This window comes from Zonotrichia leucophrys, chromosome 23 (genome assembly GCF_028769735.1).
Source record: "Zonotrichia leucophrys gambelii isolate GWCS_2022_RI chromosome 23, RI_Zleu_2.0, whole genome shotgun sequence".
NCBI lineage: Eukaryota > Metazoa > Chordata > Aves > Passeriformes > Passerellidae > Zonotrichia > Zonotrichia leucophrys.
The window spans coordinates 293,873-411,209 of NC_088192.1; the positions used below are offsets into that span (position 1 = coordinate 293,873).

General features: G+C 60.2%; 8 protein-coding genes across 11 annotated transcripts in view; 4 read left to right on the forward strand and 4 right to left on the reverse strand.

Annotated features, from left to right (window-relative positions):
• The first annotated feature begins 1,017 nt into the window (after nt 1–1,017).
• On the forward strand, nt 1,018–5,978 carry CD164L2 (CD164 molecule like 2). Of its 2 annotated transcripts, none has more exons than XM_064731347.1 (6): nt 1,018–1,201; nt 2,660–2,761; nt 3,147–3,224; nt 3,391–3,456; nt 4,041–4,206; nt 5,564–5,978. In XM_064731347.1, exons 1-6 carry the CDS (start codon nt 1,117–1,119, stop codon nt 5,568–5,570), a joined length of 504 nt encoding a protein of 167 aa, XP_064587417.1. In that variant the 5' UTR covers nt 1,018–1,116; the 3' UTR covers nt 5,571–5,978. The 2 variants fall into 2 exon arrangements, with proteins under 2 accessions (XP_064587417.1, XP_064587415.1); XM_064731345.1 differs by lacking the exon at nt 5,564–5,978 and adding an exon at nt 4,694–5,373.
• Nucleotides 5,979–6,559: 581 nt separating this feature from the next.
• SYTL1 (synaptotagmin like 1) lies at nt 6,560–10,384 on the reverse strand. The gene is made up of 14 exons (XM_064731342.1): nt 10,161–10,384; nt 9,704–9,849; nt 9,526–9,625; nt 9,134–9,173; nt 8,829–8,919; nt 8,591–8,682; nt 8,237–8,356; nt 7,985–8,151; nt 7,807–7,909; nt 7,550–7,711; nt 7,405–7,483; nt 7,194–7,293; nt 6,917–7,122; nt 6,560–6,811 (listed from the first exon to the last, which is right to left on the reverse strand). The coding sequence occupies exons 1-14, from the start codon at nt 10,337–10,339 to the stop codon at nt 6,672–6,674; spliced, it is 1,725 nt and encodes a 574-aa protein (XP_064587412.1). The 5' UTR covers nt 10,340–10,384; the 3' UTR covers nt 6,560–6,671.
• Nucleotides 10,385–14,977: 4,593 nt separating this feature from the next.
• On the reverse strand, nt 14,978–21,758 carry TMEM222 (transmembrane protein 222). Its single transcript, XM_064731344.1, has 6 exons — nt 21,629–21,758; nt 20,083–20,167; nt 19,429–19,460; nt 18,382–18,478; nt 17,980–18,110; nt 14,978–17,101 (listed from the first exon to the last, which is right to left on the reverse strand). Exons 1-6 carry the CDS (start codon nt 21,742–21,744, stop codon nt 17,014–17,016), a joined length of 549 nt encoding a protein of 182 aa, XP_064587414.1. The 5' UTR covers nt 21,745–21,758; the 3' UTR covers nt 14,978–17,013.
• A 7,466-nt stretch (nt 21,759–29,224) lies between these two features.
• Nucleotides 29,225–51,462, reverse strand: WDTC1 (WD and tetratricopeptide repeats 1). Of its 3 annotated transcripts, none has more exons than XM_064731487.1 (16): nt 51,311–51,462; nt 45,138–45,276; nt 42,760–42,843; nt 41,747–41,793; nt 40,506–40,617; nt 39,905–40,092; nt 39,333–39,515; nt 38,956–39,050; nt 37,764–37,879; nt 36,642–36,717; nt 35,951–36,047; nt 34,479–34,652; nt 31,004–31,239; nt 30,464–30,632; nt 29,909–30,101; nt 29,225–29,799 (listed from the first exon to the last, which is right to left on the reverse strand). In XM_064731487.1, exons 2-16 carry the CDS (start codon nt 45,243–45,245, stop codon nt 29,602–29,604), a joined length of 2,076 nt encoding a protein of 691 aa, XP_064587557.1. In that variant the 5' UTR covers nt 45,246–45,276; nt 51,311–51,462; the 3' UTR covers nt 29,225–29,601. The 3 variants fall into 3 exon arrangements, with proteins under 3 accessions (XP_064587557.1, XP_064587556.1, XP_064587558.1); XM_064731486.1 differs by having other exon boundaries at nt 51,319–51,455; XM_064731488.1 differs by lacking the exon at nt 51,311–51,462 and adding an exon at nt 50,061–50,229.
• Nucleotides 51,463–54,290: 2,828 nt separating this feature from the next.
• On the forward strand, nt 54,291–80,752 carry SLC9A1 (solute carrier family 9 member A1). Its single transcript, XM_064731585.1, has 12 exons — nt 54,291–54,660; nt 71,669–72,129; nt 73,908–74,158; nt 75,086–75,303; nt 75,735–75,937; nt 76,168–76,257; nt 76,573–76,643; nt 76,792–76,965; nt 77,073–77,187; nt 77,528–77,629; nt 77,984–78,056; nt 78,767–80,752. The coding sequence occupies exons 1-12, from the start codon at nt 54,333–54,335 to the stop codon at nt 79,087–79,089; spliced, it is 2,409 nt and encodes an 802-aa protein (XP_064587655.1). The 5' UTR covers nt 54,291–54,332; the 3' UTR covers nt 79,090–80,752.
• Nucleotides 80,753–85,756: 5,004 nt separating this feature from the next.
• On the forward strand, nt 85,757–93,248 carry TENT5B (terminal nucleotidyltransferase 5B). The gene is made up of 2 exons (XM_064731698.1): nt 85,757–86,170; nt 89,923–93,248. Exons 1-2 carry the CDS (start codon nt 85,994–85,996, stop codon nt 90,940–90,942), a joined length of 1,197 nt encoding a protein of 398 aa, XP_064587768.1. The 5' UTR covers nt 85,757–85,993; the 3' UTR covers nt 90,943–93,248.
• Nucleotides 93,249–108,939: 15,691 nt separating this feature from the next.
• Nucleotides 108,940–109,431, reverse strand: TRNP1 (TMF1 regulated nuclear protein 1). Its single transcript, XM_064731856.1, has one exon. It carries the CDS (start codon nt 109,429–109,431, stop codon nt 108,940–108,942), a length of 492 nt encoding a protein of 163 aa, XP_064587926.1.
• Nucleotides 109,432–112,541: 3,110 nt separating this feature from the next.
• Nucleotides 112,542–117,337, forward strand: part of KDF1 (keratinocyte differentiation factor 1) — a 7,550-nt gene continuing 2,754 nt past the window's right edge. Inside the window, exons 1-3 of the mRNA XM_064731518.1 lie at nt 112,542–112,588; nt 113,677–113,848; nt 115,602–116,724. Coding sequence (XP_064587588.1) covers nt 115,620–116,724 — 1,105 coding nt within the window. The 5' untranslated portion in view covers nt 112,542–112,588; nt 113,677–113,848; nt 115,602–115,619. The remainder of the gene's footprint in view (nt 112,589–113,676; nt 113,849–115,601; nt 116,725–117,337) is intronic.

A 117,337-nucleotide genomic window follows, 5' to 3' on the forward strand; every position in this document is an offset into this window, starting at 1 on the left:
AGAGGGACCCCGAGCCCAGAGGGACCCCCCACCCAGAGGGACCCCCGAGCCCAGAGGGACCCCCCACCCAGAGGGACCCCCGAGCCCAGAGGGACCCCCGGCCCCGGTCACCGCCGAGCTGCCGGGAGGGAGCGGGGCACGGGGCTGCCCCGGCCCTCTCTCCCCCCGCAATGCGGAGGTTTGGGGGCTCCGCTCGAGGGGGCGGCCCCGAGCTGGGGGTGCGGGGTGGTCGAGGACGGGGCCCGTTCCGCCCCCGCACGGCCGGGGCTGCGCTGCGCCCTCCCCTCCCGGTGCGTCCCCGTGGGACGTTCCCACAGCCGGGCTGAATAATTCAGGAACCGGAGGAGCGGGAATGCCCGGCCGGAGGGGCTGCGGGAGCTCTGCCCCCGGGGAGGAGGAGGAGGAGAGGAGGAAGGACAGGGCTGCGCTCCCCCGGACTCTTCCCCCGCGCCGGTTCCTCGAAGCCGGAGATCTGACCCCGCCGAGGAGAGAGGGGGTCCCGGAGAGCCCGGACCGGGCTGAGGCTCAGCTGGGACCCCTCGGAGCCCGGGCAGGGACCGGAGTGTCCCGGGCACGGGCCCGGAGCGGGCAGGGAGTGCGGGGTGTGCGGGGCGCTGGGCACAGGCCGGCTGCAGGCGCACGGAGCGGGCAGGTGTGTACAGGGCGTGCAGGATGGGCAGGTGTGCGGTGTGTGTGCAGTGTACACAGTGTGTACAGGTGTGCACGGGGGTATAGGTGTGTACAGGTGTGTACAGGTGTGCACAGTGTGTACAGGTGTGCACAGGGGGTACAGGTGTGTACAGGTTGTGTCACAGGTGTGCACAGAGTGTAGAGGTGCGCAGTCCGCGCAGCCCCGGCTCTCCCGCGCCCATGGGCGGGTGCTCGGTGGCTCGGTGGGGGCTCGGTGGGTGCCACGGGCGGTTCGCACCCCGTGAGAGCCCCCCCAGCCCGGGCCGGGCCCGCCGGGGCGGAGCGGGGCGGGCCGAGGCGGGGCCGCCCCCCCTCCCCCGCCGCCGCCGGGGCCGCCTCCCGCGGGCGCGCATCTGCTGCGCTCCGCTCTCCCGGGAGATCCGCCGGGACCGTGCCGCGCCGGGCCGAGCCGAGCCGGGCCGGGCCATGGCCCCGCCGGGCCCCGCGGCGCTGCGCTGCGCGCTCCTGTGCGCGCTGCTGTGCGCGCACGGACCCGCTCCCACCCGCGCAGGTACGGCCGGGGCCGGGGAGGGGAGCGCGGGCCTCGGCAGCTCCGGGGCAGCCCAACTTTTCTGTGGGGGTTGGTTTGTCCCAGGGGTTCTCTCGCCCCCACGGGACTCGGTCGCCCGAGCTCGGTTTGGGGGAGCGCGACCCCAGCCCCGCTCCCATCGGTGCTCCGGGCTGGGACCCCCGAGGGCCAGGGGGGCGCGCGGGGTGGGCGGCGAGCAGGGCCCCAGTCCTCCCCAAAAAGTGTGCGGACCTCGTGGCGGGGAGGGGGGAGCGGAGCCGTCCCCTCCTTCCCGAGGCGCTGCAACTCCGGGCATTAATTATGCAAACCCCGGGCTTCCTCCTGCTCCCCGCTCCCATCCCCGGCTGTGCAGGGAGACGTTTCCACCCTGGCCTGTCCCACGCGTGTTCCCGGAGCGCCCCTGGGAGCGGGGGGTGCCCTGGGCCGCCCCCTCCCTCCCTCTCTCCCCACACCTGGCGGCGGGAGCGGGAGCTGACAGCGCTGCGCTCACACGTCTGTTCCTGCGCCTGCCGCGATAAAAATAAATTATAAACCTGCCCAAAGCCTTGCGAACAAAGTCCTACTTTCCCATTGGCTCCCGGCAGCTCTCCGAATGCCGGAGGGGGGGCCAGCGGCGTGCCCACCCCCCTCCCGTAGCCATGGCAATGGGGCCGCAGCATCTCCGCTTCCTGCCCTGCGCCCCCTCGGCTTTCCCTGGCAAGGAAGGGAAGGGGCTTTCCTGCCAGCCGCGCAGGGCTTTGGGGAGCCCTAAAAGCTGGGGGGCTGCAGCGGTGGCCCCAAAGGGAAGCGCTGTAGGTGGGGTGTCCTGTGCCCCTCCATTCCCCGTGCCCGCTCCGGAGAGCCCTGCCCGGAGGGTTTGCCCTGCGAGCCCTGCCCGGAGGGTTTGCCCTGCGAGCCTGGGGCACCCCGGCGTGGGGAGCGGCCCCGGTCCCGTTGCCGGGATGGGAGCGCGGGCCGCGGTGCGGGCAGGGCTCCCGCAGCCTCCCTGCGCAGCCAGCGCTGTAAATTAATGATGAGCGGGTGGGGGAAGAGCGGCTCCGCACACACCGGTGACTCACCGGGCCGGGAACGGGGTCCCGCGGGATGGCCGGGGCGGGCAGAGCGGGGACGCTGCCCGGGTAACCCCGGCCGGGCTGGAGCTGCTGCTGCTCTCGCTCCAACCTCCACCAAGGACCCCAGATCCCCATGCCGGGGGAGTTTCCTGCGCTGTGGGTGACGGGGGGCCCTGTGGGAGCTGGGTGGGAGCTGCAGCTGTGCCTGTCCCCTCGCTGGAGGGCTGGTGATCCCACCAACACCCCATGGGGACGGGTTCGGCGCTATGGGATGTGCCCTCCTCGCTCCTGCTGCCCCATCAGATTGGGGCTGGGGGTGCAGCCCCCTCCCCAGGGCCGCAGGGTGGGTGCTGGCGCTGCCCTCACGGCCTCTCCCCGGCTTTGGCAGGAGAGTGTGGCCAGCTGAGCTCCTGCGAGCTGTGCACGGCTGTGCACCCCCACAACGGCACCGGCTGCGTCTGGGCGGGCTGCGGGACCCCCGAGGAGCCAGGTGAGGGGCTGGGGACCCCCGGGGAGCCACTGAGGGGCTGGGGATCCCCAGGGAGCCAATGAGGGGCTGGGGACCCCCAAGGAGCCAGGTGAGGGGCCCGGCTGGGTGGGCACAGAGAGGGGCTCCCACCAGCCCTCCCCAGCCCCAGTGCCCAGGGTGGCGGCTCCCAGCACCCTTGGGTGCCCATCCCAGCTCTTTCCCCATCTCAGCTGCTCCCAAGGCCCTGCCTGGGGCTCTGAGCCCCCAGTCCCAGACCCCCAGGGGGATGCCCACCCCAGGAATGAAACCCCCTCCTCCCAACCCCTCAGGTGCCTGGGCAGCCCTGGCCTGGGCAGGGCTGGCTGCCCCGGTGTGGGATCCCTGAAAACTCTGCTCCTTTCCCCAGGAGCAGGGAGCTGCGTGCAGAGAGGCTCAGCAGTGCAGGGGACCTGTGCTCTCTACAACAGCAGCGCCCTGTGCCGAGGTAACCCCCAGCCCAAAGCCCCCAGACCCTCTGAACCTGGGGACAGAGCTGCTGCTGCTGCTGCTGCGGGGGCCATGGGGGTGAAATCCCACCGTGGGAAGGAGGGGATGGCTGCAGGGCTGTGTGGCAATGTCCCCTGACACCGCTTGACCCCTGCCTTCTCCAGCACTGAAGTCCCACACGGAGGAGCCTCCGCGGTCCCATAGCAAGGAGCCGGTGACACACCCCACAAGTGAGTGGCTCTGGGGAGGGGTGGGAGGCCGTGGGATGGGGTCCTGGGTGCCCCAGGCACCAGGCACTTGTCCCAGCAAGGCTCTTCCCTCTCTAGCTCCCATCCCTTTGGGAGGGATGAGCGGAGCTGACTCGGTGTTGGGCCAAGGGATGTCCCCATGTCCCTGTCACAGCCCTGTCCCTGTCCCCTCTCTCTGCACTCACGGCACCCATCAGCCCTCCAGGAACAAGCCCTGACCCCAACCTTGCTGGGAATTGCAGCTCCAGCCTGGCTGGGAGTGGAGCAGGAGCCTCTTCCAGTAAGGGGGAACTGGAGAGCACAGCAGGAAACCAGAGCCTGGAGCCTGATGAATTATAGATCCGCTGGGATCTTCTTGCTGCTGGCTCCTTTCCTGCAGCTCCAGCTGCTCTGGCACGGGGCTGAGCCCATCCCAGAAGCCTCGGATTGGTGGGGACACCCCAGCCCCAAGGTGCCATCCCTCCCTGGGCAGCCACAGTGTCCCCAGGACCCCAAATCCCCTCTCTGGTGTCAGGGGCGCCAGCAGCCCCCACGGCTGCCCAAACCCCCGTTTCCCCTGGCACCAGGGACCACCACCACGAGTGCCCCGCTGACAGGCAGCCCCGAGTTCCACGCGCCCGGCTTCGACACGGCCAGCTTCATCGGGGGCATGGTGCTGGTGCTGTGCCTGCAGGCCGTGGCCTTCTTCCTCTTCAAGTTCATCAAGTCCAAGGACAGCACCTACCAAACGCTGTAAGGGCTCCCCGAGCATCCCTGGGATCCGGGAGGGAGGGAGGGGACCCGGGCCAAGCCCCCCCTACAGCCAGGACTGGGTCACCTGGGGAGTGTCCCGTGTCCTCAGCTGTGTGTCCCATTGTCCTGTGTCCCCATGGGCTGTGTCCCCAGTCCTGTGTCCTCACCGTGCTATGTCCCCACTGTCCCGTGGCTCTTTGTGCCAGTCTGGCCCCATGCTGCAGGGGATGATTTGGGAGATGGAGGGGTTCACAGCCCCCTGTCTGTCCCCTTGTCCGGCTGTCCTGCCCCCTCTGCCTGTCGGTCTGTCTGGGTCCTGGCTCTGAGCCCCCAGGGGTGGGAGGGTCCCAGAGGTGTCCCTGGAGCTGCCAGGGGGTCCCAGATGTGTCCCTGGGCATTGCCATGGGGTCTCGGTGCTGTCCCCTCGTCCCAGGGTCGCTGTGTCTGATGTGGGGCCGTGCCCCCTCTCTTTCCTTCCACGCTGCAGAGAGGACAACCAGTAGGTGCTGGGCAGAGGGGAGGGGGTGCCCCCACCCCATCATCCCCAGAGCTTCACCCCTGCCTCGCCCTCCCCGGGCACGGGGGACGGGGCCCTCCCTGCTGGTTTGCATGACGGCGTTTCCCAACTGGTTTTGCTGTTTCCTGTCGGTTGTTAGGGAGGGAAGGGAAGGGGGTCCCCCCTGGCCCCCTTTGTGGCATGGAGCCCCTCGGGGGGCAGCCCCATAGAGCCCCTTCTGCCCGGGGTGAGGAGTCCCCAGTGCCCCCAGACCCACCCTGAGCCTCCCTGACAGCACGGGAACTGCAGGGCTCCCAGTCTGGCCCCAGCAGCCTCTCCCACCCTCAGCGCCCCCTGCCCCACTGCCTCCCCTCAGCCTCGAGGCTCATGGGGCTGGGGGGTCCCCTCGTCCCCTCGGGGCTCCCGGGTGCTTCTCCCTGCAGGATTCTGGCCGGAGCTCCCACCCCTGCCCTGATCCCCCGTGCCCGCCAGGGGAGCCGAGCCAGGGCCTTGCTGTGTGCTTTGCTGTGCCTCTGTGTGCTCGGGGGGGCTCGGGGGTCCCTCTCCCCCACCGTCTCTCTGTGTGCTGTTTTGGGGAGGGGGTGCGTGCCGTGTGCTGTGGGGTGACACTGTAGCTCGGGCTGCCCCATTAAACTCTGCCAGGTGGTGTCTGTGCTGTGTCCGGGGTTCCTGTGGTGGGGAGGGGTACAGGGGACCCCCCCTCCCTCCAGTGCAGTCCAACCCTCTCCTATGGTGTGGGTGGGCCCTGGGAGACCCCAAACCCCCCCTGGGGCTGTGAGGGGCTGGGACCCCCGGGTGGAGCCCCTTTCCTGCTACCTCTCCTCTCTGTCCAACCCCCAGGATCTGAGCCCCTCCGGGCTGGGGGTCGCTGTCCTGGCCCCCCCAGTGAAGAGGCCACCGCTGGTGTCCCCCTGCCCGCGGCCAGGGGGCTGCAACCCCGCACAGCCCCCCACCACGACTATGCAAGGCCAGGAGCCCGGGGTGGGACAGGCGCCCCCCGACCCCCCTGCACGGTGCCTGGGGGTGCTCCGGGGGTCTGGGCCCCCCCGGCTGCTCCCAGGGGTGCTGCTGGGCCGGGGGCCCCTCCAGCCCTGAATCCCTCCTTGGGCCCCCACCCTGTGCTTGCCAGGGCACGCAGGGACCAGGGGACACGGCCATGGGGGGCACTGGGGGACCCTTTGGGACCCCAGCCCCACACTGGGCACAGCCCGAGCTGGAAGAGGGGCACAGAAACCAATAAAGGATTTTCCTGTAATTTCTGGTGTCCATGTCATTGTCACCCCGCAGCCCCAGCAGTCCTGGGGCAGCAAAAACCCCTTTGGGGATTTGGCTGCTCTGCCACAGGGTGGGATTTGGGGGTGGGCCCAAGTGACTCCAGTCCCCCCAGTGACTGGGAACCAGTGTGGGGTCCCAGGGGACAGGGCAGCCCGGTGTGGGGCACCCCAGTAAGAAATGGGGCACCCTGGCAGAGCAGGGCCCCCCTGGCAGAGCAGGGCCCCCCATACCCAGGGGCTGGAAGGACGGGCATGGAAGGAAAGGTCAATGAGGTGAGAGGCAAAGTTTTCTCCTCCGTTGAGGAAATTAGTTATGCTTCGGCAGTGGACTAAAGGGTTAAAGTACCCTAGGGATGGGGAGAAGTTTGGGAGAGGGGTTTTGTTCTGTGAGGATGAGTGTGTGACTCCAGTCCCCCCAGGTGCCCAAAACCCCATACAGACCCCTGCAGCCCCACACCGGGAGCAGTGGGGCACAGCAGCTCCAGCCCCACGGCAGAGGGAGAAGGCAGGGGATGGTGGCCAGGGCAATGAACGGCCGCCAGATGTGCCCACAGCAATACAAAGCCGCCAGCTGTGCCCTCTGGTGCCCCTTCGTTGCTGCTGAGGGAGGGCACAGACCCCAGCCCGCCCAGACCCCACAGTCCCATGGCCCGGCCGCTCCGTGGGTCTGGGGGCTACCCCCGGGGCACCAGGTCGGTGCGCAGGGGCAGCAGCGCCTCCACCCAGCGCCCCGGCTGCTGCAGCAGCTGCTGCCACACGCTCTGCTCCTCGGCCGTGGAGTCCATCCAGCCCACGGGCAGCCCGTAGCTGCTGCCTGCGGGGAGAGGAGCCCGTCAGCGCCGGGGCTGGGGACAAACTGGGGACACCCCAGGGGCTGGGGACAGCCTGGGGACAGCCTGGGGACAGCCCCTGCTCTCACCGGTGCCCAGGCTGAGGCGGATGCCGCCCAGCTGCCGTTTGGAGAAGGCCTCGTGGTGCCAGAGGGTGAACTCGGCGCAGGCCTCGGCCAGGTCCCTGGCCTGGAAGCCGTCGTACACCATGGTGTGGTTGAAGAGGGGGTTCAGGCTGCGCTTCACCACCCGCGTCTTCTGCCGGCTGGCCTTGCTGTCGTCGGGCAGCACGTAGCTGGGGGGACACGGGGGTCAGGGGGCGCCCCAGCCGCCCCTCGGGTGTCCCCGGTGTCACCCCCACCCTACCACTGCACGAAGGCGTCCACGGTGCCGCTCTGCAGTGGGATGAGGCCCTGAGCATCCTTCACCCAGATGTGCAGCTCGCCTGTGGGCGGCATCCCTGCTCCTGGGGGCAGAGGGGTCAGGGGCACCGTGCTGTGCCATGCCATGGCGTGCCGTGCCATGGCGTGCCATGCCATGCCATGCCACCCCCCGGCTGCCCACAGGCCCCTCTCACCTTCGGAGCCAGCGGGGATGAACTTGAGTGCCAGGTTGAGGCTGCCACGGCTGGGCAGCCCGTCCGAGGGGATGGGCATCTGGGGAGCACAGGGGGGGTTATGGGGGCACTGCACCCACGGGGGCTCGGGAGGGGGGCAGCTCACCCGTGGCTGCAGGCTGAACCACTCGGGCCGCGTGTTGGCCCAGTCCCAGGTGCCCAGCGCCACCTCCACCTCGCCCAGGAAGAGGTTCCTGCCCAGGCTGTCGTGGTGCCACACGGACAGGTTCAGGGTCCGGCCCTGCAGGTCCCTCTTCTCCAGCTTGTACTGGCGGGGAGGGCACACAGGGTGAGATTGCCCATCCCCACCCACCCAGTCTGAGCCTGGGGACCCCCCAGCCCACCCCAAGGAGGGTCAGGAACCTTGAGGGTCTCGTTGAAGACGGGGTCCAAGCTCCTCTTCCTCACGGCGGTTTTGCGCTTGCTGCGGTTGGACTTGTCGGGCAGCAGGTAGGTCTTGATGTACCTGGGGCCGAGAAAGGGGCTGGGGGCGCTGGGGCCGGGGGCTCCCTGGGCAGCGCCGCGGGGCGGGGGCACTCACGGGTCCGAGCGCTGCTTCTTGGCCTCGGCCAGCTGGCGGCAGCGCAGGACGTGCACCTGCAGCTCCTTCTCGGCCGCCTGGTAGCGCAGGGAGAACTGCACGCAGCCCCGCACGGGCACCCGGCCCAGCTCCCCCTCGCTGTACAGGCTCATCAGGCTCCCGCTCAGCTGGGGAAAGAGTGAGGGGCGATGGGGAGGTGACCCCTGCCCGCCCTGCCCAGCCCAAACCCCAGCCCCAGCCCCATCCCAGTACCGTGGAGGAGCTGAGGCTGGACACGGACGAGCTGGTGCTCAGCAGCCTCGGGGGCGTGAGGCCGTTCTGTGGGTGCAGTGGGTCTGGGGGTGTCTGATCCCTCTGGGGGGTCTCTGGTCTCTGGAAGTGCAAAGAGGGGTCGGCACCCCCCCTTGGGCCCCCAGACCCACTGAGGACAGCCAGCTCCCAGCAGGGCCTGGTGCCTGGGTGCAGCCCATGCTGTGCTGGCTTTGTCCAGTGCTCCCAGACCCCCAAAACCCCACACAACCCCTTCAAAACTCCTTACGACCCTCTCCAGCCGCCCAGTCCCATACAGCCCCCCCAGTTCCATGCAGCCCCCCCAGCCCATCCCACCTGCCCAGCGCTGTGGCTGCTCTGTGCCGAGTCCGGCTCCTCCTCCTCCTCCTCGGTGCTGCTCGAGCCCAGGGAGGGACCCCCCGTGTCACCTGCAAGGACAAGGGGTGGGCGGGGGTCCAAGGGGCAGGGTGACAGGAGGGAGATCCCTGCAGGGCCGCAGTTTGGGGGGGCCGGGGGGGGTCCCTGCGGGGCTGGGGCCCTCCAGCCCCCCCAGCACCGACCCCGCCCCACTCACCTGGGCTGTCCGGCTCCCTCGCGGGGATGTCACCCTGCAGCACGGGCTGTGACCCCGGGGTCCCCTCCACAGCCGGGCCGGGGGGGCTGGGCTGAGAGGGAAAGGGTCAGAGGGGGCCCCGGGCACCCCCTCATCCCCCAGCCCAGGCCTCCCCTCTGTGTTCCTGGACGAGGGATGACCCAAGGGACACCCGCAGGACGTTTTGTGGGACATTTCCCATCACTCCAAGTGCAGCACTACCCTGGGATGGCACTGGGGGTGCTGCAGGGTGAACCCCACTGCTCAGCCCCCCAGCAGGGACCCACCTGGGGCTCCGTGGCCTCCTGCACCTCCTCGGGGGGGGAACTGCGGGAAGAGACCACCGTTAGTTTGGCCTGGATGGTGGACAGACAGTGGGAGGACACTGGGACAGATGGACAGAGGGACACCGGGATGGTGGACAGACAGACACCAGGACAGTGGGAGACACTGGGACAAGGGACAGATGGACAGAGGGACAGAAAGACAGTGGGATGGTGGACACAGATGCTGGGACGGTGGGGGACAGTGGTGGACACAGGGGCAGACACCAGCCCTGACTGCACCGTCCCCTCCACCGGGGGTTCTGCCCCCTCGTGCCAGCCCCAGTGGGCACCAGTGAGGTGCCACCAGCCCTGGGGCACCCGCGGGGTGATGATGCCCTTCCTTCCTTCCTCACCTCTCGTCTGTCTCCAAGGCACCATCCTCATCCTCCCTCTCCTCTGCCAGCGGCTCATCGATGGCCTCCAGGCTGGGGCCGCGCTCCAGCTCCTCCGTTCCTGGGGACACCGGGAGCTCAGCGGGCCGAGCCCTGTCCCCCCTCCCCTGTGCCGGTGCCCCCCGCGCCCCTCGCGTACCCCGGGGCCGCCTCCTGCGGCGGATGGAGGCCCGGACCAGGTCGGAGCCCAGCGGGTGCTGGTGGCGCTGGGCGCGGGCATCGCTGAACCAGTCCCCGGTGAGGCTCCGCAGCCGCGCCGGGTCCGACACCGACTTGCGGAGTTTGCTGGTGGGCGGGAGGGGACACTGGGACCGTCAGGCTGGCACTGCCATCGGCCCCTGTGCCACCGCCCCAGAGCCTCCCCTGTGGATGAAGCCGCCCCAGCAGGGCCTGGGGGACAGCAGGACCCCTCCCCAGGGCCTGTGGGACCCCCGGTGCTGGTGTGACAAACCCTGAGCTCAGGGGTGACCCCATCCCCGGGTGGGCAGGGGACCCTCGGCCTGGCTGCTCTGGGAACGGGGAACCCTCTCAGACCCCAGGGAGCTGCTGCTGGGGGCTGCCCGCTGTCCCCAGGGGTGACCCCGACCCCCGCCCACCTGACGCGGCCCTCCTCCCGCCGGCGGAGCTGCCAGTCCCGCTGCAGGACGCGGGCGATGCAGCTGCGCTCCTCCTCCGTCAGGAAGCTCAGGTCCAGCTCCTCGGGCTGCAGCGCCATGCGGGGCGGCGGGGACAGGGGCGGCTCAGCGCAACGGGCGTGCACCAGCGACGCCAGCATCGGGAGAGGGAGATGGGGGCCGCTGGGGGGGATCCCCCCCGCTCATCCCGCTGCAAGGACAAGGGACAGGAGGGCGAGCTCAGCCCGCACCCCCTGAACACCCCCGGCCACGAACGGGGACACCGGGCCGGTGCCGGGAGTGTCCGGTAAAGAGCACGGGCAGCCCGGGCACACCGGGCCGCTCCTCCCGCTGCCGGCTCCGTGCCAGCCCGGCCCTGCCCGCGGCCGCTGTTTGCCCAGCGTGTTTGCTCAGGGCTGGCTCTGCCCCTGCCGCTTTCCCAGGGATTCGCCGGCTGCCAGGGCACACGGACAGATGGCAGAAGGGGCTCGGCTGTCCCTGCCACGGGCCGAGCCGCGCCAGGCTGAGGCCGCGCTCAGCCCATCGCATCTCCAGAGGGTCTTGCCCCATGCCCGGCGCTGCCTCACCGCGGCCCTTCCTGTCCCCGGCGTTGGGAAAGCGCTGCCTGGAGTTACCGAGGGCAGGAAATTGCGGCAGCCGTGGGGCAGGAGCAGCCTGAACCCCCCGGGCACACCCCGGGCACGCCCCGGGTTCCTGGGCACCCACAGAGCCGAGCGCTGCCGTGTCCCCCCTCCAGCAGCGGCCCTGGCCCAGCCCCAAAGGTGACCCCGCCCCACGGGTGGCCCTGTCCCAGCCTGTCCCCTGCCCCTCGAGGGTCCCTTCCCTGCCCCACAGGTGCCCCTGGGATCTCAGACACCGGCCCCGACATGGCTCTGGGAGGGGTCCCGGGGCCACTAACCGGCTCTCCGCGGGATCGGGAGTGGTTTCAGGACACGAACCGGCCCTGCCCGGGTCAGGAAGGGTTTCAGGGGGCACGAACCGTCTCTCCCGGGGCGGGGGCGATGCTGTCGCTGTCTCCCCGCCGCAGCCGCTCGTATCCTGTTTACCGCCGGCGCACGGGGGGGTTCCCCCACCCCGGAACAGAGCCGCCACCTAAAAATGTCACCTAACCCTGAGCCGGGGCCGCTGCGTGCCCCGCTCCCTCGGGGTCCCAGACCGAGCCGTGCAGGAGCAGCGGAGCCCCCGGGGGGTGCTGGCAGCGGCCCCCGCCCCGCACCAGTCAAACCAGTTCAGCCTCCCCAGCGAGCCCCAGCCGGGGCCTGCCCGCCCCCCTTTTCTCACTGCAGGCAGCCCCACAAGATGGAGGGGGGCTGCAGACGGCGTGGAACGCCCCCCAGGCCCCCTCCCCAGAGCGCTCCCACGGCCAGCCCCTCCCGGGTGAGCCCCCAGCCCCCAGGCGGGTCCCAGGGCTGCCCGGAGCCCCCCTCGGCTCCTCCCGGCACCAGGGCCCCATTTCGGAGGGCTCGGGTCAGCCCCAGCTCCGTGTCACAGCGCGGGGACAAGGAATGCCACCCCTCAAAGCGGCGCCCCCTGCCCAAGCTGCTCACCGGGCACAGGGAGGAGGGGGCGCAGCCCCGAGCGGGGCCAGAGCAGCGGGACCGGCCCCCAGAGCCCCCCCAGAGCCCCCCGGGCCCCGCTCAGCCCCGCGCCCCCCTCACCTGCCCAGGTGCGCTCTCCGTGCCCCCGGCGCTGCCCCGGCCCGGCCGTGCCCGGTGACTCCAGCGCAGCCCTGGAGCGCCTCCGCACCCGACGGCACCGAGGCAGCGACTGCAGCCGGCAGCGCGGCGGGACGGGGCTCAGCTGGGCTGAACTGGGCTGAACTGGGCGGCGGCAGCGCCCGCCAAGGGGCGGCGCGGCGGGGATGAGCCCGGGACGGGGGACCCGAGCCGGGGGGAGACTCCAGGGTGTGGAAAAGGGGAGGGGGTGGGAGATGTCCCACCCTGGGGCCACACGGGGGCTGGGGGCAGGATGTGGCTCTGGGGTTCCCAGGAGAGCGCCTGGGGGAACTGGGGGACTGGTCTGTGCTGGGGTGGGGGAGCAGCACACCTGCAGCACACCTGCAGCACACCTGCAGCCCCCACCCCACAGCCCAGTGTGGAGCCCCAGGGGCTTTGCAGGACCCCATCCCCAGGGTGCCCCCATCCCATAGTGCATTCCCAGCCCATGGGACAGCCCCAGGCCCCTCCCCAAACCGTGGTTCCCCCCATCCCACCCCACCCCACGGCTCCCCCAGCCCCACATTGCCTGTCCCACCGATACATCCAGCCCCACCACTGTTGGATTGCACTAACACACCACCTCCATCCTGCTCTGAATGCCAGGGGTCCTGAGCAGCCAGGACCATGCAGGATGGGCCCAGCAGTGCCCAGCAGGGATAAACCCCGGGCAGGATCACCACAGCGTGACCTGTGCCTCAGTTTCCCTCCATGCCACAGGGAGAGCAGCTGGCTGGGGGTGGGGGACAGGCTCCCCCCAGCTCTGATGTGAGATGGCAGCAGTTCATGAGCACAGGACCGCAAGAAAAGGGGATTATTTTTAGCCTGGTGTCTCAGGAAATGAGACTTCAGCAGTGGCTTCGTGTGTCTGTCCCTCTGTGGGCCACTCCCCTCCCTCCCCGTCCCCTTGCAGGGCGCTGCTGCTCAGCTCTGGGGGGTCCCAGAGGAGGAGGGGGATCCCCCCAGTGCCAGAGGTGTCCTGGGAATGCAGCCAGGCCCTGCAGAGGGACAGGGGTGTGGGGACACCTGAGTCCCCTCAGGGCTCAGCTCTGGGTGACCCCAGGCGGGCACCAAGCCCTTGCTGGGCACCCTGGGCCCTTTGCTCTGCAGCACCCACAGTGAGGAGCGGTTTTGGGATGGAGAAGGGTGTGAGGAGAAGCAGGACACGTCCTGCAGTGTGTCCCACCCCATCCCTGCTGAGCCAGGGGTGCAGAGAGGGCGCTGGGTCTCAGCCACAGCCTCGGGTGCTGGGGACGGAGCTGCACCAACCGGTGACACCCAGTGACACCCTGGCACACCCGAGCCAGGTGCCAGGCCAGCCCTCGGGGATGGTTTTCCTTGCAGGCAGCTCATGGGCACAGGCACAGGACAGGGGCAGGTTGTGTCTCACCTGGGTGCTGAGCCTGGCCAGGGCGAGTCCCAGCCTGCTCCCAGCCCTCCTCCCCTCCAGGACCTGCTCCTCAGGTCTGGGAGGTTCAGGCAAGTCTGGTTCTCCTGCGGGGAAACTGAGGCAGGAGGAGGGGCTGGAGCACGGGTGGAGCCCCAGCAGTGGATTTTGGGGTGGTGGGGAAGCCCTTGCAGCACAGCACCCCAGCTTGGACACTGCCATGCGTGTCCCCAAAGGGATGGGCACACCCAGCCCCAGATCCCCTCTGCTGGGACCTCAGCCTCCCGTGCCCTCTGCCCTGCCAGGCCCGGTGATGTGGCGCTCGGCACTGCCTGGAATGGTGCCACACACGGGATGGATGGATGGATGGATGGATGGATGGATGGATGGATGGATGGATGGATGGATGGATGGATGGATGGATGGATGGATGGATGGATGGATGGATGGATGGATGGATGGATGGATGGATGGATGGATGGATGGATGGATGGGTGGATGGATGGGTGGATGGATGGGGGATGGATGGATGGGTGGATGGATGGATGGGTGGATGGGTGGGTGGATGGATGGGTGGGTGGATGGATGGATGGATGGGTGGATGGGTGGATGGGTGGATGGGTGGATGGGTGGATGGATGGATGGATGGGTGGATGGGTGGATGGGTGGATGGATGCAGTGACCCCGCTCAGGCCACGCGGCAGTGGAGGATCTGCCGTTCCATCCATCCCGCAGCGTTCCCGGCTCCCGGGGCCGCGCTGGGAGCAGGGCTGGCACAGCACCTCCTGCCCAAGGCACCCGAGAGGGGCACACCCGGCCCGGCTGCTCCCCCCCTCCAGCGCCCTGAACCCCACAGCTCATCCCACACATCCCGCAGAGCCCCCGAGCTTGCCCGGACAATCCTGCCAGGCTCGGGAGGCGGTCCCGGGGGCTTTGCAGCCTCACCTCACCTCCCAGCGACAGCTGCGAGGGGATAAAGCCCTGGGAGCCGCCTGCCAGCCCGCAGGAGCTGGGCTCGCTGCCTGCAGGGCTGAGCAGGAGATCCAGGTGGTTCTCCATGAAATGGCTGCGCCATGAAATCCCCTGGCCTCGGACACAACCCAATTTTAAGGCTGATGTACTCCCTGCGCACAGCTCCAGCCCCTGGATATCAGATGGAACAGAAAATCAGCGGCTGCATCTGCAGTCAGCAGGCACAGCTCCCCCTGCTCAGCTCAGGCAGCAGACCCTGCTGGGAGAGGGGAAAATGAGCCTGGCTCTTTGCTCCTGGCAGCCCCAGGGCCAGGCCAGGCGTCCGCTCCCCTGGGAAGGGGAAGGAGCTGGGAAAGCAGAGCCTCCAGAAAAAAGGACAGACAAAAGGGAGGCTGTTCACAGCTGAAGGGAATCAGCCTCGGAAAAAAGCATCTCCCACCCCAGAACACTTGGCTGCCCCTGCCCCTGCACTGAACCCCAGGAACTGCAGGGATGGGAATTCTCCTGCCCCAAAGCTCCCTCCCAGCAGCAGGGTCGGGAGGTTTCCCTGGGGCAGGGAAAAGGGCGAGCTCACAAAGCCAAAAGTGTGGGAGCTCCAGGATCCTTTGGGCAGGAGAGGGGCCAGGGCTCGGTGGGGCAGGGAGACCCCAGTCCCAACCCCACTCTCGGCTGAGGGCTGGGAGGAGATGCAGCACTGGGAGATATCCACAGAAATCAGTTTATTTCCCTGCCGTCGGGATTATGAAACCACAGAAGCAGAGTTTAAATATTTACAAAGAAATCCAGCGCCCCGCAGAGATGAAGGGAACAAAGGATGAGGGATGGGGGCTCGCCCTCGCCATTCCAAACTCCGCTCTGGTAAAAAGCGTCGGGAGCAAACGAGAGGGAATTTCACAGTGGGGTTTTGGAACTCCAGGGGCCCCCCGACACCCCCAAGTCTCAGCTTTGGCAATTCTCGCAGAGCTCGTGGATAAAACACGGACGGGAGGGCTCGGGGTTATTGCTGAGGGTGGCTCCGGCCCCGGGGCCGGCACTCCAAGGAATCGCTCTGAAATCAGCACAAGGGAAAGCTCTGCCCTCTCCCAGCCCTGGGCAGCGCTCCCTGAGCGCTCCGTGCTTTCATCCCCATTCTCTCTGATCGGGATTTCAGTGCCCCAGCGCCTCCATCCCTGCTCCGAGCACGGAGGGGAAGGGAGGGACTGCACAGAGCAGCTCCAGGCTGGGGGGCAAGGCCACGACGGGGTGACAGAGGGACAGTAATGAGCAGGAGGTGTGAGGGGTGGTTTAAAAGTGACCGAGGAAAAGGGAAAAGCACAGAAACGAGCTTGAGGAGGCTCCAACCCTCCCACAAGGCTGGAGGAGTCGGGGAATGGCACATGGGGAGGGGTCTGAGAACCAGCGGGCTGACAGTGAGTGAGTGGGCTCTGCAGCCAGAGGAAGCTGCAGCCACGGCAGGGACCCCAGGAAAGCTTTCCTGCTGGCCACAAGCACTCCCTGAAATGCATTCCTTGGAACCCTCAGGTACTGGGGTAAAGGTGTGAGGGAAAAGCTTTCTGCCCCTCTGCAGCCAGCAGGGACCTGCTCAGCTGCACATGACAGGCTGGCCTTAAAACTGCCCTGGCTCAGAGCCCTCCAAAACCAGCACCTGCAGAGCAGACCCAGCTGCACAAGGGGTTCCAGGGCACATCCAAACTCCCTTCCTGCCTGGCACTCAGGGACAGCCCCCCATAGCCCATCCTGTCCAAGCTGTGCTCCCCACACCAATCCCTGCACAGCCCCCGTGCCCAGCTGTGCTCCCCAAAGCTCCCTGAACCATTCCCCAGCCACCAGCCAGGAGAAGCCTCTGCCCCAGTTTGCTGCTGCCCAGCCAGGCAGCTCCAGGCTCAGGTGCTGCTCCCACAGAGCTCCTCCAGCCCCAGGCTCAGCTCCCTGCCCCAGCTGCTGCCTGCTGGGAGCTCGGGGATCAAAGGGAAACGAGTGCTTGTGAGGATTGCAGCGCCAGATTCAGCAGCAGAGAGCCCAAGGAGAAGCAGGGGAGTGATGTTTTCTCTGGCACAAGCTGAAAGGGACCAAGGGCTGCCTCCCCAAGCTGCAGCAGGCTCCTGAGGGGTGCACCCTGCCACGAGCTGTTCCCAGGCAGCCCTTCAGCTCTCCTGCCTGTCCAGGCTCACCAGCAGGGCCAGGGGAGCTGCCCTGCCATGGGGCATCCCTCAGCAGGGCCCCACCTCACCTCACTGCTGGGGCCATCCCTGAGTGCTGGGCACCCCACACCTCCCCTCTGGAATGTGCGCTGCTGCAGAGCTGTGCCACAGGGAAAACAGCAACTCCCAACTGCAGACCCAGGAACTGAGGAAGCATCTGGTGAGGAGGGGGAGGAAAGCAGGGGATCAGAGAGACCCTCCCAGGGTGCATCTGCAGGAGGCAGAGCCTGCCCTGAGGCTTTTCTTGGCACTGAAAGCAAGGTGCCCACCCCTCTCCTTCCCTGGTCCCACTCCCACCTCCCCAGCTGCAGAGAGGGAGAGGGCAGAAGCTTCCAGACCCCTGACACGGGGAGACACCATCGAGAGAACAGAAACAGGAGGAAAAGAAGCCAGCTCCAGGAGACGAAGATGAGCTGTCACGATGGAGTGGGGCTGCCACCTTCCCTGGAAAAGGCTCCCAGAGCCCCAGGCCTCCATCCTGCTGGATCAGTCACAGTTTCTTCCTTTGTGTGCTCAGGAACGGGGGGTCAGGGCTGCCATCACCGCAGGTGCAGGGTGAGAACCACGGTCACAATCACCCCCAGGAACAGCACAAAGGGCAGCCAGGTCTTCACAAACCCCCCTATGCTGCAGGAGGGAAAGGAGGCAAGGGTTAAATGTGAGAAACCAGCAGAGATAAAAGGATGGGAGAACAACTACAGAAATCAGAGGGAGACAGATGCCTGACTGTTACCTGCTGCTGGCACTGCCACACACCCCAGCCTGGAAATTTGGTGTTAAAAACTGACACTCAGTCAGGACCACAATAAACATATCACTAACAACAGGCTGGAGTCTCCTTCCAGCTTAAATTAAGTGAAAGACAAGCCCATTTCACCCCTGCACAGACAGGAATGGTGGCAGGAGGCCACAAAAAATGAAACCCCATTACCACAGGGCTTGTTATTCCTGGTGGATTTAACCAAGACAGCTGGAGCTATCCTTGCCCAACAGCAGGTAAAGCAGCTCCTCCAGGACAGGGAAGACCCCACAGAAGTGGAGCTTCAGGAGCCTTTCCTTAAGGAAAGCTCGGGGTTTCCCTCCCCAGTGCAGTGGGAAGCTCCAGAGCAGCTGGAAATCAGACCAGTTTTTATGTAAACAAGACTCAAGAGAGGGGAGGGAAACCAGTAATCCTTGGAGAGAAGCCATCCTGTGACCTTCTGTTCTGACCTACCCCAGCCAGAAGACAACACAGGGTGAGATTTGCTTTAGCCAGCATTTCCCAAATTCCAGGCCCTCCGAACCAGCAGCCAGGAACAGGATTTTGGGAGCAGCATCTAGTGCAACCCAGCAAGCACTCCTGCTTCTCCTGCTGAGCACAGGCAGTGACAGCACCACCCACAGCAACACACCCACGGCTTGGGGGGATGTTTCTCCCTTCTCCATGGGTCAGGTGATGCCTCAGAGGGCTCAGGAGAAGCAAAGAGCCCCTTCTGCTGCCAAATCCAGGCTGTCCCTCAGCTCACCTGACGTATTTCCCATAGAGGAGTGTGAAGAAGCACAGTTTCACCATGTTCCAGGAGGTGCTGTTATCGTATCTCATCAAGTTTAAGGCCAGGGCCACGTGGGAATGGCAGTTGTCACAGCAGAGGTTGTGCTGGAACACAAAAAGGGATTAGAAATCCTGTCCCTGAGGTTTCCCAGTCCAGGTCTCACCCCCGTGGCAAGGAGCCAAGCACTGGGGAGGGGAGGGATCCCTTCCAGCCCCTGCAGAGACATGGAATGGTTTGGGGTGGATGGACTTGGAAGCTCCTTGCTCCAACCTGGCCTTGAACACTGCCAGGGAGGGGTGTCCAGAGCATCTCTGGGAATCCCTGAAGCCCCTGGGGACCCTCCCTCCCTCCTCCCAGCCTGGACAGGGGCTGTACCATGCGGTGCTTGTACTCCTCGGAGGCGTCGTGCACGGCCGTGTCCCACGCGTTGGGACCAGTGGCATAAACCTTGCTGGGATCCAGCTTCCAGTACCTGGCAGGGTGAGAACAGCTTCCTTGGCATGGTTCTACTGCTGCACCCCCCCAGTGCTTGCTCCTTGGTGAATCACAGCCTCAAAGGAGCCACGAGGATCAGAGACCAACCCCTGGCCCTGCACACTCCTAAAGGGCTTGGGCAAACGCAGTGCCTCTGAAATGCAGGGAGCCCAGCTCTTGTTGTCATCCTATCACAGGGGCTTCACGCTGCTGTCTCCTTATTGCAAAGGTTCCAAACCTCCTTGGTGTTTCTGGTGGGCAGCTCCTCAGAGCACTGACCCTTCTTCACAAAGCAACCACTGACTCCAACTCCTTCTCAACACCACCCCACTCTTTTATAGCATCTCCTTCTCACTGATTACAGCTGTGGCCTGGTAAAGTCAGGCCTGCTCCTAATCTTTGATAATTGGCCCAGCTGCAACCCCTTAATGGTGAGATTACTTTCTACACTATCTTTATTTTCTTCTATTCTATCTCCCTACAAGCAGGGGCAGCAGAAAGGCTGCTGAGCACCCCAGACAGAAATCACAGAGCTCAGGGGGCAGCCCTGAGCTGCTCCCACATCCCAAAGGAACTCCTCAGCCACTGTGAGCACAAACCTGACCTGGGAGACACAAAGCCAGCACTGGCAGGATGGGAGAGCCCTCAGCTCACCAGCACAGCCAGGCAGTGTTTACAGAACACTTGTTAACATCATCCTAGAACAGTTTAGCCTTTTCTTTCCCTTTTCTCTAAAAAAGGCTCCACACAGCTCTGGTTATTAACACCACCACGTTGCTGTCATGCTGCTAAAAAGATTTAATTTCATGTGGTTTCCTGAAAAGCAGAGACGCAGCGGCCACCAAGGTGAAGGAGGGCAGGTGAGCACCAGGAAAAGCAATGTCACAGCTCGCCAGTCCCCAGGAGCTGCAGGGCAGCTGCTCAGGTTAACACAAACACAGCACTTACTTCACAGGTTTCCCAAACGCCATGTTGTCTTCCTGCAGAAGCAAAAGGAGAGCTGTCTCAGGAGGCTGAAGGCAATGCTCAGGGCATGGCTGGTGCAGGAGGTCCCACAGGCTGGCTGAGCAATCCAACTGCCCCCACACCAATCCTGGGGTGCCTGGGTTAGGATTCCCCTGTTCCCATACTCCTGCTCTGGGCACATTTACACCCCACACTCAGTGACATCAGTGATCTGCAAGTGCCTTGCTCCCCTCCCTTTTATTTTAGTGTGTTAATATTTTGTTAACTCTTGGCTACAAATGTCCCAGTCTATTAGGAGCATTAATTATCCCAAATTAAAACTGTCTTTACTTTCAGAATCCACTGGACACAGAGCCTGGCACACACCTGATGCTGAGCAGCACGACAGAAACAGCCATGCTGAGGCAGCTGAAGGCACTTCTGCTGCTCAGAATTAAGAGAATTTAACTCCTGAACTCCCAATTTAGAGACTGGAACACGAAATTTTTTCCCCTTCTCCTGACCAAAGCAGCCATTATTTATCAGACTCCCAGATGAGCCCCAGTGGAGCAGCAGGAAGGAGCCCAGACGCTGGGAGGGCCCTGCAGTGTGATTTGAGCAGGAGCAGGAGCAGGCAGGGCATGCAGGGGTACTCACAGACACGAAGTAGGGCCCCGCGAAGTCGCGGATGACGCCGGCCGAGGTGCAGATGCCCATGTGGCCAATGATGGGGAACAGCCACCTGCGAGGGACAGGGACACGTCAGGGGACAGCTGGCCCTGCTCCCAGCACGGCAGCGGGGCCAGGCAAGGGCTGGCAGGGAGCAGGCACAGGGAGAACACCAAGGAGCAGCCGCAGCCCCGCGGCAGGAGGCTGGGAGGGAGCACCCACTCCACACACCAGGGCAGGCAGGGCAGGGCGAGCCCAGAGCCGCACAAACCCCTCTGTGCAGCCAAGCACAAAGATCAGATCCTGCAGGGACTGCCTGCGCACAAACCGGACTTTCCACTCCAGCAACCAAAAACCAGGTCGCCCTGCCCACCTTCCCATCGCGCTGCAGCTTTCCACAGCAACCCAGATCCGAGCTCTCCAGACAGAGTTCCTGGCTCCAGGAAGGGCATTCCCTCCTCTAAGAGATCCCAGTGTTTCTCCCTGATGGGTGCTTACAGCCCCAGGCAGCAGCACACCAATATCCCAACCCCCTGCCCTCACCAGATCTACATCCCAAACCCTTTCCCTTTCCCTCAGAACTGTATTCCAACCTTCTTCCATCACCAGATCTACATCCCAAACCCCTTCCCTCACCACACCTACATGCCAGCCTCTTCCATCACTGTACTCCAGGTCCTGTTCCAGCCCTCTCCCACCTGCTCCAGCACCCTCAGCTTTGGTGATCTCCCCGATTCCCCTCTTCTCCCTCCCTGAGGGCCTCAGTGGCTCTGGCAGCTCCCTTCAGCTGCGGTTAGGAATGTTAAAAAAGCTCTGGAAAATCCTCCAGGGAAAGGCTGAGATGAAAGTTTTAAGCAATCAAAAAAGAAAAGAGATAAAAGGGATAAAAGAGACGGCAGGAGGGGACGTGCAGCCTCTCCCCGGGCCGTTCCCGATCCCGGCACACCCCGCCCCACATCTTGTACCCGCCTGGGAGCCCGGCTGGGCAAACATCACCTGACGGGAGCCCGGGGGAAGAGCAGGTGGAAAAACACACCTGGCTGTGCCCGGACAGCCCCCGGAGCCACAGCTCCCCGCGTTCTCACGGCCGGAGCGGAGCTCCGAGCCCTCCCTGGATGGAGCCTGCCCACGCTCGGCCGGGAAGGCACAGCCGGTCCCGGAGATGCGAAGGAACGCACCGAGACTCCCCGGGGCACGGGCTGCTCTCAGATCCCCGCGCTCCTAAAGCGCTTCCCACGTTCCCGGCTCGCTCCGCTCCCGCAGGGACTGGCCCGTTCGGCACCGGGCCTTGCCCCGCTCCCGCGGAACGAGCGCGTCCCGGGCCGGGGCCCCGCGGCAGCCGAGCGCCCCGGGACGGCAGGCGGGACCCGGGAGGGGCAGCGGGACCCGGGAGGGGCAGGGGGGAACCCGGGAGAAGGGCCCGGGAGGGGCTCGGGGGAAGCGCGGGGCTCCCGGGACAGGCGAGGGGAGGCCCCGGGGAGCGCGGGGGTCCCGTCCGGGCCCGGCCCCGGTGCGGCCCCGGCGGCTCGCTCACGTCAGCACGGGGATCGGGGTCCACACCACGCAGTGCGGGAAGCGGCCGCGCTCCGCGTCCGGCGCGGCGCCGCCGCCGCCATTGAACTGCTTCATCCCGGGCTCCGCCGCCGCCATGCCCGGGGCGCGCCCGCAGCGCGTCACTTCCGGCGGGCCCGCGCGCTTCCGGCCACCGGGAACCGGGAGCGGGCCCGGGCCCGGAACGGGAACGGGGATGGGAACAGGAATGGGACCAGGACAGGGCCCAAACCGGGAACGGGACAGGGCCGGGAATGGGAACAGGACAGGGCCGGGAACGGCGCAGGACCGGGAACGGGACCCGGACCGGGGCCGCAGCCCCAGGACCAGAGCCCAGGTCCGGGCCGGGACCCCCATCCCGGTCCCCACACCCCGGACCCGCCGGGCTGGCCCCAGGGCCGGGAGCTGGGGGAGCCTCCTAAAGCCTCGAGGGGAGCGCAGGGGCAGAAATCATCAGAAATAATCCGAAATTATCCAAAATAATCCGAAATCATCATGCCACGGAGCCTCCGGGACGGGGGAGGAACTGCCAGAGCAGCAACAGCAGAGGGAAAGCAGCGGGTTGGGAAAATAACAATCGCTTTATTGGGAAGCTAAAGTACAGGAGAAATGTGTTTATTCCAGATTCCCACCCACCACAACACCCAGCCCGGCCCGGTTTGGTCTGTCCTGCCCCGGGCTCAGCAGAGGCTCTGCCTCCCTCCCCGTTCTCCTTGGAGCCGCTCATTCCCCCTCACAGCACAGCCAGGGCAGCTGTGGGATCACTGCTCTGCCAGGGCTTGGCAAAAAAACAAACACTCCTAAGAAAGAAATAAATTTTTAAAATAAATATAAATAAAACCAAGAACCCCTTCCTGCATGTGGCACAAAGGCAGCGCTGAGCCGAGGGGGTTTGGGGACTGACAAACGCCGTTCCCAACACTCATCACAAACTCAGAGCTCCCCCTTTTACCAACATTTCTGTCCTTCACCAAAGGCTTCTCCCTGCTTTGTGCCCTTTCTCCTCCTGTTGGGCTGGGCCTGGCCGTGGGTGAGCTGTGTCCCTGGGCAGAGCAGCACTGGCACACAGGGCTTTGGAGGGCTCCAGGGTGAGCCCTGCCCGCCTGAGGGGCCACCCGAGGGTTCCTCCCCTCTGCAGGGCCGCTGGGCAGCTGAAAATGTCACTGCAGCTCCCCTTGAGCCTCAGCTGTCTGATGGAAAGGAATCCACAAAATCGTCTGTCTCCAAAAGAGAGGAAGCTGAGGAAATCAAACACTGGAGAGCCAGGCCATGGCTGGTGCTCTGGTTGCTGCTTTCCTCTTCCAGGACAAAGAGCAATGGGTGCACACTGAAAGGGGGGAAATCAGACTAGACCGGAGGAAGGAATCCCTCCCTGCGAGGGTGTCACAGACATCTTTCATGGAAAATCCTTTCCTTAGGATGTTTCCTCCTGAGAAGCTGAGAGGCCTCAGGAGCAAAATGTAAACAATGGTTATCTGCTGCTGTGGAATGCAACAGTGGATCTGGGATTGGTCTCATGGGGTTGTTTCTAATTAATGGCCCATCACAGCTGGCTCAGACTCTGTCCGAGCCACAAACCTTTGTTATTATTCATTCTTTTTCTATTAGCCAGCCTTCTGATGAAATCCTTTCTTCTATTCTTTTGGTATAGTTTTAATATAATATATATCATAAAATAATAAATCAAGCCTTCTGAAACACGGAGTCAGATCCTCGTCTCTGCCTCATCCTTGGCCCCTCTGAACGCCATCACAGGAGGGTGGTGAGGCCCTGGCACTGCTGGGGCTGCCCTGGGGGCCTGGCAGTGCCCAGGGCCCGGCTGGGCAGGGCAGCCAAGGGAAGGGAAGGGAAGGGAAGGGAAGGGAAGGTGTCCCTGCCAGGGCAGGGGTGCACTGAGGTGCCCTTTAAGGTCCCTTCCACCCCTGAATATTCTCTGGTTCCATCCTGGCACTCGGGATGGCAGATGCGCACAAAGGCTGTGTTTCACTGAACACTTTTTGTTCGCTGGCATTGATTTGCTGCCGGCCAACGTAAATATCAGAGATTGTGAAAAAGCCACAAGCGAGGGCCAATGTTCACATCAGCTAATGTGGCCCTGGCACGCCGCTCGGCTTAGGCAATGGATTTGCTCTTCCTGCCCACGGCTGGGAGGCTGCTAAGCAGGATATCACCGGGGAGCAGCTCCTTGGCAGAGCCACACGGCGGGGACAGCGCTGGCAGGAGCGTCCCTGCAGGGGCAGCTGTGACAGGACAAACGCAGGGCCTCTGAAACGCACCGAGCCCGGCTCTGGGACAGCAGGGGCAGTGCCACCTCTGGCAGGAGTGTCCCCACAGTGCCACCTCCCCCCCGGGCAAGGGGCATTTGTGACAGGAATGTCCCCGCAGTGCCACCTCTGATAGGAGTGTCCCCACAGTGCCGCCTCCCTCTTGGGGCAGTTGTGACAGAAGTGTCCCTGCAGTGCCACCTCCCCTGGCAAGGGGCATTTGTGACAGGAGTGTCCCCACAGTGCCACGTCCCTCCAGGGGCAGCTCAGACTCCTCTCTCCCTCCCGAACCCAAACCCCGCTGCCGGAGCTCGGGAAGAGCACAGCTTTCCCCAGGCTGGATTAAAAAAAGAAATAATTAAAGCCCGAATCAATAGAGCACGGGTTGGCTGCGCAGCCCTTTGTGTCTGCCGGGGAAGCACAAGGGCTCTCCAGCCCGGCAGAGCTCGGCAGAGCTGGAGCTGACAGCAGGGTCTTCCCAGTGACAGCCGGGAAGCTGCTGCTGTTGTGCTGCTATTGATCTAAGCAGAATACCAAACACCTGAAGTCAGCAGGGAAAAATAGCTGCAGTTGGAAAAGGAGCTGTGGGGGGGAGCACAGGAGGGGAGGGCAGGTAAGAAGTTCTCCATGCATAAAATTAAAGGCCGGGGTTTTATTGCAGCTCTCCTGCCTGACTAGAGCCCTGGATCGATGTGCAGAGCAGGAATGGTGCCATCATTGTTTGTGCAAGCTCTCGTTCGAGGAGGAACAAAAGGCTTTGCCAGGGGATGGCTCCTGTGCCTGCCCTCAGCCAGACACGCTCAGGACAGCGGGGACAGCGGGGACGGGGCCTTGCTGAGGGGAGCCATGGGGAGAGGGACAAACTGTGGGGCTGTCCCAGCCCAGCCTGGGGGCTCGGGGCACTGTGGGTTTGTCCCTGGCTCTGTCCAGCCCAGCCTGGAGCCCAGCCCAGCTGGGACCCGGGGCTCTCCCGTTCCAGGCTGGCTCTGGTTGTGCCATCCCCTGCTCTGGCTGCACTGTTCCCCTGCTCTGTGCAGCCCCAGCGCCTCTCCTGGCTCAGTGTGAGCCCAAAGGTCCCTCAGGGCTCTGCTGGTGCCACTCAGCCCCAGGGGACACCCCAGCCTCAGCCACCCTCCCCAGAGTGGCCCTGAGCCACCCCGGCCCTCAGCTCCAGCCTTCGTAGCTTTTCTCTCTGTGCTGTCACTGCATTTCCCCCTCCCTCTCTCCCTCCCAATGCACAGGGCAGCTTCCCTGGCTCAGGGAACAGCCCCAGTTTCCCATGGCACACTGGAAGCTGCATTTCCTCCTCCCTTTCCCAATGCACAGGGCAGTTTCTCTGGCTCAGGGAACAGCCCCAGTTTCCCATGGCACACTGGAAGCGCTCCCAGAGCCCAGTGCCGGTCATGGCGATTGCTCAGCCATGAAATCCAGGACAAAACCCAGCTCCCCTCCAGCCAGCCCTGAGCCCCATCAGTCTCTGATCCTGCCGGGCAAGGCTGGACAGCCAGGAGGGCTGAGTTCCTCCAGCACCCACAGCAGGCACATCCCCACTCCCTGATCACACACAGGACCCATCGCGAGCCCTCTGCAGTTTTGTCGCTGGCACTGCCAACGGTTCCATCAGAGAAAAGTGAATTTGTCAGGCTGCAAATATGTTCCTCCCCCCACATCCCAGAGCATATCCCTCCTCTGCCTCCTCAAACCAATCCTCTCATCCAAATGACAAATAAAACTAATTTTCTGGGTCCTTCTACCCATTTCCACCCACAATTCAAACACTGAGCTTCCAACCACTCACTCCAAGAGCTGACCCAATTAGCTGATTGCCAATTCCAGCTATGGATGCTCATTGCTTTGTTACAGCAGAGCTGCCTTTGGAAGCAATAATTTATATCAGACAGGATTTGAAATGAAGAGGCCTCAAAAGACCTTCAGCTGAAAGGTGTCCAACAGGAATTTTTAAGAGAAGAGTTCAAATGGATTCTGAGAATAACAGCCTGGTTTTCTAGCTCTCCCTTAAGGCCTGCAGATTGGAGAGCAAGGAAATGCTTGGGAGGCTTTGCAGCAGAATCCAGAGGAAGAAGTGAGTTTGTGAAATGCTGTAGCAAAGAAACACCTCTGTGTGCAAAGGCTGGTGATGGGCGCACCATGCAAGGCAGGGAGTGTGCTGCTGCTGACACAGAGCACCTCGGGAAGGGTGGCTTGGGCAGGTTGGCTGTGCCCGAGCCCCAGGGTGGGCTCTGATGGGTGCACCATGCAAGGCAGGGAACGGCAGGGGCTGTGCTGCTGCTGACACAGAGCACCTCGGGAAGGGTGATCTGGGCAGTGCCTGGCTGTGCCCGAGCCCCAAGGTGGGCACCATGGGTGCACCGTGCAAGGCAGGGGCTGTGCTGCTGCTGACACAGAGCACCTCGGCCAGGGCGATCTGGGCAGTGCCTGGCTGTGCCCGAGCCCCAGCCCAGCCCAAGGCAGCAGCCCCAGGGCAGGGTGGGCTCTGACGGATGCAGCTCTGAGCCCCTCGGGCTCCGGGGGCCAGCAGGGCCCTCCCCAGGTTTCAGAGCTCTGCTGTCTCTGGGAAGGCCCCTCAGAGCAGGGATTGCTGCAGCGGCTCTGCAGGATGAGCTCCCTCCCTCCCTCCCGTCCCCACCCCAGCGCTGGCAGCCCCAAACCCTCGCTGCTCTGACAGCCCTGAGCTCCCAAACGTGGCTGAGTTAACTCAGCACAGACCATGGGCCGCGTTTTGGAGCCTCTGTTCTCTGAGGAACTGACGGCACCTGGCCCGCCCAGGCCACCCTCACCGAGCAGAGAGGTACAGCAAAACCACAAGGAGCCCCCGAACAAAACCACACCGAGAAAGAACTAGAACAAAGAATTGTTTAATCGCTTAACCCTTTCTCTTCCAGGGACCAGAGAAACAAGTTTTCTGCTCCTTCTAACGAGGGCAGTAAGGCTCGTGTGTTACCTCTACAACTGCAGGGGCAAAGTTTACGAGATGATCGTCTTTAGTACTCAAAAAAGCGAGAAGCAATGGTCACTGCAACACTAAGAGAATCCTAGAGTCTCCTAACGGAGAGCCCATTGCTAGAATACAAAAATAAAGGAGGCATCCCTGCATATCCCAGGCTAGAAAGAGTTAACCAGAAAGAGCAGGAAGAAGCTTTCCCAAAGAGGGGGTTGAAGTAAACAGCAGAGGTCAATAAAGCAACATCTTCTCCTGACTTCCCCAGCATGTTTTTTTTTTTCCTTCACCAATAAATACAAATTCCTTGTTAACAAGCGACAAGCAGGTAATCTGCCCACAGCAAGGGGAAAAGGGGCTAGAGGCAGAGAGATTTTTCTCTCCCCTTCTCTCCTATTATTATTAATCTTTTTTTTTAACCAAAGCAGCCATTAAAAACAGCAACCCACTGCAGAGGCAGGGAATCTGGTTGCTCTCACACTGCAACTGGCAGGTAAAAGAGCTGCACTGTCTCACAAGGGTAAAAAAAACCAAAAAATAGCTGCCACAGCAAAAGGTGAATGGGGAGGGAGAGGTCTGTTCTCTTCAGAGCTTTCCATCTCAGTCTCTCAGTTTAAAAATCAAAGCCTACAGACGTTGTCTACTGAAAGCTGAAAAAAAGTTTGAGTGGGAGGAGAAGAGGGAAAGGAAAAAAAAAGAAAAAAAGAAGAGGATACGTCTAGTAGGAAGCCTTAAGCAAAAAAAAGGAAAGGGCAGACCATGTCAGAAAGCCACCCAAGTGAGGAGAATCTTCTGCTGCCTCTGGGTTTGGAAGAGCAGCAAATGCCGGGGGTGCACCTGGCCACGCCCCCAGCCAGGTGAACTCAACAGTCACAGGTACTGCGTGAAAACCAACCAACAAACCTGCCCTGGGCCGAGGGACAGCATCTACCCCAAGGCCGGGGACGCCATCCGCCCCAGGGGCTGAGGGACACCTGGCCAGGTGAGCTGAGCTCATCCCGCCCCGGGGGCTGAGGGACACCTGGCCAGGTGAGCTGAGCTCATCCCGCCCCAGGGGCTGAGGGACACCTGGCCAGGTGAGCTGAGCTCATCCCGCCCCCGGGCCGGGCAGAGCAGGGCGCTGCTCCCCTGAGGGGCTCCCCAGCCCGGGCCAGAGCACAGCAGTGCCCAGGGCACCCCAGCCCTGTCTGTGCAGGAGCAGCGTCCTCAGAGGTGCTGCCAGCTCCCTCCGTGGCTCCTCGGCTCCAGGACTGTTCTGGAAGGCAGAGCCTGGCCCCGGCAGCCCCGCGCAGCTGCGCTCAGCGGTGCCTGGCAGCCAGAGGCAGCCAGAGGCAGCAGGGCAGGAAGGGGAGGCCTCTCGTCGTTCCACGGCAGCAACAGGAAGACCAGGGATTGCAGCACATGGAAGAACAGCACACACACATGCGCACACGCTCCCAGACACACACCTCACACCCCTGGGACCCAGGCTAACATGTTCAGACCTTCGGCAGGAAGAGACGCGAGACAGCGCAGAGCGGTTCAGATCTCCAGGGGCTCTTTGGTCTTAGTTGATAGTCCTAGAAAAAACAACCTCCAGAGGTGGTTGTAGCACAGCTGTGTAAGATCTGTGGGGTATTTAGTGTTTGGCAACTGCAAGGGGGGAAATGAGGGCTGTGTGTCACAGGAGGGGGAGGAATGGAAGTACAGTGCTGTGTTTCCAGGTGTGCTCCTGGCTGTGCAGCCAGCCAGGGCCTGGGGAGCGGGGACAGGAAGGAGGGTTCCTGAGAGGACCACGAATCCATCTGATGTTACACCACAAAGAGGCAGGAAGGCCCACCTTGGCCAAGACAGAGCAGCTGGCTGCACAAAAATGCTGCTTCTGACAACTCCAGACTGCAGCTGTATCATTCACACGGTGACAACAGCCTCAGCTCCTGCACAGGTGGCATGGAGAGGAGAAAGTGAACACAGCTACACACCTTGGGCAATGGAGAGGTGCTGTCACCCGCCCTTCTCCTCAGCAGCTTTAGCTACACAAGTCCTGGGCCTCTGATGCAGCCTGTGCCCATTGCTGTCACCTCCCTGCACGGGCTCAGGGACCACAGAGGGATTATCAGAACTGGGCAAGCTCGTTCTGCCCCGTGGAGCTGCACACACCCAGTGCCTTCACTGATCCCTCAGCTACGACAGGGGCACAAACCACGCAACCTCCAGCCCTCAATACAGCACAGCTACATCTGCTGACGTGTCTGAGATGGAAGCCAGAAGAAAGATGTTATGGGACAAAACAGGTGTTTCATGGCCAACAGCCATAAACCAGGGGCCTCTAGACAGGCTGGTAGCACAGTCAAGCCTTCAAAATCACTGCAGTAAATTCATTCCATAACCCCTGCCCTAGGTTTGTATTTTATTCAGGAATTTAACATCCCCCCTGCAATGCAGGCAACAGCCCCTGTACCAGATCATACAGCAGCTCTGGAAAAATAATCACCAGTTACACTGCTCACAGACAACTCAAAGACCCCTGTTGGGACTAAATTCCACTAAAGGCAAACCCTGGACTGCACTGCCATGGAAGAGGAGGAGGAGGAGGAGGTGATGGTTTAGAGACGGCCGCTCCTGCCCCTGCCAGCTTGTCCTACCCTGTGCATAGTGCGAAACAGTGCAGTCATTCACCAGAGAAAGTTCAGGACCAAGGAAACTCGGTTCCCTTTCAGCCAAACATTTAGAGGAAGGAGAGGCAGTTCTGTTTTAGCTGGGCCGGCACTGGACCTGCCCCTCTGAGCTGTCTTCGTCGTCTGAGCCTGCAGCCCCAGCGCTGGTCAGTCCCGTGATCCTGTAGCCCATGTTGAGCAGCATCACCTCCAGCGGGTCCGCGTTCATGCGCCGCTGGTTGGCCTGGGAAGCACCTTCCATGTCCACCACCACGCGGCCATTGAGGGTCTCGCTCTGCAGGACACAGGGGACAGCACTCAGCACCACGGAGGGGCTGCTGCAAGGGCGATCCCAGTGGGGAGCGCAGCAGGAAAGAGCATCCAACAACGAGGGCAGCTCTTACCTCCGGCCTGGGGTTCCAGAGCCGCACGACCGGGTCGATGCCGCTGGTGGCCAGGAAGCAGTAGCTGGGATGAGGCTGGAGACAGTTCACAATGGACTCGTCCCCCTGCAGCACACGCACCAGGTTGGTGGTTTCCTTCTCCCAGATGAAGAAGGAGCCGTCGTCGGAGCCGCTGACGATGTACTGGGCGTTGCTAGGGCAGAGGAGCAGAGCCTGGGTCACCCTCCAGAGCCAGGCTCCAGCAGGCTGACAATTCCACACAGCTTCCATCATCAGCAGGCTGACACCCCTCACAGCTGCACATCCAGATAAAGCTCCCCATGCTGGCGCCCTGCACCCCCAGGAGCCCTGTTTTCAATCCCAAATGGATTTCTGAATTGCTAGCCCAACTAGGCCCTCTGTGGATCTGCTCCTCATGCAGCAGCGTGGGAGGAGGGCTCCTGTCAGTTCATCCCAACCCTGTGTCCACGTCATTTTATCAACAGTAACATGGGGCTACTTCCACAGAACAGATCACCCTGCTGCTGCTCTCTCCTGTCCTGCACCCCAGCATACCTGCCAAAGAAATTGGCCTCCTTGATGTCCGTGGTGGTGTTGCAGTGGCCGCAGTACCGGAATTTGTAGTCGTAGCTGCGCTCCCTCAGCACCATCTCGTCCTCAGAGATGGAGTCCTTGCGGCCCGTGGCGCGCAGCCGGATGGGGCCTCCCCCCTTCTTGTCCTCAGCTGCAAGGACAACACATTTCCCTCAGCACCACTGCGGGACTTCTGAGCAAAACAGCCCAGGAGAGCCCAGCAGCCCCAGAGAAGGGTTAAGGACGATTCCAGCAGGAAGCAGGGCTCAGAGCATGAGCTTCCTTCCTTCCAGATTATCTCCTGGCTACATCAGACTCCTTTTATCACACTCTCACTCAAGAGCAAGCCAGGACCAGGCACAAGGAAAGAACAGGCTCAGGCCAGTTTTTGTGCACAGCAACAATCAATCTCTCTCAGAAGTCGGAACTTTACTTCAGAGGGGCAGTTTAAGGAGGAAGGTCCTTGTGTGCTCATTAGATTGCAGTGTAACCTTGGAGAAGCCCAGGAGCAGCAGCACTCACCGTTATCACTCTTGGAGAAGAGGGCAGCATTGATGTCCCTGTCTAGTGCATCGCAGGCACTGCTGTGTGCTTGTTCTGGAAACTTCCCTTTAAAGTCATCCAGACACTCCAGTGCTTCTGCCACGTACTTGAGCTCAAAGAGGCAGCGGGCCAGGCGGAAATGGGCCTTCAGGTGGCAAGGATTTAGGGATATGGCCTTCAAGCAGTCCCTCAGAGCATCGTAATGGTCCCCATCCCTGAGGAAAGCAGAGCGCTGCATTAGCCAGCCCAGGCAGCAACAGCAAACATTTTCCACTGCCGTTTCCCAGCCCTCATTTCCCTCCACAGCTTGTTGTTTCCAGCTCTGCACACAACCCCACACCCCAGGAGCCCGCTAACAGCATTTGCTGTGACTCGGGGGCACCACCTGACCCAGCCCAGCCTCCCCAAGGGCTCGGCAGACGCCCACAGGCAGCTCTGGGATGTGACCACACCAGGCTGCCCCGCCAGCCCTGACCTGCCATTTTAAACGCGAGAGCAGAGCTCCCTGCTGCAGCACATTTCGGGAAGTCCTTTGAAGATGGAGGATGCAGCAGCCCTCTGGCCAGGCAGCAGAGCCCTCCCGTGCCAGGCGGGCTCCCTGTCACAGCTCAATCGTGCCCCTGTGTGGACACACGGCACAGCTCGGCCCAGCCCCGCCAGGACCTCACACACAAAGGGACGAACGTCTCAGGCAGGAGCCTTTTCTACCTTCACAGGAAAAACCGGTGGCGTTTTAGAAGTGATTGTTAGAGCAGATGGACTGTTGTGGGTTTTGTGTCCTGTTCACAGCCTGAGCTCAGCGCTGGGGCAGTGGGGCTGGCAATGAGGCTGTCTGCCTGTGCTCTGCAGCAGCAGGACTGGTTGGGCCCTGTGTGGTGCCCAGCTCAGCCTGGCAGGGCAGACACACCTGGGGTGCCAGCACTGACCTCAGCTGCTCTGACACCTGCCCAAAGCTGCCTGAACAGAGTGCCACGGCTCCATTTGATGGCTAATAACAGTAATAATAATGATAATGTTTCATAGTAACCTACATGCCCCACTGTGACTGGCAGTGTCCAAGGCTGGCTGGACAGTGCTTGGAGCAGCCTGGGATAGTGGAAGGTGCCCCTGCCCATGACAGGGAATGGAATGAGATGGGCTTTAAGGGCCCTTCCAACCCAAACCATTCCAGGGTTCTGTGCACTGCACCTACCAAGGTCCAAAACACTGCCAAGGAGAGGATAATTCACAGAGCAACAATTTGAGATCACATGAAAGCTCTGTCAGGGAAGCACAGGAAGGCTCAGGCTGGAAGGGACCACTGGAGGTCATGCAGGAACCTTCCCTGCACAATCAGGGCTCCCTACAGCACATTCCTCAGGATTGTGGACAGTTTTTGAGTATCTCCAGTAAAGGAGACTCCAAACCCTCTGTGGGCAGCCTGTCCCAGTGCTCTGTGACCCTCACAGAAAGCATCTCCTCCTCATGCACAGGTGAACAGGGAAGAGGTGTCCCAGTGTGTGGCCTTATTAAGGGGAGCTCCAAATCCTGCAGGAGAATGTTCTGCAAACCAGGCACCCTGCACTCCCTCCTGCCCAGCCCTGCCCATGAGATGTGCAGCAGGCACATGGCTCTGCAGGGCTGCCAGGGTTAATTCAGGACATGCAGCAATGGGCCATTTTCACTCGGAGAAAAAGGGAATGCGAGCTACCTGTTATGATGACAGGTGTCACACACTTGTACACCTGACTGGGCTTTTCAGCTGCTTTGCCACCCTCAAACATTCTTCAAGCTCAACTACCAGCGCTGGCAGCCCAACAGACTGGAGTGAGAATGGACCTGGTGGGATGTAAAGCAGGCTCTGCCTTCTCCCTTTGTTACAGGATTGACTCAGCTTGTGCAAAACCAGAAATCAGCTCAGAGCTGCCAACGTGGACTGCTGAAAGCAATCCAGAGGGGGATGCAGTTGGCTTTTAGGAGCAAAATTTCAAAGGACAGCCTTAGAAGTGCTGGAAAATATGAGCAGCATCTTAAGGGAGATGAACAAGGAGAGGTTAGGAAATTACAGACCTTCCTTTTCTCTTGCTCTCTTATTCAGAGAATGAGGCCAAAGCAGAACCTGCAGGGTTCTGAGGGTGGCCTGTACCTGCTCCTGCTCCAGACATCAAGAACACCCCAGAGACACATGGTGGTTCAGCCTGGGTCACTGTCTGCCTCTGCCCCTGCTCAGTGCCATCCCAGCCACCTTCCCCACACTCCACAAACTGTTCCTAGCAGCAAAGTGCCCCTTTCCTGCACCTGGAAGGTATCACCTCAGTGCTATTTAAATCCTACCCCCTGCATGCCACAGAAACCCACTGTGTGTGTTTTCCACATCCTCCTGCTACCCAAAACTGTGGCAGAGCAGTAGCTGACACACTGAAAGGTTCAGATGTGCCAACACCCTTCGGGAAAAACGATTCCTATAAGAAAAATGTCATTCATGAGATCAGCACTCAGCTTCTGTGTTCCATCCCTTAATCCCAACCTATTGTTCTTCTCCTTCTGAACACTGAGGTCTTTTTGAGGCAGCTCCCAAATCTCTGCTATTGCAAAACAGCCAGTAGGCCAGTTACCAACAGTCACAACAACTGCTGGCTGCTCTTTATCTTGGCAAGAAGAGAGGAGAATTCATACTGGGGATTTCAGCAGGGAGAGGAGAAGGATATCCTCACAAAGCAAATGGAGATGAAGGACCACAGCTATTTTAAATATGTTAATGGCAAGTCATGGTACTCAGTCTTACTCTGCTCAAGGGGACAGGCACTAAAATAACTCAGCTGTATCTTGCAGATGCAGCCCTGGCCACTGGTCAGAGCAGACATTACCTACTGCAGAGGCTGACAGGGTGTTTTGCAACCAGCAGGGCAGAATCCTCTGCAGACTGCAAGGATCTGCCACCTCCCCAGAGCCCTCCCAGAGGTTTGTTTCCAGTCCAGGGAGTGTGGGTTAACTGGGGTAACACAGGAACCATCAGGTCTGGGTGTCTGCAGTGTGAGGCACTTGGATAAAGCAGCAGCAAAGCCACCCCAGCAGCTCTAAAACAACCTCCTGTCATGGGATGTTACAAAGCACAGTCACCATTACGTCATGTGTTGACAGCAGATTTAAGAGCCCTTCTTTAATGCAAATCAGAACCACCCAAAGAAACACAGACACCCTCGGAGACATCCAGAGTGCTGTGAATCAGATGTGGAATTTGGGTCTCTTTTTCAACAGGAAAGGAGCAGGGTTTCACCCAGCACATCAGTAGGTGACACACTGGGCTGCTTCCCAGCTGTGCCTCCCCAGAACTTGTCCAGCACAGACTGATTTGCCACCCCTTGGTGCCAGAGGTGCCCAGCTGTGTTTCAGCCTGATACCCCCAACCCCCAGAGGGACAGCAGGGCCCTGACCAGGTGTCCCTGCAGTCCCCTGCAGTGGCACTGCCCCTTACCACTTGCGCTTCATGTAGGCAGCAGCTCTGTTCCCATAGAGCATGGCATTGTTGGGGGCCTTCTGCACAGCCTTGCTGTACAGCTGGATGGCCTGTGTCCACAGCTGGCACGCAAAGGCCTCGTTGGCTTGCTGCTTGATCCTCTCCAGGTACGGGGGCAACTCCACCTGGGGGCTGCAGGGAACAAGGGAGCGGCACAGGTGAGTTGTACATCCTTCACTCCAGGTCACAGTCTGCAGAGCTTAGCTCCAGCTTAGCCAATGTTTGTTAAACTTCCTAACAAAAGGTTCAGGAAAAGGCAGAAGGGATTCTGGACCTGAAGAACTGGAGTTTAAGAGGAAAGTTTGGCGTTGACCACAGAATCCCAGAATAATCTGGTTGCAAGAGAATTTAAAGCCCATCCAGTTCCACCCCCTGTCATGGGCAGGGACACCTTCCACTACCCCAGGGTGCTCCAAGCCCTGTCCAACCTGGCCTTGGGCACTGCCAGGGCATCCAGAGCTTCTCTGGGCACTCTGTGCCAGCCCTCCCACCCTCTGGCAGTCTCACTACATCACTGTGACCATCATTTGACCGTTTCCCATTTTTCTTCATCTACAGAGACACACTCCAAATCGAGCACTGGATATTTTAAGCATCAGACTTCACCAATGGGTCTTTGTTTCGACTGCATAAACAACGTTCCCAGAGCTCTTTTAGCAATGCACAACAATGCACATGCAGAAGCATCTGAGCTCACCAGGCCCATGCTCCACCACCCAAAATTCCAGCCCTGTTCCTGCTGCCGCGGTGGAGGGGCCATCTAGAGGAGAGGAGCTGAAACAGTCCCCAAAGTGACTCTGGAGGAACCCAGACTACCCATATATGGTATTAAGTAAGTGTCTTGACTTTGAACCAAGTCTCATCAGCTGGAAGAAAAACAGCCACCAAGATGTGCTGCTGCTCCTTCACCCCAAATGCATTTTGTTTTAAGGAAAGAAATCAGCAGGAGCAATAGAAGAGGCTCCATCCAGTCCTGGCTCCCATGCTAGGAATGGCAGTAGTGTTCCAGTGTTGCCACAGAACAATTCTGGCTGCCTCAGTTCAGTTTGCAGCAGGCAAGTGCCCAAAAAACGGCAGAGGGAAGAAGCAGGGTTCCTTCACCTGCCAGCCTCTGCCACTATCAACACACAGATCCTGCAGGCCAGGAAGCAACACCACTCAGGACACTTTGATTCCAGGCCTGAAAAATCATTTCTTAGTTTTGTCCACCTTAATTCATCATAAGAGGAAAAATCCTCCCAGGATGCTCTTGCCTGGTCTGACTCCTGCTCACAGCCCAGGCACGAGCGGCCAACACAGCCCCAAGGACAGAGGCCATCGGGCAATCCAGGAACAGGCGTGCAGTTCACAGCTCTGTGGCAGCCCCTCGCCCTGTGGGAGGCACAGGACAAGGCCATGGAACCCCCCAGGAGGGGCAGCTGTGCCCTCACCTGACGTGTGCCCTGCCCTCGGCCAGGCGGAAGCCGTTGCTGTGGAGATGGATCCCATTGGACACTCCATTGGTTGAGGTTTTGCCATTCTGCACTTCTGAGGGTTAGAAAAAGACATATACAACCATGCTAAGTATCAGTGGAGATTACACAAACTCAGGGTTTATTTTACAGCAGGACCAACCCAGCATGACAGCCCCATTCAGAGCAGAAACAAAACTTCCATGATTCCACCTGCTCCAGCCACCTGGATTAGATTTGTCCTCTTTATTGACAAATCTCTGCAGTGTCCTTGGCAATATGATTCTAGATCAGAAAACCAGACACACACACAGAACTAACTGCTAAGGGAAATGCCTTAGACTGATTTCAGGCCATGGTTAGAATATCATGGAATCCTGGAATGGTCTGGGAGGAAACCAGGACCTCAACCACTCAACAGTCTGCTTAATCCTTGAGCACAGCCTTAGGCACTCCCAATTCACACATCCCCCTCTCCACAGGTCACTTCTGCCCTCGTGTTTTGTCCCACTGCAGAAGGACTTTGCCACCAGGGTATGCACTGCACTGCAGAAGCAGCCCAGCAGCACCCACACCCTGCTTCATTCTCCTCCTGCACCCTGAAAATGAATTTGTGCACTACAGAACTCCCCTGTGCTGCTCGCTCCCTTTGTGACAGCATCACACTTACCCCCTGAAGTGTGGCACTTCTTTGGGAGGAGAAAAGTGTATGGTCGCTGTTTGTATGTCAGATCAAACAAATAGACCTGAGGAAAGGAAAAAAGAGCATGAGACAAGTCTGCAAAACAGAGATGCTCAAGTCAGAAATAAAAGAGGTCTCAGTAGGTACACAGTTCCGTGTTTGTGTTTGCTATTTCCAATTTTCTCACTGGGAATTGTTTTTATAGAGGGACACACAAGGGATGGCAGCAGTAACTGGGGTGTGTCCCAGTCCAGCCCAGTTCAGAGAACAACACTGAGAAACAGGAACCTGATCTTACTCCACACCTGCAGAGTTTAAAAGATGACCTGACCACTGACCAACCTGCTCAGAAAGCTTCATATTTCAATTAAGCAACTAAGGTATTTCAATTAACACCATGATAATGAAGAAACCAAACACCTATTGACAGAAAAGAGGTGAGGCACCGAGGAAAAGTCTTTCTAAGATGAAACCAGTATTTCCCAAGAAACTGCCAGGGCAGCTCTGTGAAATCCTAATTTACAGCTGTACTGGGACAGGAATGGACAGCCCAGGCCAGACCACAGCTCACCCTCTCCTAAAGGGAGCGAGTGTGAGAAAGAGCTGGAGAGGACAAGCACAGTGCAACCTGCCCACAAGCAAAGGTCCTGTTTAATCCACGCTGATTAATGCTGTCAGGAGGATTTTCTCATTCCATTGATAGGCTTTACAAAAGATCCATGAATAACACCCAGAGCTTAAAATTAAAGCAATCAATATTCCAGGTGAAGGCCTTTGCTTCTCCAGGTTCTTATTCACTACATTCTATTACAGAAGCAGTTTGATGTTTCAAGAATGAGTTATGAAATCCTTTCTAGGTCAACAAAGGTCAGTTTCAGAACTGGTTTTGTTTATTTTCTTTCCCCTCTTCCGGAGAGTGAAATGTGAATTGGAAAACCACAACAGAACGTGGTTTAACTTTGATCAGTGACAGCGTAACAAATATATCCCTAATCCCAAGCATTTAGTCTGAATTAATCAGAGTACAGTTTAAAACCCATCACATCACCCACAGAGAAGTTGCTGTAGCTGTTTCCAACAGCACACAGCAATGTCCGGTGACCCCCTTACCTGCTCCCCGCCCATGTTGACCAGGAGCTCGGTGCCATCGGGGCTGAAGGTGACGTACGTGGCCACCAGGACCCTCAGCCTGTTGTTGTAGTCTGGGAGCTTCACTGGGAGGTGCCCTGGGGAGAGGACAAGTTCACAATTATTGGCTTAACTCTCAGTGTTGTTGTCTCTGTCCTAGCCCAGCTGCTCCCTTCCAAAGGGCAAAGCCATGGAGCACAAGCACCTACAGGATCTTCCATTTCCCGCTGTTTATGGGATCCTTCCACAGGGAACCAGAACATGCACAGGTGCCTTTTCACCTGGGTATTGATGCCCCATCTCTGCAAGGGTCCAGGGCCTGGCTGGATGGGGCTTGGAGCAACCTGCTCTAGTGGAAGGTGTCCCTGCCCATGGAGCAAGGTGTGTTTTAAGGTCCCTTCCAACCCAAACCATTCTGTGATTCCATCATTCCAATTTTGCACAGCCACCCCACATAACTGCCTTGCTAATAATGAGCCTCCAGAACCCAGCAAATCTCAGTTTTGGGGATTCTCTAGGATTTGGCTTTTGTGATTTGTGGCCATCTGCAAATGCCTCCATCCTCAACCTCCTAATTAGGTTTCCTTAATAAAGCCCTCAGCACAAGGAAACCAAAGCTCCTAAATATTCAGCTCACACACAGGTTCTGTTCTTCAGACAGCAGATGTGTTGCATGACCAATTCAGGGGACCTGAGGAATCCTCTAGTGGGAACCATCAGGAGCAGGACTGTCAGAACTGGTCTGCTGAACATGCTGGTCTGAGATATTGTAAAACAAAAAAACCAACCCAAATATTTTGGGGTAAAACATAGTAAATTATGAGCACTGGAGAAAAATGTCATCTAGATTGCTTATATACTGCATCACTGATTCTTTATCTGCAGGATGAGGACAAGTCACTTCTGTGCCAAAAAAATTTTGAACTGGGACCAGTTCCAGGAAAGCCTATAGAGCCCAGGTTATACGCAATCCTTCACTTTCCAGCAGGAGTGACAAGAACACATTTATGCTGGACAAACAGCAGCAAGGCTGGCTCACCTCCCCAGTGGAATAACCTGCAATTCCACGGGACATCCCACGGAAGAGGTGCCCTGGGCAGGGGTTTGTGTGTGATGGGTGACTCTGTGTCTGCACAGTGAAGCCCCCGGGTGACCCCTGGAGCAGGGCCCGTACCTGCCACGTAGTACTGAGCTGCCCCGTCCGGGAGGGGCTTCTGCCGGTCACAGAACGTGTGCACGCCAGCTGAGGGGCTCTGCTTCATGCTTTTCCTGCAGACAGAGCAACAGCCTCATGGGAACCACAGCACTCCGCTGCTGCAAGCCCCGTCTGCGCTGGCTTTTCTTGCCCACCCACGAGGACACAGCTGCCCACACAGCCATGGGGTCACCAGCCTCACACGTCCCTGGTGCACTCAGCCAAAAGACTTTGGGTGACAGAAAAAGCTGAGTGAAACTTCCCAGAAAGAGGAGAGAGAGTGCTGGGTCCCTGCAGGTCCCTCCTCCCGCCAGATGCCAGCCCCAGGAGGCTGCCCCAGGGCCAGGTGCTGTTACCTGTGGTTGTGGATCATGCGGATGTCGTAGAGCCGCACAAAGGGCCCGCTGGCCCCCACGGCCAGGTAATTGTTGTCCTGGGGGTTCACCGTCAGGCACTTGGCCTCCACCAGCTGCCCACAGTACTCAGTCAGGTCTATCAGCACCTCGGAGCGTTTGCTGTTCTCCCGCAGGTCGTACTGCCTGCAAAGGGGTGGCAGTGAGGCACACACACCACGGGCTAACAGAAGCAGCAGCAGAGACTCGTGCAATGTCCTGAGCTGGGACAGCACTCACTAGGCCTTGGTACCAGGATAATCATTAAAAGCAGATCTACAATGTGCACAGATTTATTCAAGCTCCAAATCAAACTCCCAAGTCATGACCTGTTCCTTTCCTGGCCTCCCTTTCCAGCAGTGAGGAAAATGGAGGAGCTGAGGAGAGTATTTATGACTCTACAAGACAAACCTTTCCAGTTTTAGGAAAGGGAGAGATGAGCTGAAGCTGTTCAGTACAGAGACAGCCTCTCTTCAGGTCTGTGCCCAGCACACATTGTGATGGTTCCCAACACCAAACCAACAGGAATTCTGTACCTGATTAAGCCATCTTCTGCTGCACTCCAGAAGGTGTTTGGCCACATGGGCGCCGTGGCAATGCGCTTCACTCTGTTGGTGTGATCTCCAAACATGTGCACGGTCTCCTTGACAGTCAGGTCATGGACGTGCACCTTGGAGTCTGCAGCTCCCGTGATGAGGATCCGATCCCCCGAGTGCGGCAGGAACTGCGGCAGAGGGAAGGGACACTGAGCCTGCACAGCACTGGGGCTGCTCACAGGGACACCCTGGCACTCACAGAGCAGGAACTCTGCTCCAGGAACCTGGGCTAACCCAGGGGATTCCCTATTACACAGGTCAGCATGCACACTCAAGAGTCACCAGCTACAGCAGGACTGAGAGTGGCTTCATCACACATCCCAGTCTGCTACAGCCATTTCCTTCCAATTCACTGAGAGAATAAGCCTGGGATCTCCATAAACTAACTTCAACATTAGATTTAATCCTTTTCCCCATAATTAGAAATATTTAACTTTTTAGGGGGAAACTGTTTGCAGGAAAATGTTTCCTAGCAAGGATTTATCCTTTTACTGCTCAGGTTGCTGTTTCTGTTAGCTGCTCATTCCTTCTGAGCACATACCTTGACAGAAAAGATGTTTGCAGTGTGTCCTGTGTGCATAGAAAGGAGTTTCTTGTGGTGAAGAGGATCCCACACAATGGTATGCTGGTCATCAGAGCCAGAGGCCAACAAGCTGAAAGGAACAGGAGACAAATATGCACCATGAATTGTTCTGCTCCACACCGTGCCCGGATCTGTGGAGCTGTTTGACCACAGACATCCATTAAGGTAATTCAGTCCTAACCAGCCCATTTCCTCTCTTCCCCCAGCTCTCTGTTCTTGCTGCTCACCGTGCATCCATCCCTCCAGCCAGGTCTAGGAGCTAAAGCAGACAAAAAGCAATTCCACAGAAAGCACAGCTGACTGAAAGCTCTCACCCACACTGAGATGGGAAAACAGGAGTGCTTGGTCAACAGCAGAATGCAGGGCCTCCACCTCCCCACTACCTGGCTGCGTTAACTGCTCCACACCAGCTCTGAAGCCCAGCCAAGGCATCCACTCCCAGGCTCCAGGGGTGCCCAGGCAGCCCCAGGGCTCGTGGGGTGAACCACAAACTGCTTTTAAAGGCATTGCAAGGTGCTCTTGGGCTTGTCCATCCATCTGCATCTGGACCAAAGGAATCTGACATCTGCAACTCTCAGCTCTTTTAAACTCAGCCATTCTCTTTCAAGCACATGAAATTTTCACTGGTAAATAATCCTGAAGAGTATCAGAGGGCAGACCTTGGACATTGTAAGAGGCATGTGCAGAAATACCCACTCTTCCTCCAATCCACTCATTTCTCACACAGAAACTCTTCATTCCACTTGGTCACTGGAAGCTGCTCTTTAGTGCCCCTCTAAAATTGCAGAGGGGTGGATTCTCCACCTCCTTCCCCTGGATATCTGTCCCCCAGCAGCAGCTTTGAACAGCGTGGTGAAGGGGGTGGGGAAATGTCACCACCAGCTGGGCAAATCCTAAAGATCCATTATAATCCATAATACCACTTAAGAGAAGAGAAGCAGCCTTCAATCGCCACTTCTTAGTCTGACCATTTCCCTTCTGAACTCACTAAAGGGGCATTTCTAATAATATCCAGATATATTTAACAAAATAAAGCTTCTTTTGAAGCGTGAGCTCTACTACAGCTCAGAATCTGAGCTTGAGCTCCACTTTACTAGAAATGGGAAGCAGCTGCTTATGATAACATGACCTACATCCTCCTCTTGGGAAAACCTGGGGTTGTGGCTTTGCTGATTCCCCAAATGAAGCCACATACTTACTCTCCTTTTTCATTCCATTCCAGACAGTTGACACACCCAGAGTGACCCTGAGGGAAGGAGGCAAGGGAAGATGGCATTAGTCAAACTTCAGATGTATCAAACAGAGCTGTCCTGAGACAAGGACACACTGAGCTCCTCACAAATAACTTCTTCCAATAAAAGCAGGGGTTTTTTTTATTCCAGCCCTGAAAAGAGCTCCACACACTTGGTAGATAAGCACCTCCAGAAAAGACAGACATGCTAGAGCAGTTGGGGTAGAAGAGGCAAAATGAAACAAATGGAAAAAGGTAGTGTTGAATAAAATGGCAGTTTAGTCTCAGAGGCTACAGCCGAAATCAGGCTGCACACACGGAAAGGTGACTTTGCTTCCAAAGCCCTTGGCTAGGCTGACAAATTACATGTACAGGCACTCTGGGAACACAGGGAAAATGCACTTTTGATAGCTCTGTTAGAAGCACCTTGCTGCTGGGTGACTACATCATCCATCTTCATCCACATTAACCAACGACTGCACCAGGAAGTGGGGGAGTGTTGAGCACCATTTGATGTGGGAGATGTGACTCAAAAGGGGGACAAAATAACCCTTTTCTCCCCCAAACCAAGATAATTGATGTGTTAGAGGTTGCCTCAGTTGGGTGGAGCAGGGTGTTGAGGGTCTGACCCCCAGATGGGGCTGTTCACTTAAAATTTCAATGATCCCTGTGGGTCCCTTCCAACTCAGAATATTCTGTATAATCTTAATCTTTGCTAAGGTATGTCAGAGTGCATTACAATCTGCTCCTTAGGGATCCCATTAGAGCTGAGCACATTGAACAGCTGACAATTGTCTTCTTCAGGCATCAGTGCTGAGATGAGGTGGTGCCCACCCTGTTAAAGGTTCTCCTCCAGGTGCACCAGGCAGCGCAGAAAGCTCCTGGCTCTGATGCAGTTTGGGGGACCTGATAAACCAGAGCAGCTCATGCCCTCCTGCAGCAAGGAGCCCCCCAGGAGCTGGTTCCCCCCTGCACACCCACCTGCAGCTCAGCCTCCAGCCCCAGGCGGCGGATGAAGGGGTCGGTGACGTGGTAGTGGCGCTCGAAGCCCAGCGCTCCCCTCTCCTGCAGGGGCACAAAGGGAGCATGAGCACACTGAGCACGGCACACAGACACTCCTCCTGCCCCTTCAAAGAGCATTCATCAGCTTTAAAAACCACACCAGGTACTGGGGGGTCCACAGGTCCTGGGCTGTAGTAGGGAGTCACAGAATCCCAGAATGGTTTGGGTGGGAAGGGAGCTCAAAGCCCCTCCAGTGCCACCCCTGCCGTGGCAGGGACACCTCCCACTGTCCCAGGCTGCTCCCAGCCCTGTCCAGCCTGGCCCTGGGCACTGCCAGGGATCCAGGGGCAGCCACAGCTGCTCTGGGCACCTTTGCCAGGGCCTGACCACCCTCACAGGAAAGAATTCATTCCCAATATCCCACTGTTCTCCTTCAGTTCAAGGCCATTCCCCCCTGTCCCATCACTACACATCCGTGTGACAAGTCCCTCTCCAGCCTTCCACTCCTCTGAACATCTCCAGGTGGGCAAATCTTAATCCTTGCCCCTGAACTGATTTAAAATGCTGTGTAAGTCGGTGCAAGGCTCCAGCTGAGGAGCCAGAACCAGCTCTGGGAGGCCCACACCAAGGCAGAGTGAGCTGACCCTACCTGGGGCCTGAAGCAGAAGACAGAGAAGAACTTGGGAATGGCTGCTACTATCCCTTGGCAAGGATTTCAGCAGGACCTCCGTGCTGAGCTGCCCAGGAGAGCTGTGCCACTGCAGAGCCTGTCCCGAGGCAGCAGCAGCAGCAGCACGGGGTGAGGAGCTGCAGTGGAACTGGCCAGCTGCCCTCAGGGATGGGCTGCTCCTCAGGCAGGAGCAGAGCTGCAGCGCACAGCCTGTTCCAGAGGGATGGCAACAGCTGCCACAGAACTGCGTCAGTACAAATGAAGGTGAAGGAAAGCAGGACAGTTGTTTCCCCTGTGATCTCACAGGGCTCACAGATGCATCAGCAGATGGCTCTGATGAAAGAAGGCCAACTGCAGAGGCAGCAATGAAGGAGAGAGAATGCCAGTCAGATTTTGGATGGAGCATCTAAATGGAGATTCTTCCCTAGGACTTGACTCAGTGTGGTCTCACTCCATGCTACACTTGTCAACTTAATCCTTTGTCACCAGCATTTAGAGATGGGAACCCCAATGTCAAAATCACCCTGGTGGTGCCCAAAACACCACCCCGGTGGTGCTCAGAGCCCATCAGCAGTCCCAGAGCACACACAGAAGTGCTGAATTCCCATCCCAGCCCAATGCTCAGTAATGAACTCCACACACCAAAAGCTATTTGAAGACAGAATGGAGACAGACATAAAAGGATTGGAGGCAAAACAAACCAGGCTTTTTGTAGGAGCTTCCATGACAGACTTCAAAGCCCTTGATGTACTTTTGTGGAGAGCATTCCTGCAGCACTGCAAGGCCCATGCAAGGTGCTGCAGGTGTAATTCTGTGCTGCTGCAGCCCCAGTGGCTTTGTGAGGGCTCTGGGGTAGGATACTGCTTTTCCTACAAGGAACTGCCTGACTTAGCAATCCTCCCAAGGTCACAGTCACAGTCTGACAGAGCAGACAGACTGAGACAGTCCCAGGCTAGGGCTCAAACCACAGAACCAGCCCTTCCTTGTTAGGGCAGCAAAACAAATCTCTGCACATGGATTGAATTACAAGCTTATAACCGAGTTTGGTACCAAACTGCAAAGTGAGCACTCGAGCTCCCAGTTCCTTATTCTGGCCACTCACAGATCCCTTTCCTGAATGCTGATTATCAGCAAAGCTGCAAATGATTTCAGGCCTCCGAGTCCCAGCAATAATTGCCTATTGTGTCTGCTGCAGCCAGTCCTTTCACGTTGATATTCCACCAAAGCAGCCATCAGATGACTGATCCCACCACTGCACAAGTTTTTTTTTTTCCCTACACAAAGGAAGCAACACAGCACTCTCTAAAGAAAAGGAGACAGAGAGGCTGTGACAGAGATCATTAGCTTTACTACAGTCAGAAATACCTCTGATGGCAAGATCACACGGGGAGAACACAGAAAGCAGAGAGGGAAGCTGGCTAAGGGCCTTTGTGGCGCCCAAACACAAGCAGCTCCATTTCTCTCTTCAACTCAGAAGGAACAGAGCTGCTGATGGCAAACCAGCCCAGGGAGAGGAACTGTGCTCCTGCCATGCCAGACTTCATCCCAGCTCTCCATTAAGGACAGTGGCAGGTCCTGTGTGTTTGTTCTCCTAAGCTCCTTACAGGGCTTATCAATATGTAAGTAACAGAGATCTGGTGCCCAAGCAGAGGCAGCACCAGGAGCTTCCTCCAAGGCTCACACCTACCTTGATCTGCCTGTGGATGATGTCTCTGGTGATGTTGGCCTTTGCCATCTTCTTGCAGTGGGGCAGACCAAGAGAAGCAGTGGCAAGAGCTGCAGTGCATCCAAGCATGCCAGGATCCACGCTGAGGGTGCTCAGTTACCTGCAGGACACGGGGACACGGCAGGGACACCGCGCGTTAGGCACTCACCACGGCCCAGCTCCAGAAACACGGGGGGCTGACGGCTGGGAAACCGGGAACGGGGCCGGGAAACCGGGAACGGGGCCGGGAAACCGGGAACGGGGCCGGGACGAACGGCGGAACGGACGGGCGGAACCGGGAACGGCGGAACCGGGGAACGGGGCCGGGAAACCGGGGAAACGGGGCCGGAACCGGGGAAACGGCGGAACCGGGGAACGGGGCCGGGAACCGGGGAACGGGGCCGGGAACACCGGGGGACGGGGCCGGAACCGGAACGGCTGGAAACCGGGACGGGCCGGGACCGGGACAGCCGGGAACGGGACAGGCCGGGACACCGGGAATAAAGGCTCCCGAAGAAACTCAGGAAAGGAACAAAGGAAGAATAAACGTCTGACTCAAGGCCGTTCCCCGTTTGTGGAGAAATTCAGGATGAGCGGAATTCCAGGACTGTATCAGCCTGGAAAATCCATGTTTCTGTCCCAGCAGAGCAGTCTCCTGTCCCAGGCTTCCCTCCCACCATTCCATGACCACTCATGGCCAATGCCATGTTTCCCAAACTCTACAACCAACAAAGTGAATAAACACAGCACCGATGCTTTTGGCCACATCTTCTCTCCCATTTACTACACTGGATTATCAGCAGAACACCCCTAAAATATCCAAAAGGGCATAAACATTCCTTGGAAATCACAACATGAGGTCACAACTGAACACCTAATTACCTCAGCAAGAGAAAAGAGGTGACCAGTTAAAACTGAACTTCCAGGAGAAATTAAGAGTTTTGCACACTCTTAATGGAGTTTAATGTACTAACCTAAATAGCTGAAACCCCATGGAATTAGCTACTTCTGCTAATAAAATATTCAAATTGCAGAGTGATGGTCCCAACCCTGAGCTGGACAGGCTGCCTAGAAAAGGATCAGTCAGTCCCTGAGAAATGCTGCAATTCCCCCAGTTTCCACCCCACCGCCTGGCCCATTCAGACATTTCTACAGTTCTCTTTAAAACATCAAAAAGAATAAAAATGAAATTTCAAACACCCATTTTGTCCTATGTAACCTTCTAGTTTTAAAACATTTCCAAGCAGAACAAGCCAAAAATTTTCCTCTTCTAAATGAGGAAATGCTGATTCATTGAAACCAGAGCATTTCACAGAAACACTGCAACAAACAGGAGTCCTGGCAACCCTCATCTGGTTCTCTGCTGCCACAGGAGGGCTCCCAGTGGCCCTCCTGTCCCACCCTGTGGGATTTCTTGTGCCCCTCTTTGAGAGGGGATTTGGCTCTTGGGACCCCACCATGCCAGTGCCAGGCAGGCTGTCACCTCCCCACTGACAAACACCCCAGTGCTCTTTTGGGAGTATTTTTGTCACATCTCCCACCTCTAGTTATGGCTAATTTCTAATCAGCTCCTTTCTCTCCCAACAGCACCAAACAACCTCAAGGACACACGTGGGAAAATGCACGAGCATGGAAAGATCCACATCTCCCATACACAGCCATAAATAACCCACACCAGGAGGCCAATCTGGAGCTAAATAAGTCACTGCAAAACCATTAATACCCCAAAACCCCTCTGTATACACAGAGAGAAGGCACAGCCGAGCCCCCCAAAGCCACCACTCCTTATCAGACTGTTACAAACTCTGCTTTTCAACAGAGCCGCCTCTGTGCAGCATTTCCTACCTTGTGGGACATCCTAACTTTACTGCTGGAAAAATAGAGGCAAGGAAAATCACCCAAGAAATCAGACCTGGGGTAACAGGCTTGGATAAACCCAGTCCAACAGGAATGCAGGAGCCCAAGGTGTCTCTCTTTCCAGGAAAGTGCTTCATTTGGCAACTGGATGCTGCAAAAGGCTCAAAGGTCTCCCAGATTCTGTGCCTTTGCTTGGCCACGAAGGCTCCAAGAGCCTTTCCTCCTTTCCCTTGGCTATTTTTTGTTGCTCAACAGGTATTCCCAACTACAAAGGCTCTGGCAACCTTTAAATTGCCATGGAATCACAGACAAAGGAGTAAGAAGCCCAAATTCTCATTCCAGATCACATTCTGAGCATTAGCCACAATTGATCACAGCCCCCGACTCCCAGTCCCCATGGATATGACAGTGACCTCCTTCAAAAATTAAATAATAATAAACAAATAAAATAAATATTAAGTGTTCTTAACACTAAAGACTATTGACCCCACCACTGTACAGGCAGATCCAGCCTCCAGTTTCAAACTGACCCTGCAATAAAACAAAATCTCCCAAGATTTTTAGATCTCATGCAAAATACACGTAATAAAAATCAGACAAAAATCAACTCTGCCTCCCAATTTCTTAGACACAAAGGCCTCCAAACACAAAGTCCCTCCAAAGAGTCTGTCTTTGTCACCACTAAAGGAATTGGAAACTCCTTGGAAACTTCCACCATGGAAATTGGTAAAGAATGTTCCTCTTTAGGCAAAACCACCGTGCAAATTCTGCTCTAACCCATTCTTGCAGCTTTTAACTAACCCGGCACAAGCAGCCCCTGGTGGAATGAGGGATGGAGTCCCAGAGTGAGGGACACCTCAGGACAGATCTGCACTGCTGCCACCAGGCAGAGACAGCCCCAGCCCTGGCTCTGTGCTCCAGGCCGGCCCAGGGACAGCCCGGGCTGTGGAGGAGCTGCTGCCCTGCACCAAAACCACCCCATGCCATGGCCGTGGCCTCTCTGGGGCTATCCCCTGCATGGCACCAGGGCACCAAGGTTTCTCTGCCACCCTTCAGGGACAGCCTTCCCTCATCCCTCACTGCTCCAGCCTGGAACAGCCCAGACAGGGCCGGAAGCCTGGGGTGCAGCGCCAGCCTCTGCTCCCACTGCACACACAGAGAGTGACTCCCACCTGCAGCTCTGCACTTTCCCCTGCCCTCTGCGGCCACGGCACTGCAGGGCACAAGCGGGGCTTTCGCAAGGCTAAACCCACAGTCAAAAATTAACAAGGCACACATTGCCATGGGCTCCAAACTGGGCAGGCTCTGTTGACACTGACAGCCACTGAAAAGCCCCTTAAGCTCCTGGGAAAGTACACTTCCAAAGGGTACTCCAGGGCATGGAGAGGAACACTCACGCCGAGCCTGCAAACAAAACCTCCACACTGATAACACAAATAATTCCATCAATTTAACATCAAACGCTCCCAACGCAGCCTGGATTTGGGGGATTGCTCCTTGGCTGGATTGTATTTCCCTCTCACAGAACCACCTGAGCGCCTCCCACCCACAGCAACACAGGGGGGCAGAGCCCCAGCCTTGGCACCAGCCCCCTTTGGGAAAGCTCCATCCGCCCCAAGGAGCTCCCAGAGCAGCAGGGCTCCCAAAACCAGCACTTTCTAACAAGCAACTCCATTCCTGACTGCCTGCATGTGCCCAAGTGTCTCAGGCTCCACACTCAAGGTCACTGGAAAAAAGCAGCACTCTGCACACCACAAGCCTCTGGGTACACAGCTCATCCCAAGGGAGGATTCCATAGACCCTTCCCTTCAGCACCTGTAAATTATTTCACCCCTGCAAACACCACTCAGAACCCGCCCTGAGAGGCTTCTTTATCCTCACAACTTATCTCCCTGCCCTCTTTACCTTGACTTTCCAAGAGGTCACAGATCGAATTAAAATACTGTCCCTCATAAGTGTAGATAGCTTTTTTTTTTAAGGAAACCTTTAAAACCAAGAGGGAATGCCCTGGCTAGCAGCAAACACCTGGTTAAAAGAAGGTTTTTCTCAGCTGAAGGAGCTCCCCAGGACAGATGGCTGGAGCAGGGAGCAGGAGAAGGGGTGAGAGGGGAGCCCTGGCAGGGGCAGCACAGGGGAACTCTGGCACACTCGGGGCACTCAGTGCTCACAGCTCAGCCCTCCCACTGCAATCCTGACCCCACGCTGACACACCCACGGGAAAAGGGAACAGAACAGAGAACCCCAGCACCAAGATCCACACGGGCCAGCAGCTCCAGGAGGAGAGGCTGACCCCCTGTCCAAGGAAAGCGGCTGCAGCACACCCAGCAGGGCAGGGAACAGCTCCGGACAGGGGACAGAGAGCAGAGGAGGGAGCAGGGCAGGGTCACACCCAGGAGAGGGAGAGGAATGAGAGAACAGGGCAGCGCCAGGGTGGGAAGGGGAAAGGAGGCAGAAAGCAGGAGCTGTACCTGGCAGGGGTGGCACCAGCAGGAACAGGCTCTGGGGAAATGGGGGCGAGGGGCTGGGGTGGGAGGATGGATAAGGGAGAGATCCCTAAAGGCAGTCAGACTCCTGGGGGAGAAGGGGGTGACACCTTGGGGGAATAAGGGGACAGCAGACAGAGCCTGGGGTGGGGGAAACTGATGGGAAAGACAGGGGTGGGGGAAATGTCAGGAAAGGGAGGCAAGGGGGACAGCGGAGAGGGAAGGGGGCTCGTGGGGATGCAGCTGTCAGGGAAGGGGTTGGGGCCTGCAGGGCAGGCAGCTGACAGGGAAGGGGCTACGGGGGCACGGCTGACAGGGAAGGGGCAAGAGGTGTGTTTCACTGGGGAGGAACGGAGGGCACCGGGGGCAGAGCTGCCAGGGAGCGGGCACCGGGGCCGGCGGACCGACAAGGGGCCCGGCAGATGTAGCTGCGAGAGAAGCGGGTACGGGGCGCAGTTGCCAGGGAAGGGAAGGGGGCACCGGGGGGCGGTGGGCACGGAAGGGCTCGGGGATGGGGGGCTCTGTCAGGGCGGCGGGGCCCGTCCGGCCCGCGGGGGCCCGTTACCTGTCAGGCCTGCCGGGCGCGAGCGCAGCGGGCACCGGAGGCTGCGAGGCTCCATCCATGCGGGGCAGAGCGGGACGCAGCGCAGGGGCCGCGGCGGGGCCCCGGCCGTGCCCGCCGCCCCCGGCCCTCGGTACCCCCGCCAGCTGTCCGGGGCTGCGCTGCGCCCCCCGCCGCCGCCGCGCGCTGCGCATGCGCCACGCCAACTGCGCAACCGCCCCCCCCGCGCGCCGCCGCGCCCCGCCCCGCGCAAATGGCGTAAATCCCGTTCGTGAATGCCACCCCTTCCTGCCCGCCGCCACGCCGGGACTGACAGATCAAGCAGCCAATGGGAAGGGAGGAAACTGACCAGGAGAGATCCGCCAATCGGCGCCGAGGGGGCGGGAGCGTGGCGGCGCGAAGGGGCTGCTGGGAGATGTAGTTAAAGGGAAATGATGGCCGCCCGCTCCCCTGTCCCAAACCTGGGGATTAGAGCCCCAAACCTGAGCTCGGACTGCTCCACAGCGGCCAGAACGGTGAAGGGCCTGCAGGGGAAGCCAGGAAGGCATGAGCTGAGGTCACTCAGTTTGTCCAGCCTGCAGAAGAGGGGGCTCAGGGTCCCGTTCCTGTCCCTGGAAATGTCCCTGTCCCACCCCTGCCATGGTAGAGACACTTTCCACTGTTGCAGGCTGATCCCAGTCCTGTCCAGCCTGACCTTGGGCACTGCCAGGGACCCAGGGGCAGCCACAGCTGCTCTGGGCACCCTGTGCCTGCCCACCCTCATTTCCTTCCCCAAATCCCATCTAAACTTACACTCCACCAGTTAAAGGCTTTTCCTCCTTGTCCTATCTCTCCAGACCCTTTTAAATAATCTCTTTTCCTTGAGCCAGCCCTCGTTGGCTGCTTCAGCTGCTGGGAAGCTGCAGTTGGGTCACCCTGAGGCTCCTCTTGTCCCCACCTGGTCCTGCAGCCTTTGCTCCGGGCACAGGAGCTGAACCCCCTGGTTCTGCAGGGACACCCCAGCACCGTCCGTGCCGGGCTGGCTGAGACCCCCTGACCCTTCGGGATCTCCCCTCCCTGCGGCAGCACCGAGCCCGGCTCTGCTCGGAAAATAAAACTCTGTATAAAACAAAGCGCAAAGAGCCAGGGGGTGGCAGTGTTTGCAAAATCCTTCCCACCCGCCCTGAGGACACCGAGGACAAGCAAGCCCAGTCCCAATCCTCCTAATGAACCCTCCCAAAAAGGGGAGGTGTGTGAAAGAAAGCAAAACTTACCCACTCACCTCCCTATAGTTTATTTCCACAATTCAGCATTCCTGAAGCCTGCTAATAAAGTGCAATGAACAGTTTAAATTTTCATTTGGAACTGAATTCCCTGGCTCCCAGATATTCCCAGCTGCACGGCAGAGGAAAATTCCTGCTTGGTTATTCCAAAAGAAGGAGGAAAAGCCCCTTAAATCAGAGACATCAGGCCCAGGGACTCCTCCTCGCACCTCCAGCCTCATAAATGACAGCTGCAATGATTTGTCTCCATCCTGCAAGTCATTAACCTATTCAGCTGCTGTCAAAGTCCTCTACAGAAGGTAATTGTTAATTGTTGCCTCTGCATCAGTCCAGATTCTAATTAAACAAATAATAACCGGGATCCATCCTCACAAAAGGGTTTTATCTTCTTTTCTCAGATGCCATCTCCATGGGGACCCAAAGCTCCATGCAGAAAATTCAGATGCCCTTGACATGGAAGTTTTCCTTGCTGGTGCAGAGGAAACTGGGCCAGGGGAGCTGGATTTTCTCTCAGGCTGGTGACAGGAGTGCCAGGCTGGGGCCAAGCAGGACTTGCTGGTCCTGTCTGTCAGACCCGGAGTTTGCTGGGGCAGTGTGAAAGCTGGGGAATGCAAACAAGGTGTTCTCCCAGCGGTGCAGCTCCTGCAGGAGAGCCACACCTGGACAGGATCCTCGTGGAACAGGGCTGCGGCTGTCCCAAGGAAAGGTGCAGGGAGCAAGGAATAAACCTGCCTGAGAGCTTGCTCTTTTCACTGTTGAAATTTAAGTCATACAAAAGGTATTTTTAATTATTATTAATTTTAAAAGGCATTTCAATAATGTATTTTAAAATTAATAATAATTTTAAATAATGTATTTTAAAATTAATAATAAATTAAAATTATTTTAAATTATTTTAATAATAATTTTAAAAGTCACCAGTTTCCTGGTGACTTTCCTGTCTCCTTTTCTATCCTCAACCTACACAGAAGAAAAAAGGAAATTCAGTGTAAAACCCCCACAACACGCACACAAAGTTCAATTTCACACCCTGTGCCACAGTTAGGACATCCCAGGGTGCAAATGCAGTTTCATAGACACAGATCTTACCCAGCTTTGTCCTGCAGACACCTGGAGCTGGACAGGGATTTGTCTGCAGGTTAAAACCCTCAGGCCAGAGCAAGGAAATTTCCTCTTGGCCAAGAACCTGCACCAACCCAAGCCCTTTGCAGGGCTGACAGGCTGACAGGCCCTTGTCCAACCAGCAGGAACTGCTGCCAGAGCCCTTCCCTGGGTGCTGCATCCCCTGCAAACCCCCAGCATCCCCACCCCACCACAGCTCTGCTGATCCTGGTGCCAGGAGGGAGCAAAACCCGACCCAGGGATTGCACAGGAGCATTTCCAGCTGTTCTGTACCTGCTCTGCTTCCAGGAACTGCCTCTGGAGGCCAAGCAGCCCCCGGGGCTTTGCCCACATCACCAGCTCAGGCTTCTCACCCAGATATGACTAAGCCCTTCAGAACGAGAAACGCTCAGGGTTTCTTGCCTGATTGCTAAAACAGATTAATCTGGCTGCCCAGCACACGGCCAAACGGAAAAGAGGAATTGACACACCTAGCGTGTTCCTGCTGGGGCTGATGATGTGCTTTAATTGATGGGTCACGTTTGGGGATGATTTTCCACGCCGCTCCCCTCCTGCCCTCCCTATTCCCTGCAGCCTCTGACCACTAGCGCTTTGGGAGGCTTAAATCAAGAGTGTAACTGGTGCAAACCAGCAAACGTCACCTTCAAAGCTCGAGGCTCGGCTGCCACATGCCATGGCAAGGGCCCATGCACTTCTCACAAGAATTAGGGGCTGCAGCTTTACCAAAAGGCCCCTCAGCTCCTAAAGTTTGGGCAGCAAAGCAGGTTTGGGTCGCTCTGGTCACACACATGTGACAGCCAGGATGGTGGAGGAGAGCCAAGAAATCAGGGAGGCTGAGCCGGCCGCGGTGCCAGCGGCCCCCCCAGGCTGCTCCAGAGGTTTCAGTGGAGCCTTATCAGATTTCCTGGTGACTCAGAGCGAGCGAGCGAGCGAGCGGTCACCGGGGAGAAGGGCACGGGCACGGCTGTGCCAGGGAGCTGTGCCCGTGCCCTGTGCCCCGTGGCCGGGCCCGCACCAGCCCCGGTGCACGGTGCAGAGCCCCCCGTGCTCCCCGACAGCAGCAGCCGCCTGCTCGCACATCCCGCTGTCCTGCTGTGCTCCGGCACCCGGACCGTGCTTTGGGGCTTGGATTCCCGCACAGCTCCGCTCCCTGCGCGGCTCCTGCTGCGCCCCCCGAGCCAGCCTTGCAGAGCGCCCTCTGCCCCTGCACCCCCTGCCCCGGTACCCCCTTCCCCTGCACCCTCTGCCCCTTCCCCTGCACCTTCCCTCTGTCCGAGCACCCTCTGCCCCTGCACCCCCTTCCCCTGCACCCGCTGCCCCTGCACCCACCTTCCGCCCCCTCCCACCCTTTTCCTTTTCCTTTTCCTTTTCCTTTTCCTTTTCCTTTTCCTTTTCCCTTTCCCTTCCCTTCCTTTCCCATCAGGATCCCCAGCTCCCGTTCTCCCCTCTTCTCCCCCTGTCCGCTCCCCTCGCACAGCCCCGCTGCGCTCCCGGCCCCGGCCCCGGCTCCATCCTCATCCCCATCCCCATCCCCATCCTCATCCCCATCCTCATCCCCATCCCCATCCCCATCCCATCCTCATCCTCATCCCATCCTTATCCCCATCCCCATCCCCATCCCATCCCCATCCCCATCCCCACCCCTTCCCCTCCCTCCCCGCCGCTCCCCGCCCCGCTCCCGCCTCCCGCCGCCGGCGCCGCCCCGCCGGTGCCTCCCTGGGCCGCGTCCCGCCCGCTGTGTGGGCCGAGCCCGGCGCCGCGGCCGGCCCAGCTCCGCTCGGGCTGTGGCGGGGCGGCTCCAGCGCTCGCCGCCGCGGCGGCCCCGCCGCCCCCCGCCCGCGCCCCGCGCCCCTCGCCCCGCGCCCCTCGGCCCTCGGCCCTCGCCGCCGCCATGGGCGCCGCGGCCCTGCGCGCCCTGCCCTGGGCGCTGCTGCTGCTGGGGCCGCTGCTGCCCGGGCAGGTCCTGCAGGCCAACCCCATGCTCACCTCCGAGGGCCAGCCCGCGCCGCTGCCCGGCGGCGCCGTGCCCGGCTTCACCGCCGCGCCGCCCGCCGCGCCCGAGGAGATCCACCCGCTCAAGGAGCAGCCGGCCAACGGCTCGGCCGAGGGGCACGCCAAGCACCGCAAAGCCTTCCCGGTCATCGGCATCGACTACAAGCACGTCCGCATCCCCTTCGAGATCTCCCTCTGGATCCTCCTGGCCTGCCTCATGAAGCTGGGTAGGTGGGCGGCGTGGTGAGGGGGTCCGTGGGAAAGGGCCTGCGGAGGGCCTGGAGAAGGAGGGACCCCCGGGCAAATGGGACAGAGACCCCCGGGCATCACAAAGAGTGACCCTCGTGAGCATCTGCCCCGAGAGACCCGCCGAGCATCCCGGGGTGGGACCCCCACGGCATCCCAGGGCAGGACCCCCGGCCGGGTGGGACAGACACCCCCGGCCATCCCAAGGAGTGGCTCCTGTGAGCATCCCGAGGAGCGACATCCTAGGGAGAGACCCTCTGAACATGCCAGGGTGGGACCACCCCAAACATCCCAGTGCAAAATCCACCGCACATCTTCTGCAGAGCTCCCAGGCCGGCCGGGCCGGGGTGGGCACTGCTCTCCCCGCGACCTTGGCTCTCTGTCCTGGGCCTGGTGGACGGCAGCATCCCGGTCCCTCCACTCCCGCCTGGGACCGGCCTGGGGATGCTGCTGACCCTGCTTGGACCAGGTCTGCTCTCCTCTCTGTGACACCCAGGGAGGAAGCACCCCGTTTGCTCACTTCCTCCCTAACCACAGATGCTTTCCGTAACCTTGGAGAAGTCCCTCAGAAGCCTCCCGGTGCTCGGCCTCCCCTTCCTCCCCGTCCGCAGCAGCAGAGCGGGGCGGCTTTGCCCGTGCTGCACAGCGTCCCGAGGTTCCCGCATTAGAGAGAGCGGCTGGGGCTGGAAAAGGCTGAGCCCGGGCTGCCCCGCTCCGGAGAGCATCACAGCATCCCTCTGCCGGGGCGGGGGCTGTTGACAAAGTGTTTTCCAAACTTCTGCAGCTGGATCAATAGCAGCCGAATTAGCCCAAACTGTGCCGCGGCGGAGCCTGCTGTGCTGTCCCCGGCAGTGCAGAGGTTGAGCTGGCCCTGCTCCCATCCCTGGTGATACAGCCGGGGGACAGGTGGAGTGTTTGCCTTGGAGCAGGTGAGGAGGGAAGGGAGCTCTCTGCTCCTTCATTTTGCTCCTCAGTTGCCATCAGTGGTTTGATAGTGTTCACTTATGGGGCGCTGCAGCTTGCTGAGGGAAATCTTGCTTTGGGAGCTTTCTAAAGCTGGTTCCTGTTGTAAACTGTGCCCTGTCCTGGTCTGGAGGGCTCTGAGAGACCCCCAGGACTCAGATCCTTCCTGCCCAGCTGCTCCTCACATACCCCATCCCCTCTCCGGCCCGCTGAGCGTGCGTGGGCAGGTGCAGCCCCATTCCCACAGTGCCTCCCGAGCGCTTTATTTACGTGCAGGCAGAGGAGTGAGAGCACTTGAGACCCGCAGGCTTGTCTGGGAGACAGGCAGTGAGGACAGGCTGGAGCCGGGCGGGCTTTGTGCCTTGCTGGCGTTCCCCGAAGGACCTGGGGTGGAAGGTGCCTCTGCCTGGGGAGCAGGGCTCCCTTCGCAGGGCTCCCTTCGCCGTGGCACTGCGCCTTCAGCGCTGCTCCCGGAGCAGGGAGTGATGAAATCAGGAATATCTGTGCGGAAGCTGGAGCAGAAAGGAGGGGCCAATGGCCCGCGGGCCTGCCGGGGAAAGCTGGCAAACAGCAGGGTGAGCAGAGCTCAGGGGATGGAGGGGACACCCAGCACCCTGTGCCACTGCTGCCACGGGGAGGGGACACCCAGCACCCTGTGACTGCTGCCACGGGGAGGGGACACCCAGCACCCTGTGCCACTGCTGCCATGGGGAGGGGACACCCAGCACCTGTCACTGCTGCCATGGGGAGGGGACACCCAGCGCCCTGTGACTGCTGCCATGGGGAGAGGACACCCAGCACCTGTCACTGCTGCCAAGGGAGGGGACACCCAGCACCCTGTGCCACTGCTGCCACGGGGAGGGGACACCCAGCACCCTGTGACTGCTGCCACGGGGAGGGGACACCCAGCACTCTGTCACTGATGCTGTGGGAGCTGCTCCTGCCTGCCTTGCCCGCAGCCAGGTCTCCGTGGTGCTGCTGCTGCAGGAAAAGTTGTGGCTGCCGGCTGTCAGCTCTTTGATGCTGTACAAGTCTTATGCAAGACTGCGTGTTTCGAGGGGGGTATTTGAGGAGAGGCTGCCCTGCAAGTCTGGCAGAGGTGGCAGGTGCTGTGCAGAGCTCCAGAGGTGTTGGGTATGCCAGAATCCACACCTCAGCTTGCCCTCAGCTGTGGCAGGGCCTTGGCACAGGGCGGTCCCGGGACACCCCTTTCCTTGGCCTCCTTTCCTCGCTTTGCATTCTTGTCGTGCTGCCTTGGCAGGTAACTCCCAAGTGGCAGGTACAGCTCTCTGTGCTCGTGAGCAGCCAAAGCCCTCTCACTGCTCTGTGTTCCTATCCCAATCCCATCCTTCCTGCCCTGCATCACGGGGTGCTGTTCAGCAGCAGCCAAACAGGCTTTTTCCACGCAGGGATGGCTCTTACACAGCTGGGCACTGCTGGCAGCCCAGCCTGGAATGGCAGGATGGGGCTCACACAGCCCAGGCTCCCTACACCAGACAGGCTCTGCAGCATCCCATTTCCAGCAAGGGAACAAGGGGGTGATAAATAGAACAGGATTTTGTGCTTCCTCCTTCTCCCCACACCGTCAGTGTGCATTATTGATGCATCAGGGTGATCCTGGGGGGACCAGCATCATCTCTTTCCAAGAGCAGGAATTCCCAGGGTGTGGGCTGTGCATGACAGCTCAGCACCTCCTGCCTGTCCCCTGCAGCCCCACAGTTCTCCTTGCTGGCTGAGGCTGCTGATTGAGCCACAAGTTGCTCCAAAACTGAGTCTTCAGCCCTGTGAGTCACTGCAGGGTGTCACCCACCCTCGGGCCGTGCAGGGTGACCATGTTGAGGAGCCCAGGAATACTCCCAGGGCTCTGCTCTGCAGCCTGACCTTGTCCTGTTGCTCAGCTTCCCCCTGTTGCTCTTGATGCTTTACACAGCTCTTCAGACTGAAATGCATCCAGGGGATTTGTCCTTTCTCCAGCTGCTCTCATGGTGGGTTTGTTTGGGGAATGAGAGGTGTGAGCTGAGCCCTTCCCCTTTGCTGCAGATTTTGTGAAGTGCCTCAGAGGAGTTGGTTTGTGCAGGATCCCTCACCGGGCAGGGCACAGGGGATGTGTGTCCCCAGCATGTCCTGCAGGCGTGGGCTGTTCCTGCTGTGTTAATCCCGCTGCAGAAGGGGAAGCTGCTGCTGGCTGCTTTGCTTAATACTCACACGATATTTTGGGCTGAGTAGGGGAAGAGGGAGCGAGGGGCAGCTACAGCCATGTGCAGATCAGGTCTGGTGGTGGCCTGGCTTTGCCAGGAGAAGCCTTTGCAGCTGCAGGTTGCAGCCAGTCGTTGTCCCAGCCTGTTGTGCTGTTGCAGAAGGCCAGACCTTGCCAAAACCCCAGTCAGGAGCTCCCTGTGCCCTTCTCCAAGGTGTGCAGGGCTGTTGTGAGGCTCCTTCACACCATGCCCAGGGAGAGGCTGGTGAGCTGAGGGGATTCCCTGCAGGAAAACCTGCTCTCCTCTCTCAGGATTGACCTTTCAGCTCACGTGGCTCCCAGAGACGTTGAGGGGAATTCAAGTTGGACTGTAAATACGTCCTCGTTTCAGGGGAAAGGGAAGGAGTGAGTCAGGAATGTAAATAACAGATTGTGGTCAGCTTTGCTGGCTGTGCTGGGCCCAGCAGGCAGAGCTCTTGGTGAGCACCAGCTCCTACCCAGCCTGGAGGAGAGCTGGGGCCCTGGCACAGCTTGCCCAGAGCAGCTGTGGCTGCCCCATCTCTGGCAGTGCCCAAGGCCAGGTTGGACAGGGCTGGGAGCACCTGGGACAGTGGGAGGGGTGAGGGGTGTGGAACTGGATGGGCTTTGAGGTCCCTGGGATGAGGGTGTGGAACTGGATGGGCTTTGAGGTCCCTTCCCACCCAGACCATTCCATGATTCTGTGACTCCTGGTGCCCACCAAGCTGCTCTATCACTTCCCTCCTCTGCAGGAGAAACCAGGATGGAAAAATCCTCATGGATCAAGATAAAGGCAGTTTAATAAAGCAGAAGCAAAGGTCATGTGCAGAAACAAAGGGAAACAAAAGATTTATTCTCTACTTCCCATCAGCAGATGATGTCCAGTGACTTCCTGGGAAGTTCCTTCAGAAGCAGGGTGGCTGCTCCGGAAAGCAAATGTCCTGATTAGAGCTGCCCACCCTCTCTTCCTCTGTTCCCTTTGCTTGATGTGGTGTGTGATATCCCTGTGCTCATGGGGGACAGTCCCAGCAGTGTCCCCTCCCAGCCCCAGCTCCTGCTGGGGGTCAGTGTGGGGCAGCTTTGGTGCTGTGAGCAGCATGGGGTGTTGTCAGCCCCCTCCAGCCACCACGCAGGGCTGTGGGGCAGAGGGGCTGAGCCAGGGCCAGGGCGTGGGGACATCCCTCCCTGTGTCCCCATGGCAGGGACCATGCTTGCATGAAGGAACAGCTGAGCTCCTTCACTCGCCAGTGCTGCTGCTGTGACAGTCACTGAGTCACTGCTGTGTCTCTCCTTCCCCCTGGCAGCCCTGCTGTGTCTGGGAGAGAGGATGGGAACCCAACAGGCCAAATACCAGCACGTTCTGCTGCCACCCCACAGACCAGCCCAAGTCACCTGCAGGGCTCTCCCTGCCCCTCCACAGCGAGTGACAACTGCCAGCGCCAGCCTGGCACTCACAGGACTGTCCCCAGCGTGTGTCCCCACCCTGTGCCTGTTGGGCTGGTGTAAAACGAGCTGGGGATGGGGCTGAGCTCAGAGAGCAGAGCCCAGAGCTGTGCTGGGGTGGGTTACGTGGGGACACACTGGTGCCCTGGGCAGGTTTGGTGTCACAGCTCAGCCTGCCATGCCAGTACAGTGCTGGTGCTCAGTGACACTGCTTTGAGAGCTCCAGTGCTATGTGGGGACACACTGGTGCCCTGGGCAGGTTTGGTGTCACAGCTGAGCCCTCTGTGCCAGCACAGCTCCTGTGCTTGGTGACACTGCTTTGAGGGCTCCAGTGCTCCCCAGCACTGCTGTGCCTGCCCAGGAGCAAGATTAGGGAAGGCCCCAGTGCCTGTGAGCTGGTGATAGGAGCTGGGAGAAGAAGGGCAGAACCTGACGGGTGCAGGTGGGGTTGTGGAGCCCCACAGAGGCTCAGGGCGTGGGGGTGGCTCCTGTGCCTGGAGGAGAAGAGACAATTTCAAAATTGCCACAGAAACGATTGCGGAAGCTGGTGGCTGCTGGCTGGCAGCGAGATTTGGGTGCTAAAACTCTTGGGTGCTAAAAGACTTGGGTGCTTTGCAAACATTTTTATCAGCCCACATCCCTGCCCTGGAATCGTGGCTTTTGGAGGAGCCACCCCAAGGTTTTACAGAGCCCTGGGAGTGGAGGAACCTGAGATTCCTGTGGGCTGATAAGCAGGGTGGGAAACCTGCTGTGGTGGTGGCCCTGGATGGAGGAGCTGGATCTTGAGGCCAGACACAGCAGGAACACCCAGAGCAAAGCCACTGGCGTGGGGACACCTCTGCCAGTGCCACCTGCAAGGGAGGGAATGGCACAGCCAGGACACATTGCCAGAGGAGCTGTGCCCAGTGTTGGGGTGCGTGTGTGTGACTCTCAGGTGTGCGGGGTCACCTCTGTGGCCCTGGTGCACCCCAGGTGTGCTCCGTGGGCACGGATGGCGCTGGTGGGTTGGGGAAGGGGCTGTTCCTGCTGGATCCTGGCTCTGGCTGATCCGGGTTCCCTCTCTGGGCCAGAGGGAAATGTTTGTCTCATTCCTGGTGGCAGTGTTTGTCCTACAACCTGGCTTATCTCTGCTGGCTGCAGACACGGGGTGGTGGGAGCTTGGGGATCACCCCAGCGTCCCCCCTTGTCCCAGGGAGCTGCTCAGGGCACTGGGCTTGGGGAGAGACTGTTCAGAAAGGATTTGGGAGTGCTGCTGCAGCTGGTGCCACACAAGTGTAAATTGGCGTGATGATGAATTTAAACAGTCTCTTCCAATGCAGACTTGTTGCATTCCCACTTCCTTGTTGGGGGATGATCTAAACATGCTCTGGCTCCCTTTTCCCCTGCTTTGCCATCTCAGAAAGAACAGCCACAGCATTTATTTTTTCCTCTGTGATCTGCCCGTTGCTGGTGTCTGAGCTAAAAAACATCCAAACTGTTCCCTCCATGGATCTGAGAAAACCATTAGTTTAATTATGGTTGGAAGAGTGAAGGGTTCCTGCTGTGAGGTACAGGATGGTGATGGAGTGGGGAAAGCAGCACAGGTCTGTAATCACAGCCATTCCTCCCTGGCGAGCCCTGATGTCCATTAAGGCAGGATCACACCCCGTGGCAGCCTGGCCTGTGCTCTCTGCAGGGACCCTGCTGCCCGTGGCAGCTTCTGGGCCTCAGGGCCCTCAGGAGCCAAAGCTTTTGTTTCATCCCATTTGTCAACAAAGGCCTGGAGACCTGGTGCTGGGGTCAGGGCTGGGCTGGCCTCCCACACGGGCTGCGGATGGAATTTGGGGTGTGGATGCTGCCAGTCCTGGGGCAGCCAGAGCCCAGCTTGGTGCTGGCCTGGCCCTCAGGAGATGCCAGGAGCTGGCCTGGCTCTCAGGAGATGCCAGGAGCTGGCCTGGCTCTCAGGAGATGCCAGGAGCTGGCCTGGCTCTCAGGAGATGCCAGGAGCTGGCCTGGCTCTCAGGAGATGCCATGGAGCTGGCCTGGCTCTCAGGAGATCCCAGAGCTGTCCTAGCTCTCAGGGACTGCATGGGTGCCTGGCTCTCAGGAGATCCCAGAGCTGTCCTGCTCTAGGAGTGCCATGGAGCGGCCTGGCTCTCGGGGAGTGCCATGGAGCTGGCCTGGCTCTCAGATGTGCCATGAGCGGCTGGCTCTCAGGGACGTGCCATGGAGCTGGCCTGGCTCTCAGGAGATGCCAGGAGCTGGCCTGGCTCTCAGGATGTGCCATGGAGCTGGCCTGGCTCTCAGGGATGCAGAGTGTCTGGCCTCAGAGATGCAGAGCTGGCCTGGCCCTCAGGAAATGCCAGGAGCTGGCCTGGCTCTCAGGAGATGCCAGGAGCTGGCCTGGCTCTCAGGGACATGCCATGGAGCTGGCCTGGCTCTCAGGAGATGCCATGGAGCTGGCCTGGCTCTCAGGGACGTGCCATGGAGCTGGCCTGGCTCTCAGGAGATGCCAGGAGCTGGCCTGGCTCTCAGACATGCAGGAGCTGTCCTGCTCTCAGAGACCCATGGAGCGGCCTGGCTCTCAGGAGATGCCAGAGCTGTCTGGCTCAGGACATGCAGGAGCGTCCTGGCTCTCAGGAGATGCCAGGAGCTGGCCTGGCTCTCAGGAGATGCCAGGAGCTGGCCTGGCTCTCAGGAGATGCCAGGTGCTGGCCTGGCTCTCAGGACGTGCCATGGAGCTGTTCCTGCCCTGAGCCCTGCAGCTGACCCAGGCTGGCTGGGGGTGGCAGCAGAACGTGTTGATCCTTGGCCTGTTTGGTTCCCATCCCTTCTCCCAAACTGCCCAATCCCCCAACCACAGCTTGCCCACCATACCCAGAGATGCTGGGGTTCCCTTGGGAGTTACTGGGGGGGAGGACAAGGTTTTGTCTGCAATTAATGCAGCTGAACAGTCTCCTTTGGGGGTTGAGGGTTGCACATGGGAGAAGGGAAATGCAGGTGGTGGTGGAGGGCAGAGGGTCGTTCTTGGGGTGACAGCAATGCTGGGGCACACAGGGACTGCAGCCCCTCCGTGCAGACGAGACAGACATCTAGATATCTCTCTAGCACTTGTACTAACCAGATGCTCATTAGGCTTGCAGATAAATACTAATTCATCACAATCCTTCCCTTTTCCCTCCTGCAAGCCCTGGTTTTGGCTGTAGGCGCAGGGCTGGTGGGGGCTCTGAGCCTGTCCCAGGATCATGCAGGGCCTGGTCCTTGGTGCAGCATCCTTGGAGCTGTGGGCACCAACAGTAATGGGGTGAATTACTGCAGCTGCCTTGTAAACATTTGCTTTCTTTTTATTTTTTTTTCTTCTGTTTTGGGTCCCCAAGGCCTAATTTGCTCAAATAAACCCGAAATCCGCATGGAATACTCTGTGGAAACACAGCCTTGCTGAGTGGAGCTGGAGCTGGGCTGCACCTCATCCCTGCACTGGGCTGCCTGAGTCAGCAGCAGCTTTTCTCACCCATTGGGGCTCAAAACTGCCAGCGTGGGTTTGATGAAAACCTCAGTGAGATCAGGGCCAGGCAGCTTCCAAGGGAACAGCAGAGGAGCAGGGCATGGTTTGGGTTCAACCAAGTGTTGGTGGTTGAGTCTCTCGCTGCACTGAGGTCCCACCATCTGTTCCCCGTGGTGTTGGATATCTCAGGGACCACTCTGATTCCACAGAGCCTTCCAGCTGTGTGTTAACCTTGCCATGTTCTGTTCCTTGGCTCTTTCCTGGGGCAGCCGAGCCTGTGTGCTCCTGCTTGGGAAGGAGGAAACCAAAGTGAAAGCTCAGCAGAACGGGCGTGCACGCACTCGTTGCTGCCTGTTTGTCAGAAGGGGCAAGATCCAGGCTGAGCCTTGCTTGGAGTGGAGCAGTGAGATGAATCTGGTGGTGTGTCACCTGTGGAGGTACAGAATTGGTGGTGTGTCACCTGTGGAGGTGCAGAATTGATGGTGTGTCACCTCTGGAGGTACAGAAATGATGGTGTGTCACCTCTGGAGGTGCAGAAATCTGATGTCACATCACCCCACGTCTCTTGGGGCTCCTTCCCAGACCCTGCCTGTGTAAGAAGGGCACGACTGAGGCTCGTTTGAAGTTGGGCTGATGTTTTGAGTGGAAAGTTTAGGAATGCAAAGTGCTTTTTTAGTCAGGAGAGAACACACAGATTTTCTCGGGTTGCCCAGGAGTGACTCACAAACATCTCAGCATCCGAGGCCTTTGTCTCCAGAGAGTTGCAATGCAATCGACCTCCAGGGACAGCACTTAAATCCCACTGAACAGAGGGAGATAATTCCCCTCTCTTGTGCAAGACACACACTTGCAGAGCAGACACCCGTGGCAGCAGTTTATTCCCAGTGCCTGGAATTATTCTGCATTTTGGAGTCACGACATGCTCGATCCTAATGATGGCTTCGGAGAGAAGGCAGCTCCCCACCCCACTGCTGGAGATTTAGCTGCAGACACCCCAGGGGCACAGATTTAAGCACATGCAGGCCTTTGAAGAGAAGAGCTGGTGTTTCCAGCCCTGTTGGTGCCTCGGTTTCCCTTGGGGACACTTTTCCCACAGCATCCCATCGTGGCTGGGATGGAGTTGGAAGGCTGGGGTGGTGCTGGAAGGTTGGGATGGTGCTGGAAGGTTGGGATGGTGGTGGGAGGCTGGGATGGTGTCTCTGAGTGCTGGGGTGGTGTTGGGATGGTGCTGAAGGCTCGGATGGTGTCTCAGAGTGTTGGGATGATGCTGAGTGCTGGGATGCTGTCTCTGAGTGCTGGGATGGTGTTGGGATGGTGCTGAAGGCTGGGATGCTGTCTCTCAGTGCTGGGGTGGTGTTGGAAGGCTCAGATGCTGTCTCTGAGTGCTGGGATGGTGTTGGGATGGTGCTGAAGGCTTGGATGGTGTCTCAGAGTGCTGGGATGGTGCTGAGTGCTGGGATGCTGTCTCTGTTCTGGGACAGAGGTGACAGTGGCCGGCGCTGGCGCTGGCTCCGGACGCGCTGCTGGCGTGTGCTGAGAGTGGTGTCACTCTGTCTGGGCTCGCAAAGCCCGGCAGCAATCAGTGCTAATTGCAATTACCGCCTCCCCGCCGTCCGAGCGGAGACCAACAGGTTGTTTCCTGAAAAGCTTTTGTTTGTCTTTCCTGCCCGTGTTCCTGGTAGGAAATCTGCCCTTCCTGGGAAGGGCGGCTGGCATCGCCCTGCTGGGGACTGTGTCTGTGCTCACCTCAGGCTGGCTCGGGTTTAACTCTCCCCAGGGCTTCCAGGGTCAGCAGAGCTGGGCATTAAATGCTGAGTGCTGTGGCTGAGGGCGAGGAGCTGGGAGAGCAGCTGGAGCCTTGTTTGGGGTGACCAGGCTCTGTGTGTTCGCATCCCCCTGCTCCAGAGGCTCCGTCTGCCTCCAGCAGTGTGAAGGTTCCCTTTGCAGCACGCAGATGTTCGCTGGGAGCATTCTGTTCCAGAAATCCCCTGGCTCTGACCCCTCCTAGCCCAGCTATTCGAGGCATCCAGCGCCTTGTAGCGCTTGGGAAGAGCGTGGCTGCTGAGAGTGAGTTATGTTTAGCTCCTTGTCCCTTTCCCTGCAGCTAAAGAAGTTTTTCTAGACCCTAAACATCCTCAAAATGCACAAGTCCAGTTGCTGTCAGTGTTCTGAAGGATATACACCTGGATGAGGATGCTGCTGCCCTGTAGAAAACTCACTTTTGCAGGGTAAAGGAGCTGTGCCAGGAATGATAAATAAGCTTGCGGGCCTGGCTGCGAGCTGCACCCACCCAGAGCTGGTGGGGAAGAGTCAAAGTGAGCCTTGAGGCAGGCACAGCAGAATCTGGGTGGCAGCTTGTCCCCGAGTGCCCCATGCCCAGCTGCTGCTGGGCGAGTGCCATGGGCTGGTGAGGAGTCACGGTCCCGCCCTGCAGAGCTGAGTGGGGCCTGCCCAGGGGCTCTGAGCAGGTTTGGTGTTGCAGCTGTGCTTTGGGAGCGGCTCTGGAACGTGCCCGTTAGAGGAATGCAGTCAGCAGGGTCGGGGTTACCTGCGCTGGTGTCCCAAAGGCCCTGGGCTTGGTGAGCCTTGGGTCACAATGCAGCTCCAGACCTGCAGAGGGGTGGGGGAGAGCTGCTCCGTGCACAGCTGTGCACAGCTGGGCCTGCAAGAGGGTTTTTCCACATGTGGTGGCACCGAGCCCTGAAGCCTCCCCGTGGTTCTGTGCTTTCCTCGCTGCTTGGAATGCTGCAGCCGTGGGGTGACAGTCCAAGGGTCTCGCAGTCTTTCATGGCAATTAGGTCTTTCTTAATATGTGCTTTCCTTGCAGAGTGTCCTTGCCTTCCCTTCTGGTGTGAAGGAGAAGCGTTATCTAAACACAGGACTGGAAATTGGGAGCTGTGGGTTCTCACACCAGCTCTGACGCCACTCACTTGGGGACGTGGGCAAGTCCATTTAATGTCTTTTGTCTCTCATTTCCTTTTTACAGCTGGGAGGAAATTAATACCAGCTCTGTAAAAGACTCCCAATTGATCTGTTAATTTCTAGTGAGTGCTTCAAGATAAAACCAGGGTACGTGCCCTTGCTGCTCTCAAAAAAAAAACCTGTTCGAGTGTTTGTGCTAAAGGCCTCTGTCCATGGATTGTTCTCAGGGATGAAGGCTGCACCAGCCCGGCCTCCTGCTCTGGCTGTACCTTGAGGGCTCACCAAGCCACTCTCAGGCTCCTCCTGTGTGGAGCCAGCTCAGGCTGTGGCTTGTGGCTGCTTGGCTGAGCTGCAGCAAGGCTGGTGCCTGGCAGTGTCTGCTTTTTGTCCTGTGCCTTTCAGGTTTTGAGTCACCTCGGGGCTGGCCTGATGCTATCAGCCCTGTTTTATCTCCAGCAAAGCAGCAGGGGCCAGCGGGGTCACCTTCCCACACACACCTGGCCCAGGTGCTGGGGGCTGTACCAGGCACCCTGGGGCTCCTGTCACAGCAGCTCCTTCCTGGTGCCCCAGGCTGTTTGCTTTGGGTGGGAGAGAGGGGTAAAACCAGGGGCAGGTGGGTGGGGTGGGGCTGAGCAGGGTGTGCAGGCACAGGGGCGGTAATGTCACACCAAGGGGAAATACAGCAGCCCTTTCCCCATTGGCACGGCTCCTGATGGCTGGGGGCTGTGGCAGCATGGCTTTTGGGGACATTGTGTGCTGGGCAGGGTCACAGCCCGGCTGTGCTGGGCACCCTGGGCAGGCAGACCTGGGGACCAGCCCAGGGCTCCATCCCATCCCATCCCATCCCATCCCATCCCATCCCATCCATCCATATCCCATCCCATCCCATCCCATCCCATCCATCCCATCCCATCCCATCCATCCATCCCATCCCACCATCCCATCCCATCCCATCCCACGTGGATGGAGCTGATCCCCACTCGGGAAAATGCCTATGGGCTGTGGCAGCATGGCTTTTGGGGACATTGTGTGCTGGGCAGGGTCACAGCCAGGCTGTGCTGGGCACCCTGGGCAGGCAGACCTGGGACCAGCCCAGGGCTCCATCCCATCCCATCCCATCCCATCCCATCCCATCCCATCCCATCCCATCCCATCCCACGTGGATGCAGTGGATCCCCACTCCTGGAAATGCCTGGGGGCTGTGGGGCAGGGCTGATGCTGCCCTGAGCACCAGCCTGGTTGCCCACCCGAGTTTGGGGGGCAGCAGTGACCCCGAAACCAGGGCTGGGTGTTTTGCTTTTCCCTTCAGCTGTGCTGGCTTTGCACGCTGTGCCCACGGCCAGGTTTGGAGCGTGGCTCTGTGGCCCTTGTGTGGGATCTGCATTCGCTCATGACTCACAAAAAGCAGCATAAATTAATTACCTTCCTGGTTCTTGGCTTGGCTTCGTAATTAGCGACAACAAAATAATGAGGCTTGAGTGAAACATTTGGTTTGTTCTGGAGGAAATTGTTGTGCTTAGAAGCACTTTCTGTACCTGTGTCTTAACACAAAAAACAAGAAGTCAACTTCTCACCAGGAAATGGCATTTTGGGGTGGAAAATCAACGCTTTTCCGTTCTGGACATTGGAGCCACTGGGTGCCTAAAAGGTTGCCCAAATCCACCCAAGCTGCTGAAACCAGCCCAGAAGGAGCTGCAGGGGAGCACTGGGGTGAGCTGCACCTGCATTAAACCCTGCGTGCTCCCTGCTGAAACAGAACAGGGTTTGGCAAAGCCAAACTGCGTCATGGCCCCACACGCGCCCTCCCAGTGGGATGCTGTGGGGATCAGCCAGCTTGGGGCTCTGTGGGGCTGGGATTTCAGGGCACGTGGTGCTGCTGGAGCTTGTGAGAGGCACTGAATGTAATTTAAGTACAGTGGTTTTACCCCCTCTCCTGGCAGGGTGACACCAGCCGTGGCCTCGCTCTATTTATAGGTGTAAAGCACCAGCTTTTTAATTCCTTTTGAGCAAGTTCAATTTTCATCCCCTTCCCTCGAGGCTCACCCGTTGCATCTGGTGCAGCTCTCTCTGTTCTCCTTGTTCCCTGTCTTTGCAGCCAGATCTGGCTCCATTTTCCAAGGGAGAGCAGAGCAGACACCCTGAGATCCCTGCTGGAGCCCACAGCAGCCAGCAGCGCCTGGCTGGTGCCTGGGCAGGCCAGGGCAGAGAGGAATCCACTGTGTTTTTGTGAGGGATAAATGGAAGAAGCTGCAGCCCAGCTCTGGAGGGCTGGGATGGATTTTCCCCTGGGAGCCAGCTGCAAAATGTTGTGTCACTGCATCACAGGCTTTAACCCTGCTGGGTCCTACCCCATCCTGGAGCTGCCCAAAGCGCAGCGTGGGAAAGGCAGATCCCAGAGCTCTGCAGCCCCTGGAGCCCAGCCCAGCCCTCCTTCCCTCCCTGCTGCTCCTTCCACGCACAGAGAAGGGCACGGTGCTGAGTCACGGCTCCGCGCATCGCTTGTCCCCAGGGCTGGTGACACATGTGTGATTTTGGGGTTCAGCCAGCAGGGTGTCGGTGTGGGGCTCTCTGTGTGTCACACAGGAGTGTGGCAAGGTGAGCACACCTGTGCACGCCTCACCTGGGCTTGCTGCTGCCTGCAGGGTGAAGGTGGCCCCTGGAGGGGCCCGGTGCTGTCAGACACTCGTGTCTGCTCCAGCCCTGCTCTCTGCAGTGTCCTTCAGAAGGGCAGCCCTTCTGAGCATGCCTGCTCTTCCCAGAGCCAGCTCCACTCCCAGCCACGCTGCAGCCCAAACCAGCACCTGCCTGGGCTCCCCAGGGCCGGGAGAGCATCACCCAAAGGGCTTCACTGCCCCTTGCCCAGACTGACCCTTCCTGTGCCACCAGAACAGCGTCCCCAGGGCTGGGAGAGCATCTCTGGGGGGCTTCACTGCCCCTTGGAGACTTCATCCACCACCTCCTTCCAGAGCAGCATCCCAGGGCTGGGAGAGCATCACCCAAAGGGCTTCACTGCCCCTTGCCCAGGCTGACCCTTCCTGTACCACCAGAGCAGCATCCCAGGCCTGCAGAGAGCATCTCCTGGGGGGCTTCACTGCCCCTTGCCCCTTCATCCACCACCTCCTTCCAGAGCAGCATCCCCAGGGCCAGGAGAGCTCCTGGCCCTGGTTAATAATTGAGTGGTTCCTCCTCTGCCTGCTGGAGCCTGCAGCTGCTGCAAGGAGCCTGGCCAGGATGGGGGGTTTGTGTGAGCACTCTCCTTTCTCGCGCCTCCTCTGGGCTGACAGGATCCTCCTGGAAGCATCCTGGCTCTCGTGCTGAGGCCGTGTCCCTGCGTGGGTGTTTGGGAATGTGGGGTGAAGCCTCAGGAGCATCCAGCTTAACCATGAACGTGCCGGGCCCTTCAGCTGTGCCTGTGCTCCCTTCCTTCCTCCCTCCTATCCAGCAGATCCACTGACCCCAAAATAAAGGCCCAGAAGCTGCAGAGCAACCTTTGTCAGAGCAGCTTTCCTTGCCTGAAATCTCTTTAATTGCAAGGATGGGATTTCCTCCGGATCTGCAAGTGCTCAGTCTGTGGTTAAACCTGGGATTCCTGTCCCTGGTTCCTTTCTGCCCCGACCCAAGGAGTTGCTGCCCACCAGTGTGTGCCCTGCTGGGCACGTGGGAGCTGGCTGTGTGGCGTGGGCAAGGAGCTCTTTTCACAGGAGCTGTTATCTCCTGCACTTCCTTTTCTGTGTTTGCTCAACCCCTTGGGGTTCATGGTTAACCCAACTGTCTCTCCTTTAATGGCTCAGGTGTGTTTGATGCTGGTGAGAGGGAGCTGCTCCCATGGGGTTTGTTTTCCAAAGGAGGAAGCTTGGGTGGCTCTGCCTGCCCTGTGCTGGGGATTTAGGGATCAGGGGTCACATTATTATTATTTTATTGCTCTTATTATTATTATTATTATTGTTGTAATCTTTAAAGCCGTTATCAAGGCTTATTCCCCTTTCTGCTGCCCCTTGGCTGGGCATTGTCCTCTCCCAGCATCCTGCCCAGCCCTCCTCATCTGCCAGGAGGGAAGTTGAGGCACAGGGCTGGGATCAAAGCACTTCACCCTTGCCCGGCCTCGTCCTTCCCACCAGTGACCCCCAAGCATCCCAAGGTGGGATGCTGGCTCCCACCCACAGATGGGTACCAGTGAGCTCTGGGATGCTCTAAAAATACTGAGCGGAGCAAGCAGGGAGCAAAAAATGGCTGAGATTCAGTGAAATCAAAGGCATAATTAAAATGCAGCCCGTGTAAGTGTATTTTTAGGGCCCCACAAAAAGGCTGTAAACCACTGAATTCCCATCAGCGCACGAATGTTCCAGTTTAATGGAATCCTGGGGCCTGTGGGGAAGAAGTGAGAGATGCTTAATTGTCAGTGTTTGTGTTTTATTCATGATTGAACATACTTAGCAAGCAAAAACTGCCCTGCTGTTGGCTTCTCGCTGCTTGTGTGGCTTTAAGCCTTGCTCCAGCCAGAAACTGCCCGGTGTGCTGGAAGGGTCGGTGGCTCCCAGGGTTTGCATGGGCCGTGCATGGAAAGGGGATTATCACCTCCCCTCCCGTGGCAGCTCCGTGCCAGGGCTGCCTTGGGGTGCCCAGAGCTTGTGTGGGCTCCAGGAAAGGGGAAATCCCATGGGGGTAAATCAAGGGCTGGGAAGTCCCTGAATGCAGGTGCTGGGGGTGCCTCGGGACAGGGTTTGGTGTTCCCAGCTCCTCCTGCCTCCCTTTGTGCCCATTGTGCTGGGGGCAAAGCCAAGGCAGGCTCCTGCCAGCATCCCTGCAGCACCTGGGGCCCTCTGGAGCAGCTGGAATGGCCCCTGGAGTGGGGAATCCTCTGGGCTGGCCCAGGCTGGAGCCCGTTCCTGCAGCTCAGGGGGGATCTGGGGGCTGATGCTGCCCCAGGGACCTGCGTGGGGCTGGGGGCTGTGCTCCGTGGGGAGGGTCTGCAAGGTGCAGGGGGGCTGAGCTGGCCGTGGCACAGGTGTGGCCCCTGCGGGCTCGGGGGGGATCTGGCTCCTGCTGGAGGGATGGAATCTGGTGTGGGATTGCTGCAGATGGCACGGCCGGAAGGAGCGGAGGAACGCGGCATGCCAAGGCAGGGCTCCTTATTTTAAACTGCTTCCCTTGCCAGGGAACAAATATGCCTTGCTTCAAAATAATAGTGATAAAGGCTGGGAGGAGGTGCAGGGAGCCCAGAACCCTCTGTGGGTGTTGGTGTGCTGGCAGTGCCCGGCTGGGGTGCTGGGTGGGAATGCCATCCCAGCGGTCAGGGCTGGCTCAGGGACCGGCCTTTGGGGTTCTGCTGGGGTTGGAACAGGGGGAAATGTGTTCCCTGCCACCTTCACCCCAAGGATGCATCCTGTCCCTGCTGCAATCAGCTGTGTAAAACCTGCAGGAGGGAGAATTGCATCCTGGAATGCAGCAAGCAGCAGCTGCCATCCACATCCCACGGTGCCCTGTGCCAGGGATGCCCGGGGATGGGGCTGGCCTGGCACACTGGGAGCGGTGGCACTGGTGGGCAGGCTGCTGTCTGATGGGAGGGAAATGCCACTGCCTGTGTGTGCCTGGGAGCAGTGCTGCAGTGGGGAGAGCTGGAGCAGGGACTGCTGTGTGGGGAGAGCTGCAGGGCTGTCACAGGCAGGGACACCTGCCATGGTCACCCTGGGGTCCAGGGAGGGACCCTGGCGTGTCCCAAGGGTGGCTGTCACCTCCTGCTGGGACTCTCAGGGTTCTGGCTGAGACCAGCAGTAACACAGTCTGGTTAAGCTGCAGTTTCCACTTGACAGAGCAGGGCAGGAGGGGAAACTGAGGCACACAAGGTCACGAGGAGTGCAGGGAGGGCAGGGAACTGGTCCCTGGCTCTGGCAGGGGTGTCCCCTGCAGACAGCATCCTCCGTTCCTGTAGCCACTGTGTCTCTCCTTCTCTCCCCCTCTCCAGGCTTCCACGTGATCCCCTCGGTGTCCAGCATCGTTCCCGAGAGCTGCCTGCTCATCGTGGTGGGCCTTCTGGTCGGGGGGCTCATCAAGGGGGTGGGTGAGAAGCCCCCCATCCTCAAGTCGGACATCTTCTTCCTGTTCCTGCTGCCCCCCATCATCCTGGACGCCGGCTACTTCCTGCCCCTGCGCCCCTTCACCGAGAACCTGGGCACCATCCTCATCTTCGCCGTGGTGGGCACGCTCTGGAACGCCTTTTTCCTGGGGGGGCTGATGTACGCCGTGTGCCAGCTGGGCGGGCCGGGCCTCAACCACATCGGCCTGCTGGCCAACCTGCTCTTCGGCAGCATCATCTCGGCCGTGGACCCCGTGGCCGTGCTGGCCGTCTTCGAGGAGATCCACATCAACGAGCTGCTGCACATCCTGGTCTTCGGGGAGTCGCTGCTCAACGACGCCGTCACCGTCGTGAGTGCCCTGGGGAGCGGGGTGGGCTCAGGGTTTGCTCATCCCAGGGTGGGGGCACCTGTCAGGGCCGTGCCAGCTGCCGCCGGGCAGCTCCACCTGCGCCAAACCGTGTCCAGGTGCAAAGCTAAAAGTAGAAACACTGCAGAGGTGGGTTGAGGTGCAGTGATGCTCTTGGAGGGCTGGGGAGGCTGAGGGCACCTGCCCAGTGAGCCTCTTGGTGCCATGGGCTCTGGGCATCTGCTCTCCTGGAATTGCTGTGTGCCCATCAGCCTCTTGGTGCCATGGGCTCTGGGCATCTGCTCTCCTGGAATTGCTGTGTGCCCATCAGCCTCTTGGTGCCATGGGCTCTGGGCATCTGCCCTCCTGGAATTGCTGTGTGCCCATCAGCCTCTTGGTGCCATGGGCTCTGGGCATCTGCTCTCCTGGAATTGCTGTGTGCCCATCAGCCTCTTGGTGCCTGGGCTTTGGGAATCTGCTCTCCTGGGTGGAATTGCTGTGTGCCCATCAGCCTCTTGGTGCCTGGGCTCTGGGAATCTGCTCTCCTGGCTGGAGTCGCTGCTGTGCCCATGCCTGCCCTGCCAGGGGCAGCACGAGGGGCTGACCCTGGCTCAGGCAGAGCTGCCCTGTAGCTGCTGCTCTGTCTCCTTTCACATGGTCACTGTCCTCCAGCTCCCAGGAGATGGGAGGGCAGCACATGAGCCATGCAGAGGGAGAACTGGAGGGGCTGAGGCCAGGCTGGAGGGGCTGAGGCCAGGCTGGAGGGGCTGGAGCCAGGCTGGCAGCCCCCCTGGATCACCCCCAGCCCCTCTGCAAGCAGCAGCTTTGCAGGGACCTTTGGGAGGCGGGGCCAGGCCTGCTCCCTTTCCAGAGGATATCACTGTCCAGGTGCTGGTTTGGCTGTCAGCGTGGCCTTCTCTCTGCAGAGCTGACCTCTAAACTGACTCCTAGCCCACTGCTTTTTCCTGGCTCCTTTCCCACGTCCCAGCTGTCCATTCCAGAGCTGGCTGCTCAGCCCCTGCTGACAAGGTTCCTGGTGACAAAGAACACTCTGTCCCACCATGGGGCTTTTTCCAGGCACTTCTCCCCCGTTTTTCAGCAGAGGGGTGCCTGCAGGGTCTGCGTCCCCACTCTCATCCCTGGGGAATGCCTTTGTGTGCCCCTGTCCCACCCAGGGCCTGGCCCTGGCAGCAGGAGCTGGCACCTTGCCCTCTGTTCCTGCTATTCCTGCAGGATGCCCTAAATCCTGTTCCCATCCTGACATGTGCTTTGACATCTCTGCAGTGTCTGGGGGTGGGAGAAGCCAGCACAGCCCAAGTCCTTCCCTCAGGTTTCCCTCAGCTGCAGAAGCCACCTCAAGGGTTTGGGCTCTTGTCTGGGCTGGGCAGGGCAGATGGGGGCTTTTCTCTCCATGCATCTGTCGGGAGCTCCCCAGCCTGGATCTGTCCTTTCCTGCTCGTTGGGAAAACAGGAACAGGCTCTGGCTGCTGACCAAAGGCCCTCATGGCACAGCTGGAGAGCAGAGCTGTCCCAGACACATCTCTGTGTGTCCCTGTGGGCACAGAGGGCAGGGAGCTGGTACCCCAGGTCTGTGTCTGGCACAGCAAAGCACCAGCAGCTGCATTTGGTGTGAGCCCTGGCCAAGCACCCGGCTTGGGGTCACCAGGCAGGGACACAGCTCAGCTCAGGTGTGCCACACTCCCCGGGCAGGTGTCCTCTGAGGTGAGGCTGTCCCTTACCAGAGGAACAGTTTGAGCCCGGCTCTCCTTTGTCCCTGCCAGGTCCTCTACCACCTGTTTGAGGAGTTTGCCAGCTTCGAGCAGGTGACCATCCTGGACATCATCCTCGGCTTCCTCAGCTTCTTCGTGGTGTCGCTGGGCGGGGTCCTGGTGGGCGTCATCTACGGCGTGATCGCCGCCTTCACGTCGCGCTTCACCTCGCACATCCGCGTCATCGAGCCGCTCTTCGTGTTCCTCTACAGCTACATGGCCTACCTGTCTGCCGAGCTCTTCCACCTGTCGGGCATCATGGCGTGAGTGAAACGGGCAGGGAGGGGAGCCCTCCTGTCCCCAGGGCCTTTGGGGGTTTGGGGGGTTTGTGACCACAGTCATGGCCTACCTGTCTGCCGAGCTCTTCCACCTGTCCGGCATCATGGCGTGAGTGGGGCGGGCAGGGGAGCCCTCCTGTCCCCAGGGCCTTTGGGGGTTTGTGACCAGAGTCCAGCCTACCTGTCTGCTGAGCTCTTCCACCTGTCCGGCATCATGGCGTGAGTGGGGCAGGAAGGGAAGCCCTCCTGTCCCTGGGACTTTGGGGATTTGGGGATGTGTGACCACAGTCATGGCCTACCTGTCTGCCGAGCTCTTCCACCTGTCCGGCATCATGGCGTGAGTGGGGCAGGGAGGGGGACCCTCCTGTCCCCAGGGCCTTTGGGGGTTTGTGACCAGAGTCCAGCCTACCTGTCTGCCGAGCTCTTCCACCTGTCCGGCATCATGGCGTGAGTGAAACGGGCAGGGAGGGGAGCCCTCCTGTCCCCAGGACCCTCGGGGGGCTTGTGGGATGTGTGACCACAGTCCTGCCTGGCCCGGCGTGGTCAGTGCGTGCCCAGTGAGACCCAGGGCTGTGTTTGGGCTGCAATATGCAAGGAGGGACACCAGAGAAGTGGGTTTGGGAGTTGTCCCACAGATGTCAGTGTGCTGGCAGCCTGTTCCTGTTCTCCTGGGCACACAGGAGCAGGCAGGGCCTGCTGAGCATCAGGACACCGTGGGTTTGTGCTCCAGGGCTCACTCCTGCCTGCCAAGGGAAGGACAAACCTCATGTTGCCTTGAGTATTTGCTGGTGGTTCCTAATGCCTGTGCTGCCCTGGAGTTTGGTGTCACAGCACAGAATGCTGCTGCAGGGCCAGGGCCTGGGGCTGTCCCCACGTCCCCATGGCTGCTGAGGGCCCCAACCTCACCCCCAGGCTCATCGCTGCTGGTGTGGTCATGCGGCCCTATGTGGAAGCCAACATCTCCCACAAGTCCCACACCACCATCAAGTATTTCCTCAAGATGTGGAGCAGTGTGAGCGAGACCCTCATCTTCATCTTCCTGGGTGTCTCCACCGTGGCTGGTCACCACTACTGGAACTGGACCTTCGTCATCAGCACGCTCTTCTTCTGCCTCATCGCCAGGGTGTTGGGTGAGTGTCAGTGTGGTGGCAAAGCCCTCAGTGGTAAAAGAATCATGGCATGGTTTGGGTTGGGAGGGACCTTAGAGCCCACCTCGTTCCAGCTGCCATGGGCAGGGACACCTTCTCCCATACCAGGCTGCTCCAAGCGCTGTCCAGCCTGGCCAGAGTGGGCACCTGGGTCATGGTGAACTCTCAGCCATGATGGTTTGCCTTGCAGGGGAGGCTGGAGATGCCTGGGTGGCACTGCTCCACCGTGGGCATCACCCGTGCTGGTGGGTGGTGCTGGGGAGATGGGGCTGAGGCTGTGGTGGTGCCAGACATGGGGTGGAAGCTGCCATGGGATGTTGAGATGAGCAGACAGCCCTGAGGGGCTGCAGGGTGGGCTCTTTGGGACTGGAGGGGGCCCTTGACCTCTCACCCAGGACTGTGCTGTCCCCCAGGTGTCCTCGTGCTCACCTGGTTCATCAACAAGTTCCGGATCGTGAAGCTGACGCCGAAGGACCAGTTCATCATCGCCTACGGGGGCCTGCGGGGCGCCATCGCCTTCTCGCTGGGCTACCTGCTGGACTACAAGCACTTCGGCATGAGGGACATGTTCCTCACGGCCATCATCACCGTCATCTTCTTCACCGTCTTCGTGCAGGTGGGTGGCACCATCCAGGCCGTGCTTTCTGAGGAGATGGGGGCTCTCATGGCCGTGTGGAGAGTGGGAGCCCATCCCCACTCCATCCCTGGCCCTGTCACTGCCCCCAAAACGCTGCTCAGTGACACCGACAGCGGGTTGGCTTTGCTGTGCCCATCCCACTGCCACCACTGTGCCTTGGGCAGAGATGTAACCTTCCTCCTCCTCCTCCTCCTCCTCCTCCTGCCCAGGGCATGACCATCCGGCCCCTGGTGGATCTGCTGGCTGTGAAGAAGAAGCAGGAGACGAAGCGCTCCATCAACGAGGAGATCCACACGCAGGTAACGCGTGCTGCCTTAGCCCTCTGCTCTCCCTGCTTCTGCCACCTCTGTCACTGGGACCTGCCCCTAGATCAGAGCCCAAGGTAAGGGGGCAGAGCGAGGGCTCTCCCCGTCTGTGTCGTGCAGTGCCCGCTCTGACCCACACCCCCAGTGCCTGTAGAGCCAAGCCCGGTTGTGTGGGTCCCTCCTGCCCTCCCACAGCCCTGATTTCACACGCCCTGAGTGCCCTCCCCGTGTGTCAGTGTGGGTGTCTGGGGAGGGAAGGGCTGGGCAGGAGCCCTCCGAGCTGCTCATGCCTTGCACCATCTCTTGCAGTTCTTGGATCACCTTCTGACGGGGATCGAGGATATCTGTGGTCACTACGGGCATCACCACTGGAAGGACAAGTGAGTGGCGAGGTTTGGTGGCTGGGGAAGGGTTTCAGTCACCACCCAGAAGGTTTCACAGCTCTGTGGGAGTGGGGAATGGGGAGTGGGAGTGGGCCGGGGCCAGGGCTGATCTGTGTCTGCCCGTCCTGTGCCCCGTTCTGGGAAGGCTGAACCGCTTCAACAAGAAGTACGTGAAGAAGTGCCTGATCGCGGGGGAGCGCTCCAAGGAGCCCCAGCTCATCGCCTTCTACCACAAGATGGAGATGAAGCAGGCCATCGAGCTGGTGGAGAGCGGGGGCATCGGCAAGATCCCCTCTGCCGTCTCCACCGTCTCCATCCAGTGAGTTCCCTGCCCTGGGCACCTCCCTGGCACCCTGAGTGCTCCCTGCCCTTGGGTGCTGCGTGGCCAGGGTGGTCTGTGCCTCTGAACCCTGTCTGTCCGTGCAGGAACATCAACCCCCAGACCCTCCCTCTGGAGCGCGTCCTGCCAGCCCTGTCCAAGGACAAGGAGGAGGAGATCCGGAAAATCCTGCGCACAAACCTGCAGAAAACCAGGCAGAGGGTGAGGTGTCCCCTGGCACTGTGCGTGTCCCCTGCCCTGCTGTGCCTTGTGCTCCTGGCCTGACTCTTCTTCCCCAGGAGGCTTTTCCTCCTGGGATAGTCTGAGGGCCAGGCTGATTTGGTCAGTGGCAGAGCCCAGCCCTTAAACCCTCGTTGGGCCAGGGTGGATCAGGATCAGGCACCCTGTGGTGGCACACAAGGGATGAGCCACGAGCCTGCCTGGGCCTGCTCTGCCCACTGGTGGCTGTCCCGTCCATCTCCAGGACAAATGGGCCTGTGACCTTTCTCTCCCTCTCCATGAGGGATTTTAACCTGTCTCCTTTTCCGGGATCTGTTCCCAGCTGCGCTCCTACAACCGGCACACGCTGGTGGCTGACCCCTACGAGGAGGCCTGGAACCAGATGCTCCTGAGGAGGCAGAAGGCCCGGCAGCTGGAGCAGAAGGTGCTGGGGAACACCAGGGTGGGCAGGACGGGGGCCAGGGGGGCTTCCCAGCCTGGGAGGGGGCTGAGGTTCAGATGACAGAGGGTGACCCCGTGACAGAGGGTGACCCCAGATCTGTGCCCGTGTCCTCTGCGTCCCACTGCTGCTCCCTGCCCATCCCTGTGCCCAGTTCCCTGTCCATCCCTGTGCCGTTCCCTGCCCATCCCTGTGCCGTTCCCTGTCCATCCCTGTGCCGTTCCCTGTCCATCCCTGTGCCGTTCCCTGTCCATCCCTGTGCCGTTCCCTGCCCATGCCTGTGCCCAGTTCCCCTCCTGCCCTGGCCCCTCTGCTGATGGTGCCTCGCTCCCATTGCAGATGAACAACTACCTGACGGTGCCGGCGCACAAGGTGGACTCGCCCACCATGTCCCGGGCTCGCATCGGCTCAGGTAGGTGGGAGGGGCAGCCGAGGAGCGGCACTGCCCTCACCTGGCGCCCTGGGAGCTGCCCTGCACTTCCTCAGCTCCCCGTGGCTCTCCAGCCCCTTTGTCCCCACCCCAGGCCCATCCAGCCCGGCCCGAGGGTTGCTGCTCCGAGCAGAGGCACCCAGCTGGCTCCCAGCACAATTCCCTGCGAAGGCAGGTTGGGCAGTCCCTCTGGAGCCCAGCTCGCTCCATCCACGCTGCCACATCTGTGTCTGTGCCCCTCCCGGGGCGGGCATCAGGAGCGCTTAGCCCCAGGACCTGTTGCCAGTGCGTTCCCAATTGTCCCTGGCACATTGGCTTTGGCACCCTCGGTTCCCTCTGTCCGGACCTGTTGCCAGTGCGTTCCCGGTTTGTCCGTGGCACATTGGCTTTGGCACCCTGGGTTCCCCCTGTCCTGTGCGTCCCTCCCGCTCCGGGGACGGGGTGCCGGGTGTGCCGGGCGTGCCGCGGCTGCCGAGCCCGCGGTCCATCGGCAGAGGGCAGCTTCGCCCTTCCCGATGGAGCCGGGCTGCCGGCAGCTCCGCTGGGCTGTGGGAATCGGGAGAAGGAGTTCCACCGCTGAACTGGAGATCAGCGAGACAGCCCAGGCACCCCAGCCCCAAACACACATCTGGGGGGCACCACCGGGGCTCCCTGAGACCCCTCCTCCCTGCCTGACCCCTCTGTGCCTCCAGACCCGCTGGCCTACGAGCCCAAGGAGGACTCGGAGAACCTGCCCATCATCACCATCGACCCCGCCTCGCCGCAGTCCCCCGAGTCCGTGGACCTGATGAGCGAGGAGCCCAAGGGCTGCGGCGGCCTCCCGCCCTCGCCCGAGGAGGATGAGGAGGGGCTGGTGATGCGGGTGAAGGAGCCTTCCTCGCCGGGGACTGACGACGTCTTCACGCCGGGGAACGGGGACAGCCCCAGCAACCAGCGCATGCTGCGGTGCCTGAGCGACCCCGGCCCGCGGCCCGAGCCCGAGGAGGGGGAGCCCTTCATCCCCAAGGGCCAGTAGCTGCTGGCACACGGCCTCCAAAGCGTTTCTCTCTCTCTGTTCATTCATTCGTTCTTTGCTCTCCGTTTTGGTTTCTTGTCACTACACACTGGGTTCAGCCAGGGGAGCCTGTCCTGGCTGGACTGGGACTGCCAGGACAGCTCTGCCCAGCGAGCCCTGGGCTGGCCCCAGCGAGCAGGGAAGGGGCCCCGGGACGCCCCGGGCTCCTTGGGCCGCGCGGCCTGGGGGTGACGGACGATTTTCCGCCCGGGATTGGGATTTGCAGGTGCCTCTCAGCCCCCGCGGGGCTCCCCGGAGGCGCCCACCCACTCAGGACCTGCGGCCGGCTCTGACCAGGGGTCTCCACAGTCACTCCCATGGCACAGCTCCCCTCTCCCCTCTTTCCTGTGCTTCACTGCCCCCTCGCCTTGCTCCGGAGCGGAGAGATGGGGCAGCAGGAGCTGTCACGGGGCTGGCACGCACACACACACACAGACACACAGATACACACACACACACACAGATACACACACACACGCATGCACACACACACAGATACACACACACATGCACGCACACGCACACGCACACAGACACAGACGCACAGATACACACACACACACGCACACACACACAGATACACATGCATGCACACACACACGCACACACACAGACACACACACACAGATACACACGCATGCACACACACACACACACACACACACACACACACACGCACACACACACATGCACACACACACGCACACACACACAGATACACACGCATGCACACACACACACGCACACACACACACACACTCCCCGTGCCCCCTCACCTCGGGCTCCTGCGCTGCTCCCTCGCCTTGGCAGCTCCCCCGTGGGCCCGGCTGTGCCTGGCATCCTCCCTCCTGGCCTCACATTTCATGCCAGGTCTTTTCAAAGAAATACTCTAGAGCCATGCAGGGGGGCAGCTGGGACCCCCTCGCTTTGAGCAGCCTCTCCACCCCTCCTGGAACTGCTGTCACCTGTCCCGTGGGGACCCTCCCGGGGCCAGCCTCGGCCCCTCGCCCTGTGCCAGCGCGGCAGCGGCTGCTCCTTAACCAAAGACAGGCCCGGGGTGTGCCAGGGGGGTTGTTTGTGCCCCTGCAGCAAGAGGAGCTGGGGAGAGCCGAGTGCCAGCTCCCCCAGCATGGGGACACCTTGGATCCCAAAGGCTGGTGGCACGGGCAGAACTGGGGGTGCCAGGGGTCCTGGAAGGACCCGTCTTTCCCCAAGGCTTGGGAGGGATCACTGGGCGTTCTGGTGGCTTGCAGCCCTCCCTGGCTCAGGGTGCCCTGTGTCTGTCGCCTTGTCCCCCACCTTGTGCCACCACGGGGTGCTCACCGCCCCTGCCCGGGACCCCCGGCCGCTGTCCCCTCCCCGTGCTGTGCCTTGCCACGCTCTGCCCACTGCCTTGGTGGGCACCTGCCCCCCGTGCCCCCCGCCCCACGCCCCGCTGGCGCCCCCAGGGCCGGCGCCCGCGCCGCTGCCTGCGCCTGCCTGCTGCCCTGCTCTGTGTCCAGGAGGAAAAAAAAAAGCAATGGAAATTCTCTTGTATAAAAAGGAAAAAAAACAAACAAACCCACATGTAAAGAGGTTCTTGGTTTTTATCATAAATATTCTAATAAATTAATGTTAATTTTTAGTGGGGGTTTTTCCAGCTGTTCGGGCTCCTGGCGCTGCCTCACGGTCCCGGCTGTCCCAGAGGAGCAAGGTGGCTGTGACGCTTTGTCCCCATCGTTGGCATGGAGAGTTGGCCTCTCAGCCTCCTGCCTGGCTCGGGGACAGCTGGAGCCCCGTCCCAGGGGGACATTTTCAGGCTTGGCAAACACAGAGGCTCAGGAGAGGCTCCCAAATCCCTCCCTGGAGCTGCGCGCTGTGAGGGTGTGCAGGGGGGTGAGAGGGTCCTTCTCTGGTGGAAGAAGGACCAAAATGCCCCGGATCCCCCCCAGCCTCAGCACAGTCCCGGGGCCGGGCAGGGCAGCCCCTCGCTCTGGGCATTGCGGTGGGAATTCGTTCCCCGGCTGCAAAGCCCCGAGCCGGAGCCGAGACTCAGCCCGCGGCCATCCCGCAGCTCACCTGCCCGGCGCACCTGAGCGCCAGGGTCCCCGTGCCCGCGGGCACAGGGCTGCCCCACCCGCTGCAGGGCTGGCCCGAGGGGCCCCGGGCACCGTGAGGTGGCGGGGATGTGTGACAGGCGGTGCCAGCTCAGTGGGCGCCACCCTGGCATCCCGAGCAGGGTCCGGGGTGGTTTGTGCACTGCCCACCCGGTGCCACCCTGCCATCCCGACATGTCCTGGACCTGCACCTGGACACTGCCATCCGGACACTGCCCATCCGGGAACTGCATTCCACACTGGACACTGCCCATCCCGGACACTGCCCATCCTGGACACTTGGGCCACATGGTCTGGGGGTGATGGACAATTTTCCACACTGGACACTGCCCACAGTGGACACTGGACACGGAGGAAGCAGCAGGAGCACGGCAGCCCCGGGCAGTGCCCAGGTAACTCACCTGCCCACGTGCTGGGGAGCATCACCTGCAGCCTGGTGTCAGTCATGCCTTTAGAGCGAGAACTCCCCAAACCCAGGCATTTCCAGGATATTCTTGTTTCTGTCTCAAAGGGTGAGTAACTTTTTTTAATGAGGGAGGACTAATGATCCCTCCGGGGCTGTGCTGTCACCACTGAGCCACTGCCAAAGAACTCACGGTGCTGGGGCCGGGGGTGGAGGGGCCTCAGTGTCCCCCTGGCCCCACGGTCCTGGCAGTGATGTCTTTTCCTTGTGTGCCCCCCATGCCCCATATCCCCCTCTCCCTCCCAAAGCGTGTTTGGGCCTTGGTGGTGGCACCAAGAACAGGGAGAAAAGGGACTCTGAGCAGGATGACCTTGTCCTTCCATGTGTGTTCCGCGGTGTTTATGCCCCTTCCACAGCCCCCATACGTGAGGGTTAAAGATCTGCTGCCTCTGCCTCAGCCAGAAGGGCTTTCCCGTGCCTCAGTTTCCCTCTGAGGTCCAGCACGAAGCCTGGGGTGCAGGGACTGTCCCCATGGCCCCAGCAGGGCCCGAGAGCCCTCGAGGTGCCCAAGAAGTCCCTGCCTGAGTGAACCAGCTGCTCCAGGCTCAGCAGCCTCCAGAGCAGAGCTGCCGGCTGTCCCCAGAGGAGAGGGCACAGCCCTGGGGCTGCCACCGCCTGCAGGGCACTCGGTGTCACCCGGGGCCCCGAACCCAAAGCGGAGGGAGCGGCTGTGCTCCCTGCCAGCCCCAATTGTGGCACCGGGATGGGTCATCCCCTGCCAGGGCTGGAAAGGCACAGGTCACGCCAAGAAAAACAGCACGTGGTGTCACCGGGAAGCCACCGAGCCTGGGGACACACAGGTCATGCTGCCAGGGGACAGGGGTGTCCCCAGCCGGCGACACCCGGGGCAGATTCAGGCAGGGCACATCAGTGCTGGGTCACCGCTGTGTCCCTGTCCCCACAGCCCGGCGGGGCCGTGTCCCCCCCACTCCCCGGGCAGCATTGTGCAGCAGCCAGGGCAGGTGACAGGTGCCATTCCCGAGCTCTGTGTCACCTGCACTAATGACACCCTGCGCTCCCTTTCATCCCAGCGCCTCCCGGGTGGCCCCTCTCGGGCAGCATCACTCATCATCCCTTCCAGGAGGGGATGTGGCCGAGCCTGGGGGGCCAGGGCGGTGACACAGGGACGCCAGGCTGAGATCAGAGAGTGGCAGCACAGTGACAGCCCTCATGCCGTGCAGTGGGTGCTCACAGTGCCCCTGATCCAAACCCAGCCTTGCTGTGGCCAGCACGGGGACAGTGTCCTGCCTCTTTGGAGAGCTGCAGCCGCAGCAGCTGCTGGCGCTGCCCCAGGGAGGAGCGAGGAGCGGCGGTGGCACCTCGGGGACGGGCTGGCCCTGTGGCAGTGAGCGGGGCTGGACAGCAGCTCCAGCGCCTGGGAGGTGTCCAGGAGCCGTGTTTGCCCAGGGAGGATTTGGACAAGGCCATGGAGAGAACTCCACCTCCTAAACCCACAGGGACACGTGGGCACGGGCGTGTGCGTGGGGATGGCAGCGTGGGCGTGGGGACAGTGACGAGAGCGGGGACAGTGACGAGAGCGGGGACAGCAGCAGCTGCGCTGGGGACAGTGGCTGTTTGGCAGGGACGGTGGCTTTTGTGCAGAGGGATGGCTGGGCTCTGCGTGGGGACAGTTGGTGCCCACATGGGGACAGTTGGTGCCCACATGGGGACAGTTGGTGCCACAGCGGTGCCCGCACGGTGCCAGCTGCCGGGGCACGGGGCCGGGGCCAGCCCGGGGCACGGTGCCGGTGCCGTGGGAGGGGGACACCGGCGCGCCCCCGCCTGCTGGCGGCTCCCGCGGGGCGGCTGCGTGACGCTGGTGGCTCCGGGAGCAGGGCTGGGTCCCTGTGCTTGCTCAGGGAGGTGGCACACGCCCTGCTAATGCCGAGTGGGTCGGAGCCGTCCCACGCGCGTCACGGAGCGCCCGAGGTCCCTTCCCCGCAGGCCGGAGAGGTTTTCACCCACTGCCCCAGTCCCGGCCGCTCCCGCTCCTGTGCCCCGGTTCCCGCTGCCCGGGGCTGCCCGGGGTCCCCAGCGCCCCGAGGGGCTCCCATCAGGGCAGGGGGTTCCACTCTGCCCCCCGTGCCCCTTCCCGTGCCCGGAACCGGGCTGTCCCCGCTGCTCCCCACGCCGATCCCCGGGGATGGAGCGGGGTCCGGGTGCTGCGGACCCCAGACCCCCGAGGGACGGAGCAGCACCAGCGCCCAGCCCAGCTCATCCCAGAGGGATCTGCAGCTCCTGTCCCTGCCTGGATCCCCCAGGGCTGCCACAGCCGAGGTCCCCCGGGCCCGCGGGGTCTCAGCCCTTCCTCCGGCTGCATCCCTCTGTGCATGGAGCCATCCCCAAAGCCTTTCGGCCCCTCTCAGCCTCTTGGGAAACCCTCCCTGATCCAGCCTTTTCGCCAGCAACGTCAAAAGGGTTTTGCAATGAGAGGCAGCTGCCTGATTTTTAATCAAGTTCCTTGGAAAATCAGCTTCCAGCAGGGCTGCCCTTGTCCTGTGCCCCAGCTGGGAGCCTCAGGAGGGGCACCCAGGAGCAGATTTTCATCCTGGTGGAGTCACAGGGGTGCAAGCCAGGGAGCAAAACCCCACAGCAGGAGGAGCATCCCAGTGGGGACCCCCGGGAGCCCCTCTGGCTGTCAGTGCATCAGGAATGGGGCGATTCCAGAGGGAATCAGAGCTCCGCTGCCCTTCTGTCCCCTCCAACCCCTCTGTGGATGCTCCCGAGCGCCCCAATTCCCCGAGCTCCTCTTTCTGCAGCCAGCTCCAGCTCCCAGCAGCCAACCCTGGCATGTGGCAGATCTCCCGAGCCAGACTTTCCCTCTTGGGAGAGCTCTGCAGTGCCTGCCCTGAGGTGGAAAGACCCAGGGTGCATGATCGGGAGTTTTCAGGGGAGTTCTTGCAATCAAACCCTGGGAGGTGTAAAACACAACCAGCCCGGCCCAGCTCCTGCCGGGGCTCTGGGCTTTCAAAGAGGGGTCCCAGCTCCTGGGGGGCTCTGGGCTCCCGAGGAGGGTCCCAGCTGGAAGGAGGAGCCCGGGCAATGGGAGCGGCCGTGCAGGTGCGGAGCTGGAGTCGCTCTGTCCATCCCGGGGCCGCGGGGCAGCGGCTCGGCAGGGAGGGAGGGCCCTGCTGGAAATGTCTGCGGGGTGAAACGCGGAGAAATGAGCGCTGCAGAGGGATGGGGATTGTTGGGATGAAAGGAAACGGCTGGTCAGAGGCTGGGGACACCTCTGGCCCCAGGGGGAGGCGGTGGCTCGGCTGGGAGCTGGGCCACGCTCTGGGATTCAGGGGCTGGCTCTGAGCTCCTGCAGCTCCATAGCCCCAGGGTGGCACCCAGAGCTGGCACATGGGGCCCTTTTGGCCCGGGACAAGGGCCAGGGGGAGCTGGGCGTGCCAGGATGGGGACACTGTGCTGTGGAGTGACAGACCACGGGGTATCTGTGGGGTGCCAGACTGTGGGCATCGCTCCAGGAGAATCAATGGGGAGCCAGCCTGCAGAGCATGGATGGGCACCAATGGAGCGTCAGATCACCGGGCATCTGTGGGGCACCGGGGTACAAATGGGGCATCACCGGGGCACCAGCTCATGGGGCACCAGGTCATGGGACACCAGGGGCATCAGTGGGGTACCAATAGGGTATCAGTGGGGTATCGGTGGGGGATCAGTGGGGTACCAAAGGGTACCAGGGCATATCAAAGGGCACCAATGGGGCACCAAAGGGAACCGACAGGACATCAGAGGGCACTGCTGTGGCACGAGGTGACTCAGTGGGATATCAAGGCCCTAGCTGGGGTCCCACAGGACACCCTAGGGACACCCGGTGCCCCGGTGCCACCCGTGTCCCCCGGTGCTGTCGCTGTCACCCGTGTCCCCGGGCCCGCCCCGCCCCTCGCCCCGCCCCCTTTCCCTCATCGCCGCTTCGATTGGCCCCGGTCCAGCCGCGCTCCTCCCCCTGGGCCCGCACTCGGGCCGGGATTGGCGGGGGCGCGGGCCAATGGGGCGCGGCGCGGGTCCATAAAAGGCGCGGCGGGGCGCGGGCGGGCGCAGCGCTCGGCGGAGCCGGTGGCGGGCGGGGGGCGGCTGGGGCCGGTTCTGTGCGAGTCCCTGCGGGCACCGACCGCGCTCCCGCCGCGCCCCGCGCAGCCGCCCCTCGCCGGCGCCACTGGGGGGGTTGTTTTTTGTTTTGTTTTTTTTGCTTTCCTCCCCCCACTTTTAAATTTTCCTCCCGCTCCCCCCCGCACCGGCACTTCCGGCGGGTTTCCGGGCGGTTTCCGGGCGAGCGGCTCCGGCGGCGGCGGGGGCGATGCTGGAGGCGGCGGAGGGGCCCGCTGCGGGCGGCGCGGAGCAGCGCGGGAGCCGCTTCAGCGTCCTGACGTGGGAGCAGGTGCAGCGGCTGGACCAGATCCTGGGCGAGGCCGTGCCCATCCACGGCCGCGGCAACTTCCCCACGCTGTCCGTGCGGCCGCGCACCATCGTGCAGGTGAGGGATCCGCGGGGCCGAGGGGCTGCGGGCCGGGGCCGGGCCCCGCTGGACTCTGCCCCGCTCCGGCGGGGGGCAGGCAGAAAATAAAAGTGCTGAGGCGGCGATAACCGGCCCGGCGGGCCCCGAGCCAGCCCGGCCGGGCACCGCGGCCTCCTCCCACGGCCCGTGCGGGGAGAGCGGAGCCGCTGCACGGCCCGGGCTGGAAGGGACCTTAAACTGATATCGGGGAATGGCCTGGGGTGAGGGACCGCCCGGGGAGCCCGGCACGGCTCTGCACGGGACAGCCCGGGGAGCCCGGCACGGCTCTGCACGGGACAGCCCGAATCCCAAAGCAGTGTCCCACTGCGGCCCGACTCCTGCCAGGCTTGGAATTCGGGAAAAGCGCCTCAGCCATGGGCAGGGACACCTTCCGCCAGAGCAGCTTGCTCTGAGTCCTGTCAGCCTGGCCTGGCTGCTCCAGGGGGAGTTAGAAGTTTTGGGGGGCTGGCCCCCATCATCCCGGGGGTCCCGGTGGGGCTGGCCCCTGCAGCACCCACAGCAGGAGTGCCTAAAGCTGGCAGGACCCTCCTGAGCAGCTCACCCATCCCTGCAGCTTCTGCCATAGATCCTGCTTAGCTTCCTCCCCTCTTACCTTGTTCCGATTCCACTTTAGTTAATTTATTGTCCTTAAAAGCAGTGAAATGTGTGTGGCCAGGGCAAAAGTGGCTTTTTTTGGAGCTGCTTCCACGAAATGGCTTCGTGCTGGTGGACATGTTGGGCTCGTGCTGGAAGAGTAACATTAATTCAAAGGCCGGATCAAATGTCCGTGTCCTTTGATTTCTGGGCACCCCTGGCTGAATTCTCCAGAGCCTGCCCGAGACTTCTGCTTGTTCACGAGCTCCTCTTAGCTTAACCATCAAGTAATAACTGTGTTTAATATTAAACTAACAATGTAGCTCGAATGAGCTGATGCATATTCATATTTGGGAGGCGACTTCATTCCTCAGTAATGACTCATCAAATGTAAAATCGGGCATGTTGGCTTCTAATTAAAAAGCCTATTCACGGCGCTAAGACCCAACTGGCTTTCACAATAACCGGGATTTTGGAGCCTCAGCTGCTTGAGAAAGAGTCAGAGTTGAGCCGGGGAGACGGAAGGTGACATTTGAAAGGCTGGTCTGGGATTCCTCGAGTTGCTGTCGGGGCAGCAGCAGCGCCGGGTTTGGCTGCCCTGGGTGGAACGGCAGATGGTGAGAGCTGCAGGCAGGAGGAGGCTGCCCTGGCTGGGCAGCACCGAGCCCTGCAGCAGCTCGTGGGGCTGCCCAAAGGATGCTGCCAGCAGCAGCCTCCAGCACGGGATAGCTGAGGGCTGTAATTGTGCCCGGCCGTGCTGGCAGAGCCTGTGTTTAGGGCTGACTAAGCTGAACAAGTAACCCAAAAGGCAGTTATTTATCCTGTTGTTGTTGTCCAGGGAGCTGCGAGGCGCAGGTCAGGACGCAGCAGGATTTGCTCCTGCCTGGCTGTCACAGTCAATTATCCCAACCACACGGAAGGTGAGCTGCTGTTTTGGGAAGCAGGTCAGCAGCTGCCTAACCCTGCAAATATCCAGCCCTCTGGGGGAACGTGCAGCCCTGAACCCACTGCCTGCGGCCAGGGGGGATGAGCTCCAGGTGAGGGCTGGGGGCTGGAAGCTCCCAGGGAATGGCAGAGTGCTCTGCTCCCTGCTGCTCAGCAGGCTGGAGACTTCTGGGATGGTTTGGGATGATGCTGACTGGAGCAATTGGGTCTTTTCCCTGTTTTCTGAATATATCTCACACAGTCAGCCTGGGGAACTTGAGTAAGCTTGGAGCCTGTGGGCCTGGAACACTGCAGGTCCTGAGCCGTGCCCATAAAGGGGTTAAGCAAATGTTCTTTGGGGTCAGGAAATTAATCTGGAACGAGATCTTCTCTGAGCACTGGGCCCAGCTCTGCCTCTAAGACTTTGTGACCTATATCTTGTGTCTCTGAGCCTGGGAGCAGCCTCTGAGTGCACGAGCAGTGCTGGAGCTGTGCCCCGGGTGAGTGACTCCAGCTGGCAGCAGGGCAGGCCAGCAGCTCCCCTGGGTGATGGCTGCTCCCTTTGGGGCAGCAGGGCAGGCCAGCAGCTCCCCTGGGTGATGGCTGCTCCCTTTGGGGCTGCAGCCCTGTGTCCTCTAGGAGCAGATCCATCCTTTCAGGCTGCCTGCCCTGGAAAGCAGCTTCATTCCCTGGCTGGGCAGGTGTGGCCTGGCTGCCAGGGGAGCAGCCCCTGGTTCGCTGTGCCTGGCATGTGACTGTCACCACGGGCTTGGCTGCCCTTCCAGCCCAGCAGGGATGGCTGTGTCAGGAGACAGGGGAAGCACCTCCTGAGCCCTGACAGCCTCCCGGTGTGCAGGCAGCAGGGGATTTGTTCTGGGGTGTTTTTGGGAAGGCAGCAGAACTTGCTGTGGCCCTTGGCGCGGTCACAGAGGGTGTGGGAGGTGATGAGGGTTCCCTGCTGCAGTCCCTGACCTTTTGTGTGTTCTTCCTTCCAAACAAACCCTTTACTGCTGCTGGGACCAGAACTGCAACGCTTCTGGTCTCCCCCAGAACTGCTGAGGCCCAGGGCAGCCAAGAGGGTTTGGCCCTTGTGATGCAGCTTGGAATTGAGATTCACATTTTGGGCAGCCAAAATGCAAGAGTTTGTAGGGCCTCTCAAACTAGGGCAGGCTCCCAGGGCCGAAGGGCCCAGTCAGACTGGCTCTTGATGATCCAATTTGTCCATTTGTGTCCCAAGCTTCGGCTCTTTCAAGCCGTGGCCTTGCCCTAGGCTGGCTGGTTGGGACTCCCAGGGAAATGGGAAATGGCCGGAGGGGAACACGAAAGCAGGATGAGACGTGGGGAGAGCTTCTGCTGGAAGGTGCAAACCTAATCTTCCTGGGATCTTTGAGATGAGTTAAAGTCAAATTATAAGCTGGTGTCCAGATAGTTTATTTTATGGTCTTGGGGGTTATTTTAGCCTCCTGCTTGTTAAGTAATCAGGCAGGTGATTCAGCTTCCCAGTAAATGAACAAAGCTTTGGAGGGGCTGCTGGGTGTGCCAGGACTGAGCAGGCAGCATTAAAATCACCGGAGTAACACCCGTAAGATGAAAGCTGCCTCTTGTGCTTGATAGCACGCCAAGCTCAGCACGAAGCTCTGACACACTGGAAATTGTTAGGATACACTTACTAGTTGGGACATGAACTTGCATACGCCTGGCTGGGGCTTTTGAGCTGCTCTGGCATCTTGATTTGCCTTTAATGAATCCTGACAGGCCGAAGGGATGGCTAAAAGGAGTGAGGCACCCTGATTAAATCCACAGGGACTGCTGCAGACTGTGCTGCCACCTCCTCTTTGGGGTCACTTTGGGGTCGGCTGCTCTTGGCTTGGTCACTGCAGCGGGGAGGGGACGTAGAGGGCAGAGACCACCCCAAAAAATGGGGTCAGGAAGACCCTCCAGGCCAGAGTGGGGAAGGCAGGGAGAGCAACCCTGCACTGGAAGCAGAGCAGCTGACCATGTGCAGTGAGATCTCTAATGCCAGGGAATAAGTGAAGGAGAGCTGCCCCAGCTGCTGGCAGGACTCGGGATGCTTTCCAAAGTGACCTATTTCCGATGGATTAGCTTTTTGTTTCACTGTCTTGCACCGGAGTGACCTGTGTGAGCGCGGGGAGTGCTCCTGCTGCCCCCAGGCTGCTCCCTCCCGCCCCTCACTGGCTCTGTCTCTGTCCCAGGTTGTCCGCAGCCGCCTGGAGAAGAAGGGAATCCCGGTGCACAACGTCAGGCTGAACGGCTCCGCCGCCAGCCACGTCCTGCACCAGGACAGCGGCCTGGGCTACAAGGACCTGGACCTCATCTTCGGCGTGGATCTGAAGAACGAGGACGTTTTCCAGCTGGTGAAAGATGTGGTCATGGACTGCCTGCTGGACTTCCTCCCCGAAGGAGTCAACAAGGACAAGATCACGCCCATGACCCTGAAGGAGGCCTACGTGCAGAAGCTGGTGAAGGTGTGCAACGAGACCGACCGCTGGAGCCTCATCTCGCTCTCCAACAACAGCGGCAAGAACGTGGAGCTCAAGTTCGTGGACTCGCTGCGCCGCCAGTTCGAGTTCAGCGTGGACTCCTTCCAGATCATCCTGGACTCGCTGCTGCTCTTCGGGGAGTGCTCGGAGAACCCCATGGCCGAGAACTTCCACCCCACGGTGACCGGGGAGAGCATGTACGGGGACTTCGAGGAGGCCATGGAGCACCTGCGGCACCGCGTCATCGCCACGCGCAACCCCGAGGAGATCCGCGGCGGGGGGCTCCTCAAGTACTGCAACCTCCTCGTCAGGGGCTTCAAGCCCAAGTCCGAGGTGGACATGAAGGCCCTGCAGAGGTACATGTGCTCCAGGTTCTTCATAGACTTCTCTGACATCGGCGAGCAGCTGCGGAAGCTGGAGTGTTACCTGCAGAGCCACTTCGTGGGCATGGAGAGCAACAGATATGACTATTTGATGACCCTGCACAGGGTGGTCAACGAGAGCACGGTCTGCCTCATGGGACACGAGAGGAGGCAGACCCTGAACCTCATTGCCATGCTGGCCGTGAGGGTCCTGGCTGAGCAGAACATCATCCCCACGGTCACAAACGTTACCTGCTTCTACCAGCCGGCCCCTTATGTCAGCGAAATAAACTTCAACTACTACGTGACCCACGTGCAGCCCTTCCTGCCTTGCAATCAGTCCTACCCCACGTGGCTTCCCTGTAACTGAGCCAGGACAAACCCCAGGGTCTGTCCTCCAAGGTATTTCCGTGCCTTGGGGGGTTGGGAGGGTGGGGAGGGGGGAGCAAAATGGAACCTACCGACCTTCCCAGAACTGCAACAAAAGGAAACTTCCTGGACTCTTGCTTGAGTGTCTCGTTCCTGGGATTGTTGGGACGAGCCTTGTCTGCTGTACACTGTGATGGGAAGTGCAGTGTTATGGGAATGACTCCTTATGGAATTGTGGAGGCAACGGGGTGGGTGGGGTGTGTGAGGGGAGACTGTAGAATTACGCTAAGGTAGAGCTGCACTGCCCTGAAATGGATCTGAATTGTGGTTTGTTTTTTTTTTAGTGCAGGAGGTGTTCTGGGTTTGCAAACTTGTGGTTTCTGCCGAGAGAAGCCAGGGTGGCTAATTCCTTTGAAGGACCAAAGAATCCTGTTTAAGTGCCTGTAACAATATAAACACAACTGTACTGTAAACTTTATTATTTTCTGCGGGGGCTGATGGCCCAGAGCTCGAGTGGGGAATGTCTGAGGAGGAAAATGTTTCTGTCGTGGGTGGGAGGGTCGCAAGATCATTTCTTATGCTGGCTGAGGCCAGAGCAGGTTCTGTGTGGCTGAGGGGTTTGGGCATGACTTGCTCCCTGTGAAGGACCAGCTGGAGCCAAGAGCTGCCAAAGTGGGGCTGCCTAACCCGGGGGGTTGGAAATGCCTGAAACTGGGAGCACTGGTGGAAAATGCTGTGCAGGGCTTGCTGGAAAAAAGGCAGAAGGGACCTACACTTGGATTTCTTCAAGCTCCCAAGTCTGCAGTGCCAAAATGTAGTGAGGCAGATGATCTGTCCAGGAGCCTGCCCCAGGCTGCCAAACCTAATCCTGTTTTTTTCTAGGGGAATTTGAAATGCTGCTCTTCCAATTTTTTTTTTTTTTTTGACATGCAGTGTGATTTTAATGCACAAAGCCACAGGCCAGCTGGGCCATGGGGAAGGTGAGGCTTGTCCTTTGAAGCACAAAGCATCCAGGTCACTGGTCAGTCATTTCCACCTGTCGCTGTGTCCTCCAGGGAGGTGGACAGACCTCTTCATGCTGGAGATCATCCCTTGGGCAGGTCCCATCTCCAAAGCAGCCCATTCCCAGCTCTGTGATTCCCTGATAGCATTTGAAATTCATTCTCTAGCTAGAAATGGAGCCTGGGGGCAGAAGGAGGGGTGAGGTTAGTTGGCCTTAGGGAAACGATGTCTTCTGAGCAGACGCTCTGGTGTTTGGAGGGTCTGGCTCTGGTGTGGCTCTGGAGCTGTTGAGTGTCCGGAGCACAGAGGTTTTTCGGGAGGTGCCTGGGCTGCCGAGCCCCAGAGTCTCAGGTTTCAGGGGCAGGCAGCAGGCAGGCATTCCCCAGGGATGCTGCTCGGGAACACCACCGCGGCTTCCTGCTGCTGACCTATCCAGTACCTTTACTAACTCGTGTTTTTTGGGGTTTATTTTTGTTTTTGTGACAAAACTGTAATAGCCGGGCAGATTGAAATAAAGACTAGATCCTTGGAATGTGTATAGCCAGATTGGTACCTTTTTTGGGGTGGGGGTTTGCGGATGGGGAGTCAGGGGTGGGGGTGGCCCTGGGCATCCCTGGAGCCCAGCTCTGCTCCCTGCCCCGGACCCTGTGCAGGTTCTGGTGCCTCCTGAGCCCAGCCCAGCCTTCAGGGCAGCCCCCAGCTCCCCAGAGCCCCATCCGTGCTGGGAGCTCGGCGTTTCCCACGCAGGGCCACGCTTGGGAGCCTGACTGTGCCACCCCTGTGGCTTTGAGGAAGGTGAGATTTTTTTTCCTTGTGTTTGAAATGGAACATAGATGCCATGTAGCATGTTTTTTACAGGCTGCTCCTACCCACAGACACACTAAACTGAGATTCCCTCCTTCCCTTTGAGGTGTCCAAACAGATCCCCTACAGCCAACAGCTCGACAGGGCGATCTACCATTGAGATTGCACTTTGGATTTATGGAGTGTGTGTGGTGGGACTCTTGTGAGTGGCTTGAACCTGAATTTTTCTAGACCTTGCAGTGATACTGTGCTGCCTCTTGTGAGGGGGCAATTGGAAGATTCCAGTAGCTTGAATGGCACTTGATTTCTTTTTTTTTTTCGTTGTTTTGTTTGTTTTAAATGTCTTTTTTTTCCTACACCTGTATCACTTGTCATGCGATGGGCTTGACATAGACTCACTAGATTCTTTAGAATCTGTTACGAATAAATACAGTGTATTCAAATTTGTTGGATTATTTTTATTTGCTTGTCCATCCGGGTGGTGTGATGAGGAGATGCCCCAACCCTGTTCCCACCAAAAGCCAGGCTCAGAACCAGCTGGGCACCTGAAAAGAGGCAGGCTGAGCCCCTGGAATGGATCTGCCTGAGTCCAGAGCAGCTCTGAGCCCTGGGGAGCGCCGTGGCTGTGTCAGCTGGGGGAGGTTTCTGTTTTAAACTCTTCTTTGGAGTTGTGCATTTTGCCTTTCCCTGCTGCTGCAGAGCGAGGGTGGCACCAGAACCCTCCCTGCTGGCTTTGCATGGCTCCATCCCTGCTGCTGAGAGCAGCAAGAGGTGCCTGGAGCCCTTGGGCTTGGTTCTGACCCACCTGCAGGGTGGTTCCTCCTGGAGCAGGCGAGGCTGAGGCTGGGAGGGTTCAGTCCCAGGAAAAGCTGTGTTCTGGGGAGGGCTGTGTCCCAGGAAAAGCTGTGTGCTGCGGGTGACAGGGCTGGCAGCTGGGTGCAGCTCCTCCAGCCCTGGCTGCCCTCCAGCCCCAGAGGAGGTTTCACTTCCCCCTGTCAAGCTCCAGGCAGTTCTGGTTCCACTGCAACAATGGAGCTGACGATGTGCCAGTCCCTCTTTGGGACAGACTTGCTGGCTCTGCAGCTCCAAATCTTCACAGTCCTGGGCCAAAGCTTCCCTCTGACGGCAGGGCTGGGGTGTTCTGGCTGGGCTGGCACTGCCACTGTCCCTGTCCCTGCTTGGGCAGGCTCTGCCTTTTGCAGGGCTCATTTCTCTCAGACCTGCTGCATTTAGAGCTGTTTCCCTGTTTCTGGCCCAAGCCCAGCATGATCTCCTGCCCTTTCCAAGCGTCCCTCACCTATGGAGGCAGCTCTGAGGTATCTTAGTCCGTCAGCTGTCTCCTGTGTGGGTGCTGCTCCTGCTGTGGGTGTGTGGTGGATGAGCTGCCTCTGGATTTGTGACCCTGAGCAGAGCAGCAAAAGCCCTGACAGAGTTGGCTGGGCATTGTTGGGTGGATCAGAGCATACAAAGGGATGTTGGTGGAAAGTACTCGTTGTGATCAGAAAGGAGCTATCAATGTTTACAGCCCAGATTCCCATCCCTCTTTTGTTAATTGTCAAATAAAAAAAACCCCTATATATTTTCTCACAGCCTGTAGTCTGTCATTATTTTCCTCTTTGAGCAGAGGGGTGGTGGATCAGTCAGGACGTGCCTGAGGCTGTGCTGGGTGCAGTCCAGGCCCAGGTGCTGCTGCGGTGCTCCCCTGAGCCTGGCTGTTCCTTCAGGGCCGTGGATGCAGTCCCGAGGTGCAGCCGTGGCCTGGGCAGTGCCCAGCTCTGTGGCCAGGGCTGGTGGCACAGTGGCACGGTGCTGCGTGTGCCCACAGCCCCTCTGCTGCAGGAGCGTCCAAACCACCCAGCCCCGCAGCGCTCCTGGGGCTGCCTGCGGCTGCTGCAGCTGCAGCTTTTTCTCCTGGAAGGACACCTGGCCGTGCTCCAAGCCCACTGAAACGGCAGGAATTTGTCCTGACTCCAGCATGCAAGAAGCATCTTGCTGCAGCCCCGCTGCCTCCAGCCTGGCCCCGTGCCCGGGTGGCACCAGCTCCGTGCGGGCGGCTCGCTAGACCCAGCTCGGCGCTTCCATTCCATTTTATCTCTGTGCAGCTTTTCCCTTGCAGCGTGCCAGCGCTTCCCCCTGGCTGCCCTCCTCCTCCTCCTCCTCGTCCCGGCTGTGAAGGCTGCTCCTGGGCTGCAGCGGAGGAGAGAACAGCCTGTCTGTGCCTCCCCTGCCATTTATAGCCGCGCTCGGGGCTCGGCGCCCGCTGCCAAGCACGGGACAAACGCTCCATTGATGTGTCCCTTCCCCGAGGGCTGCCGGGCCGGGCTGGGCTGCCCGGGGCTGGCACAGCCCCCTGCCTGTCTGCCCGGGATGGCACAGCCCCAATGCCTGCCAGGGTGCACAGCCGCAATGCTGCCAAGGATGGCACAGCCCAATGCCTCCAGGATGCACAGCCCATGCTGCCCAGGTCACAGCCATGCTGTCCCGGATGCAGCACAGCCCCAATGCCTGCCCCAGGGATGGCAGCACAGCCCCAATGCCTGCCCCAAGGATGGCACAGCCCCCTGCCTGTCCCAGGATGGCACAGCCCCAATGCCTGCCCAGAGAGCACGCCCTGCCGTCCAGGGATGGCGCAGCCCACTGCCTGTCCAGGATGCCAGCCCATGCCTGCCCAGGATGGCACAGCCCCAATGCCTGCCCCAGGATGGCACAGCCCCTGCCCGTTGCCCGATGCACAGCCCAATGCCTGTCCCAAGGATGAGCACAGCCCCAATGCCTGCCCAGGGTGGCACAGCCCAATGCTGCCCAGGGTGCACAGCCCAGTGCCTGTCCCTGGCTGCAGCACAATCCTAATGCCTGCCCCAGGATGGCACAGCCCCCTGCCTGTCCCAAGGATGGCACAGCCCCAATGCCTGTCCCAGGGATGGCAGCACAGCCCCAATGCCTGCCCCAAGGATGGCACAGCCCCAATGCCTGTCCCAGGGATGGCAGCACAGCCCCAATGCCTGCCCCAAGGATGGCACAGCCCCCTGCCTGTCCCACAGCTCCCTGCTTGCCCCAGGATGGCACAGGGCAGGCTGAAGGTGAGGATTCTGCTCTGTCCCTCACTCTGATCCCATCTCCCGGCCCTGCTGCCGGACCAGCTCAGCTTTTCCTGCTCCACCGAGGGTTTGAGCTCCTGTGGATCTGTGGAATGCCCTGGCTTGGAGTGGAGCCACGCAGAGCATCAAGGACAACCCCAATGTGCTTCTGAGGGTTTCCAAACCCGTCCTGACCTCTGGCAGACTCGTGCTGTGACCACTTCTCTGGGGAGCCTGTTCCAGTGCCCAGCACCCCTGGGTGTAGAACCTGTTGTGTGCACAGGCAGAGGAACCTTGAAAAAGCTTTTTTCCCCTCTGTACGTGGAGTATTTGTTCTGTTCAGCTCTAAACACAGGCCAGCAGCTCCGTGATTTCCCTGACAACCACCTTCTCTCACCTCTTGGATCCAGCCTGGAGTGAGCAGCCCAGGCATTCCCATCCCTCCCGAGCCACCCCAAGAGCAGATCAGCTCCTGCAGAGGCCCCTGCCTGCTCCGCGGCATTCCAGCCTGCCCCAAGCTCCCGGATCCTGCTCTTCCCTGCTCCTGCTCTCCGGGAATGACCCACACGTGCCCGAGCGGCTGCCGGGCTGCTGCTCGCTCACCGGGGCGGATCCCCGCGCCCGGACACGCATTCCAGCTCTGACAAATTTGATTGAAATCCTCCGCTGGCATCCCGAGGTGCTCAGGGGGATGACTGACTGACAGCCAGGGCAGAGGCGTTTCCTGAGGAGAGGAGGAAAAGAAATCAATTGCCTTGTCACCGCAGCCTGGAGGTGTTGCACAAGGGAGAGGCCAAGGACGGGGTGTCCTTGCTCCCCTGCACCCCAAAGCCTGCCCGTCCCACCAGGGGGATCAGTGGGATGCCAGGGGGAGATAGGGCCATTCCCGGGAGGGATGAGAGCTGGGGAAACAGTGACATTCCCAGATGGATGAGGGCTGGAGGAACAGTGACATTCCTGGGATGGATTTAGGATGGGGAAACAGTGACATTCCCAGATGGATGAGGCTGGGGGAACAGCGACATTCCTGGGATGGATGGATGGATGAGGGATGGGGAAACAGTGACATTACAGGGAGGGATGAGGGCTGGAGGGCGGGACGGCGGCTCCGGAGCGGGCAGAGGCTGGAGCGGCGCCCGCGGAGGCGCAGGGCGGTGTGAGATGTGTTATCTCTCCCCGTGCAGGTGAGAACTCGCATTTTCTGCCAGCGCAGAGCTCGCATTTTCACTGCCAGCACTGAGCTCACGTTTTCACTGCCAGCAGCTCGCTCCTTTCCCCTTGCCCGGCGGTTCCCACCTCCCTTCGCACAGGATGGGGACAGAACACAGCCCCGGCTGCCTGGGGTGGTTGATCCTTGCCCCCTCCACCACCACGGCGTGTTTACCCTCCTTATCTGGCCGCTATCGAAGCCCGGGCCCGGCCGGAGCAGTGTCACCGTGCCTTCAAAGGGAAGGCAGCGCTGCGGGGCTGTTTGCGTGCCCTATATTTGTGCCTTGTAATCCAAGGAGGGGCTGGAGGGACGGACACCCCTGCAGCCCTCCTCCCTTCCCCCCGTGCTGGCGTGGCTGGAACAGCTGATTACTGTGAGCATCCCTCTAGTAATATGCAATTAGAGGAGGCTTGGGCTGAAATCCCGGCTAAATCCGCGTGTCCGTGCCGTGACTCACCCAGGAGTGCTCCCCTGACGATCCTGGGCGCATTCCTCAGGGACTGGACACGATGGTTGGCGTGCCACTCACAGTCACCCTTCCCGATGGCACCGGCGGAACGGGTCCAGCCGGTTCCTGCCCTGCTCCTCCTTCCTTCCACAGCCCCGGCCGGCTCCATGGCCAGGCCGAGCCCCCGGGCTGGGACCCCCTTCCAGAGGGGTTTGATGCCAGGGCCCGCATGGGATCCCCTTGCAGAGGGGTTTGCAGCCAGAACCTGGCTGGGACCCCCTTCCCTAGGGGTTGGATGCCAGGGCTCGGGCTGGTATCCCCTTCCAGAGGCATTTGCAGGCAGAACCAGCTCTGGGATCCCCTTCCAGAGGGGTTTGCAGCCAGAATCTGGCTGGGACCCCCTTCCCGAGGGGTTTGCAGCCAGGACCAGCTCTGCGATCCCCTTGCAGAGGGGTTTGATGCCAGGGCCCGGCTGGGATCCCCTTGCAGAGGGGTTTGCAGCCAGGACCAGCTCTGCGATCCCCTTGCAGAGGGGTTTGATGCCAGGGCCCACAGGCCCCAGTCCCTCACCAGTCGCTCCAAAGGTGCTGCCCTGCCCGGGGGTGTTCAGCTGAGATCAGAGACTAAAACCCCGAACCGTGGATGGGGGAAGGCAGGGCAGACCCAGCCCTTGCCCGGGGTGACAGGGAGGGCTGGGGAGCGTGTGTCACCTGCTCCCAGCGGCAGATGCTGCCGGCCCCAGCAGCTGCGGGGTTTGGGAACGTGCCCTTCCAGGGAACAGGGAGCCTTGGAGCCAGCCCGCTCCTCTGGGCAGGGCGCTGCTGCTGCTGCTGCTGCTCCGTGACGTGAGGAGGGCACGGTGTGAGTAAGAGCATCCTCGGCAGGGCCCGCGTCAGAGCTGAGCTCAGCCGGGAGGGGCCGGGCCCGCCGCCCCCAGAACGCCCAGGGAGCTGGAGATGGTGGCACTGCTAATGGCACTAATTGCCGGTGGTTATTGAGCCCATGATTTGCATTATCCAGGCGGGCTGAGTTACCCCATGGGCCCGAGGCCATCCCGGGTGTGCAGAGAGGGATCAGGGGGTGGCACGGGCAGGGCTGGGGGTGCAGGGACAGCAGCCCTGGGCAGGAGGGCCTGGGGCTCCTGGTGGGTGAAAGCTCAGCAAGGCCTCACCACCCTCACACAGAGGAATTTATTCTAAAATCCCATCTAAACCTACTCCGTTTAAAGCCATTCCCCTTTCTGCCACTTGTCTTCTTTGGCTGCAAAGCTCTCAGCAGCTCTCTTGAGTGGAAATACAGCTTCATCTTGGCTGAAATTCTAGTGGAAAGTGGGGATTTGGGTTAAAATCCTGGGCTGGAAGCAGAGCAGGTGATGGGAGCTCAGGGGGCTGAGATTGTGGGAGCTCACAGTGCAGCTGAGCTTTACATGTGGGATGTTTCCAGGCTGGTGAGCAGATCTGTGGCTCAGCCCTCAGACTTTGAGTCCCGGTCACAGGAAGGATTTAACAGCTCTCAGGAAGAGGGCAGTGGGGAGAACACATCCCTGTGATCCCCTCGGGAGGGTGAGCAGAGCTCTTTGGGGCTCCCCAGGCACGGAGTGTCCCAGCAGCAGAAAAACACCAGGACCTGATCCAAAACCTTTCCTGGGAGCTTTTCCATCTGCTGCCCCGGGCTGTAGATCAAACCCGGGCTGACCTGCGGGGCTGACACGGCGAGAATGGGCTTTGGGGTTTGTTTGATGTCCCTGGGGCTGGCAAAGGACGTTCCCTGTCCTCCCTTTGTTCCGGCTCGGGCAGTGTAGCACGGAGCCCCAGCAGGGGCTGGGCTGCCCCGGCCTCTCCTCCTCCTCCTCTGGCAGCCGCTGGATTTTGGTGCTCACAGGGATTTCCAGGGAATTTCAGGAGTGTGCAGGTGGCCAGGGGGGGCTGTTCCCTGGGCTTTCCAGAGGAGGGGCTGAGGGTGCAATGCCACATCTCCCTGGGGACAGGGAGCTGGGGAGAGCAGGATGGAGGAGGATCCCACAAGGATCTCACAAGGCTCCGTGTGTCCCACACCGGACAGGGACAGGGAGCTGGGGAGAGCAGCTTCTCCAAGAAGGATGGAGGAGGATTCCACAAGGATCTCACAAGGCTCCGTGTGTCCCACACCGGACAGGGATGCCAGGAAGGAGCTGGGAGCGCCGGGATGAGTTTGCCCCATAGGAGAGGGAATGGATCGGGAGGAGGCTGCTGCTGTGTGGGATTTGGCCACAGCGATGAGCTTGCCCCCGCAGAAGGGGGAATGGCTGGGGGGGAAGGTGCTGCTGTGTGGGATTTGGCCACGGCCTACCCTCCAGGCAGCCGCTTCCCCCCTCGCACGGGGTTATCGGAGCTCTCGGCTGGCAGCGATAGCGCAAGGACACACGGCCGGCTCCTGCGGACACGGGGAGCTCGGGGACAGCCTGCGGGCTTTGCCTATCGCAGGGAAAGAGCCGAAAACAGGCAGGGAAAACAAACCCCGGCTCCGTGTGGGAGCCCCGCTGGCATCAGCAGAACTTTCCATGGAAATCCGTGGCACTCGGGGACAAAGCCTCACCTCGGGGACGCACGGAGGGAACGCACCTTGTCCCCGCATCCTCTGCTGCTTTCCCAGGGGCCCGAAGTGTATTGATGGCTGGGATTATGGTGCTCCCCGAGGGAATTGGGGGTTTTTATGGGATGGAGAAGGGGCCGTGTCCCAGGGCCGGGTGCGGTGCCCACCGGGGCAGCCGCGCTCTCGGAGCCGCCCCTGCGGTCCCCCGGTCCCTCCGGTGCGGGTTTGTCCCGGCAGCCCCGGGCAGGAATGTTTCCCGCCGAGCGAAAGTGGAGGCAGGAATTGCTGGAATAGCGACCGGCTGAGTAACAGCGCTAACTTTATTCTCCAAACAAAGGGCAGTGTCCCTGCAGTCCGTGCGGGGGCCGGAGCGGGGCCCCTGCCCCGAATTCCTGTCCCGGAGCCCCCCCCGGGCCCGGGCTCGTTTGCTGCTCCCGCCGGCCCGGAGCGCATTTCCAGGGGCGAGGAGAGGCTGAAACACAGCTCGGAAAGGCGGGGATTGCCCTCCGAGGCTTCCAAGCAGGGCTTCTCCCTCTGCAGTGCATCCCCAGCCTGTCTCCCAGGATTTGGGGGGCTGCGAGTTTGGTGTGGGCACCAGAGAGCCCCACGGTCGGGGATGGGGGCTGCCCTCCAGTCTGATTTCTCACTGGGGATTTCTCATTTCTCCGATTTCTCCGATGGGGATCCCGGGGAAGGGATCCCGGTCAGAGCCCGGGGCTGGGGCAGCAGCTCCTGCTCCGAGCGGGGATCCTGCCCGCAATGCAGCCCTGGGCTGGCTGTCCCTGCAGTGCAGCCCCGGTCAGGGATCCTGCCCCGGTGCAGCCCCGGGCTGGCTGTCCCTGCCATCCCCGGGGATTGCTCGGAGCAGGATCCATCCCTGCCGCAGCCTTGGTGCCAGCGCCGGCCTTGGCTGCGGGGCTCGGGGCACGGCAGCGCTTTCCAAAACAAATATTTGTGCAGCGCAACAACACGTGGGAAAGAGCAGGAGGATTTGCTTTCCCCGGCTCCAGGGGAGGTTCCCAGGAGCTGGACTGGCCGTGGGGGTTCAGCTGTGCCTGTGCTGTGCTCCATCACTGAGCTGAGCTGCCCGGGGCTGGAGCCGCTTTGTGCCCCGTGGGTTTGCACAAAATGGGTTTGGATTTGGCACCCAGAAGGGAAATCTCCCTTGGATGGACTCAGAAAACCCCTCTGGACATAAGGAGGGGGTGTCGAGGCAGAGCTGGGTCTGCACCGTGCCCTGCCCTCTGTGCTGAAGAATCTCAAAGACCCCAAATCTCCCCCAAATGCTCCTGTGCGTGCAGCTGGGCAGGGCTGTGCCCTGGCAGCCCGAGGTGTCAGAAGCTCCTGAGCTCCCCAGCTGCTGCTGCTGCCCTGCAGAGGGACCCGAGCCTGGAGCACCGAGGCCAGAGCTCATTGGGAACGGAGGCACAGAGAGCCCGGGGTGAGGCCAGGGCCCCTCTCATATATTGAATTTCATATATTCATTGTAAATTGGAGCCGCCCCTCCCGGGGTGCCCCTCCCAGGGACCCCTGCATGTCAGGGGGCTCCGGGCTGTCCCCAGGCTGGTGGCGTGTCCCCAGCACGTTGCTCTCCCCGTGCCTGCCGGGCTGAGCCAGGGCTTCCCCAGGGTTCTCCATAACGGGAGCTGCTCCCGGCCCCTCTCCCTCCTGCTCCTCTCCATAAGAGGCGAGGCGGGAGCGCCAGAGGAGCCGGGGCCTGGCTCTGCTCCCTGGATTCCTTTCCTGCCCGTCACCGGCCGATTTAGTGCCCGGCGTCAGCGCGGGGGGCTCGGGCTGGCACGGCCCGGGGGCACCGCCGGGACCCCAGGCTGGCACTCCCGGTGCCCGGGGGATGGTGGGCACGGGGCTGTTGTTGTTGTTTTGCCGGGGGTGTTGGTGGGCACGGGGCTGTTGTTCCGGGGGTCCTGCTGCCCCTGGCACGCCCAAGGAAGGATCAGCACCACACTGGGACATGTGGAAACCCGGAGCTGTCTCTGGAAGGGAACCCCAAACCCCCAAATCTGTCCGTTCCGAGGATTCTGCAGCCGCAGTTTTTAGGAAATCCTCACCTACAGCCCAGCACACGGAGCCCAGGGATCTCTGGATCCTCCCGAGGGAAGGGCTGCAGCAATAATTGGTGCTTTTGGCAATTAATCTCGTTAAAGCTCTTAATGAACAGTGATCAGGTTACAGGGCTCCTGTCATGTCAGAGTGCTGGGGATTAGCAAGGGCAGGGAAGGAAGCAGCAGGGGAGGGGTGTCCCTGGAATCAGCTCTGGCATCCCTGCTGCAGGCCTGGGAGTTGGGCTTCACATCTCCCTATTTCATTTCACACATTGAATTTTATATATTTACTATAAATCACAGTATCAAGGCTGCAGGGGGGATCTGTCCCACGTCCCCACCATGAGATGGGACAGCGAGCAAGGCAAAGCCACCCAGCAGCACCTTGCCCTTTGCTGCACACGTCATGCAGCTATTCTGGGGACCGTTCCTCACTGCTCTGCCCTCCCCAGGCACTGCCAGCCCCAGGTTTGGCTGCTGCGGGCCAGGGAAGCCCTGGTGCTCAGGGGAAGGGGCAGCTGCAGGCCCCAGGAGCAGGAGGAAGGGACGCAGCGCCGGGGACACGGTGCTGGACCCTGCCCGGGCTGGGGACACGGAGCACCTGCAAAGAGCAGCTGTGGTGATCCCGGGGCAGCAGGACTGGGAACAGAGAGGCTGCTCCGTGCTGGGGAACTGGGGCTGGTCAGGCAGGGATGCTGAACCCTGGAGAATCCTGGCCAGGACAGCCCTGGCCGTGCCCAGCTCCAGCCCGGCCTTGCTGGAGGGAGAAAAGCCTGAATAACCCACACGTGGCAGCATTAATTACCCTGCTTAATTAATTACCCCATTTCCCTTAAAGGATTCCTTTACAAAAGGATGGACAAATCTCCAAACGCCTGCAGAAGGGGTGTGAGGAGGGGCTGAGGCTGACTGAGACATTTTCTGCTGTTCCTCACCCCCAAGCAGAGGGGCTGTGGGGGCACACCAGGGGCAGCTGTGCCAGGGTGGGCACCACTCCCGAGCCTCACCCAGGCCATGGAGGGCACGGGGCAGGCCAGGCTGGGGCTGGGGCACCCGCCAGGCTCACACAGACCCTGTGGCACAGCTCTGCGTGCTGCTCCAGCCCTGCCCAGCCCTGCAGCCCCCTGACCCATCCTGCTGCCAGCCCAGGGGCACAGCACCACCCAGACCCTGCCGCCCATGCCCAGGGACCCCCAGGATCCACGGGGGGCTGCCCTGGCCAGAACCAGGCAGGACCTGAGCAAGGGGAGCCGTGGGCTGGGCCAGTGTGGGCACAGGGACTGGGGCTGGAATTAGGCACATTAACCTGCAGGGCAAAACAACCCGATTGCTGAGCTTTAACGAGATCAGTCACTTAAGGAGCTTTAGTGGGGAAGAGAGAAGTGGACCAAGAGGAGCTTAACACAGTGAGGAGAGCACGGGGCATCCAGGTGCCATGGGAATGCCTTCCCAGGCCTGGGAGCTGCCCAGAGCCACAGCAAGGCCCCTGGAGCTGGGACAGGGGTGATGAGGTGGCGAGGACAGGGTGCCCACCCTCAGGCCCTGGGCAGCGTCCCCAGCCTGGCAGGCCCAGGGGACAGACTGAAAATAAAGGGTTTCTGGGCACTGAAAATAAAGGATTTCTGGGCACTGAAAAGAAAGGATTTATGGGCATTTCTCAGCACACCAGACCGGGGATGAAGCACAGGGCTGCTGCTCCCAGGGGTGAGGGGGCAGGAAGACGGAAATACCCCGCACCAGGCTCTGGGGAGCCCAGGCTCAGGGCTGGAAGGGGGGATCAGAGGCCAGAGAGGCATTTCCCACCCTCTGGGGCTGTTTGGGGCTGGAATCGCTGCTGAGAGGAGGAAGGGCTGGAGAGGGAACAGCGGCACCGGGACCAGAGGGACGAGCAGGATCGGGACCAGCGGGATCAGCAGGACCAGGTTGGACCGGGGCCAGTGGGACACTCAGGACCCAGCGGGACCGGGACCACCGGGACCAGCGGCGCCGGCAGCACCGGGGCTGCTCCGGCGGCTCCCGCAGCGCCCTCTCGTGGCCGCAGCGGGGGCGGCCTCGGCTCCCGCCACTGTCCCTTGTCCGTGTCCCTTGTCCCTGTCCCCTCTCCCCTGTCCCCATCGCTCTGGCACCGTCCCTGTCTGACCTTCTCCATCACCCTCGCCCCATCCCTTTACTGCCCTTCATCATTTTTGCACCACTCCTGTCCCTTCTCCATCACCCTCCTGCTGTCCCTGTCCCCTCTGTATCACCCTTGTGCCCTCTCTATCGCTCTTTTGTCACCTCCTCACTGTCCCTGCCCATATTCCAGTCTGTCCCCTCCTCCCACACTCTCCCTGGTCATCCCCTCACCCTCACCCTCCCATCCCATCCCTCCATACCTCACCCTTCCTACCCTCCCATGTTCCCTGCCTTGCCCCTCTGTCCCACCAACATCCTGGAGTAATTTCAGCCCTGGGCAGTTTCTGTCCCTGCCCCCGGGTGCCTGTGCCCATCTCCCCTCACACCAACTCGCTCCACCAGGCCCAGCCCAGAGGAATTATCAGCAGGAAGGGGGAGAATCCAGGCTTAGGCATTAACACGCCACATTAATTTAATTTTTCCCAGAAAGTCTGTAACAGAGTAATCCCATAAAGCCAACAAGTGTGGGTGCTGTTACGTAAGGGTGCTGCAGGAGGGCAGGGGGTTACGTAAATCCCTCTGCTCCCCAGCTGGGGCTGTCCTGGAGCCACGGAGGGATCTGGCTCCTTGTGCTGCTCTGTGTTTGTCCCCCCAGACGGGCCCAGGACCCCCCAGCAGTGACAGTTCCAGCTGGAGATTCCCTGCAGGATGTGCTGCCTGCTCCCATAGGAGAATGGAGCTCCAGGACAGCTCCATTTCCTTTCAATTCCTTTTCCTGAGACTTCTCACCCCAGCACCAGCCTGGGGAGCTGCTCCAGCCCAAAACCCACGGCCACAGCTGCCTCCCCTCCCTGGTGCTGCCCTTTCTGCCCCTCCTGCTGGGCACGGGGACACCCCAGTGCCCAGGAGATGGAGATGGATGCACCCCTGCCTTTCCCCACCCTCTGGACTCCTGGGCCTGGCATTCCCTGGGGCACACAGGCATCCTCATTCCAGCCCCTTGCAGGGCTCTCCTTGCCCTCCCACCAACCCTCCTGTGCTCACGGACTGCGTCAGCTTCCCTGTCCTGGAAGAAAATGGGAAAAATTGTAATGGATGTCATGTTCCAGCTGAAGATACTCCAGGAATACAGAGTGGGATGGGACTCTGTCCTTGCTGAGACTGAAGGGTGAGGAGCAACCAGCACACACAGGGATTTTTTTAATGATTTTGGCCTCTCTGCTTTAATGGAGTTGATTTATTATGCATTTAAGGTCTTTCCCTGCATTTCCTCTAAGTCGGTTCCACTCTAATCAGGTCAAAAGCTGATTTGCAAATAATCACCACAGAAAGGGAAAAAAAAAAATCAAGGGATTTGAGGCCAAGCTGTGCATTCCATACTATTAATTGAAAGCCAGGAGAGATAATGTGTCTCTTCTGCTGGCTGAGACCCCTAAGCTGCTCTTAGCAGCAAACTCTGCTCTGGGCTCTGGGAATCACCTTCCAGCTGGGATTACACACAGGAAAATCTCCCCGGCCCTGGGGGGAAAGGGCAGGAGCTGGGGAGCACCAGAGGTGTCAGAGCATTCTCAGCTCAGTGCTGGGCAGCACGAAACCAGGAGCAGCTCAAAGCCTGGGATTAGAGGGGAAAGGCAGAGCTCTTAGCGTGGGGCTGCAAAGGCACGATGGGAGCTTGGGTGTTTCCCTGCCACCTCTTTTCTGCAGATATTGATGTGCAAGCTGTGCCTTGTTTGTCACCCAAGTTTGCCTTGTTTGTCCTCTTATGTGAGTTTTTCAGGACAGACCATGTCTGTAGGCATATATATACATATTTATATGTATCACAGTGATATCCTGCTGCAGGAATTCTGAACATATTCTTCCCCATCTCCCCACACACTCAGAGGAGGGAAGAGGCTGATAATCAGAGAAATCCACTCTGGTATTAATTACATGCCATTACCAGGGTTTATTTGCTAATCCCCATTCTAATCACCCTCCCGGTTATATTTCAACCAGCACTCGAGGACACTGCACGTCATGAATAAAATATATATCAAAGTTTATTCCAGAGCACGGGCAGCACGGCGCGGGCAGCGCAGCCGGGGTTACACAACAGACCTGCTGTCACACCAGCGGAGGGAGGGCGGCACATTCGGGCGTCAGAGAAACCCCCAACCCAGCCCAGACCCGGGGTTTTGGGTTTTTAATTTAAATAAATTAATTAATTAATTAATAAATACATAAATAGCAGAGCATCAGTGAAATCCCCTCACCCCAGCCCAGACCCGGGGTTTGGGTTTTTAATTTAAATAAATAAATAAATAAATAAGTTAATTAATTAATAGCAGGGCGTCAGTGAAATCCTCCCCACCCCAGCCCAAACCCGGGGTTTGGATTTTAAAGTTTAAATAAATAAATAAATAGATAGACAGATAGATAACAGGGGGTCAGTAAAATCTCCCTCCCCCCTCAGCCCAAACTTGGGTTTTTGGTTTTTTAAAATTTAAATAAAAAAATAAATAAATAGCAGGGGGTCAGTGAAATCCCTCCCCCCCCGCCCCAGCCCAAACCCCGTGTTTTGGTATTTTAAATTTAAATAAATAAATAGCAGGGGGTTAGTGAACTCTCCCCCCACCCCAGCCCAAACCCGGAGTTTTGGTATTTTAAATTTAAATAAATAAATAGCGGAGGGACTTAGTTTTTCCGGGGGATCCATGCAGCTGCTGGGAGCGCCACTGCGGAGCTCGGAGCGGCGGAGCGGGCGCTGCTGGCTCGGCCAGGGACGGTCACCGGGGCACGGAGCGGGAGCGGGGCCAGCCGAGCCTCTGCAATGCCCGGCGGGAACGGGCTGATCCATCCGGGCCCAGCGTCCGTCCTGAGGCCGGCTCAGGGCTGGGGGACAGCGACACCAGGGCCCTGCGCAGCGTTCAGTCCGGAGGGAGATCCTTCATCCCGGAGAGGGATGCTTCATCCTGGACAGGGATCCTTCATCCCGGAGAGGGAGCCTTCATCTCGGGGGGCATCCTACATCTCGGACAGAGATGCTTCAACCCGGAGAGAATTCCTTCATCTCGGAGGGAGATGCTTCATTCAGAGATCCTTCATCCCAGGGGAGATCCTTCAACCCGGACAGGGATGCTTCATTCTGGAGAGAGGTCCTTCATCCCGGACAGAGATCCTTCATCTCGGGGGGATCATTCATCCCGGAGAGAAGTCCTCCATCTCGGGGGGATGCTTCATCCTGGGGAAGGTCCTTCATCCCGGACAGGGACCCTTCACCCCGAGCCCATCTCCGCCTCCTCGTGCCTTCCTGCCAGCCCGCAGCGGCCGCCTCTGCCCCCGGGTGACATTGGGCGTCCCCAAGGACGCTGCTGGAAGCACCGGGAGCTTTCGGTGTCCCCGCGTGGTTTGGTCGGTCATGGAGCAGTCCCAGACCCCCCTCGCTGGGGTCAACGGTGCCGGTGGAGCCCGAGCCCCGCTCCAGTCCCGCTCGGCCCGGTCCCGAGCGCTGCCGGGGGTGCTGCAGGTGCGGTGGTCCCGAGCCCGCTCCGCTCTCGCCGAGGCTTGCTTGTGTGAGTCACAGTCCCAGCAGCGTCCCCAGGGCCGGGGTCCCCTCCCGGGGGCTCAGGCGGGGAAGGGGCCCTGCCCCAGAACCTGCTGCCTTCAGGGGGACACGGCCCCAGACCGGGCTGGGGGTGCTGGCAGCAGATTCCTCCGTAAACCCCCCAAACCTGGCAGGATCCTCCAGGGATCCCAGACTCTGAAGGGTCTCCCAGTCGCAGGGGGGTTCCCAGATCCTGCTGGGACCCCCAATCTCATTGTGTCCCCCCAGTCTGCCTGTTCACCTGGACCCTGACCCCGCAGGGTCCTTCGAGCACCACAGCCCTCAGGGATGCTCTCCCCACCAAACCCTCAGGGCACCCCAAGGTCCCCAGACCCTGCTGGGTCCCCTGGAGTGCCCCAATACCACAGGTCCCCTTTGGAACCCCAAATACCCCAAAGTCTCCCCCCATCAGACCCTTTGGGCCACTGCTGGGGTCCCCAGACCCTGCTGGGCACCCCCACCCCACAGAGTCCCCAGGACCCTGCAGGATCTCCCTGGCACCCTCAAGGATGCTTAAGCCCTTCCAGTCCCCTGGGTCCCATCCCAGTGGACCCCTCAGACCTCCCCCACCCTGCAGGATCCCTCTGGGATCCCCAAATCCATTGGGTTCCAGCCCATCGGATTCCCCAGACCTGCTGGGTTACCCCACACCAGGTGAGTCCCCCAGATCCTGCAGGGTCCCCGAGGCCCCTCACACTCACCAAGGTGCCCCCGACCCCAGGACTCCCAAACCCACCGGACTCCCCAGGACCCCCCGAAGGACCCCAGGCCCTGCTGGACCCCCCCACAGCCCTGGCTCCCACAGCTCCCCCAGTGAGCCCAACCAGGCGTCCCTCCACTTTCAGAGCCCCCAGACCCGCTGGCTCCCCACGGATCAAAACCCCTCAAGCACCCCAGACCCCCCAGCTCCCCAAACCTCCCGCGTCCCCACCATTTACCCTTCCCAAGACCCTCTGAAGGACCGGATCCCTCCCACCGCGGGCTCCCCCAATCCTGCAGGGTCCCCCACACCCACCACGGGGTCCCCCACTTCCAGAACCGGCCGTGCCCCCACACCCCAAAATCCCCCGGGTCCCCCCGACCCCCGCAGCCCCCCGGCCGCCCCGCAGCCCCCCGGCCGCGCTATGCGGAGCCGCGGCTGGCGGCGGGCAGGCGGCGCACGGGGGTGCCGGCGGCGGCCCCGCGGCTCCGTGCGGGGGCCCAGGGCACGCAGCTGCGGAGGGCGCGGGCGGCGGCGAGCAGCGCTCCGGGCCGGGGCCGCGGGCGGCGGCGCAGCCCCTTCTGCAGGCGCTGGCTCTGCGCGGCCAGGGCGAGCTGCGCCTGGGCCACGCCGGCGCCCAGGCGGCCCAGGGTCTCGGCGCGGGCGGCCAGGCGCAGCTCGGCGTGCAGCAGCGCGCAGTGCACCTGCCGCACCCGCCCCTCCAGCTCGGCCGCCGCCCGCCGCCGCCCCTCGGCCGCCACCAGCCGCCGCCGCGCCGCCGCCAGCTCCACCGCGCCCGGGCCGCCGCTCTTGCCCTCGCTGCCGCCGCCGCCGCCGGGGCCGCCGCGGGACGGGCGCTGCGCCTCGCCGCCGGAGGGGCTCGGAGGTGCCGGTGCCGCCGCCGCTGCAGCCATGGGAGCGGGAGCGGCGGCGGAGGATGCGGCGGGGATATATAGCCCGGGGGCGGCGCCGGCGGCGCGGCTCGGCCCCGGCGGGGGCGGCTCCGGCACCGGCACGGGGGAAGGGGGTGGGGGACACGCGAGCCCGGACCGGCACGGCGCGGCCCGGGGCTCGGTACGGGCCGGCGCGGCACCGGCACCGGGCAGGGCGCGGCACCGGGGCGGGAGCGCTATGGGTTCGGTGCTGCACGGGGCTCGGTACGGCACCAGTACCGGACCGCTATGGGATCGGTGCTGCACCGGGCTCAGTACGGCAGCGGTACCGGCAGTGATGGGCCCTGGGCTCGGTACGGTCCAGCCCTGGCCCGGTATGGCACCGTCAGGGGTCTGGGCTCGGTACCGGTCCCGGACACCGGGCTCGGTACAGCTCGGTACGGCACCGGCCCGGGGGCGTTACCGGGGCTGGAAAAGTGCCCTCTCTTGGAGGGAGATGCGGAGCTGGGGCCGGTGGGATCGCAGAGCACTGCGGGGTCGCTGGGGGTCCGGGAGGGGCCGGGCCGGGCTGGGCCGGGCTGTCCCGGCACCGGAGCGTCCTTGGATGCGCGGCTGTCACAGCAAGGTCGCTGCCACCGTCACTGTGGATTACACGGTGTTAACAAAGCTGGGAGTGGGCTGGAGGGGCAGGGGGCAGCGGGGGTGCCACTGCCACCTGCTCCCCCCACCCAGAGCCTGGATTTTGGGGCTCCTCCTGCTGGAATGTCATCCTCGGCAGCAGCATCTGCGTGTGGCTGCGTGGGTCTCGCATCGGAGCAGCAGAGATGACAGAAACCAGGTGTCAAGGTTTCATCCCACGCCCAGACTGGAATAAAAGCCTGAGCCAAAAACAAAACCGAGCCTAAATCTGTTTCAGGCAGAACCACAACCAGGCCTTCCGTGGATGTCGCCCACAGGGCTGGTGACATTTTTCCTTTCCTTACCTTAGGAGGGAAAAAAACCCAACTCTTGTGCTTTGCATCACATCCCTGCTCCTGCCAGGCTGCCACGCGTCTGCCAGGCACCGGAGCAGCGTCAGCGGCTGCTGCTGCGTCACTGCTCGGCCCCCGCGGCCGGCCCATCCATCCCATCCCGTTCCATCCCTCCCATCCATCCCGTCCCATCCCCGGCTGCCCGCGCATCCCCGCCCGGCTCAGAGCGCGGCCCCAGCGCTCCCCGAGCTCCTCACACTGCTCTCGGGGCTGGGGGGAAGCTGGAGGCTGGGTCGAACCTTCATCTATCCGATAGAAATGCTGCTGGAAATGGGCTGTGGAAGCTGAGGGGTGCTGCTCCACCCTGGGGTTAAAGCTCTTTCCATGATTCCTCTGCCTCCAGCCCAAAAAAACTGTAAGGACAGGCAGGAATTAAACATAATCTCTCATTTTATTATTCCTCCTCTCTCTTTTTTTTTTGCTCTGATCCGTGGAACTGATCAAGGGTCCCCCCAAGAGGGGAAAGGGCCGGGGGGGTGTCCTGCCCTGAGCTTTCCCCGTTCCCCAGAATAAAACCCTGGAATCTCAGAGTTTGGAGGGAGCTCAGGAGGCGCCTTCTCCGTCACTGCCTGCTCACAAATAATCTCTTTTTTGGGTCACCCCCCATGTCTGTGCTGCTTGACGCCTTCCCAGCTCCAGGCCCTGCTCCAGGGTGAGAGAAGGACACGGAAAGGGGGAGCAGCTGTGCCTGGAGGTGAGCTGGGGACACGGGGCAGCGAGGCTGAGCCCCCAGAGCAGCCTTTGTGTCCCCAGGCTGGCCCAGCACATCCCAGCAGCGAGCAGACAGGGGCTGGTAAAGGCAAATGGTGGAAAAAGACCAGAAATGTCCCTGCCCTGAGGCCATGAGTCCCCAAACCCCTCCGGCACTGCAGGATTCCTGCTCGGGCTGCCGAGCTATTAATGATTTAGCAGAGGAGGCTGCAATTAGCAACGCTCAGAATAAACCTCGGTGATACAAAAACCCGGTGAGAGCTTCATTCTCCCTTCGTTCTCCCTCTGTTAGCTCTCTGCTCTCCCTTTGCTCTCCCTCTGTTCTCCCTTCCCTGGCAGTGCCACTCTGCCGAGGCACCGGGATGGGGCACCGGGATGGGACACGGGGACAGGACAGAGGGACGGGCACCGGGACAGACACCAGGACGTGAACCAGCCCTGCATCCTGAGCCAGTGCAGCCCCTGGCATTGCCCCGGGACACGGGGATCGGGGATGCAGGGGGATGGAACCAGAGCCCAGGGATGAGCAGTGGCCTCGTCTCCAGCCTCCCTAAAGCCCCGCGCTGGGATGCGCTCCAGAAAAGCCAAGCCTCGTTACAGGCAGCAATAATTAACGCCGGTGCCCTCCCTCCCTGCCTCTCCCCAGGTTTTTTCCTGGGTGTCCCAGTTAGCAGGGCAGGAGGGACTCGGGCGCTGCTCTTTCATCCTGGCAGCTTTAGGGAAGGAATCGTGCATCAGGAGTTCAGGTTTAAGGCCCAGGACTCCTGGGCTGGCCCAGCTCCCTGTCCCACCATCCTTTTGGAGTCCAGCAGCAGACTCAGTGCCCCACTGTCGTTCCACCGGGCTCCCTCCCCTGCTGCCCTACAAACCTCCGGGGCAGGATCCGACCCCGGGGGTGAATCACCGGCGCTTTGGGATAGGGACACCTCGGGACAGGGATCGTCGGGGGTGGGAACACTCGGGTGGGCCCAGGGATGCTCGGGGAGGCGATCGGACCTGCAGGGATCCCTGGCACCGGGGGGCTTTGGGGCACACACCTTTGGGGGGGCTGGAGTTTGTACTGGGGTTTGTGCCAGATTTGTACCCGGGTTTGTGCCAGGTTTGTACCTGGTTTGTACCCGGATTTGTGCCGGGTTGGTACCCAGGTTTATACCAGATTTGTGCCCGGTTTGAGCTGGGTTTTTGCCCGGCTTGTGCCCGAGTTTGTGCCAGGTTTGTACCTGGGTTTGTGCCGGGGTTTGTGCCGGGTTTGTACCCGGGTTTGTACCGGCTTTGTGCCCGGTTTGTACCCGGCTCGTGCCCGGTTTGCTCGGGTTCGTGCCGGCCCCGGAGCAGCTTCGCCCGCCGCGCTCTGCTGTCCCTCGGCGCGGCCCGTCCGCGTCACGTGGCGCACCTGGCCCAGGTGAGGCGGGGCCGGACGCGCTCCCGGCTCGCAGGTAACGAGACCCGGCCCGGCCCGGCCGGCACCGAACCCGGCCCGGCCTCGAACCGGGCACGGCACCGACCCCAGCCCGGCCTGACCCCGGCCCCGGCATCAGCCCCGGGCCCGGCCCGACCCTGCCGCCGCCGCCGCCGCCCGGCGCTTCCCGGCCCGGCCCGGGGCAGCCGCAGGCCGCGACCGACCGGCAGGCAGGAAGGGAGGCAGGCAGGGAGGGAAGGAGGGAGGCGGGAGGGGAGGGAAGGCCCGTCCGTCCCCCCACAGCGGGCTCCCCTCGGCCCCCGGGCTGCCCCGCGCAGGGAGCCCCGGTGCGGGCAGCCCCCGCCGCCGCCGGCCGGTCCCGGTGTCCCTGCGGAGGCTGCGGGCGGCCGGAGCTCTCCCGGGGGTTTGGGACCGGCTCTGATTCCCAGGGCTGGAAACAGCGGGGGCGCGGTGGGAGCGGTGCAGAGCGGGGCCGGAGGGGACGGGGCTGTTCTGCTGCTCCTGCTGCTCCTGTTCCCAGCGTCTCCTCTCCCCAAAATCCCCGCCTGGAGCTCATGCTTCGGGCCGAGGTAGGCAGACGGAGCTCCCCTTGGTGCCCAGGCGGGTCTCCCCTTCTCCTTCCCTTTCGTTTGGGAGGGAAAAGGGTCGAACGCTGTTTGCCTGCCCGGGTGGAGCCCTGGGTGTCAGCTGGAACGGGGTGGGTGTTTTGGGCCGGGGTACACGGGAGGGTTTGGCACGAGGCAGTCCCTCGGGCAGGCTGTTGGTATCCCAGAGAGCTGCCAGAGGGATGCTGGGTCCCCAGGGATGCACAGGGACAGTGCTGCATCCACACTTACCCTGGGTTGGGATCTCCATCCCTCTGGTGCCAGCAGAGCAGGAGCTTAACAGGTGACCTCCAGCTCCTGGCAAGGCTCCTTAGGACGCTTCCCAGCTGTGGATGCTTCCACAGAGTTCAGAGAAGCTGCATCAGTGTGTAAATCCTGTCTCCTGAATTTAGGAGACATTGCCTAGCTGCCAGCAGCACCAGCAGCATGGTTATTGTCAGATGGATGTGACATTGTTCAGGAGATTCACAATTTAACTGAGCTTTTTAAAACTTTCCAGGGAAATCCCACCCTCTGAACAATGAAGATCTTAGACCCTGGCTAACTCTGAGTGCTGCAAACCCCTCGTGGATCCTTCCTGGCTCCTCTGGAGCAGATGCTGAGGCTCTCTGGAGGGACCTGCAGTCACTCCCCGTGCCTGTGTGAGAGCAGAGGAAGCTCCCAGCCATCGTGTGAGTAACACTTGGATGTGGATTGTGGTCTGAGCATTTATTTATGGCTGGGGGTTTTGGTCCAGCCCGTTCCTGTGCTGGGGGAGCTGCTGGATTGAGGAGCTGTGTCCTGTCTGTGCTCCTGAGGAACTTTTCCATGTGGTCCAGAGGTCCCAGAGGTGTGAACTGTGATGGGAATGGGTGAGCCCAGAGGTGTCTCTGGCACCTGTGCCTGCAGGTCTCCTCCTCAGAGCTGAGATAATGCTCCTCTCTCTGTCCCAGATGCTCTGAAATCTCAGAATATTGTCTGTTGTTACATAAAGGGGTGTTGCAGTGCCATGCAGATGTTGGGTCTCTCAGTGAGGCCTTGGAATGAGAAGAAACATCCCAGTTAGCAGTTCCCATAAAAATATGCTTTTTATTTTGCATATTGCCCAGAAATGTGCAAAGGGAGCTCCTGGGATGAATTTTCATAAGGTAACAGAGCCAAAATATTCCTGGAAAGCAGTGGTGTGCTGTAACTGCCTGGCTTTCAGTCTGGGCCTGTTTCTTTGTGGGGAAAATGTGACTCTGGGTTTAAAAACCAGGGAGAAAGAGGCAGGGCTCTAACAAGGTCTGACAGATTTATTTATTCATGCTTGAGGTGCCCTATAGAAAGTCCACAGTAAAACAACAAGGACAGCCCTACAACACTTACACTATGGCTGGGCTCTCGCTGCTTATTAATTACCCTAATTAGTATTTGAAAGGCTCTCTTGGAGGTGCAAGCAGCGTTAGCCAAGAAGCCTGGAAACCATGGAGAATTCAGGACCCACCACAGCCTGGGATAAAGGCACAGCAGAAGTGGAGAGTGACAGCCCTGACCCGACTTTCCTCACATCACCCCAAGCTGAGCTTTAATAATAAAAAGATTAAAACCAGGGAGAATGAACGTGCCAGAGTGTGAGGGTTGGCTCTGTGCAGAGGGAACGTGACAGGCTCTGTGTAAGAACAGTTCCCTGCTGCCTGCAGACCTGGAGGAGCTGAGCACGGTCTGCTCTGGGCTTTCTGTTTCTGTGGGGTTTGTGTGAAGGTTTTGTTCCCATGAGGGGTGATTTGAGACCGACTTGTTGACAAGGTCTTTTCCTTAATCCAGATGAAGATGCTGGGTTTTCACAGGGAAGTCTTTGACATCGCCCGACCTTAGCATGACTGGCAAAAATCATTAGTGTTGGTAATGCTGTCATTGCTAAATCCTCTAAATTGAAATAGCAGCAAATAACGTGGAGTTGGAATTGGCAGCTTGCATAATGATGGATTGCTTGTCATCTCCTCCTGGGCACGATGTGTTTTGAAATGGATAAGTGCTGTCAGGGCCCAGCCTAATCCTGAGGAATGCAAGACAAAGGGAAGTTGTTTAAAAAAAGATACTTTCCCTTTGGAGCCTGTCAGTGGCTCCACCTCCAGCTGTGCTGCTCCTTCATTGCTTGGAGCTGACTCCTCTTCCAGCTGCGTGGAGGAAACTCTTCTGAAGGTTACAGGGATTTTGATGTCTGAAAATAGCCCTTTTAAAGCATCTCTCTTCTGGTGAGAGCATCTACCCAAAGGAAGCAGCAAGGCTTGGGTGGTGGGAGAACCACAGAACGCAGGCCCCTAGTGAGAGCAGTGCGAGTCCTGGCACAGGTATTCCTGTGAATCGTTGGCTTTGGGAAGCTCTGGCTGTCAGACCCCTGTGTGCTGTCGGGCAGCTCGCTGAGGTGGTGCTGGCTTGCTCTGATCCCCCTGTGTCCTGCAGGTGCCCCAGAGCCGAGCCATGCTGGGCCGGAGGAGCCGCCTGCCCCCCGAGCTGAGCGGCGCCCGGCAGAGGGAGCAGCCCTGCCCGGAGGCCGTGCCCCTGCGGGCCCGCGCAGCCAGGGACTCCAGGGACAGCAGGGACAGCAGGGACACGGATGTCAGCCTCGAGGTGCTCAGTGGCTCCGAGAGCAAAGCCGGCCGCGGCCGCGCGCAGCAGATGCGGGACAGGAAAGGGCGCAAGGCCGAGCTCAAAGACCCCAACGGCCGCGAGGCAGAGACCATCACCTTCATCTCTGGGACAGCAGAGGCTCCCCCAAACCAGGGCTTCTGCTGCTCCTCCCTGTCTCAGGCCTGGAACACGTACAAGGCTGTTTTCTGTTGCATAGTGACGTGTGGGGGCTGCTTCCAGGACTGCAGTGTCTGCATTCCCTACCCAGGGCCCGCTGAGGCCTCCACAGATGATGGCAAGAACGGAGACTACAATGGGCGGCTGCCAAACAGCCCTACCAACACCTCTCCTGCTGAGAAGAACGGGAACCAGATCAAAAAGTCCAGCATGGGCAGCAGTTTCAGTTACCCAGACGTGAAGCTGAAGGGCATCCCTGTCTATCCAAACAGGAACACCAACCACCACGTGGAATCTGATTCCTGCTGCAAGGAGCTGCTGGAGAAGCCCTTCAGGAACAGCATAGAAAAGCCAGCGCTCCCCAGCAGCCACCGGAGCTCAGAGGAGTATTACTCCTTCCACGAGTCCGACGTGGACATCAGCGAGCTGAACGGCTCCATGTCCAGCAGGCAGATCGACGTGCTGATCTTCAAGAAGCTCACGGAGCTCTTCAGCGTCCACCAGATCGACGAGCTGGCCAAGTGCACCTCGGACACCGTCTTCCTGGAGAAGACCAACAAGATCTCGGACCTCATCAACAGCATCACTCAGGACTACAACCTGGACGAGCAGGACGCCGAGTGCCGGCTGGTGCGGGGCATCATCCGCATCAGCACCCGCAAGAGCCGCGTGCGGCCCCACATCTGCAGCCAGGGCCAGCAGGACGCGTCCGGCCGCGGCACCGCGCCCGACAGCGGCAACGAGACCATGCTGGAGTCCATGGTCATCAGCCAGGACGGTACGGGGGGCACGGGGGTCCCTGGGTGCTGCAGGAGGGCAGTGCCAGCACAGCCACCGAGCTGTGGCACTGGAGCGGGGCTGGAGGCTGCTCCGTCCCCAGTGGGCACCTTCTGCTGGGCTGTGTGAGTGCAGAGCTCCGCTTCCCACCCTCCTCCCTGTGCTGGGGCTTTCTTGAGCCTGTCTTTCCCTGCCCGTGAGGTTTGTGCTGAGCAATAGATGGGTTTGTGCTGCTGCTGCTGCTCCTGCCCGTGCTCATCTGAGGGAGGCAGAAAAACGGTGAGTCAAAGTGAACTGGTAGGACCAGACGAGCTGCTCGTGCCCCAGGATGTCCAGTTACTCAGCTGGCTCTCTCCCATGTGCTGCCTGGCTCATGCCACCCCTAGACTCTGTGACAGTGTGTCCTCAGAGCCCAGACCTCCTCCACACAGTGAGCATTCCTGCAAAGAGGAGGGAAGGGCTGTTCACAGCACCAGAGCTTCTGCTTCTTCCTCCTTGTGGGAGCGGCCTCAAGTTCTGAGCTCCAGAGCAGGTTATAACAGTTTGTTGTAGAAAAACCTTGAAAAGCTGAGTGTGGGAGCAAGGAGATATCCAGAAGTCCCTGAGCAAACCGT

What these genes read in the sequence shown, in the direction of transcription:
- CD164L2 (XM_064731345.1), top strand. Translation starts at nt 1,117, where the DNA reads ATGGCCCCGCCGGGCCCCGCGGCGCTGCGCTGCGCGCTCCTGTGCGCG. An exon ending in ACCCGCTCCCACCCGCGCAG is followed by an intron (nt 1,202 to 2,659) that starts GTACGGCCGGGG and finishes CGGCTTTGGCAG; the next exon opens with GAGAGTGTGGCCAGCTGAGC. An exon ending in CGGGACCCCCGAGGAGCCAG is followed by an intron (nt 2,762 to 3,146) that starts GTGAGGGGCTGG and finishes TCCTTTCCCCAG; the next exon opens with GAGCAGGGAGCTGCGTGCAG.
- SYTL1 (XM_064731342.1), bottom strand. Translation starts at nt 10,339, where the DNA reads ATGCTGGCGTCGCTGGTGCACGCCCGTTGCGCTGAGCCGCCCCTGTCC. An exon ending in AGGAGGCCACGGAGCCCCAG is followed by an intron (nt 8,920 to 9,133) that starts GTGGGTCCCTGC and finishes TTTCCCTCTCAG; the next exon opens with CCCAGCCCCCCCGGCCCGGC. An exon ending in CCGCCTCAGCCTGGGCACCG is followed by an intron (nt 6,812 to 6,916) that starts GTGAGAGCAGGG and finishes CTCTCCCCGCAG; the next exon opens with GCAGCAGCTACGGGCTGCCC.
- TMEM222 (XM_064731344.1), bottom strand. Translation starts at nt 21,744, where the DNA reads ATGGCGGCGGCGGAGCCCGGGATGAAGCAGTTCAATGGCGGCGGCGGC. An exon ending in GCGTTTGGGAAACCTGTGAA is followed by an intron (nt 18,479 to 19,428) that starts GTAAGTGCTGTG and finishes TCACCCTGCCAG; the next exon opens with GTACTGGAAGCTGGATCCCA. An exon ending in AGGAGTACAAGCACCGCATG is followed by an intron (nt 18,111 to 18,381) that starts GTACAGCCCCTG and finishes TTTGTGTTCCAG; the next exon opens with CACAACCTCTGCTGTGACAA.
- WDTC1 (XM_064731487.1), bottom strand. Translation starts at nt 45,245, where the DNA reads ATGCTTGGATGCACTGCAGCTCTTGCCACTGCTTCTCTTGGTCTGCCC. An exon ending in AGCTCAGTACTACGTGGCAG is followed by an intron (nt 37,880 to 38,955) that starts GTACGGGCCCTG and finishes TCCTCTCCCCAG; the next exon opens with GGCACCTCCCAGTGAAGCTC. An exon ending in GAGGCCAATTTCTTTGGCAG is followed by an intron (nt 30,102 to 30,463) that starts GTATGCTGGGGT and finishes CCTCTGCCCTAG; the next exon opens with CAACGCCCAGTACATCGTCA.
- SLC9A1 (XM_064731585.1), top strand. Translation starts at nt 54,333, where the DNA reads ATGGGCGCCGCGGCCCTGCGCGCCCTGCCCTGGGCGCTGCTGCTGCTG. An exon ending in GTCTCCACCGTCTCCATCCA is followed by an intron (nt 76,966 to 77,072) that starts GTGAGTTCCCTG and finishes CTGTCCGTGCAG; the next exon opens with GAACATCAACCCCCAGACCC. An exon ending in CCCGGCAGCTGGAGCAGAAG is followed by an intron (nt 77,630 to 77,983) that starts GTGCTGGGGAAC and finishes CTCCCATTGCAG; the next exon opens with ATGAACAACTACCTGACGGT.
- TENT5B (XM_064731698.1), top strand. Translation starts at nt 85,994, where the DNA reads ATGCTGGAGGCGGCGGAGGGGCCCGCTGCGGGCGGCGCGGAGCAGCGC. An exon ending in GGCCGCGCACCATCGTGCAG is followed by an intron (nt 86,171 to 89,922) that starts GTGAGGGATCCG and finishes TCTCTGTCCCAG; the next exon opens with GTTGTCCGCAGCCGCCTGGA.
- TRNP1 (XM_064731856.1), bottom strand. Translation starts at nt 109,431, where the DNA reads ATGGCTGCAGCGGCGGCGGCACCGGCACCTCCGAGCCCCTCCGGCGGC.